Source organism: Podarcis bocagei, assembly GCF_964188305.1.
Source record: "Podarcis bocagei genome assembly, chromosome: 7".
Lineage (NCBI taxonomy): Eukaryota > Metazoa > Chordata > Lepidosauria > Squamata > Lacertidae > Podarcis > Podarcis bocagei.
In genome coordinates, this window is record NC_138132.1 from 93,494,534 (window position 1) to 93,610,860 (window position 116,327).

A 116,327-nucleotide genomic window follows, 5' to 3' on the forward strand; every position below is an offset into this window, starting at 1 on the left:
AGCACGCGCCTTCTCAGGCCCGGCTGTGATTGGAGCGCGACTCCGCTTGGCCCTGGGGGGGGGGGTCAGGGATGGGGGGAGTTGTAGAGGCGGAGGGGACCCTGAGGGTCATCTAGTCCAACCCCCTCACGACCCCGAGATGAAGAGTCTCCTGCTCTCTACCTGCTCGCTAAGCTGGGAAGCCAAGTTTGAGAAACATTGGACGTGTTTGCCCATTAAGGAGGACACTGCACTCTTAACATGCTGAGAGGTGCTGTTGCTCCTTCCCGTAGGAAGCCTCGAAATTAACGCCGAAGCCTTCCAAGTCAAGTGACATCACTGCCTCTGGCAAAAGCTGCATGACATCCCAGAGTCCTTGGGATACTTTCCTCCCAGAACTTGCAACAACTCTGACCATGGGTGATACTGCCTGTGGCTGAGGGGACCTGGAGTCCAACAAAATTGGAGAGGACATCGTTTCTCTACCCCTGAGTTAAAGGGATACTACATATCAAGGAAACCAAAATGCTTGTTTACAAAGCTATTGTACTACCAACATTACTGTATGCTTGTGAAACATGGACCACTGATAAACGCCATCTCCAGCTCCTCGAAAGATTCCATCAGTGGGATCTCTGAAAATTTGATACAGTACATCACTTGGGAAGACAAGCGAACTAATGCCAGTGTACTGGAAGAAGCAAAGATCACCAGTGTTGAAGCAATGATTCTTCAACATCAACTTTGTTGGACTGGTCATGTGCGGATGCCTGACGATCGTCTTCCAAAGCAACTACTCTATTCCCAGCTTAAAAATGGAAAGTGTAATGCTGGTGGTCAACAAAATATGTTTAAAGACTGTCTCAAGGCAAATCTAAAAAAATGTAGTATAAACACTGACAACTGGGAAACACTGGCCTGCGAGCGCTCCATTTGGAGAACAGGCTTTACCAAAGGTGTCATTGGCACTCAAACTCAGGACGCAAGGGAGAAAGGTGCTAAGAGGAAGGCACTGTTACGGAAGGGGGGGGCATGTCTTCTTCACTACAATATATTTGCTCAATTTCTCTAGGACTCCATCACCCCTCCCCTGTCCTCCATAATCTCTCAAGTAATCCAGTCAAAATCACTCTGCCAAACCTTTCCTCCAGGCAATGCCAGGTGACAGACTATGCAAACATGAACCATTGTCTTCTCAGGATGTGCTTATCTGCGCATATCTCCAGCTCTCTGCATATTCCCCCCTCCCTCCTCCATCCAGCTCTCTGCATATTCACCCCTCCCTCCTCCATATGTTAATCTGTGTAACCCAACCTCTTAATGTATTCATGATGTAACTGGGATGTATTTTGCACTGGATTCTGGGATATGGAGGGAAATTTCAAAAGTTCATGTCACCCCTTTCTCTCAGTTCAATCTCGCCTTGAACCTGTTGCGCAATAAACTTGGATCTTCTGCAGTTTGCTCCTGCGTCCGGCTGAGCTCATTTTCTTCCGCAGGGACCCACGGACTTAGTCCGATGAGCTGGGTGGCAGAGTAACCCCGCACCCAGATTTTAGCCGTAACAGCACGCTTAACAAATCCACACCATAGGCGCCGACTCCATGGGGCTTGAGGGGGCTCGAGCCCCCTCAAAAAAATTTTGGGGGGGCTCAGCCCCCCCAATAATCTCAGGTGCCCTTCCAGCAGAGCGCCGCCGCCGTCCCCCGCCTCCTCCCCACCTGCTCCTTCGCCAGCCAGCCAGCCGCGCGCCCTAATCGGAGAGCCCCGGCCGTCCCCCGCGAGATTAGGGAATCCCCGGGGGCGGGGGCTCCTGCCTCGCTGCTTCGCAGCACCACCGCCACTGCCAAGGCACTGCCGGAAATCCCGCGAGAACAGGGGAATCCCGACTGGCCACACCTCCCAGCCAGCCAATCGGCTGGCTGGGGGGGCGTGGCTTGCCCTATTTAGGGCCGGAGCCACTTTATTTGCATATTCATGAGCTTATTTATTATTCATGAGCTTTCCCGGGCCCCCCCAATATTTTTTCTAAGTCCGCGTCCCTGATCCACACCGTGATCAATTCCCACCTGGAAACCAATGTCCCCACTGTGGAAGGACGTGTGGATCCAGAATTGGCCTCCACAGTCACTTACGGGCTCATTGTTAAAACCGTGTTTATGGAAGACAATCTTACTCAGCTACGAGTGATCGCCAAAGAAGAAGAAGAAGGAAGACATATCAAGGGCAATCTGGGGCGAGGATGAGAGCACTATTAAAGGATTAGAAATGGTGCAAAACCAATTTCTCAAGAGACTGTTTTCCGCACCCAAGGGAACAGCATCCGAACTCTAACACATGGAATGTGGATGGCCAACATTAACTGCAAGAGCTATTTGCACCTGGTTTAATTAGCTGAAAAGACTTGTTACGCGGAATTGGTGAACAGCCGGTAGTGGAAATCTAACACACAATATTATTTGAACTCTTTATTATTTCCCTAAGATAGAGATTATATCTACAGACAAATGCCATCTAAGGGATTGGTGCCACTGGACAGAATCACTACATGATCTGCAAGCGATTAAATTCTCTAAATGCTCTCCTTAGTTCCCTCTTCTAAAAACAGTCCATTTTAGAGCCAGTTACCTGTCAAATCTCTGGCCAGCCTCACTTAGATTTGCTTTTGCTTAGCTGCATTTTCAAGTTATGCCCTCCACTGTCCTGGACAGATAATATAACAGGGTACCGTACGAAGATAAGACTCTGAATATGTGGGCATCTGCAGGTGGAAGACATCTTGCACTATTTACTATATTACTATTTACGGTACTATACCTTGGACCCAGGAGGCAATTTCTCACCTTACAGGCAATTTGTCTCCCCCCAACAGAGAAGGAGGTCCTATTGCTTCTTGGTGATGCAAATGCTTCAGTGACTCAACAAGTCACCCTTTTTGCTTTGGAGGCCAGAAAAGATCAGAAAGAAGACCCTGGACAATATAGCACTGAACTGTAAGGGAGACACAGAGATCTAAAGAGAGACCATTGTTTGTGGCACGACACCCCTTTTGCTTGTATTTATTTTTTATTCAGATTTGCCATGGCCAGTGGCTAGTACAACAACATTTGGACAGGACATATCGAGGACAAAAATGCCTATTGTTTCCCATCCTTGGATGATGTGGCATGTCAGGTGAGGTAGGAAAAGGCCCGCCCATTGGTCTCTCTAGCAACCTCTTAGGGCATGCAAATAGCAACCCAGGCCAGTACCATAAGCAAGGGACTGGTTTGACTGGTTTAGCAGGTTTCCTCTCATGAAATCTAACCCCACATACACAGGATCTCAGGTTTGGAAGGGACCCACAGGTGTAATCCAGACTGACACCCACAAACCTGTAACAATATGATACTCTGATTAGCAAAACAAGTTGCTGTTGTTTTATTCCAAAAAACTGAAACATTTTCCACACACAAAAATAAACCTTTATTAATCACAGTTGTGTGTGTGTGTCTTTCCTTGAGCCAAGCTGATCAGAATGTTTCTGGTATAGAATTTTTGCATGCTTTTCAGGGCATTAGAGTGGAAGAGGATGGGCAGATCTGAGCTATGGCAAACATCCCCCATGCAGGTCCCACTGAAATGAGTGGCGGCTGTGCAAGAGCATGGTCAAGCTATGACCCAGATCCTGTTCATTTCCATAAGGCTTGCCCTGGGTCGTGATCCACTTGAATTAGTTGGAGGTGTCTGGATTTTCTAGCACCAATATTTGTCTCTGCTCTGGGTGCAAGCAAACCTCGGAGGATCAGGCTGTGACATTTGTGCAGCCTGATCCTATGTATGTTTCGTTGCAAGTCACGCTGAAGTTAACGGGCATTACTTCCATGGGCACCAGACTGCAGCAGGAATGGGGAACCTGTGGACTCCCAATGCTGGACTCCAAGCCCCATGAGCTCTAGCCAGAGAGACTAATGCTCACAGAATGATGGGAGCTGGAGTCCAGCAAACTCAGGAAGGTAGTCACAAGGCCATAGAATTGTAGAGTTGGAAGGACCCTGAGGGTCATCCAGCCCAACCCCAATCCTTGAGCTCCAGTGTCGTTCACACAGGCCCATTACATTTCATCCAGTAAAACCCATGCTTAGCAAATCATCACTATGGAGAAACCACAAGCGTAAGAAAATGGGCCCCTTGGTATAATAGTTTAAGGCAGGGCCCAAGCAGGACACTCCACCCCCACCCCCCCATTCTGTGGCTGTTGTGCATGCCCAGACTTTGGTGGGATGTTTCTGGGAGGCATTTATTTTTTGCCATCTTAGGCTTCTGCTAACCTTAGGTAAAGGTAAAGGGACCCCTGGCCATTAGGTCCAGGCGTGACCGACTCTGGGGTTGCGGTGCTCATCTCGCTTTATTGGCTGAGGGAGCCGGCGTACAGCTTCCGGGTCATGGGGCCAGCATGACTAAGCCGCTTCTGGCGAACCAGAGCAGCGCACGGAAACGCCATTTACCTTCCCACCGGAGCGGTACCTATTTATCTACTTGCACTTTGACGTGCTTTCGAACTGCTAGGTTAGCAGGAGCAGGGACCGAACAACAGGAGCTCACCCTGTCGCGGGGATTCAAACTGCCAACCTTCTGATCGGCAAGTCCTAGGCCTTAGGATGGCCCAAATATACCAATACTCCTCTCTTGTTCTTCAGCAGCCTCAATTTGGCTACAATCTTGTCAGCAATAATCACTACATGAGGTCACAAGTCGAGGGAGACATGATGTCACAGAATCCAAAAGGTAGCCCTGCACATTGGCATCTGTGTGCAGGAAAATGTGCTTTTATTCAGGATTGTATCCAGTGCTGGTCCTACTCAGAGTAGACCCATTGAAGTTAATGGACACTGTTGGACAAATTTGCCCCAGGGATCTTCCCCAGAGGTAGTCAATTGCTCTGTGAGAGGGAGGAGTCTGACACCACGATCAGGCAAAACCACAAGTTGTTTATTCTCGAGACAGCGCTGCACAGACCACTCCCCGCTCATGCTGCAAAGAGGGAGGGCACCGTCCTGTTTACATCACAAGTACTTTATACCCTAAAGCCTGTCCAAATTTCTCTTCTACAATCTCCTATTGGTTAAGAAATTGAAGTTTACAGACTTCCCGGTCCGCCTATTACATATTTTCTCCTTGATATGTACCCCCACTGTTACATACATCACATGTTCATGTTAATTAGCTATAGCTCCACCAGGGGCGGTTTGACTAATATTCATAGCCCTTTTAATCATGTGCAATGCCTTTCTAACTGTTCTCTTCCATTTTTCCTCATGATTTTGAGTCACCCACAGACTGTCTAATACAGGGGTCAGCAAACTTTCAGCAGGGGACCGGGCCACTGTCCCTCAGACCTTGTGGGGGGCCAGACTATTTTTTTTTTGGGGGGGGTGAATGAATTCTTATGCCCCACAAATAACCCAGAGATGCATTTTAAATAAAAGGACACATTCTACTCATGTAAAAACATGCTGATTCCCGGACCATCCACGGGCCAGATTTAGAAGGTGATTGGGCCAGATCCAGCCCCCGGGGCCTTAGTTTGCCTACCCATGCTCTAATACCTTTTGGCTACTCTCAGCAATTTCTATACTTAATGTATTACATATTACCACGAGTTTCCTCTGTCTTTGCAATCCAAACAGTTACAACAGCAAGGTGAGGCATGGTTGCTTCTGCTAAGCCTTTTCGTATCCATTTATCCCACAGACATGAATAACTTAGTGGGTCTACTCTGAGTAGAACTTAGATACTGCCTATAGTGGTCTTAAAAGAAAAAGAAAAAACCTCATTACCTGAGATATGTCATAATGTGCTTCAGTGCTTTTTTTCTGGGGGGACGCAGGGGTACGCATAACGCCCAAACATTTCGTGAATCTTTGTACTTTTGTCCATTTACTGTATTTATTTTTCCTGATTTGAACTATAAAATGGTGATTTTCTTGAGTCAAAATGTTGTTGTTTTTGTTGTTTAGTCATTCAGTCGTGTCCGACTCTTCGTGACCCCCTGGACCAGAGCACGCCAGGCCCTCCTGTCTTCCACTGCCTCCCGCAGTTTGGTCAAACTCATGCTGGTAGCTTTGAGTCAAAATGAGAGTAACCCTAAACATTTTTTTAAAGAAAAAAAGCACAAATTGCATACATTCAATGACGCCAAATTAAAAGGTGTCAATTTTTTCTCCTAAATCTGTTTAAACTGCCTTTCTATTTCTTTGGCAGACTTTCTGTTAAAGAATCCACCTCCGCTTGGGCCAGACCTTTTACTCTGTGGTTATTGCCAAGTTAAAATTGTACTATGTATTCATCTGGTACAAAATTCCTTGCATGTAGAAAAATAGCACATCAAGAAGTGGCTTTTATTATGTTCTCTCTCTCTCTCTCTCTCTCTCTCTCTCTCTCTCTGATGTACTACTTTACTAATTGCAGGGAGGCCTGATTTGTTTTGTCTTTACACAGGGAAAATTTAAGAAACACACTGAAGTGACTCTGCTTAGTCTGCCAACTCATTCTGCAGCATGTGCAGACTGGACTTTCCTGTGTACCTCTGTTGTAGAGCCCCTGCTTCCAAGGCATGAAGTGCCTGTATGTTCTTCTAAACTAGGGGCATAGCTCAGTGGTACAGGACCTGCTTTTCATGCAGAAGGTAAGCTCCCAAGTCGATTCACCAGCATCTCTGGCATGGAGGCAGCAGATGCTGCTGTTTGTAGATGCCCACTGCAGTGGTCCCAACTCCACCTGCTGTGGAAAGGACCACGCTTGCTTCCAGGAGCAGCTGCAGAGACAAAATCTCCTCTGCAAGAAAGGCTTTCCTTCTAAACGGCCTCTCTTGGCTTAAGGGAATGCAGACGTCAGTTCTGGTTTGCCACTTTCCCCATCATGTCACCTGCTAATCACAGCGGCAGAGGACACAGGAACGAAAAGGATTTGAGTTCCATGACGCAGGCACAGGAAATCCAGGTTTCTTGAACCAGATTAATGGCCAGCTTAAGATGAAAGAGCTAAGAAGGGCATACAAAATCTGGAAAGAGACTCTGGTCACTGCCAACCTGTTTATGGAGCATTCATCCTGATTTGCTTCCACAAATCTGTGGGGAGGTTGTACAATGTATGCTGTTTAGGGAGCAATCATTCTGATTTGTTTGTGGGGAGATGTCACATCTATACCTCCCAGGGCATGTCCCCAACACTTTTCTTAGCACAAAAATCTATGGCTGCAGGGAGTGGGTTTGCTGGGCAAGAACTCCAACTCAACTGCAGTTGCACAACCTGAACTTGTTGGTGCGCAAGAGAAGCCAACCCACAAAAGAGCAAGAGTCTGAAACAGCCTCATCATTTTGGAAAGTTCCTTTTGCCAGCATTCCCCAACTTGCCTTATGCAGTCACCTACAGAGAACATGTTTAGCACAGAGCCTGCCTGGATGATCCCAGGTTCTAGTAAAGCGAGAGAGGGATGGACGACTTCTTTCTAAGCACCACAAATAAATGCCAAATCACAGAGGGATGGCTTATTCAGACTTTCTCTTGTGCTGTGTTTCTAGGCATAGGTCTGTGCTTTAAAGCTCCCTGTCAGAGTGCTTTGTTGTTGTTTTTTGCCTCTGTGTTTTCCCTGTGAAAACCCACTCTTTGCATTCGCTCCATAACACGCACAGACATTTCCCTTTACTTTCTAGGAGGAAAAAAGTGAGTGCTATGGTGCAAAAAATACGGTAACTCAGTGGTCCATCTAGCTTGTTATTGTCTACATACAGTGTTTCCCAAACTTGGGTCACCAGCTGCTTTTGGACAATTCCCATCATCCCTGACCAATGGTCTTCTAGCTAGGGATGATGGGAGTTGCAGTCCAAAAACAGGCTGGAGACCCACATTTGGGAAGCACTGGTCTACAATGACTGGTAGCAGCTTCCCAGGGTTGCAGGCAGGAGCCACTTCCCAGCTGCACCAGGGTATGGCAGGGGTTTAACCTGGAGCAGATTCTGTTATCACTGAGCTGGGATCCTTCCCTCTGGATCCAGTCAGCTTCACCTCTCAGAGAGGAGGAGAAAGGCAAAGCCACACAGATGTTTCCCATGCTTTCTCCTCCCCTCTGCCATAGCTGCTCACTCCCTGGGTTAAGGTAGGTAAAGAGGCACCAAAAGTAAGGAGGAGAAGCAAGGGAGGAGGCTTCTGAGATTGGCAGTGTGGCCCCTGCTTGGTACTGACCACTGGCACCAGTGCTGGCAGCAAGCAGGGGAAGGACTCAGCACCCCTCTCTCGGCCACTGCTCCTTTGCCTACACCACTTTCCTGCCACCCACTTTCTCAGAAGACACAGGTGGTAACACACAGACCTGCTGCCATCACACCTGGTTACCCCCCCCCCCGAGTGTGTGGGCTTTCAGCTGCACTTCCAGCCACTGGGGCTCAAATCCAGCCAGGGTCACATGGAGAGCAAGGCACACCTTCCCAGGACGGCTTAGAAGGACCTCCTAAACTAAACCATTGCTCACTTCAAGGGAAAAGGAGATGGGTTGCAGTCGCCAGACCGGCAGCATCACTCAGGGTCTACACAGGAACAATATTTAATGAACAATTTGACATTTACATCAGCATTGTGCAGCACAAGATCCTATGCACATTTACTCCTGATGTCAGTCCTGCCAAAGGGACTTACTCTCCGGTAGGTGCATGTAGGGTTGGAGATATTAGACGTGCAAAGCTCTTCACATGCATAATCCTTACAACCACCCGGTCAGGTAGGTCAGTACCTTTATTGCAATATGGGGAGTCAGGGTTGTCTGTGTGTGTGTGAGAGAGAGGCAGACAGAAGTCAGGGGCAAAGAATCTCTGGACCAGGGCCAAAACATGGCCTTCCCAACCTCTCATTCTGACCTTCAGGATTCTCTGCAGGTCAGAACCCCTCTCCCCACCCACTATTGGCCGTCTTTGAGGGTTGTTGCCTGGCTGGAATGTGTCCTTGAACTTGCCTGATATTATTAATAATAATTTATTAAATTTAAATTCTGCCCTTGCTCCCAAAGGAGCCCAGGGCAGCAATGACAATGGATGGACAACAGAGGGGGTTGTATGAGGGTATGTAGAAATTGGGACATTTTGTTGCACTTCTGGCCCCAGACACCAATGGCATGTAGACCCTGGAAAGTTCCCTGGAAGGGAACAAGGCCCTTGTGCAGGAAAAAGCTCCCCCACCCCTGATCTAAGAATGGCCTGCAGGGCGAAGAACCAATATGGCGCTATGACGGTCCTAGGCAGTTTTTCTAATCCATGCTGATGAAACCAGGCAAGCCTCCTCCCAGATCACCGTCCATTTCCCATCTGCAGTGGAATAATTGGGAGAGCCTGCTTTCTCCTTGACCTGCACCTCCGATTTGGCCAGCTTCTGGCCGTCAAAGTCTCTCTGGTGCGGCCAACCCCAATTCTGCCATGAACCTCAAGAGCTTATGGCTTGGTTGCAAATGAAGATCAAATTGCACACTGCCAAAGTATAGACTCGGCATGTGGCATTGGCCACAGAGCAGTCTTTGCAAGAGCCGCCAGGAGAGCAATGGGTCAGAGTCATGATCTGGAGCTCAGCCGAGAGAGCTCAATCCAAAGCATCCCTACCAGTAGGCTTGGTCATCGGAGCGCCTCCAGGTGTGCAAGCGAGAGAGGACCAGAGCGGCAGCACGAGAGGTGCCCAGGGGCTCGCTAGCCGTGAAGGTGCCCTTTGCCAGACGGGAGAGTGCACTGGGAGGGGAAGGACCCATTACGGTGCGGATTCTGTAATTCTTCCCGTGGTTGTTGTCCCAATAGACTTTCTGGCCACAGTGGAAGGAAACACAGAACTCAATATTCCCACAAGGAGCTGGTGCCTTTGGTAGGGCCACCTCAAAGGAGAAGACATCCGTGTCGGTGAGGCCATATGTGTTGGGCATGTACTGGCAACAGACATCGCGGAAGCTCCTCCATGAATCAAAGGTGATGCGGATGTACACTTTCTTCTCAAAGCTGATGTTTCTGACTTTGATGGTCCCTGAAAGGGACTTCTCCTGGATCACACAGTTCTCCAGAGACACACAGCTGCTTTGCAAGCGGTTGCGAAAGGCTAAATAATCAGCAGAAGGTTGGGGAAAATCCAGCATGTATTTTTTCGTCTCAGGACGGGAGCCACGTAGCTTGTTCCGGAAGTTGGTCAGGTGAGACAGAGCTTGGTGCAAATCACACAGGTCCTCCTCAATCTTGGAGAAGATCCGGACAGCCGTGAGTGAAAAGCCCTTCATGTCGGCAAAGACCACCTTCTTCTTTTTCTTGCCACGGCAACCCTTGATGGCGTCTCGCCTCTCGCCTTCCAGGCAGTTGTTCAGGCAAGGGCGCAAAGGCTGGTGCCCAAGACCCTCCCGCAGCTCCTCGTAGGAATCCAGCAGCTTGCGAATGGGAGGGCTGTGGCTCAGGCAAAGCCTCATGGCCCGATCGACGGAGGTGGTTCGGGGCACCATCGCCCGCGTGCTGAACACCTGGAAAAGGCTGGAAGCCGGAGAGGGAGTTAGGGACTCACGTGGAAGCACCTAGCCAGGATCAGAGACAGCACAAGTCTTGGCGTGACTTATTCCCCCTCAACATAGAGATTATTAATCTACATATTCGGGGCGGATAACTCCACACAGATGATGTAGTAGAGAATGTGAGCATCCATTTCACTCCCAATACCTGTGATTGGAGGCTGGTGCATGCACACAAAAGCCTTCAGGCAGATATACAAGTACCAAAATAGCAGAAAGGCAAGTTTGCAACCACTCAGGGCCCCTTCCAGACATTTGTCGTTGTTGATTTGCAGCTTTCTTCTGCAAGATGCCACTGATGCAATAATAGCACATCAATGGTGGATTTATACTGGACTGTCCACACATCATTCAGCTTTATTATCTGTTCTGCAATTCTTCCGCAGTGTTATCACATTCTAGTTGTCTGGAAAGGCACTCTTGTACTACAGCAGAACAAAAGGACAACAAACAACAACAACCCTCTGGATATTTGTGGTATGTATAGTTACAGGTTTTCAGTAGGAAGTTACCCATGTTAGATTTTTTTAGGTGGAGATGTCAAGGATTGAACCTGGAATCTTTGGCATGTCAAGCTGGCACTCAACCACTCAGATCCTTTCCTATTTTGGCTATATCCCTGTGTTTCGTCCCAGAAGATCAGGGCTGCCTCACGCTGTTTTATCTATGTGATAGATGCCAGCCCAAGGCCAAGCAGGGAGCGGGGATTTGAACCTGGGTTTTGCCAGCAGGGATCACACCAAGGCACCAGTGTGACTGCAGGTGATAAAGTTAAGCCTACTTGCACCATGGCTAAAGATCACAACAAAATCAATGGTCAGTCTCTAAGGCTGCACGCACAACACCTGTTTAAAGCACACCCACACCCAAATCCTGATAACTGTAGTTTACCTTCCACAGAGCTATAATTCCCAGCACCCTCAACAAACACAGTTCCCAGGATTGTTTGGGGTAGGTGTGCATGCTTTATGGTGTGCATGTTTGGGGTGGGTGTGCAACTTTATGGTGTGCATGCAGCCAAATAAGGGAAACCCTGTGCTATCTGTCTTCAAAGGGCTACTTCTCTTGTGCCTTTAGCAGATTCTTGATGCCCAGAACTCAGAAGAGGCTCTTTGCAGCACAGAGATAAGCTTGATTCCCTGCTAAAATCTACACTGCAAGTCCCCTTAAAAGACACAGGGTGCAATGTTCCATGGAGAAGTTGGTGACCCCATCACCCATCCTACCACCTCCTCCCCTTATAAGGAGCAAATGCTTTTTTATTGAATTCAGCTCCCGACCTGGATGGTCAGACCGGCAACATTTTCACCTCCGAAAGCAACAGGGCTCTTCCTAAGAGTGGCTTTACCAAGAAAACCTGGAGGGGGGGGGGTCCCTCCAACACGCCTCCAGCATTTGAGCGTTGCCCATTCTCCCCTCTTGCCGGCTCAACCCCCAATTTACACTGAAATGGAAAGACAGTCCCGTGACCCAGAGGAAGCTGCCTTATACTGAGATGATTACTTAATTTATTCTGTTAATTCGATTTATACCACAAAGTGCTATTAATATCAGTGTAGCCAATCAGCCAATCAGCAGCCTCAGTTCCAGCCTTCGCCAACCTGGCCGCCCTCCAGATGTTTCAGACTGTTATTAGGATAGTTAGTAGTACTACATTTATTTATATCCCACCCCCCTGGGTCAGCCCGGAGGCGTCTCCCAGAAAGGCTTCCCTCTCCACTCCAGGGCTCGGTTCCAGACCTAACGGGAGCTGCCAGGATCTGAACCGGAGCCTTTCCGCCGGCTGCCTCGAAGCGCATCCCCCTCGAAGCGCATCCCTGGGGCCGCAGCCTTAGGAAGGGAAAAGTTGCTTCCATGGGAACCCAGTTACGGGCAGAGCTCAAGGGGAGAGGCAGCAGCGCCTGAAAAAGCGGCACGCCCCAGTCTGCTCCCCTTTCCCCCTTCCTTTGCGCGCGTGTCCCCTTCCCACGACACTCACTCTCCGCAGCTCATCGCGCCGCCTACAGCCACGGTCCCGGGTCGTGGGCTCGAGGCGCTCCCGAAAGGAAGGAAGGAAGAAATGAATGAAGACGCTGGAAAGGGAGGAGGAGCCGATGCCTGCGTGACCACGCCCCCACCGCTCTGGCCACGCCCCTCTACCTGACCCAACTCTGCCACGTGCGCCTGGCTGGGCGGGGGGGGGGGGAGGAGCAGCGGAGGCCCCTTGTGAGCATTGCCCAGCGCAACCCCAAGCGGCTTACAACCAACCAGACAGGTAACAGACAACCCACAACGTGGTTTGCATGCAAAAGCAAACCCCAGAGCACGTGCAGAGTGCATTTCCACAAGCAGCGAGGAACTTGCAGCTAAGGCTCCAAATCGTGGGCTGGGGAGGGAGAGGCTCTGCGCCCGAAGGCAACGGTTCTCACTCACCAATACATTTCCAAAGGGGCAGGATGGTTTCGCAGCAAAAAAACAGACGGACAGCTAGCCAAGGAGTAGTGCCACTGACAGTCATCTTTGAGAATTCCTGGAGAACAGGCGAAGTCCCGGCAGACTGGAGGAGGGCAAATGTTGTCCCTATTTTCAAAAAGGGGAAAAGAGAGGACCCAAATAATTACCGCCCAGTCAGTCTGACATCAATAGCAGGGAAGATTCTGGAGCAGATCATTAAGCAAGCAGTCTGTGCGCACCTAGAAAGGAATGCTGTGATCACCAATAGTCAGCATGGATTTCTGAAAAATAAGTCATGTCAGACTAACCTGATCTCATTTTTTGACAGAATTACAAGCCTGGTAGATGAAGGGAACGCAGTGGATGTAGCCTACCTTGATTTCAGCAAGGCATTTGACAAGGTGCCCCATGATATTCTTGTAAAGAAGCTGGTAAAATGCGGTCTTGACTATGCTACCACTCAGTGGATTTGTAACTGGCTGACTGACCGAACCCAAAGGGTGCTCATCAATGGTTCCTCTTCATCCTGGAGAAGAGTGACTAGTGGGGTGCCACAGGGTTCTGTCTTGGGCCTGGTCTTATTCAACATCTTTATCAACGACTTGGATGATGGACTCAAGGGCATCCTGATCAAATTTGCAGATGACACCAAACTGGGAGGGGTGGCTAACACCACAGAGGACAGGATCACACTTCAAAACGACCTTGACAGATTAGAGAACTGGGCCAAAACAAACAAGATGAATTTTAACAGGGAGAAATGTAAAGTATTACACTTGGGCAAAAAAAATGAGAGGCACAAATACAAGATGGGGGACACCTGGCTTGAGAGCAGTAGATGTGAAAAGGATCTAGGAGTCTTGGTTGACCACAAACTTGACATGAGCCAACAGTGTGACGCGGCAGCTAAAAAAGCCAATGCAATTCTGGGCTGCATCAATAGGAGTATAGCATCTAGATCAAGGGAAGTAATAGTGCCACTGTATTCTGCTCTGGTCAGACCTCACCTGGAGTACTGTGTCCAGTTCTGGGCACCACAGTTCAAGAAGGACACTGACAAACTGGAACGTGTCCAGAGGAGGGCAACCAAAATGGTCAAAGGCCTGGAAACGATGCCTTATGAGGAACGGCTAAGGGAGCTGGGCATGTTTAGCCTGGAGAAGAGGAGGTTAAGGGGTGATATGATAGCCATGTTCAAATATATAAAAGGATGTCACATAGAGGAGGGAGAAAGGTTGTTTGCTGCTGCTCCAGAGAAGCGGACACGGGGCAATGGATCCAAACTACAAGAAAGAAGATTCCACCTAAACATTAGGAAGAACTTCCTGACAGTAAGAGCTGTTCGACAGTGGAATTTGCTGCCAAGGAGTGTGGTGGAGTCTCCTTCGTTGGAGGTCTTTAAGCAGAGGCTTGACAACCATATGTCAGGAGTGCTCTGATGGTGTTTCCTGCTTGGCAGGGGGTTGGACTCGATGGCCCTTGTGGTCTCTTCCAACTCTATGATTCTATGATTCTAGTGCCACAAATACAAGCAAGTTTATTATGGCAAAAGCGTCCGCGGGCCAGAATCTGCAGGGGATGCCAGTTGGATTAGACTAGAGCGCCAGAGTAGGACCTGGGAGATCAGGGCTCAGATCGCCATTCTTGGCCACAAAGGTCACCGTGTGGCCTCTGGCCAGTCACTGCCTCTCAGTCAAACCTGCCTCACTGGATTGCAGTGGGGATTAAACAAAGAGAACAGGGTATGCCACCCTGGAGAAAAAGCTGGGGTGTAAATGTGATAAACACAACAAACAGCTCCCTTTCCACCTCAGTTTCCCCTAGCTGTAAAATGGGAGACAGTGCAAAAACAGGGCATGGCCTTTTGTGTGCTTTATATTTTCATATGAAATTAAGTAGCAGGAGGCAGCCCATGGCCAGCAGTTTGCTTTGCTGTGATAAGTGTAGGAAGTTGTGGGCCAGATGGAGGCTGGGCTGTTTAAAAGATCTGGAGGGGGGGGGGTTAACTTTAAGGCAACGGCTGCAAAGAGCCACAGAGGGGTGCAAGCTCAGAATTCACCTGCAGAGTTTTCCTCCACCCTTTGCCTCACATGCAAAAAAGTGGCAACCTTATTTGGAAACTGAGTCACAGGGTCAGGGAACCTTGATCAGGCCAGGGAGTCTATTTGCCCATAGGCAACCTCCTGCGGCCCCATGCCAACAGGTGTAAGCTCCCACCTTGCTGCAGCAGACATACCAGCTGTGCAAAAATGAGGTTTGTGGCACCAATGCCAATTTCTCCATCCTGGCAGGAAAGTGGCAGTTCAAGGACACTTATCAGCTGGGCAAAGGCCTTTGCGGGTGTGGAGCAGGGCTAGAGTGAGGCATGGCCTGGGGACTGTCCTGAGGGCCAGGCAGACCCCCTGGAGGGCTGCATTTGGGGCCCAGGCCCCCACCCCCTTAGTATGAAGCATTGCATTCCCAAAGCCTGGAAGAGGGGGACACCTTTGTTTAGGAAATTTTATATACTGCTTGGGATGTACAGGGTGTTAGCAGAGGGGTAGTATTTCTGGTGGGGGACACATCCTGCTACTTCAGCAGTAGTTTGCCCACCTTTGGTTCCCACCCTGCACTTAGCTCTCACCTGTGGCTCCTAGAAGCTGCTGTGTCAGAAGGGGACAGCAGCCACAGCTGGGTACGGCTTGGACTGCCTGGCTAAACCAGGTGAGGGGATCTGACGGGATTGAGCAGATGAGACCAAGGACTCAGCTATACAGCTGCAAACAAAACGTTTTAAGTGCAATATACTATGAGACACTAGATGGCGATAGTGAGCCTTACAGAAAATTCAATGTATTTTCAAAAATGCTTTAAAAAAAAGCATTTTCATAATGTTTTTATATGTGCAGATTCCACCCACAAGTGGGTCCAACAGGCAAGAAGGCAGTTTTTGCAAGTGCTGCAGAGGGAAGTGAAGGGCAGATGGAGCTCATCCCATCGGCCAGCTGTGAGTGGTGAAGGCTGCTCCCTGCAAGGCCCTTTCCACCTGGCCTGGGGGTGGGGCCCAGACTCACCAGCCCCACTGAAGAGGCTCCTCATGAGGCCGGAGGAACAGCACTATGCCTGGCAACAAATCCCACTTATTGGATTCTTCTGCCCCATCTTTTTGTGCCTGCCAAACAGCCGTGTTATGCTTATAATATTTTATTCTCTTGTTAACTATGCTGTTTTAAATGTGCATTTTATATTTGACTTCACTTAGCAATGTTTTCTTTTGAAATGGTTAAGGTTTTGTTTTTTGTTAACTTTGTGTTAAATATGTATTCTGTAGTTGACCTGCTTTGTAATGTTTTATTTTGAAATCTTTGAGATGGTATATTGGTTTCCTGTTAATTGTGTTGCTTTGACTGTGTACTTTATATTTGACTTTCTTCAGAAATATTTGATTATGCATTGTTTTATTGATGCTTAATATGCTGTAAACCACTTTGAGATTTTTCTTAAAAACATAAAGTGGTATAGAAATGAAATAATAAGCATAATAAACTGACTAATGTGGGGGAGGGAGACAGTGCTCCTGAAGGTAGGAGCCTATCAATTGATGAAGATGATCATCCAAATGTCATAGACCAAATGGAGCAAACAGCAGACCTAGTGGTGGGAGGAAAAAATCCTTAAATAAGAGACACGGGGGAATGATTAATGGACTTCAATGTCTGTACACTAATGCGCAAAGCATGGGAAATAAACAAGATGAGCTTGAGCTCTTGGTACAGCAAACTAAATATGACATAATAGGCATCACTGAAACCTGGTGGGATAAGTCCCACGATTGGAATGTAATAATGGGGGGATACAATCTATTTCAGAGAAACAGACCAGACAAGAAAGGAGGAGGAGTGGCGTTATATGTCAGGGATGTGTATACCTGTGAAGAGATCCAAGATTTAGAACCTCAAAGCCAAAGTGAGAGCATTTGGGTCAAAATTAAGGGAGAGAAGAATAACAGGGACCTCATTGTGGGAGTTTACTATAGATCCCCAAGCCAAACGGAGGACATAGATGATGCCTTCCTGGAACAGATGGCCAAGCATGCAAAAGGAAGGGAGATAGTAGTAATGGGGGACTTCAATTACCCGGATATTTGTTGGATGTCAAACTCAGCCAAGAGCATAAGGTCAAACAGATTCCTCACTGGCCTTGCAGACAACTTCATTGTCCAGAAAGTGGGAGAAGCAACAAGAGGAACAGCCATTTTAGATCTGGTCCTAACCAATGTTGATGATCTGGTTAGTGGGGTAGAAGTGGAAGGATCATTAGGCGCGAGTGATCATGCTCTTCTGAAGTTTACTATACAGCGGAAAGGAGCAGCCAAGCATACTAGGACTCAATTTCTTGACTTTAAGAAAGCCGACTTCATAAAACTTAGGGAAGTGCTGGGTGAGATGCCATGGACAGAAATACTAAAAGGAAAGGGAGTTCATGATGGCTGGGAGTTTGTTAAGAGGGAGATACTAAAAGCACAACGTCAGGCAATACCAATGAGACGGAAACATGGAAGGTGCCTAAAGAAGCCAGGGTGGCTATCTAAAGAACTTTTAACTGTGTTAAGATTAAAAAAAGGATGTGTACAAAAAATGGAAAAGGGGGGAAACCACCAAAGAGGAATTCAAACAAATAGCCAGCACGTGTAGACACAAAGTCAGAAAAGCTAAAGCACAGAATGAACTCAGGCTTGCTAGAGAGGTTAAAAGCAACAAAAAAGGCTTCTATGGGTATGTTCGTAGCAAAAGGAAGAACAAAGAAACAGTGGGGTCACTCAGAGGAGAAGATGGTGAAATGCAAACAGGGGACACAGAAAGGGATGAACTCCTCAATGCCTTCTTTGCCTCAGTCTTCTCCAATAAGGAAAACAATGCCCGACCTGAAGAATTTGGAGCAAATGATTCAGCAAAGGAAACACAGCCCAGAATAACTAAGGAGATAGTACAAGAATACTTGGCCAGTTTAGATGTATTCAAGTCTCCAGGGCCAGATGAACTGCATCCAAGAGTATTAAAAGAACTGGCAGATGTGATCTCAGAACCACTGGCAGTCATCTTTGAGAATTCCTGGAGAACAGGCGAAGTCCCGGCAGACTGGAGGAGGGCAAATGTTGTCCCTATTTTCAAAAAGGGGAAAAGAGAGGACCCAAATAATTACCGCCCAGTCAGTCTGACATCAATAGCAGGGAAGATTCTGGAGCAGATCATTAAGCAAGCAGTCTGTGCGCACCTAGAAAGGAATGCTGTGATCACCAATAGTCAGCATGGATTTCTGAAAAATAAGTCATGTCAGACTAACCTGATCTCGTTGTTTGACAGAATTACAAGCCTGGTAGATGAAGGGAACACAGTGGATGTAGCCTACCTTGATTTCAGCAAGGCATTTGACAAGGTGCCCCATGATATTCTTGTAAAGAAACTGGTAAAATGCGGTCTTGACTATGCTACCACTCAGTGGATTTGTAACTGGCTGACTGACCGAACCCAAAGAGTGCTCATCAATGGTTCCTCTTCATCCTGGAGAAGAGTGACTAGTGGGGTGCCACAGGGTTCTGTCTTGGGCCTGGTCTTATTCAACATCTTTATCAACGACTTGGATGATGGACTCAAGGGCATCCTGATCAAATTTGCAGATGACACCAAACTGGGAGGGGTGGCTAACACCACAGAGGACAGGATCACACTTCAAAATGACCTTGACAGATTAGAGAACTGGGCCAAAACAAACAAGATGAATTTTAATAATAATAATAATAATAAATTTTATTTATATCCCGCCCTCCCCAGCCGAAGCCGGGCTCAGGGCGGCTAACAACACTAAAATAGTGCAACATTATAAAAACATCATAAGAATTAATTAAAATCAAAATTGATGGCAACCATAAACTAAAGTATTGTAAAGATTGCCAAAGGAGGGAGTCAGGCTGTGCCCTAACCAAAGGCCTGGTGGAACAGCTCTGTCTTGCAGGCCCTGCGGAAAGATGTCAAGTCCTGCAGGGCCCTTGTCTCTTGTGACAGAGCGTTCCACCAGGTTGGAGCCGCAGCCGAAAAAGCCCTGGCTCTAGTTGAGGCCAGCCTAACCTCTCTGTGGCCTGGGACCTTCAAGATGTTTTTATTTGAGGACCGTAAGTTCCTCTGTGGGGCATACCAGGAGAGGCGGTCCCGTAGATACGAGGGTCCTAGGCCGTGTAGGGCTTTGAAGGTTAAAACCAGCACCTTAAACCTGATCCTGTACTCCACCGGGAGCCAGTGCAGCTGGTATAGCACCGGATGAATGTGATCCCACAGCGAAGACCCCGTAAGGAGTCTCGCTGCGGCATTCTGCACCCGCTGGAGTTTCTGGGTCAGTCTCAAGGGCAGCCCCACGTAGAGCGAGTTACAATAATCCAGTCTGGAGGTGACCGTCGCATGGATCACAGTGGCTAGGTCAGGGCGAGAGAGGTAAGGAGCCAACTGCTTAGCTTGGCGGAGATGAAAAAATGCCGCCTTTGTTATAGCTGCAATCTGCGCCTCCATGGAGAGGGAGGTATCGAAGATTACACCCAAACTCTTAACGGACGGTGCTGGCACTAATTGCACCCCCGCAAGAGATGGGAGTTGCCCCCTCAATCCCATATCGTCCCGTCCCAGCCAGAGGACCTCTGTCTTCGAAGGATTTAACTTCAACCGGCTCCCACGTAACCATCCAGCCACAGCTTCCAAGCATCTGATCAGTGTGTCTGGGGCCGAGTCAGGATGGCCATCCATCAACAGATAGAGTTGGGTGTCATCAGCATACTGATAGCAGCCCAGCCCAAAACTCCGGACAAGATGGGCGAGGGGGCGCATAAAGATGTTAAAAAGCATCGGGGAGAGAATCGCACCCTGAGGCACTCCACACACCAAGGAGTGGCGGGATGACAGTTCCCCCCCAAGCGCCACCCTCTGTCCCCGACCAGAGAGAAACGAGCGCAGCCATTGAAGGACTGTGCCCTGGATCCCCACGTCGGTGAGGCGGTGGTCCAGAAGTTCGTGATCGACCATGTCGAAAGCTGCTGACAGATCTAGAAGAATCAGCAGCCCCGACCCGCCTCGGTCCAGCTGTCTACGAAGATCATCTGTTAGGGCGACCAGAGCCGTCTCGGTCCCATGACCAGCGCGGAAGCCGGACTGGAATGGATCCAGAGCCGATGTTTCATCCAGAAACCTACCAAGCTGTTCAGCAACCGCTCTCTCAATCACCTTACCCAGGAATGGAAGATTCGAAACTGGGCGGTAATTGGATAGATCTAAGGGATCTAATGATGTTTTCTTTAAGAGCGGACGCACCACTGCCTCCTTCAGTTCCCCTGGGAATGTCCCGGTGCCAAGGGACAAATTGATGATATCCCCCAGGGGGGCCCGCACCTCGTCTGGACACGCTCTAATCAGCCAAGACGGGCACGGGTCGAGAGGACAAGTGGTGGGTTTTCCAGCTCGGAGGAATCTGTCCACATCGGCTGGGGATATCCGGTCAAAGTGGTCCAATACTGGACCTGAGGACAGTCGAGGGGCCCCCAGTTCCTTTATTGTATCCAAATTGGCAGGGAGGTCATGGCGGAGCGACAGGACCTTCTCCGCAAAAAAGCTCGCAAATGCCTCACAGCTGTGTGTCGAATTGTTATTTAAATTTGGCTGTCCTTCGAGGGACGTTAAAGACCAAATTATACTAAATAATTGTGCCGGGCGAGAGCTAGCGGATGCAATGGAGGCCGAGAAGTAGGACTTCTTAGCGGCCTTCACTGCCATCTCGTAGGTTTTCATAAAAACCCTATAAGATGTTCTTGAGGCTCCGTCACGGGCACCCCGCCATACTCGCTCTAGCCGTCTGAGGTCCCGCTTCATTTTCCGGAGCTCCTCAGTAAACCAGGGAGCCCGGTTTCTGCGGGGTCGCAGAGGGCGCTTAGGTGCGATCTCATTGATGGCTGCCAGGAGCTGGGTATTCCAGCCCTCAACAAGCTCAGTCAACGAGTCGCCAGGGGGAGAAAGGTCCCGCAAGGCTTGACAGAATCTATCAGGGTCCATCAGCCTCCGCGGGCGAGCCCAAATCGGCTCACCACCTAAGCAGGGTGGGGGTGGAACATCAATCCTGGCTTTCAGAGCGTAGTGATCAGACCATGGCACCTTCATCGAAGGAAACATGATCACATCTATACCGACGCCAAAGATCAGATCCAGCGTGTGGCCTGCTTGATGTGTGGGGCCCGAAACAAACTGGGAGAGCCCTAGTGTCGCCATGGAAGACACCAGGTCCAGAGCCTGTGAGGAGGGAGTGGCATCGGCATGGATGTTGAAGTCCCCCAATACCAATAGGTTAGGGAACTCCAAGGCCCAGCCGGCCACCGCCTCCAGCAGGCCTGACAGGGTGGCTGCTGGTGCGCTAGGTGGCCGGTACACCAGTGAGACAGCCAAGTTCACCTCGGAGCCCCACACTAGGCCAACACATTCAATGCCGGGGATCGATGGCGGTGGTAGAGCCCTGAAAGAACAATCTTCCCGGATTAATAGTGCCACCCCTCCCCCCCGGCCCACAGTCCGTGACTGGTGGAGGACGGAAAAACCCGGGGGCGCCATCTCTCGTAAGGTAACAGTATCCCCTTCACGCACCCAGGTCTCCGTCACACAAGCCAGGTCGACCCCCTGCGAGATGATGAAATCTCGCAGGGTGGCGGTTTTGTTGCCTATAGACCTGGCATTGCACAACACCAGTGACGGAGGTGAGTAATCCTTGCTCACCCTACCCTCGTCTCTCGGGATGGGGCGCAGATTGGAAGGGGTACGAGCATATCCGTATCTCGATCCCCTTCGCCTATGACATCTGCCCCCACCGCCATACCTCCCTCGCCCCTCCACAGTAGGAATCCCAACAGGGAGAAATGTAAAGTATTGCACTTGGGTAAAAAAAACAAGAGGCACAAATACAAGATGGGGGACACCTGGCTTGAGAGCAGTAGATGTGAAAAGGATCTAGGAGTCTTGGTTGACCACAAACTTGACATGAGCCAACAGTGTGACGCGCCAGCTAAAAAAGCCAATGCAATTCTGGGCTGCATCAATAGGAGTATAGCATCTAGATCAAGGGAAGTAATAGTGCCACTGTATTCTGCTCTGGTCAGACCTCACCTGGAGTACTGTGTCCAGTTCTGGGCACCACAATTCAAGAAGGACACTGACAAACTGGAACGTGTCCAGAGGAGGGCAACCAAAATGGTCAAAGTCCTGGAAATGATGCCTTATGAGGAACGGTTAAGGGAGCTGGGCATGTTTAGCCTGGAGAAGAGGAGGTTAAGGGGTGATATGATAGCCATGTTCAAATATATAAAAGGATGTCACATAGAGGAGGGAGAAAGGTTGTTTTCTGCTGCTCCAGAGAAGCGGACACGGAGCAATGGAACCAAACTACAAGAAAGAAGATTCCACCTAAACATTAGGAAGAACTTCCTGACAGTAAGAGCTGTTCGACAGTGGAATTTGCTGCCAAGGAGTGTGGTGGAGTCTCCTACTTTGGAGGTCTTTAAGCAGAGGCTTGACAACCATATGTCAGGAGTGCTCTGATGGTGTTTCCTGCTTGGCAGGGGGTTGGACTCGATGGCCCTTGTGGTCTCTTCCAACTCTATGATTCTATGATAATCTAGAAGGAAAACTCTGGGCCGAAACCTCTGCTGCTTTGTGGGACATCTTTGGGAGCAGAGTCCCTCAGATGGGGACGCTTGATGGCACCTTCTATGCCTCCTTACAGCAACTCCTACTTAATATATGTAATATTATACAGTCATACCTCATGTTGCATCTGCTTCAGGTTACGTCTTTTCAAGTTGCATCCCGCGGCAACCCAGAAGTACCGGAACAGTTACTTCCGGGTTTTGCTGCTTGTGCATACGCAGAAACGCTAAATCGCGCAGCACTTCTGGATGCGAACACTTTGAGTTGCGGACGTGCCTCCGGGACGGATTATGTCCGCAACTCGAGGTTCCACTGTATTTAATATATATAATATTAAAATCAACGATAAGCTGAAAACTCAAAAAACAAAAAGACCTAGTGGCCTTCTGCATACCTGGGTAGGCTTGTCTGAACAAAGTTGTTACTTGCAGGTGCCAAAAAGTTTTAGACAGACGGTGCTGTCCTGGTGTCAGTAGGCAGGGCATTCTGGAGTGCGGGTGCTGCCACACGAAAATAGATCTTTCTTACAAATGCAAAAGGGGTATTTGGGCTGCTGTAACAGTGTCAGGGCTGCAGATCCAAGTGGTCAAGGGGGTGTTCTGTGGGGTAAGGAGATCATGCAGGTGAACCAGTGCCAACTTGTTAAGGGCCGCATATACTAATAGTGGCACCTTGAACCTGCAACAGCAAATCATCTGTTTTTCGAGAAAGGGCCCTACTTCTGTGGTAGAGCTCATGTCTTGGATGCAGGTCCTGGGCTCCATTCGTAGCCACTTCAAGCAGAGCTGGGAGTCCCACATTCAAAATGCCAGACAGTGCAAACAATATTGATCTAGATGAGCCAGTGCCCTGACTCTGTGGAAGGTCACTTGCTATGCTCAAGGGACTTTGCTGGCCTCCAGCAGACCTTGGACTGGAAGAGCAAGGCCCCCACTTTCTATAATTAGCCTCGTGCTGCTGGCTAATCCTCCAGGCAAGCAGCCTTGACGTGAACACAGGAGACAAAGCTGCTAAGAACAGCGGCTGGCCATGCGCCGCCCTCTCCCAAGTGTCCACCTGGACAGTGACTGGCAAACGCTGGGTCAGAGGGATTCCCGATGCCCCGTGAAAGTCCAGGGGAAACCACTCCGCAGAATTCCCTGCGCTGTCCCCTTTGCAGCGGCCATTCCTTCCCCACACGCTGACCAAGCCGACCACCAAGGAAGCCAATTGCCCAAAGGCTTCCGCTGCCTCGAACTTCTTGCTGCGTCCTCACTTGACCGCACAGCAACATCAGAAGCAAGGGCACCCGAAGGTGTTTTGTGGGAAGGACCCACAGCTGAGCAGTGTGGCACCTACTTTGTCACAGTTTAAGTTCTGAAACCCAAGAAAGCTGCTGCCAGTCAGTGTAGACAATACTGAGGCAGATGGACTGAGTAAGGCACCTTCCTATGTTCCTACAATCAGGTGAGTATTATTATCATTAATTAAATTTGTATATATACCATCCCTTATCCAAAGATCACAGGACACTTCACAAGATAAAAATACAAAATGAGAACACAAAAAGACCGTTGATCTAGCTCAGTATTGCCTCCACTGACTGGAACCAAGTGGCATAGAAAGAGGGCAGGCACTGAATGGAGGGCAAGAACAACGCCCCTGCGGACACCTCCCCAACCAGGAATCTGCTGCCAGGACCTCTGTGTGCCAAGCAACTGCTCTGCCCCTGACCTATGGCCCTTCCCAAGACCCAGTGCGAGGGCAGCGCTGATGCATTAGGGTTTGGGATGGCTGGAGAACACCCTTGAAAGAGGTGGAAACAATGGACCCTCCTGGAACAAGCTGCTCTGCTTTAATATCCTCAAAAGTTGTTTCTGGCCCTGCAAGAAGCGACTGGTGTTTTCTGACGTCCCCCAGGGAGCTACTGCAGAAGTCAAGCTGTAAAGGAAGGGGTGCTGGGCCCAGTCATTGCCTTGGAGGAGGCACACCTTCCTTCCAGGCACACCTGGCAGGCACAGTTCTCTCAGCTTCTGCAGGAACTGGGCAGCAATGCCCAGAACAGATCCAGTGAAACATTGCCACCTTCTGGAGATGCAACAGAAGAGCAGCTGTGCCTCTTTTTGAAGCCAGACCGCCTAGGAAGTCAAGCTTCCCCACCTCCAAAATCCTCTTTCCAGGGATAACAGCCCTTCTTTCCTGTCTGCTGGGGACATTCCCCCTGACATGATCTCAAGTTGCTATTTTAGCTTTATCAAGAGTCGTCCAGATGCCAGCAAGCCAAGGCAGGTGAATTACCAGGAACTAGACAGAGATGGTCACCAGGCAGTCCTTTTGATGTGGGATAAATATTCGCTTCAGCATTTGCAAGGATGTCCAAGCTTCTGCATGCTGCTTAGATGAGCTGAACTGCCCCAGAAGCCACCAGGGGAGCAATGGTTTGGTATCTGATCAGATGCTGAGAGTCTTCATCCAGGTCAATCACATATTCTCTGAAAGAGACAGACCATAATAAGGTTAGGTAAGGTTGCAATTCTATATACACTTACTTTTGAGCATAGTAGGAATTTCTTCCTAATTAGAGATATGTTGGATTGATTTGCATGCTAGTTACTAGGAATTTATTAAACTCAACTAGGGCACTAATTTCCATCTCCTCTCTCTCTGAGGTCACTGTGAAAATATATTTTCAAATGTCAAAGATCTGCAAATATTTACACACACTTACAGCAGGGTGGAGAACCCATGTCGCTCTGTATATTGTTGGCCTCCAACTGCCATCCTGTAAGCCTGGCCAGGGATAAGGTGGGAACTGTAGGCCAAGATCTAGAGAGCCAGCCTCTCTCAAAAACCGTCAAGCCTTTCCAAGCAGAAGGACTGGAAGCCTCACAAATCAGGCTTAACACCCACGACATATTTAAAGAAATCCATTTCCATTGGCATTCAGATACATACGGCCCCTGGCAGTGGAGGAAAAACAGAGACAGCCGCTGTGGCCAGAAGCCCTTGAGAGATGGGTGAATACAGAATAAGGCTCATTCATTTTCAAAGCCACCCAGGTTTGTGGCCCTTGCTTCCTATTGCAGCAGCAAGTTCCACATTTTCACTATTTGCTGTGTAACGAAGGAAACAGGGGAGCAACGGCCAAACCCTACTGGGCTGCTCCTGAGAAAGCTGACGATCTGTTGTTTTTACCCTGCTTTTCTGTCCATGGACATACAAAGCAGTTTGCAATTCTCAAATCAACTATAACAAAACCCTGAAACATAAACAGCCATCCTTGTTTAGAAAATAACATTTAAGACAGCAGCTGATGGAAGCCAACCAAGCACCTTTAGTGGTTTAGTTCAGCCTCAGTGCACAAAGCCCAAGAAGTCGCTACAATCCTGCCTGTTGTGTAAGCCGCTAGAGGTTTCAAAAAGGCAAAGGGACATGCCGAATATCAGCCGCAAGGAAGCAAAGAGACACACCCAGCAAGCAGGTGCAAAGGCTTCTCTTTTTCAGAAGTCGTGCACCTTGTTGAAGGCTCCTTGGGAAGAACGGCTTGAACAGGAGTTTGTCCTGCTGGGGTGGGCAGGAGTAGCAGCCTTAAACATCTGGAAAGCCCCAGGCTGGGAAAGGCTGGTGGAGGGAACTTCTCTGGGGAGATCGTTTGGGTGCTGGTGTTTGGGCTCATCCCTTCCTTTTTGGGGTACTGATAAGCTCAGCAAGCTCCATTCTTGGGCGTCTCTTTCCTACCTCTGCTCATCAGTCTCTGGTTCCACCAGGATATTCTCCTGTCTCTCTTTCACCCGCAGGAATACGAAGGAATCCAGATTCGGTTTGGGTACTGTAAGGAAACACACAGAGAGGGAAAGGCTTCTCCATCAAAATTGTCTGCAAAGCACTCCTCCAAGGGGAGACTGTCACCCCATCATCTGGGAGTGAGACAGATTGACTTCTCTGGAGACTTCAAGGAGCGTGACTAACAAGTACAGCACCATCCAGAGCGGGGACTGGGAAACGGAGCATCAGAATGACGGAATATTGGGGCAGATCTTGATGAATTGCTTTACAGTGCCACCAAAAAGCCTTATATCCAAAAGCCTTATAAATTCCTGACAGATGCTTTGAAAAGTAATCACATCCCAAATAGATGGGAATTCCCGGAAGGGGTATCTTTTACGTATAAAGGTAAGAAACAAAGGTGCAGAGATACATCGGAAGTGGAGAAATTCTGGAGAAAGTCTAAAAAACAACTAGGAGAAGCGGAGCCCTTGACAGGAGAAGGGGAGGAAACTCCCTAGGATACAGGTGAAAAATAAGAGATACAAAAGCAACAAGATTCATAATTCAATAATTAGAATTAATAAAATTATAACATAAATCAGAATGGCAGATTCAAAAGTATAAATATGACATTGATATGAGAACAGAACAATAAGAATATGATTTAAAGATACCAAAAAGTTGAGAAAAGAGTAGAAGAAGCAGGAGAAGATATTACGTTATTATTGCCCCATGATATTCTTGTAAAGAAGCTGGTAAAATGCGGTCTTGACTATGCTACCACTCAGTGGATTTGTAACTGGCTGACTGACCGAACCCAAAGGGTGCTCATCAATGGTTCCTCTTCATCCTGGAGAAGAGTGACTAGTGGGGTGCCACAGGGTTCTGTCTTGGGCCCGGTATTATTCAACATCTTTATCAACGACTTGGATGATGGACTCAAGGGCATCCTGATCAAATTTGCAGATGACACCAAACTGGGAGGGGTGGCTAACACCCCAGAGGACAGGATCACACTTCAAAACGACCTTGACAGATTAGAGAACTGGGCCAAAACAAACAAGATGAATTTTAACAGGGAGAAATGTAAAGTATTGCACTTGGGCAAAAAAAATGAGAGGCACAAATACAAGATGGGGGACACCTGGCTTGAGAGCAGTAGATGTGAAAAGGATCTAGGAGTCTTGGTTGACCACAAACTTGACATGAGCCAACAGTGTGACGCGGCAGCTAAAAAAGCCAATGCAATTCTGGGCTGCATCAATAGGAGTATAGCGTCTAGATCAAGGGAAGTAATAGTGCCACTGTATTCTGCTCTGGTCAGACCTCACCTGGAGTACTGTGTCCAGTTCTGGGCACCACAGTTCAAGAAGGACACTGACAAACTGGAACGTGTCCAGAGGAGGGCAACCAAAATGGTCAAAGGCCTGGAAACGATGCCTTATGAGGAACGGCTAAGGGAGCTGGGCATGTTTAGCCTGGAGAAGAGGAGGTTAAGGGGTGATATGATAGCCATGTTCAAATATATAAAAGGATGTCACATAGAGGAGGGAGAAAGGTTGTTTTCTGCTGCTCCAGAGAAGCGGACACGGAGCAATGGATCCAAACTACAAGAAAGAAGATTCCACCTAAACATTAGGAAGAACTTCCTGACAGTAAGAGCTGTCCGACAGTGGAATTTGCTGCCAAGGAGTGTGGTGGAGTCTCCTACTTTGGAGGTATTTAAGCAGAGGCTTGACAACCATATGTCAGGAGTGCTCTGATGGTGTTTCCTGCTTGGCAGGGGGTTGGACTCAATGGCCCTTGTGGTCTCTTCCAACTCTATGATTCTATGATTCTACGTTAAAATAAACCAGAAGAGGAAGTTGAGGGAAGTCGTATGGGGGGAGGGGGAAACTGGGGAATGATATTATTGTTATATAATGTGACATTTTGATGTTTAAAAATGTATAACCCAATCAAATTTTTAAAGGAATTTTAACTTTCTTTAAAATAGTGGATAACTTTAATTTGATTGGTATTTGGAGATTTAAACACCCACTGGAGAGAGAATTTACATTTTTCTCAGAACTGTATTGGTCTAGTGCAGGGGTCTGCAACCTTTAAGACAAAAAGAGCCACTTGGACCCGTTTCCGAAGAGAGAAAAAAACTGGGAGCCGCAAAACAAGCCAAATGTAAATAACCACACATTCTTCCCCTTCCCCCATTCTCTCTCTTTTCCCTGAGTCTATTTCAGATAGCAAAGAGGGGTATGGTACCTCTCATATCCATTTTTTTCAAAGCACCATGTGCATAGAGGGCATTATACAAATTAATACATAGAAAAGTGTCTGTCCCTCCCTGCAGTTCAACTCCCTCTCTTTTTACTAACAGCACATATCCATTCCTTCTGCTGGTGCAACTTTCTCATCATTTCTACATAGCATTTACAAACCAGTGCCAGAGAAACTGGGTGAAAGGAAGGTGAGAGGGAAGAGATATGAATATTTATGTGTGTATATGTATACATACATACACCTACACAATTACAGGTTTGAAGCCAACTTAAAATAAAAAGAGCTGGTAAGCAAAGGAATCTGTGGTGCTTTCCATGGGATCCGGGGACATGTCAGCTAATACTCTTCCCTTTCTTCTTCATTTGCTTGTCTCTGCAGCAAATCTCGAGGGTGAAGGGAGAAGGGCAGGAATTGCATAGGCACGAGAGAACAGGGAAATCCTGCATGCAGGATTTTGGTGCCTAACAGCCCCCCCCCCTCTGCAATTGCTCTCATGCTCCCCCGCCTCTCCTGCTGGCTACCTCTGGACCCCCTCCTCGTCACTGACGTACCGTATTTTTCGCCCTATAGGACGCACCGGCCCATAGGACGCACCAAGTTTTTTGGGGGGGAAATCAAGGAAAAAAAATTTATTTCCCCCCCAGGTTTGCACAGCCATCCCAAAGCTAGAAGAGAGAGACAGAGCGCTCCATCTCCCTCTTCTGCCTTCAGGGACAGCATCTCTAGCCTCCGTGGGGCAGCGGCTTGCCCCGCTGTCCCCCAGCTTATGGGGCTGGCGATGGGGAGAAGCAAGCTTGCTTCTCCCCCCCCCCCCCAGCCTTCAGATCAGGTCAGGGAATAGCGGGGTGGCGGCGCTGCGCCTCCCTGCTATCCCCCGAGCTTATGGGCTGCAGGCTGCTGCCTGCAAGCCTTGCGACCCCGCAGGACCTCGCGCCGGGATCCGGGGGGGTGGCACGGAGCTGCAGGAAGCCCTGGAGCGCAGGCAGCTCCGCGCCACCCTCCGGAGCCCCGCGCAGCTTCGCGCCGGGATCGGGAGGGTGGCGCGGAGCTGCAAGAAGCCCTGGAGCGCAGGCAGCTCCGCGCCGCCCTCCGGAGCCCTGCGCAGCTTCGCGCCGGGATCGGGAGGGTGGCGCGGAGCTGCAAGAAGCCCTGGAGCGCAGGCAGCTCCGCGCCGCCCTCCGGAGCCCTGCGCAGCTTCGCGCCGGGATCGGGAGGGTGGCGCGGAGCTGCAAGAAGCCCTGGAGCGCAGGCAGCTCCGCGCCGCCCTCCGGAGCCCCGCGCAGCTTCGCGCCGGGATCGGGAGGGTGGCGCGGAGCTGCAAGAAGCCCTGGAGCACAGGCAGCTCCCCGCCACCCTCCGGAGCTCCGCGCAGCTTCGCGCCGGGATCGGGAGGGTGGCGGGGAGCTGCAAGAAGCCCTGGAGCGCAGGCAGCTCCGCGCCACCCTCCAGAGCTCCGCGCAGCTTTGCGCCGGTATCCGGAGGGTGGCGCGGAGCTGCAAGAAGCCCGGGAAAGCCTGCATTCGCCCCATAGGACGCACACACATTTCCCCTTCATTTTTGGAGGGGGAAAAGTGCGTCCTATAGGGCGAAAAATACGGTAATTCACCCCTTCCTCCCTGACGGGGAGGGTGGGCCCATTTTGTGGTTCACCTCAGGTGCTCTCCTTCAACTCGGCGGCCACTCAGAAGCAAGGCACGGAAAAGGATCCCGAAGCACCGCCGCCACCCCTCACACACACACACACACACACACACACAAACCCCGCCCCGCCATTTCCCTCGAGCGCACGCGCTCTCTCTCCCTCGCCTCAGGTGCCTCGCACGCGGGGCTGAGGAGAGCGTGGCCTGGGTGGGCGGCTCTCGGCGTCACGCAGCGCGCGCGGGGCTGAGGAGAGCGTGGCCTGGGTGGGCGGCTCTCGGCGTCACGCAGCGCGCGCGGGGCTGAGGAGAGCGTGGCCTGGGTGGGCGGCTCTCGGCGTCACACAGCGCGCGCGGGGCTGAGGAGAGCGTGGCCTGGGTGGGCGGCTCTCGGCGTCACGCAGCACGCGCGGGGCTGAGGAGAGCGTGGCCTGGGTGGGCGGCTCTCGGCGTCACACAGCGTGCACGGGGCTGAGGAGAGCGTGGCCTGGGTGGGCGGCTCTTGGCGTCACGCAGCGCGCGCGGGGCTAAGGAGAGCGTGGCCTGGGTGGGCGGCTCTTGGCGTCACGCAGCGCGCGCGGGGCTGAGGAGAGCGTGGCCTGGGTGGGCGGCTCTCGGCGTCACACAGCGCGCGCGGGGCTGAGGAGAGCGTGGCCTGGGTGGGCGGCTCTCGGCGTCACGCAGCGCGCGCGGGGCTGAGGAGAGCGTGGCCTGGGTGGGCGGCTCTCGGCGTCACGCAGCGCGCGCGGGGTTGAGGAGAGCGTGGCCTGGGTGGGCGGCTCTCGGCGTCACGCAGCGCGCGCGGGGCTGAGGAGAGCGTGGCCTGGGTGGGCGGCTCTCGGCGTCACGCAGCACGCGTGGGGCTGAGGAGAGCGTGGCCTGGGTGGGCGGCTCTCGGCGTCACACAGCGTGCACGGGGCTGAGGAGAGCGTGGCCTGGGTGGGCGGCTCTTGGCGTCACGCAGCGCGCGCGGGGCTGAGGAGAGCGTGGCCTGGGTGGGCGGCTCTCGGCGTCACGCAGCACGCGCGGGGCTGAGGAGAGCGTGGCCTGGGTGGGCGGCTCTTGGCGTCACGCAGCGCGCGCGGGGCTGAGGAGAGCGTGGCCTGGGTGGGCGGCTCTCGGCGTCACGCAGCGCGGGCGGGGCTGAGGAGAGCGTGGCCTGGGTGGGCGGCTCTCGGCGTCACGCAGCGCGCGCGGGGCTGAGGAGAGCGTGGCCTGGGTGGGCGGCTCTCGGCGTCACGCAGCGCGGCCCGCAGGGCCTGAGGGTGGGCGGGCTGCTGATGGCCAAAGGGAGCGCGCCTGCGTGTGGCCGCGCCTGTGTGTGGCCGGCGGTGGCAGTGGCAGTCCACCTGAGGGGAGAACCGCCGCTGCGCCCTGGCGCGCCTTCCTGCCGCCGCCCTCCTCCTCTTCTTCCTCGCTCCCTGCACCATGAGGGAAGAGGCGCCCAGAGCCGCGGCAAAGGTGTAAAAGAGCCACATGTGGCTCCGGAGCCGCGGGTTGCCGACCCCTGGTCTAGCGGAAGAATTGACTCAGTATGGCTCTCTAGAGAATTATCAATACAAACCAAAAAAATAGAGATACAATCAAGAACACTTTCAGACCATAATTCAATAATACTCGAATTAAAAGGAGAAAAAGATTGCCTGTTTATATGGAGATTAAATGAAGGACTTTTAGATAATCAAAATTTTTTACAAAAAGCAGAAAAAGTCCTGAGGGATTATTCTGAATTAAATTTAAATCAAGAAACAGATATAAAGATGGTCTGGGATGCCAATAAAGCTGTAATGAGAGGCTATTTTATCCAACAAAATGCCTACCAGAAAAAGATTAGAGAAGGGAAATACTGGAAGAATTGATTAAAAATAAGAAATGGTTAAAAAAACTGGGAAAGAATCAATAAAACAAATAATAAAAACGTTACAATATTCAATGATAATAAATCAGGAGATAGAATAGAAAATAAAAAGGATGAAACAGAAAATTTTTGAATATGGCAACAAGCCAGGTAAGTTACTGGCATGGCAGTTAAGGTAAAAACAGGGCGCAAATTTAATAAACAAATTAAATATAGAGGGGAAAGTAACAGACAATCTGAAAGATAAGATTGCAATTTGTAAGGTATTATACAGATCTATACAGAGCAGGTACTGAAAATAAAGAGAAAATTGAAGAATATTTAAGCAAAATAAATTACCAAAAATTGCAAAAGAAAAAAAATATTTTTTAAAATGCGCCAGTAATGGTGCTGGAGGTGCAAGATGCAGTTAAATAAGCTAAAATAGGTAAAATGCTAGGACCAGACGGATTGTCAGCAAAGTATTATAATAAAATTACAAGACTTTCTGGTACAACTGCTTGCAGATGTGATGAATGAGATTTTAAATATTGTGAAAGTACCAGAGTCTTGGAAAGAGGCCTATACAGTGGTACCTCGGGTTTCAGACGCTTCAGATTACAGACTCCGCTAACCCAGAAATAGTACCTCGGGTTAAGAACTTTGCTTCAGGATGAGAACAGAAATCGCGCGACAACGGGAAGCCCCATTAGCTAAAGTGGTACCTCAGGTTAAGAACAGTTTCAGGTTAAAAACGGACCTCCGGAACGAATTAAGTTCTTAACCCAAGATACTACTGTATTACTTTGATTCCAATGCACGATACGGATGTACTTTTAGTCAAAAATTACAGGCCAATTTCTCGATTAAATAATGATTACAAATTATTTGCCAATATACTTGCAAACTGAATGAAAAGGGTTAATGGATTTAATTCATATTGATCAGGCTGGTTTCTTACTAGGCCGCCAGATGAAGGACAACATAAGGAATATAATTGACATTATAGAATATCTGGAGGGCAGGAATGAAAAACAAGTAGCATTAATGTTTATAGATGCAGAGAAGGCCTTTGATAATATTTCATGGACTTTTAAGAAGAAGACAATAGAAATGATGAACTTTGGGGAGGCATTCAGCAGAGGTATTGAAGCAATTTACTCAGATCAACAGGCTATGCTGATTGTGAATAATGTGATAACTGAAAAATGCAAAATAACAAAGGGGACAAGGTAAGGGTGTCCCCTGTCCCCTGTCACCGTTATTGTTTATTTTAGTGTTAGAAACCCTGGTGAGAAACCTAAGATTTGATGAGACAATAAGAGGTAGGAAGAAAAGCATATAAAGCTTTTGCAGATGACCTTGTGATTACTGTAGAAGATCCCAAGAGCAGTATACCAAAGGTTTTGGAGAGGATCCTGGAATTTGATCAGGTATCAGGTTTCAAATTAAATAAAAATAAGCTCTTGGTGAAAAACATGACAGGGCAATATAAAAAGGACTTACAACAAACTACGGATTTAAATATAGCTAAAAAAGCTAAGTATTTAAGTGTATGGTATACAGCGAAGAATATAAATATATATAAATACAATTGTGTAAATATTTGGAAAGAAATAAAGAGGAACCTAGAGATTTGGGGAAGGATGCATTTATCTTTTTGGGGAAGAATATCACTGATAAAAATGAATGTTTTGTCAAGAATGTTATTTCTATTTCATCCAATACCTGCGATCAGCGGTGCAGGACACTTCAAGGAATGGCAAAAAGATCTTTCCAGATTTATATGGCAGGGGAAGAAACCAAGGAAAAAATATAAACTGTTAAGAGACACTAAGGATAGACTGGGCTTCGCCCTGCCAGATTTAAAATTATATTATGAAGCGTCCTGTATCTGTTGGTTCAGGAGTGGATAATTTTGAAAAATGCAGGTATTTTTGACTTAGGGCAAGATAACAGATTTGGATGGCATGTATATTTATGGTATGAAAAAGCAAAGATACATAAAGGACCGCATGGAGACCATGTGATAACTTCCAGACGTTGCTCTGATCTCCAACTCCCCACCCACCCAGTCCAGCTTGGCCAGTGGTCAGTGATGGTGGGACCTGGAGCCCCACAACAGCTGGAGCGCATCACGTTGCCAACCCTGTAAGCCCCTCGGAACAAGGACCTGCCTCGTAACTTCTGCAAAGCCACGTGGTGGGGAGTATTTGGATGGCCCACTGCCAAGTCCAGCCTTGCTTACCAGACTTCAGGAGATCCACCTTCTGCAGGTTAGGAGGCATGTGCTTCAAGGCCACATTTCTGAGATAAGCCTCGATGTTTGCCATGTACCTGCAAGAAAGTCACAGTCGTGGGCTTTCCTGGGAAAGGGAGAAGCGTCAGAGCAGCACAAGCATGCAGTCATCCCAAGAACATGGAGCAGCCAAGAAGCAGGGGGTCTCCTCCTTCTGCCCCTCCCAAACTCTGTGAGGGGAAGGAATCTCCAAACAACTCTCAGCTCCCTTAACCTGTCCTATGGCTTGGGGGAAGCCATGACTGTTTAAAGAGGCATTGCAGCAGCTTAAAGGTGTGGTGCAAAGGGGGGGGGGAGCCTCTTGTGCCCGTGTAGAACTCAGCAGGGAGGAGTCTGGGGACCAAGTGAAAATTAGCTGGCCCCATCCGCCGTCGGCCCAGTCCCAACTCTTACCAGCCACCATGGCATCCTCAGAAGCTTTTACCTGGCTGGATCTGCGGCAATGTGTACCTGGACTGAGAGACATGGATATGGGGTGTGTAGAAAGCTTTGGCTTTTGTACGGTTGGATTCTGCCAATGGTATTCACATGAGCTGTGGGCTGTACCAGCAACATTTGTTGCTGGTACAGCCCACCACTGGAAGGTCATCCCTGAGGGAATGTGGCCCCCTCCCCCTGCCACTATAGAGCATGCTGTTGTTAAAGGCACAGGAGCCGGCCAGCCTTTCTTTCTGATCAGTTGGCAACCCTAGTTTTGTGTCTGTATGTTAAATTTTTGGCAGCTAGTCCAGGCCACCTGGAAGATGCACAATGCAACTGAAATTAAGAACACAGAAATGAGGGGTGAGAGCCACCCGTTGCTTTCACCTTCCTGCCTCCCCATGGCCCACTCACTCACTCTTTGGCAAAGGCAAACTCTTCCGGTGATAGGAGGGCTGGCTCCCCCTCTGCCCGAGTCTTCTCCTTCTCCAGGACATGGGGAAAGTATTTCTCAATCTGCAAGCGGAAATAAATGGCGTAAGAACTGCTAAGCGGGCTACATGCTGCAACAGACTTGGACATGGCAATAATAGAGAAGGAACCTGGGACTTCTTGCAAGCAAGGCCTACTCTCTGCCCATGAGCTCTGCCCCTCATTTTATTGCTACTGCTGTACACACACACGATTCCGCTTCTGAGGACCAGCAAAGGTTTCCAAATATTCTTCAAAGGCTATCCCGTGCATAACATATTGCAGCAGTTGATCAGAGGTTACCAAGGCTAGCCCTCTACAGCCCTTTAGTTTCCCTGCACACTCCCTCTGTCTGTCTCTCTCTAGAGAGAAGGGAGGGTGGAAGCACTTGCCGATTCTGGCTGAAAATATGGGAGATCATTCTCTACCTTACTAAGCTGTACAACAGGTATCAGAAGACACACAAAGAAAGTTGATGTGACATGTGACCTCTGCATGGAAATCACGCTCACAGCGACTCACCTAATTAGAGCAGAGGGCAGCACCTCTAAGCAAAATGCTGCTGGCCCTTACCTTCCGTAGGCGGCAGCGCAGGTAGCTGCTGAGGATGTAACGGATCCTCTCGACCTCCATGCGGTGAATGCTGACCTTGAGATCGCCTCTCTCGGCCCGTTTCAGATTCGCCTCCTGTCACACACACAAAATCAGAAGTTCTGCACCGAGGAAGAAGGCACAGTCGGCCAAACCCTTTCGTCTGCGCAGCTGCGACATTCGCTCACATGGAAGGACGCAGGGGGAGAAATTGATGCCCAGCCTCCAGCTGTTCCCATTCCTTGGTCACACCACAGTGTGATGCAGTGTGCCTCCTTCAAAGTAAGACACAGACTCCCTAACATGGGGATAGTGAATCAAGACATACACCCTTAAGGAAGGGCAGCTAACCCATAGCCTGAAGGTTATGTACAGTCCCTCTAAGGTTATGTACTGGCCCCCATGAGACCTCCTGTAATGCGTCAATTACAAAAAGATTTTTTAAAAATAGTTCTTATGGGCCTTCCCACTGTGAGGCCATAGAAATTTTGTGCTGACCCCGTGCAATTTTAAAAAAAAGTAATACAGGTGGCCACCGTTCCTGGCTCCCTGTGCGTCGGCGGAGTATGCAATTGGCCACTCACCTTGCCCCTGTTCTGCCCTCTTCTACCCACATGCTGGCAGTTGTGTGCCAACTGGATGCATGCAAAATTGTCGCCGCCTGCAATTACTTTTTTTAAAAAAAAACAAACCCGATTGCTTCCATAGGTTCCTCACTATGACGAGAAATGTTTCTGGTGCTGTACACCCACCCACCCACCTAACTTTCCCGTTTGAAAAACTTATGCAAGCATGAGACATACATCTCTCTCTATGCATAAAGTAAATTATTTCTTTATACAGGAACCCGATGCCCACCAAAAGGTCATTGTAGCCCCCCAATATCTGTCCATTTTAAAGGCCCCCCTTTTTTTTGCTGACCAATCCCATGCCTCCTGCTCGGATTCTGCAATGCCAAAGGAATTTACTGGCCTTATACAGACTCAAACCATTGATGCATACTGCCTTGTTCTGTATTGTGTCCAGTGACTGACAATGGCTCTCCAGGGTTTCAGACAGGGAATATCTCCAGTCCTACCTGTGATACCTTTGAGGACCGAACCTGGGACCAGACTCTGCATGCAAAGAAGATGCTCTGGCTTAGGGCTACAGCCTTTCCCCACAATGTAATGGGGGTGTCTTTTAGATTGACCAAAGTCAATTTTACATGTGGCCCCCAGAAGGCTGGCTGCCTGCCGGCGGGTCCATGTGGCCTCGGCCCTCAAAGGGTTAGCCACGCCTGCCTTAAGCGTTCATCTGGGCATGGCTTTTCCCAAACAAACAGAGTTAAGGTCCCTCCCATCCGCCCCACATATTACCATGTGCTCCAGTTGCTCGACCACACAGTCCACCACGTCTGACTTGCTCTCCAGCAGCTCAGGGGAAAACTTCTCATTCATCCAGGCCTGGAGAGCAGAAACAGCCAATGGGCATTGTGGGGGTGGTACCAATTTTCCCAGCCTCCTTTATAACACCCTGAATTCAAGGGCCTTACAAGACTGCGGCGCAAATTTGCATATGGCTATAAGAATAATAATATCTTTATTGTCATTGCCCCCTTCGGGGATAACGAAATTACTTATCTATGCACACAGATGCAAATTTAAGTCCTGCTTTTCGATGGATTTGTGGGGGAGGCTGGGGGTGTCATTGGTTTCCTCTGCTTTTGTTCTTGTTTCTCCTTCTGTCTTTTGGGGTTTCATCTTGTGTTTTTGAGCTTTGAACCACCCTGAGGTATCTGGATATAGAACTTTAGCAAATAACAAGTAACATATAACATATAAGCTCACGGACATGGTTTTATCTAAACCACTTTGTGGGTTTTGTTGCTTTAGTAGCATACAAGCAAGGAGCGTTTCACTCAGCGGCTCTCGCGAAAGGACGGGGAGCCGAGGAGGGGAGAGGGCTCGCGGCTCCCCGGGCAGAGGCGCCCGCTTGGCCGCCCTTGGCCAGGGCTCCCCGGGCGGGCCGCCAGCCTCGTCTGCCGGACTCCCCGCTCGGGCCGAGGCCCCGCCGCCCCGACGGGAATGCGGCCTCGGCGGCGCCCGGCCCCCGCAGCCCCCGGAGCGGCCTCGCGGGCAAAGCCAGCCCCCCCCCCCGGGACCCCGGCGCCCGCGCCTCGCCCACCTGCTCCAGGCTCCGGAGCAGCTCCGCCGGGGTCAGCAGCACCTCCTCGCCCGAGTCCGCCATGGCGCCGCGCGGGAAAAGCCGGAGCGCCCCGCCCCGGACGAAGAGGCCTCTTCAAGGCGCCGCCGCCGCCCGGCCCTTCCTCCCGAGCGCGAAGATTCAAGGACCGCCGAAGAAACGTTGACACATATATTATGAATTACTCCATTAATTACTTCACCCGCAGATAAGAAGATGAGAGCCTGGGCAGAGGATGGCTTGCTTCATGGCACCAGGAAGAAAGGAAGCAGCAGCAGCAGCCTTGTCCCCTGAGCCTATTCTAAAGTACTGTAGTTCCTTCTGCGTTAGAAATGACAGCTGGGAGTGCTCGTCTCTTTTTGTTTTCCTGGGTATTGTTTATCAATTAAAACAAAAAGGTGAACAAATTTGTGTCCTGAAAGTGTGGCTCAGAGAAATAAGTTGAAGAGTCGCTGCCCTAGGGCGGGATGGGGAGAGAAGACCCAGCAGCACCTTTTAACTTAGGGTTACCAGACGTCCCCATTTCCTGGGGACAGTCCCCGGAGTTGCAAATAAGTCCCCAGACAAATTCCATCCCCGGAATGTCCCCGGATTTCATCAAACGTCCCCGGGAAACGCAGTCTCAGCAGCCCGGAGCAGTTGGCTCTGGCTGGCTTCAGGAGCTGCTCGGAGGTCCCCATATGATGGGGGTGCAGGGGCTCCAAGGTGCAGCTTCCGGGCTGCCTCCACCTTCCTTGACCCCAGCAACTAAGCTGGGAAGGGAGGCTTCACGCTGCCCATCAGAGCTTGCATGCAAGCAGGAATGGGATTGGGGCTGCTCCGATGGGAAGAGAGGCACCGCGCTGCCCAAGCCTTCGGCCCTCCTTTGCCTTTCACATTCCATTCCCCACCACCACCGAAGAACCAACAACTCAGAGGCTGCCCAGGCTCATGGAGAAAGGAGACAGAAGCCTCAGAGGAAGGGGAAACGTGGCAGTTGAGGTCAAGGTGGCGGCCGCCCCTCTGCCACTGCCATTGCTGCAGCATCATTGTCCCAAACATAGTATTTATTTATTTTATTTAAAGTGTCCCCGGATTCATTGGAAAAAATCTGGTAACCTTATCTTAACTCCCATCTCATGCTGTGTTGTCAGAACTAGAAAATCTGCTGTACAATAGGACAGGTTGGGGCACAGAAAATAGCTTGGGATCTACCGGGAGATCTCTGGCTGATTTGCAGGAAAGCAGAAACCAATTCCAACTCATTGTGCATAAGCAAAACAACTTTTTCCATCTGAAACAGCTAGCTGAAATAAAAAAAAACTAAGTAGGGGCAAACTTTTTGTGTGACAAGGCTGTGAGATCAGTTCAATAATGGTTTCCTCTCAAAAGATTCCAACTTCACACATGCAGGATCACAAGTTTGGAAGGGACCCATCGGTACAATCCAGAGTGAGTTGTTGTCCTAAACACCTGGAAGGTACTAAGTTATGAGGGAAGCCGATCTCCTCTTTACCATAGTAAAAAAGGGAAGTGTAAGCTATTGGCCCAATCAATATGGGGTTAGGTATTTTCTTGCAATCATTAGCCATGTTTCTATCCCCTAATGCTGCAATCCAGAGCTTCAAGAAGCAAAGGCGTTTTACTCACTGCACACCATTCTGGCTGCAAATAAATAAAAATATTTTATTTGAATTGACATTGGGATTCTGTCTTTTGTTAATTCCTCCAAATAACTGAGGATGTATAAGTGCAGTACAACGATTTCCTTGGTGTGCAATAATATTCACATTAAAGATCCCAAAAAAATGTGTCTTCACAAATATACCTGTAACATGCAAGTTAATGTATACATACAAATAAGGCCATGGGCAGGCTGAGTAGCAGAGGGGATCTTCAATTCCCCCCAAATGTCATTGGTTTAACTTTCGTGGAAGAAAATAAACCCAAATTCAGATCAGTGCTAGCAAATGACAAAATTTATTTAAGAAAAAAAGTTACCAATCCATTAATATCTCAAAACTGATTGTAACGGGTGCAAAAGGCAGAACACTGTTACAGTTTAGAAAAGCAACAACAGGTGTTTTGTACACTTAAATATTAAACAGACTTCTAGAGGAAAGGATAAAGAAACCAGCAAATAGGTATTGAAGAATAATCCACCTAAAGACCCTGATTCACTACTGGCTTTTTGAATCGCTCAAGAAGTGAAATATTCTATCCGTTTTATAGGTGGTCTCGTTTGGCAAAGCCTTGAATTCCTGGACATGGGAGGCGACAGCAACTGTCAAGCGGCTGAGCGACTCTTGCTGGCCTCTATTCAAGGGCCCACTTGGATGAATGGAGAAAAACACTTGATCCATAAGAAGGTATCAACTCAGAAGACTAAAATCTTCTATATATTTTGTAAGTGTTGCTAGAGGAATGTTGAATGCAAGTGGAAGTACTACAGGCTGCTGAGTTGCACACTGTGTGAGAGAGATCTAAAACAAAGCGCTATCATAACACCATTTCTAGTCAAGTTACCAGCTTGCCCTAAAACTTTTTAACTGCTAACAAAACTGAAAAAGCCATTTATTACCTAGCTCACATATTCAACACTTGAAAAGGGGTGGAGAGAGCAGGGGGTGGTTACACTGACTGGCACAGCATACATTTGGGCTGCCGCACTTCCGCGCATTGAACGAAACAAACCATTGACCTTCTCCTCTCTTGAAAGACACAGTGAAAGCAGAGGACTTCGTGTCCCGAAGACTGCACTAGCTCTTGGTGAAGTGTTAAAAATGAAAGCCTTTTTGCATTGTTGCTGTTACCACCACAGGAGGCTTCAACTCAAGATGGTATTTGTTCCAAGTCTCCTCCGAACAAGCAGAGAAACACCCTGCTGCCACTTCACAAACATAGGCTTCATTTCTGGAGATTCAGCTGCCTATGCCGCACTGCTGCTTTCTTCCCGAACAGCTGACAAAATCCGAGCGCTTGCAAAAGGAGCCACTCAGCCCTTAGCCGACTCCAGTCTGGTCTTGTGCCCACTGACTCGTATGGCTGCTCAACTGGTCCTTGGAAGCTAAAGCTACCAGGTAGACGCCATTGCTTTTGGCTTACCCATATGACACAAAATGGATGCTATCCTGTCCATGGAATTTTGCTGTGAAGGAGTAGGATTTTGAGAAGTTAAGTCTTTGTGGTAGATGGCACCATGGGGTTGGCGGCAGAAGAAAGGAATGATGTTATGATGGAGGAGGTAGGGGAACTTTCTGGAACAAAAGCTGGAACCTAGGAAGAAAGAGAGCTGAGTTAAACAGATTAAAACAAAATGCACTTTCAGATATGTTTGTGTTTTGAAGGTAAAATTTTCAGTGACTTTAAAGGTTTGAAGCCTTGTGCTGTTACCAGTGTTGCAAACCTGTGGAGCAGTGGTTCTGACAGAGGAGAGAGAGGGGCAATTGCTTTAAGGTTTTATTACATGTGGCCTGCATCAGGTGAAGTCCATCTGACTGGCCTGGGTGACAGCAGACTCTGATTGGCTGGAGGTTATTTATAAAATAATAATAATAATAATAATAATAATAATAATTTTTATTTATACCCCGCCCTCCCCAGCCAAGGCCAGGCTCAGAGCAGCTTACAAGGAATAATAAAAACAAGATGAATGATTACAACTTAAAAACAAAAATAAAATACAACATTAAAATAATGGAACATTAAAATTTTAAAATGTAGCCTCATCGCAGGAGGAGAAGGAAAAGAAAAAAGAAAGAGAGGGAGGGAGGGAATCAAACTGGCTCCAAGCCAAAGGCCAGGCGGAACAACTCTGTCTTACAGGCCCTGCGGAAAGAAATCAGATCCTGCAGGGCCCTGGTCTCATGAGACAGAGCGTTCCACCAGGCCGGAGCCAGAGTTGAAAAGGCCCTGGCGCTGGTTGAGGCTAATCTGACTTCCTTAGGGCCCGGGACCTCGAGGGCGTTGTTATTTATGGAACTTGAAGCTCTCCGTGGGGCATACTGGGAGAGGCAGTCCCGTAGGTACAAGGGTCCTAGGCCGTGAAGGGCTTTCAAGGTCAAAACCAGCACCTTAAATCTGACCCTGTACTCCACCGGGAGCCAGTGCAGCTGGAAAAGCACTGGGTGAATATGCTTCCATGGCAGAGACCCGTGAGGAGCCTCGCTGCACTAAATAAATAAAGTACCAGCTCTGTGTCATTCTGATGAGCATCAGGCACTCAAACGCCAATTTCCAAAGGGGCGTTTGAGTGCCTATGTCATGAGGGTCCCCATGGCATCCTTGCTGCGTATGTTCAACAGCTGTGGACCATTCTGGACGAATGCTGTGGACAGGAAGCCAACCTCAGATGGCTGGAAGAGGAAGGTGACAAAAGGACAATTTTGGCAGCCAGAGACAAAGCTCCTTTTCTACCTCAACATTACTGGAGAGCTTCAAATCATCATGCTAAATAAAACACACTTGCAGTTAATGAAGCTATTCAGAAATGTACTATCAGTCTATGTGCCTTAGGTTTAGAAATTTCACAGTGGCTTGAACACCAATAACATAGGTCCTTTGTGTATGCAATTGCTCAAAATCCCTACAACTATTCTGGAAAGCACTAGCAACTGTCAAATGAGCCATATCTAATGGAGGGTGCCAAACAGATGTGGCAGGAAACGCAGCCGGCGTGGAGGGAAGAGGGTGTATTACAGCCACAGAAAACAAGAGCCTAACATGACAGCTTCCTCTCAAAGAGTTCAGGGATTAGCAGGACCTTCCAATGGACTAGCTGCACTATTCTTAAGCTCACCAGCAACAGTCACACTGCAGCCAAAGGGTGTCAGGGGCCAACATTTTCCTCCAGGGAAGCCAACAACAGACTGGACAGAAATTGCTTTCGAAACAAGAGCAGCAGCAGCAATAAGCAGGACCACACTATGTTAATCATTTGAACAATGACTTCTGGTTAAACTTTTTATATTTATAGGGGAAATCACTTGTAATTTCAACTAATTACTTCCACCAGCACTACAGTGGTACCTCGGGTTAAGAAATTAATTCATTCTGGAGGTCTGTTCTTAACCTGAAGCATCACTTTGGCTAATGGGGCCTCCCGCTGCAGCCGCACAATTTCTGTTCTCATCCTGAAGCAAAGTTCTTAACCTGAGGTAGTATTTCTGGGTTAGCGGAGTCTGTAACCTGAAGCGTATGTAACCCGAGGTACCACTGTACACTCCTTCTTGTGACAGGATAAAAGATCTAGAATTTCACTTTCAACAATGCTGCTGCCTACACAAGAGGGTAGATTTCAACTCCCAAATTTGGTTTTCATCCCACTTTTCTCTCCCAAGTAATGAGGATGCACAACTTAAGGCAAGATAGATCAAACTAGAATACTCTTAATTGCACATGCTTATGAGTGAAACTTCTTTCTGATCAGCATAGGAGCTGATAGAGGACACTGACCAATCAACTAAAAATTGATCCTTGCATTATAAATCACCTATCTGGCAAGAAAGATTGAAGGGTGTTCGCTTTAATGACCTATTTGGCCTGATAATGGCATTTTTATTGCCAGTTGGTGAATTCACCAGACTTGTCACTTGCTTTCACATGTTGCCTGCTATTCAACAATGGTCCTAAAGCCAGCTTAAATATCTCTTAACATCTTTCTTTGTGCCACATCTACAACATGTAGACTGGTTGATTTCTTGGAAGTATTATTCAATCTCAGACTTATCATCAGTCCATTTCTGAGCCATTGAAACTCAGGCTGCTAATCCTAACCCCTGGGCAGAAACAGAGGGGGCCCTTGCAGTCTCGGGCGGGTGGTGGGGTCCACCTATCAGACACCTTCTTGGGGGGCGGGGGGAGTTGCTGACTGGATCCCGTCCGTGGCAGCTTCCACTCGCCCACTGGGGTGCCCTTGCTCAAACCTCCCCACAACTGGCAATGGAGTCCTTCAAGGGCAAGGTGGAAGGACCCCTCTGCTCCGTGCAGACCCTCCAGCAAGGCGGACCGGGGGGGGGGGCTGAGCTGCATGGCAACATGCAATTTCTGACAAAGTGTCCAAAAGGAAATCCTCCTCATGCCAAGCGGCTGAGGATTTCTGTTTGTCCTTCAGTGCTTGGTTACATTCTGGTTTCCCACTAGGTTGTTGGGAAAATTCACTCTCCATTCAAAACTGATGACTAGGTGACAGAACCCAAGAACCAGCATCCTGAAAACAAGCAACATGCATACAGTGGTACCTCGCAAGACGAACGCCTCGCAAGACGGAAAACCCGCTAGACAAAAGGGTTTTCCGTTTTGGAGGCGCTTCGCAAGACGAATTTCCCTATGGGCTTGCTTTGCAAGACGAAAGCCCACAGGGAAATCTCCGGGACAGCGGGGAAGCGCAGCGCGTCTTCCCCACTGTCCTCGGACCTCCTCCGAAGCCGGGCGGTGGGGCGGGAACACCTGCCCCCGCCGCCCCGCTTCGGAACGCTGCTCCAAAGCGGGGGGGGGAACACCTGCCCCCGCCGCCCCGCTTCGGAACGCTGCTCCGAAGCCGGGGGGGGGGGGCGGGAACACCTTCTGAAGGCGGGCGGGGGGCGAAAGTCTTTGTCCCCCCTGCCTGCCTTCCCAGGGGCTTTTACATCGCCCCGGACAGCGGAGAAGTCCTCCGCTGTCCCGGGGCGATTTTAAAATGCCGCCCGCCAGCATTTTAAGATCGCCCGGACAGCGGAGAAGTCCTCCGCTGTCCCGGGGTTTTTTAAAATGCTGGGGGTGGGAAGAAAAGCCCTTGTCCCCCCCCCCAGCCTTCAGAAGAGGTCCGGGGACAGACTGTCCCCGGACCTGGTCTGAAGGCGGTTTCCCTAGGAACGCATTAATTGATTTTCAATGCATTCCTATGGGAAACCGTGCATCGCAAGACGAAAAACTCACAAGACGAAGAGACTTGCGGAACGAATTAATTTCGTCTTGCGAGGCACCACTGTACAAAGAAAAACCTTAATATGCACTCTATCTTCTTGGTGACTACAACAGTATTACTCCAAACCAGCTATCATTGTTTTGTGAGTCTCCCTGTTCTCCTTTTCTTTCCTCCACATCCTCCCGATCTTGATTCCTCCTTTTCAATGTGATAGGTAGAAGATAATACTCAATCAGATTAAATAAAAAAGTCTAATTATTCTATAATTCCAGAAGAATCATTAGAAGAAGAAGAGTTTGGGTTTAAGGAGTCTCAAAGCGGCTAACATTCTCCTTTCCCTTCCTCGCCCACAACAAACCCTCTGTGAGGTGAGTGGGGCTGAGAGACTTCAGAGAAGTGTGACTGGCCCAAGGTCACCCAGCAGCTGCATGTGGAGGAGCGGAGACGCGAACCCGGTTCCCCAGATTATGAGACTACCGCTCTTAACCACTACACCACACTGGCTCTCAATTCTGTTCCTTCATTTGCTGCTAGAACAGCTCTCCAGGGGTTTAACATTATTTTAAAATTTTCACTTATTTAGGGCTACGTGAAACAATCATAATGCAATAGTATAGGGTTGTTTTTCCCATGAACTTTAAATGCAGAAACCATTTTCTTTGGTGGGAGCAGTGGGAATAAACTATTTGGGTGGGGTTTTCTTTTGTAGAGAAGCAGATCACAAAGCAGCATCTACAGTTAACACTTACCTTGGACCTCAGGATTTATCTCCCACTATTCACACCTCTGTCTTCATAAATGGTAATTTCAATCTGCACAGCAGGGCTGTTAAAAAAAATACACTGCAGAAGAGGCATGTGGGTAAAAACATCAAGATAGTGAAGTACTGAATCTTATATTGCCCCACCCCCACTTAAGGGGCGAGAAGGACCTCAGCTCAGTGCTTTGCCTGCAGAAGACACCCGGCTCAGTCCTCAAAGGTCTCCGTGGGAATGTCCCCTGCCTCAAAGCCTGGAGAGCTGCTGCCAGCCAGGGCAGACAATGCTGTGCTAGATGGGCAATGAGTCTGACTCAGCCAAATTCTTTCTTTCCAAATGTTATACTATTAATGAACTAGCATAAACCCTTCCCCACCCCCACTTTGAATTCTGGAGGAGAGATGCCAACACGCTGCTCCTTACAGGCAAAGGCGGCTGCAAAGCACTTTACTGCCCTCCCAATGAGAGCCCGTGTTGCCTGTGCCCTTGTCAGAAGCAAAATCTACAGAATGGGGGAAAAGACTTCTTGGAAGGCTCTTTTTGCTATAGCTGATAAGAAACACTCAGAAGGAAGCTTGTTCCCTACCTCCAAAGATCCCCAACCAGTACTCTTTGACACCTGTTAAGAAGAGTCCAGGCAAACCGGCCTGTACGCCTGAAGCTGTGAAGAACACCCCCATCACTTCCTGGTGTGTCAACGTAACAGGCCTCACATAGCAAACTACAATTCTGCAGAAACTGAAGCAAGAGGTGCTTCTCTTCTGCTTGGAGCAGCCTCCCTAACCAGCACTGATGGAAAGGTTCTATCTGCCAGCTTCACCCCATGTGCCATCAAGCGAAAACGCAACGAAAGTAGCAATCATCACGTATGAAGTGATTTCCACACCTAAGAAAGGGATTTGTTCCATTCATATCCCACCCTTTCACCCAAGGTTCTTTCCCCACTCCCCCCACAACAACTCTGTTAAGACCAAGACTGAGTGACTGGCACAAGGTTACCTAGTGAGCTTTTTGGCTGAGTGAGGAGCACAAATCTCTCAATTCCTAGGCCAAGACTAATTGTGAAGATAGCTAAGGGGCTGTGCTTACACAACAAAGGCTAAAACAAGATTTGCTCAAAAGCTGGAGTAAAATACTAATTTCATCCCAGCAGGATTTGTTTGTTTAATGGCCACAGGCGGTTTTGTTGGTTCCCAAAGGCACAAACAGATATGAGAGCTACCAGAGCACAAAAGGTTAGGAAGCCACAGAAAAAGATACAACTCTGAGCCCTCTCTCAATGGGGTCCGTCAGGAGGATGCCCTGTGGGGCATAGATCTTCTCATTCTGTTCCTGAATGTACTTGGCAATCTTCTTCAGAACCTTGGGGAAAGAAGAGACAAACGTTCCTGTAGCATTTGCATCCAGTCTGCTTCCCAAAACTATGTTTGCAAAGCCATGTTTAAAGTAGTAAAGTCCTTTTACAAGCGCCTGTAGGAAATGTTATTTCTGGGGGGGGGAGCACTAGGGGCGCATCGGAAGATGGCTGACAATAACATCTCTCTGACCCACACGAGGTAATTAAGAGGCTGTGATGGGAGTAAACAGCCTCCCAGCCCCCCAAGTGTGTGTGGGGGACTGCCCTTGCCTGCTGTGCCCTATACCACCCCCGAATTTGAGGGGGTGGGGGCACTAGGCAGAAAGCCTTTGTGCGGATCTCGGCGTTCCTGGACGCTGTCTCTGATTCGCGCCTCTAGCTGCAGCAAATTCAAAAGAAACAATTAGGAGGAAGCTAATGCACATATTTCAAGGAAGGAGGGGGGAGTAAAGACTGCTAACCGAAGAGATCTCTGAGAAACAAGACGGGTCGGAGGAACAATAATAAATCATGAGAAGACACACCAAGGCTCGGTATGTTCGGCAACGGGACTGGATGGGGGAGGGGGGAAAAACTTTCCTTTCTTTTCTCTATGTGATTAACCAAGAATCCCCCCCCCGACAAGTCACAAGTCAGAAATGCCGTTTAAATGACTTAAGCTGTGGATTTAAGACTGTGTGGAGATAATTTTCTAACCAAAGCATGTTTCAAGAAGATTGTGGAAAGCATAAGAGCTTTGGAATGACGCAGCAAAAAATAGCGTCACCATTTTGGCAAGTTCTGTCGAAAGACTTATGTCTGGGAGGAGGAGGAGATTTGTTTTCATATTGTGGGTAGGCCTCCTCAGAGGGACTAAAGAGCGACAGATTTGCAAGATTAATGATGGAAAGAGTGCTGTTATTTATGAAAGTGATGATATATGGAAACCATCTTGATATGATGATTGGACGAACGGAAAAATTCACACAGGATTATAATTGGTGTTTACCTGCTTAAGGAGATTATCAGAAGAGATCATAAAGAAAAAAATAAAAATATACGAACAAGATGAGATGTGGAAACAGCAAGATAAGACTGGATAGAATTATGAACATTATTTGGACAGATTTGTGGATATTTTTTTTTTTATATATAAAATTTTTATTGGTTTTACAAAATTTTAAAGACAAACAGACACATAAAAAGACATACAAACACGTATAGTTTCATAGCATTTTTTCATAAACCTCTTTTCCGGGACTCCCCCATACCCCCCCTTTCTGCATCCCAATGTCCATACTTTTTTAGCAACTTCTATGTATTTCTTTCCAACCTCTATCGTCTTAGTCTTTTCTTTAATCTAATCTTATATCACTGTAACCCTTTTTTCTGAGAACCTTGACCTTCTAACATTCCTCGAGTTTATAGTAGTCCTTAAGATAAATTTTAAATTTCTTCCATTCTCCTTCCGCCGTCTCTTTTCCCTGATCACGGATTCTGCCAGTCATCTCCGCCAGTGTCATATAGTCCATCACTTTCATCTGCCATTCTTCCAGAGTGGGTAGGTCTTGTGTCTTCCAATACTTTGCGATGAGTATTCTTGCTGCTGTTGTAGCATACATAAAAAAAGTTCTGTCCCTCTTTAACACCAATTGGCCGACAATGCCCAAGAGAAAGGCCTCTGGTTTTTTAGAGAAAGTACATTTAAGTACCTTTTTCATTTCATTATATATCATTTCCCAGAAAGCCTTAATCTTCGGGCATGTCCACCAAAGGTGATAGAAAGTACCTTCAGTCTCTTTACATTTCCAACACTTGTTATCAGGCAAATGGTAGATTTTTGCTAGCTTGACTGGGGTCATGTACCACCTGTAAGTCATTTTCATAATGTTTTCCTTTAAGGCATTACATGCCGTAAATTTAATACCGGTGTTCCACAACCACTCCCAGTCAGCAGACATAATGTTATGACCAATGTCCTGTGCCCACTTAATCATAGCCGATTTAACTGTTTCATCTTGTGTATTCCATTTCAGCAGCAAGTTATACATTCTTGATAAGTTCTTAGTATTGGGTTCTAACAACTCAGTCTCTAATTTTGATTTTTCCACCTGAAAGCCAATTTTCTTATCCTGTTTAAAAAACTCCATTATTTGGTGATATTGAAACCAATTTTGTACTTTATGTTTCATTTTCTCATGACTTTGTAATTTCACTTTATCTCCCTCCTGTTCCAAAATTTCCCAATACTTCGGCCATCCGACCTCCATATTGAGTTTTTTCACTGCCTTAGCCTCCACGGGAGACACCCATCTAGGGGTTTTGTTTTCTAACAGATCTTTATATCTTATCCAAACATTAAACAATGCTTTCCTAACAATATGGTTCTTAAAGGCCCTATGCAGCTTGATTTTATCATACCATAAATATGCGTGCCAACCAAATGCATTATTGAAACCTTCCAAATCCAAAATGTCTGTATTCTCGAGGAGCATCCACTCTTTCAGCCAGCAAAACGCTGCTGCTTCATAATACAATTTTAAGTCCGGCAGAGCAAATCCCCCTCTTTCTTTAGCATCTGTCAATATTTTAAATTTAATTCTGGGCTTTTTGCCCTGCCAGACAAATTTCGAAATATCTTTCTGCCACCTCTTAAAACATTCCATCTTGTCAAGAATCTGCAAGGTTTGAAACAAAAATAACATTCTAGGCAATACATTCATCTTAATCACTGCAATTCGGCCTAACATTGACAATTTCAAATTTGACCATATTTCTAGATCTTTTTTAATTTCTGACCAACATTTTTCATAGTTGTCCTTGTACAAATTCAAATTTTTAGATGTCAGATAGACCCCTAGGTATTTCACCTTCTTAACCACTGTCAATCCTGTCTCCTCTTGGAATTTCTCCTTCTCCATATCTGTTAAGTTTTTTCCTAAAACTTTAGTTTTTTGCTTATTCAACTTAAATCCAGCTACCTGGCCAAATTGTTGAATTATTTCTAACACCTTTTTCGTACTAGTGTTTGGCTCTTGCAGGGTCAATACTAAATCATCTGCAAATGCCCTTAACTTGTAATGTTTAGCTCCGACCTGTACACCTTTAACCTGCTGGTCATTTCTGATCATATTCAGCAACACCTCCAGAACCGAGATAAAAAGTAATGGGGAAATTGGGCACCCCTGTCGTGTTCCTTTTTCTATCTTAAGTTCCTCAGTTATTACATTATTTACAATCAACTTGGCTTTTTGTTCAGAATATATTGCACCCATACCATTCTCAAATCCTTGCCCTACCCCCATCCCATGAAGATTCTTTTTCAGAAAACTCCAAGAAATATTGTCAAAGGCTTTCTCCGCATCCACAAAAATCAACACTGCTTTAGAGTTTATATCCACCTCTAGCTTTTCCAAAATATCTATTATATTCCTTACATTGTCTGCTAGGTGCCTTCTTGGGAGAAAGCCTGCTTGGTCCTTATGAATCTTCTCCATCAACACTTTTTTAAATCTTTTTGCCAAAGTGTCTGCAAAAATTTTGTAATCCACATTAAGTAAAGATATTGGGCGGTAGTTCTTCAATTGAGTCTTTTCAGTCTCTGTCTTTGGTATGAGTGAAATGTACGCTTCTTTCCACGATTCAGGTGCCTTCTTTCCCTCTAAAATCTCGTTGCAAACTTCCTTTAACGGTTGAATCAACCACTCCTTCAGAGATTTGTAATATCTGGAAGTGAGTCCATCTGGCCCTGGAGATTTGCCCAATTGCATATTCTGAATGGCACCCTCTATCTCTTGTTCTGTTATTCTCTGGTTCAGATCCAACTTACTTTGATGGGAGATTTTTTGTAATCCATATTTATCAAGGAATTTATCTATATCTTCTTCATTTTGTAGTCCTTGAGCATAAAGTTTCTTAAAATAGCTCAAAAAGCAATTTCTAATCTCATTAGGTTTAGATATGTTCTTTCCATCCACTTCTAGGCTTGTAAGTGTGTTTAGTTTCTGTCTTTTCTTCAATTGCCATGCCAGAAGTTTGCCACATTTATCTGCCGATTCAAATGTCTTTTGTTTCATTCGCTTTATCTTCCATTCAATCTCTTGATTCATCAATTCCATATATTGTGTTTGATATAACTTAATCTCTCTCAAGATCTCCTGGGACTTAGGCTTAACTCTTAATTTTTTCTCTCCTTCCTTTATCTTATCAAATCCAGTTGTTCTCTGTTCAAAATATGAAAAACTTGTCTTCTCCTCAAAGGCATATTGAGCCCATTACAATTCCAGCTAAGGAATTGCAGGGCCATCTTGTTATTTTTCTGACACTCCTCCAACAGCTCCAAGTTGTTGCTCTTCCTCTGATGGTGGTGGGATGTGTCCAAATGATAGATTCAAGATATCTATTGCTCTCCTCTGTTCTGCAATTGGGTCCACAGTTCCCTTCTGTAGGTCCTCTCGGTTTCTTTCCAGGAATTTCTCTTTGTCTTGTATAGTCTTTATTTTCACCTTCTTTCCCTTGTAGTCAAAAGACAATCCCTGTGGGAATTCCCACCTAAAGAGGATGGTATTCTTCTTTAGCAGATAAACCAGATCCTTGTAGAAAGCTCTCAGATCCAAGATATATTTAGGGATGTCTTTAAAAATCTGTACTGATGAATTTCCAATTTGCAAAGCCTTTTCAAAATGTAGTCTTAATATTTTATCTCTTTCTTCCTTGGATCTAAGGGTAATCAAACAATCCCTCGGGGTCTTTCTGTTCTGTTTTTTACCCAGTCTAAACGCTGTTGTAATTTTAAATTCGTCCTCCTCCAAGTCTTCCCAGCAATCAGCAAACTCTTGTGTTAAAAACTCCACGAGATTGTCACCTTCATTCTCTGGAATTAATCTCAATTTCAAATTTCTCTCTTTTCTCTGTAATTCCCATAAAGCCAGAGTTGCATCATGCTCGTGCACCTTTTTAGCAATCGGTTCTAAGTTCTCTTGAGTCTCTCCAGCAATAGTTCTAGCTTCTTCCGCAATTTTACGTGTTGCAGAGTTTTCCTGAACAAGCCTATTTATAGATTCTGTGTTCAGATCTAGTCTTGCTGTCAATTCCGTTAATTTTTGTGTATTTTCTGAACTCTGCTTTGTTAGAGTCTCCAGGGATTGGTTTATCTTAAGTAGAGCTTGTGTCACAGCATCCATGGAGACGGCTGTTACTTTTTCTTGTCCTGTTGTTCCTGTAGGGGTTGCACCTGTAATCGAGCCTCTCTTCTTTTGTTGCTGTTGCTGTTGCTGGTATTGTTGTTGTTGTCTAGTCTTAGCTCTTGTAGCTATCTCTTCTGGTGGACCACTCATGTCCCAAGGTCGTTTCCCACGGGAACCGTCTCCCGGTGGAAAATTCCGCTGTCTTAGGCTATAGCAACCTTTACTTTACCCTCTAGAGGGAGCAAATCAAAATGTCCAAGTACGGAGACAAAGAAAATGTCCAAATACGGAGACAAGGAAAGTTTAAAACAAGTATATCAGGAGGCTTGTAGATATTAATGCAACACTTTTCCAATAGATACTGTCTCAGCCTACTCTGGTATACTGTAGCAAAAGAGTCCAGGAACCTTGTATCACACCATGTAACTTTCACAAGAATTTAAAGTCAGTTCAGTGCCCTATTGTCTTATTTAGCAGTCCGTTTCAGGTTATTGAGGCAGCAGAGGATTTTTTCCTTTAAGTAAATCATGCAGTTACTAGTGTCTCTTTTGCCTCCCCTCTGCCCTGCTCGCTAGAGGGGAGGTCTAAAGTCCAAATGTCAGATTCAAATAATCCAATACAATGTCTCTTGCGGATGCAGCTTAAAGCTTCGTTGCTTTCACTTTCATGCAGTCGGGGGAAGGCAGACTTCCTTAATTTTCCCCTTCCCCGTTTTCAGCCAAATTTCCAGAGTTTAGTTTCAAATAGACGTTCAATCTTACTTACGGGTTTTTTCAGTCCGAAATTTACAGGAAGGAATCGGCGCTCTCCGCTAATAGCGACGCGGCTTCACCCTGCGGGCTGGGTAGCGATTCTCAGCACCGCGCTCCCCCGGTGTCGTTCCGGAGCCTTTAAAAAGGCTCTTTCTGCGGTAAAGGGGGGGCGCTCCTGGTGCCCACCGAATCTCCTCGTTCACAGGCTTCCGCGCCTGTGATTTTAGGGGTCCCCCGCTTGCCGTAGCGGGTCAGACCCGAACTCGCAGAGCAGTCCTCCTCCGGAGCTCGGAAAGAGGACCGCCATTAGCGCTGGCGCCGACCGGAAGTCTCCAGATTTGTGGATATTAACGCAGCAGCAAGAAGATGATCGGAATCCCCCTTCGGAACTTGAAATATGGGTCCCCCCAACAAAAATTTTAAATTCGGCTTTGTAATTTGGAATTTATGTGATGTGATTTGATGGTTAATAAAAATTATTTTTTTTTAACAAAGGAAATGTTATTTCTGTTTCAATCAATCCCAGTGATAAGCAATGTGAGCTGCTTCAAAGAGTGGTAGAAGGATATTTCAAAGGTATTTATCTGGTGAGGAAAGAAGCCAAGGATAAAATATAAATTATTAACAGATCTTAAGGAAAGAGGTGCCTTCTCCTTACCAGATTTAAAATTATATTTTGAAGCTTCTTGCATATGCTGGATCCGGAATTGGATAATATTAAAAAAATGCAGATTTATTAGTTTTAGAAGGACATGATACTAAATTAGGATGGCATGTGTACTTGTGGTATCAGATGGCAAAAGTACATAAAAACTTCCAGAATCATATAATAAAAATTGCGATTTTAAAGTTTGGGAAAAATATAAAGATTTGCTAGAACAAAAACACCATGGTGGCTTTCCCCACTGGAAGCAATATCCGTGAAAAAATTAAATATGAAACCTAATTGGGCAACATAGAGAGCTGTTAACAGAAATGAATAACCAATTAAAATTGAAGGAATTTCAAGAAGAGGAAAGGTAACAAACTGTTAAATTCAGTTAAATGAAGTATTCAAAAATGATAAAAAGAAAGGATTCACCAATGAAATCTCAAATTTCCAGAGAGAAATAATAGAAAGTGGTACTAAATTATTATCAAAAATGTGTAACTTGTTGGAATGGGAAACTAAGGATGAAGAGTGTGTTACGATAAAGTGGGTAAAAGACGTGGGACATAATATTCAGTTGACAGACTGGGAAAGACTATGGAAGAATGATATAAAATTCACAGCCTGTACCTTACTTAAAGAGAATTACATGATCTATAGGTGGTATTTAACACTGGTTAAATTGGCCAAAATGTATAAAACAAGAGAAAGTAAGTGTTGGAAATGTAAAGAAGTAGAAGGTACGTTTTTTCATATGTGGTGACAATGTAAAGTTATTTAAAAAATTGGGAAATGATACATAATGAATTGGGGAAAAAATAAAAATAACCTTTGTTAAAAAACCAGAAACTTTCCTATTAGGTAAGAAGAAGTCCCCACCAAGGAAGATTGGCAAACTAAGTCAACGGAGTATGTGGAAATGGATAAATTAACTGGGAAACTTAGCGATCAAGATGACAACAAATATAAAAAAGAATGGGAAATGTTTATTGCATATTTACAAAAGCAATGTATGCAAGTTAATACATTAGCAGGATTTTTAAAAACACTTGTAATGTTATAGACAATGTTTAAAGTTGGAGTTAATTAGAGATAAAGATTTTTTTTTTTTACATGCATGAATGAAGATAATACAAAGGAACCAAGGGAAGGAGTGGAGGGAAGTCGGGGGATTCAAGTAATCCCACAATGTGGATTTAATATTGTATATACAGTTGTTTTAAATGTATCATTTTATTTATTTTTCTTTAATGTAATGATTTAGTTTTTGTGTGTGAAAATTAATAAAAATATTAAACCAAAAGAAAGAAAGAAAGAAAGAAAGAAAGAAAGAAAGAAAGAAAACAAAGGTGGTGCTGGCCTGTTTGCAGAGTCTCATGATCAAGGAAGTACCTTGCCTCAGTCCCAGCAGTAATGGCTGACCCTACAGATTGTTGGGCAGATTATCAGGATAATGAAAGTAAAGTGCTTTGAATATCAGGGCGAGTACTGCATAAATAGCCAGCTGCATAGGCAACCGCGTCTTGCTCTGCTGTTTAGTTAGCTGGTACATTTTATACTGCTTATAGATGGCATATAGAAACACAAAATATTGTTTTGCGTTTCAAATTTGCCTCCTAACTTATCTGTAACATGTTAAGCAGCTTGATCCAGCTATGCAGTTTTATTAAATAACTGAACAGCTTCAACGCACCCTGAATGCCAGGACCAGTGGAAAAATCTGAAAATTTAAAGAAACATAGGCCAAGGTTATCCAGATAATAACTAACTGCCAACAATATTTATTGCTCTTTTGAAGCATTAGTAAATTATTCATTTACAGAAAAAAGCATTTAAGTATGGTCTTTGGAAAGTGTGCTTTTATTCTACGTCTAGGTCGGCAGTTTGAATCCCTGCGACGGGATGAGCTCCCGTTGCTCGGTCCCTGCTCCTGCCAACCTAGCAGTTTGAAAGCACGTCAAAGTGCAAGTAGATAAATAGGTACCGCTCCGGCGGGAAGGTAAACAGTGTTTCCGTGCGCTGCTCTGATTCGCCAGAAGCAGCTTAGTCATGCTGGCCACATGACCCAGAAGCTGTACGCCGGCTCCCTTGGCCAATAAAGCGAGATGAGCTCCACAATCCCCAGAGTCAGTCACAACTAGAACTAACAGTCAGGGGTCCCTTTACCTTTTATGGTCTTTGGAAAGGGTGCTTTTATTCTAAGTCAAGCACAGCAAACTTTAAAAGTCAACTTGGATATTTACTGTGGTTGGATCTAAATACCTTGAGTGTCCTTTCTTGAAAGCCAATATATTATAAATGCATTCTGAGTAACCTCAAAAAGCAAGTAACAAAGGCACCAAATCCAGATTACATAATCTCAGAAACAGAAGCACCATGGTGAGAGGAAATGGACTCTGGAGAACTAAATAAATATGTCATGCTGGCTTAGGAGAGAAAGCAAAGCACCTCTTATTCAGAACTGTCTGGCCAAGAGACAGTTGGATAGCCTTTATAATGTCAATAAAGTGATTGATGGGAGGGAAATGCATCCACCCATTTATGAAGACTATCCTGAAAATTCAGCTGGGGCCAGAAAGCCAACTAGCAGAGGGAACTGCTGCTGTTTCCCAGTGTTTTCCTTTGTTAAAGGCAGGCAGGCAGGCAAGCACCCTTAACTCTTACCAGAAAGTGGGAGCAAAGTTTATTCCTGGGGACAGAATGGTGCCACTGGCCTTCATTGCTGCAAGAGACTAACGTGCCTGTTTTTGTGGAATTACTTTCTGCCATTGAAGACTCCAGTTTGCCCATGTTGCACCCTGCCCTTTCCATAGGTCACAGGAACTCCATGTACCTTTTCATAATGTGTTTCCATGCACAAGAATATAGTGTAGGCAGTCAAGCAGGCCAGGCACCCTTCAAGGTAAGATTGGCTCCCAAGCTTCTCTGCTTCTGCATAAAGATTGTTTAGAGTTCGCACTGTTTCTTCAAACTGCTGCCTGTCGACCTGAAAAAGGCATCACATTTAGCAGAAGGCATTCAACCTGGTTCACGTAGCAAACTCCAATGCATATATGGTTTTCTGTGCAGTGATAGCTAAGTAACAGGTAAACCTTTGTTTCTAGAGGTGAATGTTTTCCAGTGGAGACGTCAGCTTATATACAGGCCCAAACAGCATTCTTTAAAAAGTATTTGCATGCAGTATACAGTGGTACCTCAGGTTAAGTACTTAATTCGTTCCGGAGGTCCGTTCTTAACCTGAAACTGTTCTTAACCTGAAGCACCAATTTAGCTAATGGGGCCTCCTCCTGCTGTGCCGCCAGAGCACGATTTCTTATCCTGAAGCAAAGTTCTTAACCTGAAGCACTATTTCTGGGTTAGCAGAGTATGTAACCTGAAGCGTATGTAACCCGAGGTATCACTGTACTAATTGGCAGGCCTGTGCAGCGGGGAGGGGCAGCCAGCTATACTTGCTCTGGCGACTGGAGGGCTAAGCTGACCTGGGGCCCCCACCATGAGCCTGCCGGACTTACACTGTCATGTGAAGAACACCCCATGTGTCCCAGCCGACTGGAGACTCCCACAACAGGCCTCAGACAATCTCTGCACAGGTCCACTAAAAGGCTTGGAAAATGAATTTCTTTCAAATCCATTTTGGATACAAACCAACTAACAAAACAAAATTAAAGAAGCACTGAATTCAAATGGCAGTAGGGGCAGTGATCTCACTGTGGAAGACAATGGCTTCATTATTATCACCACCATTAAGGATGACAGCATCAAAACTGGACTAAGTCGCTGTCTCCTTTTGTTTAACTTCTGAGCTGGTACCCTTTGGCGTTTAGTTGCAGGAAGCCAAGGCTCAGGCTGCAATCTGTCACACGCTTATTTGTAAGTATCCCCATTTGAACTCAGCCAAACTTTCAAGGAAATGTGCATAGGATTAAGCTATTGGGTCGCCTTGGGCAAGATGCTCTTGCAGTTTAAGACGACTCCTTGGATTCTTGTGAGGTTAAAACACTGTTGTAAGTTTCTGGAGGAAAGACAGTACAGTAGTACCTTGGTTTTTGAACAGCTTAGTTCCCAAATGTTCTGGCTCCAGAACACAGCAAACCCGGAAATGACTGTTTTGATTTGCGAACTATTTTTGGAAGCCAAACGTCTGACAGGGTTTCCGTGGCTTCCTAATCAGAAGCCGCACTTTGGTTTTCAAACGTTTTGGAAGTTGAACGGACTTCCGGAACAGATTCCGTTTGACTTCTGAGGTACAACTGTATACATGTAGTAAGTTAAGAGCCCCTGTTCAAGTCTCACCTAACTAAGCTCATTGAAGGTGGTGCCCTTGCCGTGTCACTGCTCTATGAACACACCCTCAACTCTTCAAGATCAGGACAATACAGTGGTACCTCTGGATGCGAACGGGATCCATTCCGGAGCCCCGTTCACATCCTGAAGCGAATGCAACCCGCGTCTGCACGTGCTGTGATTCGCCGCTTCCGTGCATGACGTCATTTAGAGAGTCTGCGCATGCGGCGAAACCCGGAAGTAACACACTTCGTTACTTCCGGGTTGCCGCGGAGCATAACCTGAAAATGCTCAACCTGAAGCACATTTAAATTGAGGTATGACTGTACTGTTGGAATAGACTACAATGTCCACTGCGCTGAGAAGAAAAAGCCACTTTGAGGTTAATGTGATGGGGGCTGGGGACGACCATTGGGTGGTCTTCCAGAGTTGCGCCTTCACCCTTTCACTTTCCCCTGCTTGCTTGCTTCAGTTTGGAACATGTGATGGGTGATCATCTAAACCAGGCATAGGCAAACTCGGCCCTCCAGATGTTTTGGGACTACAAATCCCATCATCCCTAGCTAACAGGACCAGTGGTCAGGGATGATGGGAGTTGTAGTCCCAAAACATCTGGTCTAGCAGGGAGTTGTATTCTTTATTTTCCATTGCTGAAACTTCAAGTTTCATCCCCATGCACTATTTTGCTAAGTTAACCTTAAGCATGCAGGCTTTTAGACAACTCTCCAAATGCAGAATGTGAACCAACATCCAAGAATACAAACAGAATCCAATGAGAAGATACGACGTCACTTTTGCATTAGGCACACTAAGTAACCTAGAGCACTTCCACATACATAACGTGACTCAAGAACAACTCAGCTGCTTTTAACCGCCTGGGCTTGAGTGTGCAGCTGGATCTACAAGTTCAGCAAAACTTATACACAGGAAGTGACAATCAATAGAGAAAACACAAAGATGTTCATGATCTTGGGTTTTCACTAGATAGCCCAAGTTTATTTTGATACTAGAAACTTACAGCCCATGAAAGGTTGGTCTCTAGTAATTGCAAATAAAAGGCAAATATAGTGGATACTCGGGTTGCGAACATGATCCGTGCGGGAATCACGTTCGCAACCTGCAGCGCTGCATCTGCGCATGCCGCGATTCAGCACTTCTGCGCATGCACAAAGCGCAATTTAGCATGTGCCGAAACCCGGAAGTAACCCATTCCGGTACTTCTGGGTTCGGCGCGGTGCACAACTCAAAATCACACAACCCGAAGTATCTATAACCCGAGGTATGACTGTATAATGACACTTAGTTCTTGAGCAAAGGAATTGGCAATTGAAAGCCAGCGGTAAAACTGGACTGCAAGGGTTTTTCACAGAGCACTTCACTATAGCACTTATTTCCAAGGATATAACCTTTTATCACACACTTCAGGCACCTCCTTCTATACTGAGCCACAGCCTTTTTAATACCTTCCCCGCCCAGTAACAGCAATGTAAACTGTCACCAGGATAAGGACATAAGGAGTTTATGCCCTCAGCCATGCACAATCACTTGGACTTTGCACACATCTGTAGCTGACGTGCATTGAGGGATAACATAAATAAAAGAAATGTTGATTTCACACTAGTACTTATTTACATATGGTTACAATTATCTATCTATCTATCTATCTATCTATCTATCTATCTATCTATCTCTCCTGCCTTTCAGGATACAATCGTTCCAAACTACAAGTAAAATTAAAGCAAAAATTTAAAAATCAAAAGAAAAAAGGGACTAGGATCCTCTCCACAGGAAAGCTGATGGTAGATCACCCTGGTCCTGAGATAGGACTTTGCCTGTCTGACTCCCTCTCTCTCTTGGAATCCTCCCAAAAAGAGCAGAAAAAGATTCAGCAGGAGCAAATCTGGGCACAGGCAGCAGCGCTGACCCTTTCACCCACACTTAATTTAAAATCTGGTCCCTGTTTGCCAGCCAGAACTTTAGAAAGCAAACAAAAACAGTAAGGCAGATTGCCCACCCCTCCAAAGACCATACACAGCTGATATCCTAGACTCTGACCGGGAATTGGTGGGTCCAATTTGAGGCATTTTTTTAAAAAAATGAAGTGTGTAGTTAACGGGTGTGTAAAAATACTTCTGTGTTCCAAACAAGAATAAGAATGCTTTTTAGGACTCCCAAAGGAAGGGAAAATTAGTTTTCCTAGCTTTTAATATTGCTGCTTTTTCTTTGTATATTTTCATCAAAACTTCAAAACCTAAGTTTGTATTGGTTGCTTTTAGCTGCTGTGCACCTTTAATTTTATAAATTTGAATGTTCCAGTTTTTATATTATTACTTAAACTGGAATCATGAACATTAATGTGGAAAAGTCACCCTTTCTATCAACTTTGGATATGCCAACTTGGGTGTAACCCAACTCTCCCCCACTTGTGTCAGACTGCAAGGGACGACGAAAGCACGGAGCCCTTACTCGATTCTCCAATTCTGGAGGAAACTTGGTCTGGAACTGGCATTTGGTGCCACTGCTGTAGTCGCGCTGGACAAAGACCTTGCTGGCAACAGGCGGCTGCTGCGGCCTCATCTCGCAACTTGAACCGGCCAGCCTAGAGGTGGGAGGAAAGAGAAGATACACAGGGCTGGTGAGGGGGCTCCTCATCAGACAGGCACCCACTTTCCTCCCACAGCCTTTCAGCCTCCATCAAATTCCAGCCAGATCAGTCATTCCTTCTCTTCACCCCCCTCTTAACCTTTGCCTCTGCTCAAATTCCAGCTGGTCTCCCACTCCAAACTGCCACCCAGGGGTGCTCTTTAGGGAGTGAAGTCTCACTGACTGTGTTTCACAGGAAACACAGGATCACTTGCATGTGACCAACTCACTGGTTCCGTACACAGGGTGACCACTGTTATGAACAATGGGCCCATGTACTTGTCCTACATACCAGAGGTACCAATCCCTTAGTTTAAAAAAGGACAGACACTTGATCTGTGTGGCAACAAGGTTAAAGTTACTGTGACTTCAAGCAGCCGTGGTAATTATCTTCATGCAGATTGCGGTTTTGCAATCTAATACACAGAAGGACAGGCCTTTAAGCCTCCCTGGGATCTACACCAATTCTCCAAGGCCCTTTTCCTCTGAAAACTAACTCAAGTTACACCCCAACGCCCTCATTTCATGCTGTCCGGGAGGGCAACCCATCACACCTCCCTCTCTAAAAAACCATGTCTGCTTAAAGAACACACGCCCCGGACATGGAAGGTGTGTTTTCTGTCCGCCACACTGTTTTTGTAGCCCTTCCTTTTCCAAAACTAATGCCACCCTAGTTTATCCTTTGGGCTTGCAGTCTCCCCTGGAGTCGCCTTCGCACCCGCCCAGCCCGGGAAGCGGCCCTGGCAAGAGCCCCTCCCGAGGCCGAGGGCGCCGCGCCTCGGAGGAGTCTCCCCGGGCGGGCGGGCGGGCGGGCGCGCGCGGGGTGGGCTAGATGACCTCTGGGGTCTCCCCCGCCAATTCCACCCCGCCCCTCCCGCCCCTCTCTCACGGGCAGAGCCGGAGCCCCTCCGCCGCCACGGCCAGCTTCCGTCGCGCGCCCGACGCCCTCACTTACGGCTGCCGTAAAGCCATCTCCCCGCGGTCACGACGGAGCCCGAGCCGGGCCGGAAAGCGGCGGGCCGCGCTGCGCCATAGAGAGACGCAAAGGCGAGATGGGCCCGCCCGGCTGGCGGGATGAGGCGCTTGCGGGTTCGCTCTGGGAGGAGGCGCGCCTACTCGCGAGCAAGTCCCATCGCGCGGCACGCGCTGCTTCCTCTTCGCTCTTCTTCTAGCAACCGTGTGAACATCTGCTTGTGGGTCTAACGATTAAATATATTAAACCGTTTAATTGCACCTCTGAATTATGTGTATTAAGAGAATATTGAGCAGACTCTGCTCCTTCCTTGGAGCAGAGCTTGGAGGGCCGCCTGACTCGGGGGTCGGGCTGGATGACCCCTGGCCGCCGCAGCCCCGCCACATCTGGCGGGCACCAGGTTGGCGGAGGCAGGAGGGACCCGGGCTGCCTTTCCTGCAGGAGACGGACAGCGCGAGACGAAGCGGGTCTACTCGGAAGTAAGCCCTGTAGACTTACCTGGCAAACTGAAGGCAGCTGGGCGCCCTTCCGAGTCTGGCGCGTGGCTACGATCCCTTTGCAACAGAGCTGTCCTTCGGGAAAGAAATGCAAAATGTAACAAGACAGCATAAAACAAGAATGTTACATGTGTGGAGGTAAGCGAAGCCGGGAAACTATGTTCCTGATCATAGCTGTCAACGTTTCCCTTTTTTAAAAGAGAAATTCCCTTATCCCGAATGGGATTCCTTGCAAGAAAAGGGAAAGTTGACAGCTATGTTCCTGATGCAAGTGCTAAAATAAAAAAACTTATGACAAGTTAATACTGTAATGACGACTAATAATTTAATAATTAGCAATTCAATAATGACAAATAAGATTAATAATAAGAGGAGCAGTTGTTAATGATTTATACTGATGACAATGTGCCTGCCCTTCTAAAACGTTTCCCTTGAGATACAGTGTCTGGTGTAACAGCAAACTACTCCAATAACCGCATCTCACGAGTCAGTCAAAATCAATTCTGATCAAAGTAATAGGAACTTAATAAATTACATAGCAGCTAGTATTGAATTTGCCTTTTCAAGTAACTAGTAAGCTGAGTGCTAATGGTTCTTCTAGAAATGGTAATTATTTTTGTCGTTTAGTCGTGGATTTGTTTGCACAAAGTCTGTGGGGAAGTTAGATTCCATGAGAATTCCTTCCAATTTCTTTTCAGGGAATGTTCTATAATATTGCACCAAGCAATCTTTACCCCACACTTTCCACTGCATTTCTATGTCAGTTTCCTTACTGCAAACAGACAAAGGGGTTGTTGTTGTTGTTGACAACAACAACTTTAATGGTGCAACCTGAATTTGCAAGAATGTGACTGAATTATACCCCAAAACAGCCCCCTTGTGGAAGCTCCAATAGACACAAATCATAGATATAGTCTGTGTGATCCTTCTCCAAAGCTGTGCTTTGTGCCAGGGTCTGGCTTCAGTCAAGCACCTCGACCGCAGCTGAACTCAAGTTGCTCACAGTCTTGAGATAAAATGAGTGCACACAAAGCATGCAGTTCACAGCCCTGCAACCACACAGGGTTTTTTATTGCAAAACCACAAGCAGATTCCAGCTTGCAAACAGTTGGTTAAAAGAGGAAGTCTATCGCATGGCAGGTGCAAAACCACCTGAGGGGAATTACAAGTTTTAAAACCTCAAGTTCCTCCCCATGCTTGAAAACAAACAAGTGTTTCAAGCATGTGATCACTGGCTCTGGAACACTTAGCAATCTGAATCCGAGCAACCACAGACATCAAAGGAGTGGAAATAAAAGGCAGAACCTATAAATAAGGGCTCTTTGCAGATGACCTAATGGTCACAACACCAGACCCCATAAGCACAGCAACCTCCCTAATCAGAGAACGCAACACATTTGCAATGGTGTCGGGCCTACAGGTAAATTTTACAAAGTCAGAAGCTATGCGCTTCAACACCCCTCCTCACACCCAAAAAGAACTCACAAAGGTCACCAAAATAAAACTTTGCCACACCAAGTTCAGATACCTAGGGGTACAAATAACCAGAAACCTCAATAAATTGTACCTCCACAACTACAAGCCCCTGTGGCGACAAATTAACAAAGACCTAAAGAGATGGAAAAACATGAATTTCACTCTCTCAGACAAAATAGCCATGTTCAAAATGACCCCCCCCCAAAAAAAACTAACCTACCTATTCCAAACCCTCCCAGTCTGGATTCCCCCAACCCAACTCCGCAGTTGGCAGAGAAAACTACACTCATTTATCTTCTCACATTAAAAAACCAAGAATAAGCCCCAAATACCTGCACCTCCCCACCTCAGAAGGAGGATGGGGAATCCCCAACATAGAAGCATATTATATTGCCAACCAAATACACCATATAATCCCATATATACTAGAAGATGAGACAAAACAATGGGTACACCTAGAGAGGGACACAATTGGAAATACCTGCACCACAGCATACCCACTCCTCCCAAACAAACTAAAGAAAATTCCCACAACACTTACCGTATTTTTCGCCCTATAGGACGCACTTTTTCCCCTCCAAAAATGAAGGGGAAATCTGGGTGCGTCCTATGGGGCGAATGTAGGCTTTTGCTGAAGCTTGGAGAGCGAGAGGGGTCGGTGGGCCTACTATACATCTTCCAAGACAACAAAGCCCATTTACACCACAAAGAACTCATAACCCATCTACTTTCAGCAGACACTGGAGAGACCTGTCAGGAGTAAGCATGGACCAGTGGTACCAAATAGTATGAGAAACAGCCCTACTAGAAAAATTAACTAATAAACTGAAACAGACACGAGGACAAACAGAAGAAGACGCTCCCCTTTATCACATACACAGCCCAACAAGACAATGACAATAATCCACCAACAGCATACAAATCAATATGGCTAACCTGATCCAAAACACCCACCCACCCCACTCACACACGAAAACAAAGATCACCACAGCCAATCACAAACAAACAACCACACCCTGGGCCAACCCCAACCTCTCAACACCAAAGGAACACAAATGAGCAGCAGAGAACCGGCACAAGCAACGCTGACACCAAACCCTACATACATTAAGTAAAATAGAAATGCTGGCTCTCTGTGTTCTCGCTAGGCCCTGTGCAACTCTCTGACTCTCTGGCTCCAACTCTCTGGCAAAGCCCAAACTCTCTCCCAGGGCAAGTGCAATGGGCGATGGGATTGCCAGCTGCTGTTGCCGCTCTCCCTCCTCCTCCCGATGTTTTCCTACCTCGTATTTTGATTTCCCCCTTCTTTTCCCAATTCTTTCTTTATTCTTCCATCACCTGCATAAGGTTGCCATCACATAAGGAAAAAGAGCACAAGTTGTGCGTTGACTGTCTACCCCTTTGGGCCCTTTCTCAATCAGAGAAGCTTCAGACTGTGACATTTAGAAGTGATACTTGCATTTGGGTGGGGAATGGGGGTTTCCTTAATGACCTCAGTCGCTACAGCACGAGACTCTTCTTCTCAGAGCTCCGCATTGGACAAATGATTCCTGCATTGAAGGGCTTGTCCTGGATGTCCCTTAGGGCCCCTTCCATGATTCTGTGAAACCCGTAAGCTCCAGACCCCCTGGGGAAACCCAGCCAATGGGCGGGGTATAAATAATAAATAATTTTTTATTACAGTGGTACCTCGGTTTACGAACTTAATCCATTCCGGAAGTCCATTCCTAAACCAAAACCGTTCTTAAACTGAGGCGCACTTTCCCTCATGAGGCCTTGGCCTCCTGCCGCCGGTGCCCTTCCATCATTCAGCTTCCGTTCTTAGACCAAGGTAAAATTCGCAAACCGGGACACTGCTGCTGGTTTTGCGGAGTTTGTAAACAGGGCTGTTCTTAAACTGAGGTACTGTGCCTCAGCCCAGCTGTCCTCTGAAAGCAGCAGCTGCAGCACTGTCCCACCTGCTCTTCCTGTCGTGTGAGCGCAGGTTAGAACAGCCTCCCAAGCATCTGGAGGACCCTGAGTTGGCAAAGGCTGTGCTAGAAGGAATATTTTTATTTCTCTCTGAATTTACGGTGACCTTCTTATGTAATGAATTGCAGTCCCTGCAGAACACTTAAAACATTTCCTTTTTTCCCTTTTAATGTGTTGTAAAATAGATTTTTCCACCCTCCGACTATCTCTAGGTGGTGCTCTTTCTCTGTCAGTCTTGAAGTGAAGTTCCATCTGAAAAGACTCCTGGCAAACTTTCTCCTTTGCAATCCACATCCATTTAGAAACTGTACTTTTAAAGCCTACCTAAAATTCCAGGGTTATTTATGTGATTACCCCCACCCCCACCCCCCACTGAATGCAATTTCCTTTCCCCATTGCCTTCTGGTTTTTACAGGCTTGGTATAAATATGCTGAAAATAAGAGAAATAAAACGTGCCGCTTTCACTGGTTACTACTATTACTATTCGTATCTGTACTCAAATTTTCCTATTCAAGGGTACATAGAAGGAAAATTATTGACATCACACAACCCTATAAGGCAGGTTAGACAAAAAGCAGCCTGACCCAGGGAGCTTCCTGGCAAAGCAGCCATTTGAACCCAGTTCTTTGTTGTCTACCGTGATCTGTATCCACCTCACCTCTGTGAGGGTTCTCTAAGGCAGTGTTTCCCAACCGGTGTTCCGCGGCACACGAGTGTGCCGTGAGACATCGGCTGGTGTGCCGCGAGATGCCTGGAGGGAGGCGGGCGAGTCGGGCGGCGAGAGGCGGGGCGGCGGCGGCGAGGAGAGGCCGCGCCTCCTGCTGCTGCCTGGCGCTCCTCCTCACAGCCGGCAGCGCTGCCTGGGCGCCTCCGCGCGACTCTGCCTCGCTGGGTTTGGTCTCCCAGCAGAGACGGGTCACACGCGCACCTCCCTCCCTCCCTCAGCCTGCGCGGAGGGAGAGCCAGAGAGAGGCATCGCTCCTGCGCGGCGGGAGAGGGAGCAGCCGGAGCGATGCCCCAAACGAGCTGAATTCCGAGCGAGGGACTGAGGGGGGAGGGAAAAAACTTTCACTTTCGTGCGTCCCTCCCGGCGTGACGCTGCGCGCTGACGTCACGGGGCGGGGCTTTAATGGTGGTGTGCCGCGAGATTTTTTTTCAGTAAACAGGTGGAATTTGCTGCCAAGGAGTGTGGTGGAGTCTCCTACTTTGGAGGTCTTTAAGCAGAGGCTTGACAACCATATGTCAGGAGTGCTCTGATGGTGTTTCCTGCTTGGCAGGGGGTTGGACTCGATGGCCCTTGTGGTCTCTTCCAACTCTATGATTCTATATGATTCTAGGTGTGCCGTTGCCCAAAAAAGTTTGGGAAACACTGCTCTAAGGTCACGGTCTGTCCACAAGCTTGGCTGCATGCAGTGCTTTTTTGTCCTAGGAAAAAAGGGTGCCAGGACTCACCATGAAGTTACAGTAAGTACAGCCAGAAAAAAGCACTGGGTATACGTAATAAACTATTATTATTATTATTATTATTATTATTATTATTATTATTATGCACAACCCATAATAATAAAACAATGCATATCAATTTAAAACATCTCCTTTTACAGAGCCTAGTAGGAAGGAACAAATCTGAAGCAAAGTGTTCAAAGATATCTGGATTTTTGCTATGGGGGATGGCATTTCTCTCCCAAATGTTCTTTACCCTAAACACAACCAACACACTCAAACACAGCACCTCAGGGACAACTGTAAGTCACAGGCCTATTTTACTATTCTCTCTTAAGGTCCAAACCACCATACAAACTTTATACAGTACATGCAACCCAAACCAGGGAGCATCAAACCAGCCAAATATAAACTTTTAGCAGTTTCTTCCAGCTCTGCTGCTTCTGCTGGCACTGGTGGTTCACTCTCTGCAAGGTGCTCTGTCAAGTGCCTGGCCTTTCATGCTCAAGAGACTGTTGAATGTCCCTTGGCCTTCAGCAGGGAAAGGAATCTCTGGCCAAGGGGGGCAAATGAGATTGGCCAGACTAGCAAATTTGGCCCATGCTGCTGTTTTGGGCAGGCAACACACACCTGTCACTCAATTATGTCAAATGTGATAGGTAAAACTACAGCACTGTCTGCCATGGAATAATCCTGAGTGCATGAGTGGAGTCCCAGTTGTTTCTTTGTAGTGAGGCTTACATTTCATAGAATCATAGAATCACAGAGTTGGAATAGACCACAAGGGCCATCGAGTCCAACCCCCTGCCAAGCAGGAAACACCATCAGAGCACTCCTGACATATGGTTGTCAAGCCTCTGCTTAAAGACCTCCAAAGTAGGAGACTCCACCACACTCCTTGGCAGCAAATTCCACTGTCAAACAGCTCTTACTGTCAGGAAGTTCTTCCTAATGTTTAGGTGGGATCTTCTTTCTTGTAGTTTGGATCCATTGCTCCGTGTCCGCTTCTCTGGAGCAGCAGAAAACAACCTCTCTCCCTCCTCTATGTGACATCCTTTTATATATTTGAACATGGCTATCATATCACCCCTTAACCTCCTCTTCTCCAGGCTAAACATGCCCAGCTCCCTTAGCCGTTCCTCATAAGGCATCGTTTCCAGGCCTTTGACCATTTTGGTTGCCCTCCTCTGGACACGTTCCAGTTTGTCAGTGTCCTTCTTGAATTGTGGTGCCCAGAACTGGACACAGTACTCCAGGTGTGGTCTGACCAGAGCAGAATACAGTGGCACTATTACTTCCCTTGATCTAGATGCTATACTCCTATTGATGCAGCCCAGAATTGCATTGGCTTTTTTAGCTGCCGCGTCACACTGTTGGCTCATGTCAAGTTTGTGGTCAACCAAGACTCCTAGATCCTTTTCACATGTACTGCTCTCAAGCCAGGTGTCCCCCATCTTGTATTTGTGCCTCTCATTTTTTTTGCCCAAGTGTAATACTTTACATTTCTCCCTGTTAAAATTCATCTTGTTTGTTTTTGCCCAGTTCTCTAATCTGTCAAGGTTGTTTTGAAGTGTGATCCTGTCCTCTGGGGTGTTAGCCACCCCTCCCAGTTTGGTGTCATCTGCAAATTTGATCAGGATGCCCTTGAGTCCATCATCCAAGTCGTTGATAAAGATGTTGAATAAGACCGGGCCCAAGACAGAACCCTGTGGCACCCCACTAGTCACTCTTCTCCAGGATGAAGAGGAACCATTGATGAGCACCCTTTGGGTTCGGTCAGTCAGCCAGTTACAAATCCACTGAGTGGTAGCATAGTCAAGACCGCATTTTACCAGCTTCTTTACAAGAATATCATGGGGCACCTTGTCAAATGCCTTGCTGAAATCAAGGTAGGCTACATCCACTGCGTTCCCTTCATCTACCAGGCTTGTAATTCTGTCAAAAAACGAGATCAGGTTAGTCTGACATGACTTATTTTTCAGAAATCCATGCTGACTATTGGTGATCACAGCATTCCTTTCTAGGTGCTCACAGACTGTTTGCTTAATGATCTGCTCCAGAATCTTCCCTGGTATTGATGTCAGACTGACTGGGCGGTAATTATTTGGGTCCTCTCTTTTCCCCTTTTTGAAAATAGGGACAACATTTGCCCTCCTCCAGTCTGCCGGGATTTCGCCTGTTCTCCAGGAATTCTCAAAGATGACTGCCAGTGGTTCTGAGATCACATCTGCCAGTTCTTTTAATACTCTTGGATGCAGTTCATCTGGCCCTGGAGACTTGAATACATCTAAACTAGCCAAATATTCTTGTACTATCTCCTTAGTTATTTGACACTGTTTAAATTCAGCATGTGCTTTATGTTAAGTGAGCTAACCCAGAACTGAAGAGAGAGGGAGGGAGGAAGGGAGGGGAAGAAGACTCCAGAGCCGCCTACAACTGGACTTTTCCCTTCCCCACATGAGCTGCGGAGCAGTAGTTGCCTACCACTAAGAAAGTCAGAGAATTCCAATGAAGAAGAAGAAGAAGAAGAAGAAGAAGAAGAAGAAGAAGAAAGAAGAGGAGTTTGGATTTGATATCCCGCCTTTCACTCCCTTTAAGGAGTCTCAAAGCGGCTCACATTCTCCTTTCCCTTCCTCTCCGACAACAAACCCTCTGTGAGGTGAGTGGGGCTGAGAGACTTCAGAGAAGTGTGACTGGCCCAAGGTCACCCAGCAGCTGCAGGTGGAGGAGCCGAGACGCGAACCCGGTTCACCAGATTACGAGACTACTGCTCTTAACCACTACACCACACTGGAAACAGGAATGCAAATTGCAGATGTTTGTTTATTCATCTCATGTCCAGAACGGACACCTATCTAGTGACTAGGATTGATATTCACTGTTGTTACTTCCAGTCTGCAAACAATCCATAATTTATTGCATTTCTCCTATTTGCCTTGCTTTTACTTTGCACTGTGATGAGTGGGATGAAATAACATTCTTAAAAATGCAAATAATAACATAATAAGTTGAGTGAAATTCCCCCACAGTGGCCTGGGAAAGAAATAGTTAACTGCAGCAGAAGAGAAACAATGCTGCTTGCAAACAACATGGGTTGGAATGAACTGATGCAATGTTACATCCCTGCGCTGTGGGAAGGAGCCTGGCTACTTTTTAAATTGAATGTTGATGTTGTTTATTGTGGTTTAAACTTGTTTTGGTTATTTCCACCTTGGAATAATAATAATAATAATAATAATAATAATAATAATAATAATAATAATAATAATAATAATAATAATTTATTTATACCCCACCCATCTGGCTGGGTTTCCCCAGCCACTCTGGGCGGCTTCCAACCGAATATTAAAACACAATACAGCATTAAACATTAAAAACTTCCCTAAACAGGGCTGTCTTCAGATGTCTTTTAAAAGTAGGATAGTTGCTTACTTCCTTGACATCTGATGGGAGGGCGTTACACAGGGCGTGTGCCACTACCTAGAAGGCCCTCTACCTGGTGCCCTGTAACCTTACAGTGAGGGAACTGCCAGAAGGCCCTCGGCGCTGGACCACAGTGAACAATGGGGGTGGAGACGCTCCTTCAGGTATACTGGGCTTAGGCCGTTTAGGGCTTTAAAGGTCAGCACCAACACTTTGAATTGTGCTCGGAAACGTACTAGGAGCCAATGTACAGTGAGGGAAAAAAGTATTTGACCACCTGCTAAATTTGCCCCTTTGCCCTCTGACGAAGAAATGACCAGTCCATAATTTTAATGGTAGGTTTATTGTAGCTGTGAGAGACAGAATAACAACAGGAAAACCCCCAGAAACCTAGAAGACAAAAGTCAGAGATTGATGTGCGTTATAATGAGTGAAATAAGTATTTGATCCCCTATCAACCAGCCAGATGTCAGGTTACCTGGTATCTTCACTGTATGTAACGAGCTGAAAGGCCATCAGCATGGGATAAAACATCTCCTACCACTCTCTGGAAACCATTTGGATCCATTAAGTGGCAGGGGCCACTTAATTTGTATCCTGAAAGGCAGGATATAGATAACTGTAATAAATAAAATAAGAGTAAGCATGTTGGATGATGGCTTTTCTCAGCTGAGGTGGCAGCCCAGCGGTGCCTGATCTGTGGGAAAAAAAGAAAAGGAATCTGTTCAAGAAGGAGTTCAGTCTGAAGGCTGGTTATAAAAGTAAGAAAATGCACATGGCTACAGCTGAATGGGGTCTGGGTTTAATGACATTGACTTGGAAACATTTTACCTAAACAAAGGGAAGAGGAAAAGAGAGAAAGAGAGAGAGAGAGAGAGAGAGAGAGAGAGAGAGAGAGAAGGAAAGAAAGAAAGAAAGGCACAAGGTGAGTGAGTTGTGGGATGTAAAACTGCAGTCAAGTACAACATCCCTACAGTGGACATGTTAAGGGATGTTTTGTCCCACTCAGGAGAAGGCTTCCTGTTTCCTCCTGAGCTGGGACAGACTTGAAGAGGGTGCGGTTTGTTGTACTAGCAAGAAGGAGCACACGGCCTCCATGTTCTGATCAGTGTGTCTTCTTCATTTTGGGTATTGCTGTGTGTTTGGAGAAGTGACTGCTTAGTCACCGTCACTTGGGACTAACTTCTTTATGGAATGGTTCTACTTGTTATGTAACCTAAGTCTGCCTTCAGGGATAGGTCTGTGAACCTGAATGAATCTGTTGAGTAAACTACTTTTATATTAACGTTAATCAGATTCTTGTCTTTATTCTTTTTAAGAGGGATTAGAGGGGATTTTACCAGGAAGGAATCTTTAATAGTAAGACTCAGATGAGTCAGCAACAAGCTGATCGCTGCGTAATTTAAAAAGGGGGAATGTTTGGAACTCTGCTAGAATATGGAACTAGCGCAAGTTAGGAAGGATACCATTAAATAATATATCCTCTCCTGCCTCCCTCATCATCCCCGCATGAGTCTTATTGGGAAACTCTGCTTCTGCTTAGTATAGAAAGTTTCTGAGGCAGGATGGAGAACCTTTTCCAGGCAAGGTCCACATTCCCTCATGGGCGACCTTTCAGGGGCCACATACCAGTGTGAGCAGGACCAGAGGGGAAAGTGGGCAAGACAAACAATGCTACTCTTACCCTGCATTCCAAAAACCATTCATACACAATTTAGAGACTTTGACACCCACACCCACATGCACACACCTTGCAGTCAAGCAAGAAGCAACATCCAAGGACATATTCCAGCCTGGCAGAAAGACCTGAGGGAGGCCTGTTGCTGGGCTGGTGAGGGGGCAGGCCTGGAGAGAGTGCCAAAGGCCTGAAGGGCCAAAGTGCCACACATTGTTTTTGCTTCCAATTCCACTGCCTCCATGTGGCAGCTGCTGGGTGACCTTGGGCCAGTCACACTTCTCTGAAGTCTCTCAGCCTCACTCACCTCACAGAGTGTTTGTTGTGGGAGAGGAAAGGAAAGGAGATTGAGACTCCTTCGGGTAGTGATAAAGCAGGATATCAAATCCAAACTCTTCTTCTTCTCCTCCTCTACTTTTGCAGCCCCAGGCCTCCAATCTGCAGGGACCTCAACTGTTCTCCAGGAATTCTCAAAGATTATTGACAGAGACTCTGCGATTATATCTGCAAGCTTGGGTGCAGCTCATCAGGCCCTGGAGATTTGAATTCATTTAAAGTAGCTCGTTGTTCCCTTACCCTCTCTTTTCCTGTCTTGGGCTGCAGCTCCCTCCATACATCATTCCTTCTGTTATCACCAGGTTGAGCAGTCCAGCCTTCTCTCTGTCACCCAATACCATTTCATGCGTCTTCACGCAGAGGACCTACCCCTTGTTTGTTCTTCTTCTGGCTTTGAATATAGTCAAATAAACCTTTTAAAATTGTTTTCAACCTCTCTTGCAAGCCTGAGCTCATTCTGAGTTTTAGCCCGCCTGACTTTCACCCTGTAACGTACTGTCTGTGGGGCTGCCCTTGTATCTGGTCCAGAAGCTGCAACCAGGGAAGAATGCAGTAGCCAGATTACCTCTTGGCAGGGCAAGGTCAGGCAAGGTGAGGCAACTACTTCATGTGGCAGAATCCACTGGGACAGCATATCCCATGATTGACTTTTCTTCTACCCCTTTTTCCTGATGTCAATCTTTCTTCTGCCCTTCATCCTTGGTGCGCAGGGGGGGCATGATTTTGCGGTAAACCTCAGGTGCCAAAATCTTTTGGGCTGGCCACAGGAGCCAATTACTGGCAATGTGTTCCTCTGCTGTTGAGAGAGCGACACTGGCTGTTGATTTGCTGTCAAAACAGGCGCAAAGTTTTTGTGCTAATTTACAAAGGCCTGAACAACTTGAGTCCCAAATACCTTAAGGACAATCGGATTGTTTACACTCTGAGTTCCTCTGATGGGGCACTTCTGGCGGTCCTCCAGGCACCTGAGGTTTGCTTGGCCTTTACGAGGGAGCAAGCCCTGCCCTGTGGAACTCTCTGCCTGTAGACATTTGGCACAAATTGTCCCTGCCACCTTTTAGACATCTCTTTAAAATTGTACTTTTAAGACAGGTCTTCACAATATTTTTTATTGTTAACTAACCAATATTTATTGCTGTTCTATTGTGACATCAAACAGAGCCAAAGAGCCTCCAGGCTTCCTCTCCCTTGCAGACAAACAAACCATTCTGTAGAAAACCCGTTTGGTTTTGGCAGCAAACCCAATGATGTCTGACCAGTGAGACTGTGCTGTGATTCATCAAGAAAATGACATGTCTTTATTTCTGCCTTTCTTGTTTAAGGCTAAGCCTGAAGAAGAGTTCTGTGAAGCTCAGAAGCTGCCTGTGTTCCTATCTGGTCTGGGGCCATTGGCCCTGCATCACACGGAAGCTTGTGCAGCAGGAACTGTGCTGGGTTGCATCTCACCCTTTATCTCCTTGACAAAGTAGCCCAGCTCATCCTTGACAGTCTTTATCTGAAAACTGTCTAGCAAGCTGGGTATGAGCACATGTTTGCGGCTAGATTAAATTCCTCTTGCTATGACCTCTGGAATTTCAGCAGCTGTGGGAGGACTGGGCACCCAGCAGGTGGGAGGTTACTCTGCTGCCCCAGGAGGAGGATCAGGAATTCATGGAAATGTCAGGGTTAAATAAAGGTGACCGGAGTTGTGTGTGAGAGAAATATTATAAATGGAATTTTGAAAAAGTAAAATAACAAGAATGGAATTGTGAGTTCTTTGCAAATGCCTCTGTTATTTCTGAAGTCTTCATCGGGCCTTTTCCACACTTGGCATCTCCCTGCAGTGGCGTAGCGTGGGTTGTCAGCACCCGGGGCAATGCAAGTAATTTGCGCCCCCTAACCCGTGGATTTGCGCCCCCTAACACTAACCCCCAGATGTTGCGCCCGGTGTGGCCGGCCCCCCCCGCACCCCCCACGCTAGGCCACTGATCCATAGCTAAAAGCAGAAGTCGACAAATGTGTCCTGTTTTTTGCTCTTCAAAATATGGCAACCCGAAGACCCCCAGGGACCGTCCAACCAGCCTAGGAAGTGTGCTCTGGTCGCGGGGGAGGAGACACGAGGCATTGCCATCCACACCTGGAATTGAGGAGGAGCTGGAAAGGTCCTTTGGTTTCACACCCAGGACCCATTTTTTCTCTCTTCTTTTGAGAAAGGGGTGGGAAACGGGATTTGGAGGGCGCATGTGTGCGCGTAGCTGAGCTCCAGTTGCTCTGGGCATTTCTGGACGGCGCCGGTAGCGTCTCTCCTAAGCCCTCCCCACCCCGGTCTCCAGCCCCCCCCAAAGGCTTCCCCCTACCTGGCCAAAGTTCCACCCGAAGTTGGAGATGCGGTTCGCGCTGCCCACGAAGAGGACGCCGAACTCGGAGAGGACGTATTCCTTGCGCTCAGCGCAGCGGCGCAGCTAGCCGCTCAGGGGCCCGGGGCGGCGCGCGCGTCCTGCAGCCAGGGGCGAGTGCCATGGGGGCGAGCCATGGCAGGGCGCGCTGCGTGGAGCCTCGCTGCAGCCTCCCCCTCAGCTGTAGGGAGGCTGAGGCGGTGGGCAGAGGCCAGAGCGGAGCTTGCGGGCAGTTCACCCGCAGACGCATGGCTCAGGCATGCTGCAGGCGCCGAGGTGTGGCGCCCAGTGCCCCCCGCCTCGCCTAGCTACCAGTGGCATAGGAAGGGGTCTGCGGTGGGTGCGGGGCTGAAAGGACAGACAAGGCTCCAGCAACCACCCCCACCGCCAAGTCCGCCGGTCCTGCAATCCCTTGCACGCTGACTTGGAAGTACAGTGGTACCTCGGGTTACATATGCTTCAGGTTACAGACTCCGCTAACCCAGAAATAGTACCTCGGGAGGGGCAGAGAGCTGCGAGTGCGCCCCCCACAGATGTTGCGCCCGGTGCGGCCGGCCCCCCCTGCACCCCCACGCTACGCCACTGTCTCCCTGCCACTCGTCACTTATTCCTTTGGAAACCCTTGAAGGGCTGCGCCAACCAGAGGCAGGGATTTGGGTGGGTTGGGTTTGTGGCTTCCCCGTAATGTCCTTTCAAGAAGACTTGGAAAATGAACCTCCAGTGTTCATCAACATTGAGCCGACCCAGACAGCAGGCAGTCGGGGGAGAGATGCCTGTTTCCTTGCTCCCTTGCTTGCTGAATCTCAGCCCTGCCTGCAAGGCAAGGGAGCCACGCTTTCCCAGGAATTAGCAGAGGTTGCTATGCGTTGCTCCCATTTGACACATGCCCAATAATGGTTTTTTAAAAAATAAAAAGCAACATTTTAATTCTTGTTTTCATTATTACAATTCATTGGCTGCCTTGAGTTCCTTTGGAGAAATTTAGGAAAAACCAACCATTTCCAGTGCTTGGCCCAGGACCAAGAAAGGGCAGCAAATGGTCAGTTGCCTGAAGATATCTTGAGCCGTCTCCAGTATGGACTGAACAAGGGAAGGGTTAATAATGTTGCATTTCATCTCAGCTCTACACCTTCACAAACCTGGAGGATGATGATGATGATGATGATTACATTTATTCAAAAGTTACAATGCCCACTATCATATCATAATAAAGCCTCATAGTGTATTCTGGGCTCTAGGAGACTTAGTTTGATCAGAATTGAGTCTACACTTCTAGAGTTAACACTAAATACATGACTTCTGTTAAAGGAGCCACCCAAGACTGGAGGGCTGAGAAAATTTGTGTCCCGGGCTGCTTTGACTCATCTACCCATGTACTATCTGAATCCAAGGGGGACATTGGTTGCCAGATGTGAGCTCTATTGGCATTATTTTCAACTCTCCTACCCCACTATCTGAATCTACACATTTTTCTTTTTCCATTTTGCCTAACAGACACATTTTCTCAAACCAATTTTCCCATATTTAGTGCATTTTTATACAATATTTTCACAGATGTATGGTTTTTTTTGTACACCTTACCTCATCTATGTGTTTTGTATATTACTTGGCTGGAGAAGTGCGTCTCAAAATTCAGAGAACTGCAAATTCAGAAGGGCAGCTGTGTTTTGGTTTGTGTAATGTTTGGAAAGCATGAATTTTGTGGACTTGCCTTTAAATTCAAATTGAATTGAATTTCTTTTTTTTATAATCAATTTTTATTCAATTTCCAATATACATTCCATCCATATTTAACATCCACTTCTAACATATACATCTTTTAGACTTCCCTCAGCCTATCTGACAATTTTCCATATTATCACAATTACTCACATTTCTTAAATTTATATTGCGCTTTAACAATCTTAATCTTATCATATCTTTTAAGCAACATTTCTATCAATCATTCGCTTCTTGAAAGCCAACAAGCGTTAATTGCTCCTCACATACATTTTTGATATACTCTGTAAATTTATTCCAGTCCTCGGTGAATCTCTGATCGCGTTGGTTCTGAATATTCCCCGTTAATTTGTCCATTTCTGCATATTCCATCAGTTTAATTCTCCATTCTTCCCTCGTTGGCATTTCTTCCTGTTTCCATTTCTGGGCCATCAAATTTCTAGCTGCTGTCACTGCATACCTAAATAACTTCACATCCTTCTTTTTAATTTCATTCCCCAATATTCCTAATAACAATGCTTCTGGTTTCTTAACAAAAGTATATTTCAACATTTTCTTCATCTCATTATAAATCATTTCCCAGAAACCTTTCACTTTCTTACACTCCCACCACATGTGATAAAATGTTCCTTCTTTTTCCTGACATTTCCAACATTTATTACTGACTTTATACATCTTACCAAGTTTCACTGGTGTTACATACCATCTATATATAATTTTCATAACATTTTCTTTTATTGTAGTGCATGCAGTGAATTTCATTCCTTCTTTCCACAATTTTATCCACTCATCAAATTGTATATTATAACCAAAATCTTTGGCCCACTGAATCATAACTGATTTTACTTCTTCGTCCTATGTATGCCACTCAAGTAATAATTTATACATTTTTGATAAAATTTTAACATCACTATTCAAGATTTCTTGATGAAACCTAGATTTCTTTTCCTGAAAACCTCTTTCTGACATCTCTTTTTTGAACATTGCATTCAACTGAAAATAGTGCAACCAATCATTCACATTTTCTTTAACTTCTTCATATGGTTTCAATTTCCATTTATTACCTTCTTTGATTATCAAATTCTCATATGTAATCCTTCTCCCTGTCATATTGATCTTTTTCACACTCATTATCTCCAATGGTGATAGCCAATACGGAGTTTTAAACTCTAATAAATTTTTATACCTATTCCAGACTTCAATCAACGATCCTCTAAAGATGTGGTTTTCAAAACCTTTATGCACTCTATTCTTTTCACACCATAAATACGCGTGCCAACCGAATCTATTATCATAACCTTCTAAATCCAACAATTCTGTTTTCTGACTTTATCCATTCTTTCACCCAGCAAAGACACGAAGCTTCATAATATAACTTTAAATCTGGCAGGGCAAAGCCTCCTCTATCTTTTGCATCTGTTAATATCTTTAATTTTATTCTTGGCTTCTTGCCCTGCCAGATATATCTTGACGTTATTCTTTGCCATTCTTTGAATATTGTCACACCTTTAATTATTGGAATTGTTTGGAACAGAAACAACATTTTTGGTAGCACGCCCATCTTTATCATTGCAATTCTTTCCCAAAATGATAGTTTCATTCTTCCCCACACCTCTAGATCACGTTTAATTTTATTCCATATTGGTACATAGTTGTTTTGAAACAGGTCAATACTCCTGGGAGTTAACGTAATCCCTAAATACTTAACTGTCTTAACCACATTCATCTCTGTTTGTTGCTGTATTCTTTCTATTGTCTCTTGATCCATATTCTTAACAATTATTTTAGTTTTTTTCCTATTTAACTTAAAGCCTGACACCTGACCAAAATGTTCTATCTCTTCTAACACCTCTTTGACACTCTGCATAGGATCTTCTATAGTTATAACCAAGTCATCGGCAAAGGCTTTGACCTTGTATTCATTACAACCAACTGTTACACCTTTTATTTTTTCATTATTTCTTAGTGTTCTTAGGAAGACTTCTAGGACCGAAATGAATAATAAAGGAGATAAAGGACACCCTTGTCTTGTATCCTTAGTTATGGCAATGTTTTCTGTTATAACATTGTTAACAATTAATTTTGCTCTCTGCTCCGAATATATTGCCTTTATACCACTCAGGAAAGATTGACCCATATCCATATATTCCAAATTCTTTAACATAAATTCCCAATAAATATTATCAAAGGCCTTCTCGGCGTCCACAAATATCAACATCGCTTGTTTATCCTTCCTGTTTGACAGATACTCTATTATATTAATTCTATTTCTTATGTTATCTTTCATCTGCCTACCAGGAAGGAAACCTGTTTGATCCTTATGATCATTTCCTTTAATACCCTTTTCATCCTATTTGCTAAAATATTTGCAAACATTTTATAGTCATTATTCAGTAATGAAATTGGCCTGTAATTTTTAACCTGTGTTAAATCAGAGTCTTGTTTGCGAATAAACGTTATATATGCTTCTTTCCAGGTCTCAGGTATTTCTCCTTCTTCCAATATGTTATTCATTACTTCTTTCAATGGTACAAGTAGAGTGTGTTTCATTTCTTTATAATATCTTGCGCTGAATCCATCCGGTCCTGGCGACTTCCCACTCTTCAAATCCTTTATTGCCATTTGAATTTCTTCTAATTCTATTGGTTCATTCACCACCAGTGCTCTGATGGTGTTTCCTGCTTGGCAGGGGGTTGGACTCAATGGCCCTTGTGGTCTCTTCCAACTCTATGATTCTATGATTCTATGAATTTAATTTTATTACTCTTTGATATTTTTTGCACCTTTTTCTTCATTAAATACTCCTCCATTGTCTTTATGTTGAGTTTCTCTTTTCTTTTATATAGATCTCGGTAAAAGTCCACAAAACCTTTCCTTATTCCTTTCCGATTCTCAATCTCTTGATCTTCTATTTTGATTTTATTAATTGTGTTCTGTTCTTTCCTTTTTAAAATTTGCCATGCTAACCATTTCCCTGATTTATTTGCAAATTCAAAATTCTTTTGTTTCATTCTTCTTATATTCCATTCTACTTCTTTATTGATTATCATCGCAAATTGTGTCTGGAGCATTTTTATACTTTGCTTGACCTTTTCATGCTTAGGTCTTATAGTTAATTTTTTTTTCATTCTCCATTATTTGTCTTAAAATTTCTCCCCCCCCCCTTTTCTCTCATTCTATTTTTTATTGCATTTTGTTGAATGAAGAATCCTCTCATAACGGCTTTGCTCGCATTCCAAACCGTACTCATCTTTGTTCCTTTGTTAACATTATTTACAAAATAGTCCATTAAACATTTCTGAGCTCTGTCCACAATCTTCTGATCATCTAAAAGACTTTCATTTAATCTCCACCAAAAAGATTTTTCTTCATTTCCTTTTAAAATAGCTTTAACCGCATTGTGGTCTGATAGAACTTTAGGTTGAATCTCAGTCTTTATTATTCTTGTGGTTATTTCACTAGAAACCCATATCTGATCAATTCGTGACATTGCTTGATTTACCTCTGAATGGAAAGTAAATTGTTTTTCTAATGGGTGTCTCAATCTCCATATATCCACCAAGTTACAATTTTTCACCATGTCAAAAAAGGTTTTTGGTAACTTCCCTTCCTTCGATTTGCCTTTAGCCCGAAGTCTATCTATCTCCATTGATGCCACACCATTCAAATCACCCATTATTATTACTTTTTGATCCAAATGTTCAAATAATTTTTCCTCCAGACCTTTGAAAAATTCTACTTTACTACCATTCGGTGCATATACTCCAATAATTATCAGTTTTTCACCTTGCCAATTGACTTGGACTGCTATGATCCTGCCTTCTTCATCCTTAAATAATTGTTGTGCCTCTAATTTGTTTTTTATGTACAATACCACCCCTCTCTTTTTGCTTTTATCCGATGAAATAAATTCATTTCCTAATTTTTTATTAATTAAAATTTTCCTGTGTGTTTTTTTAACATGAGTCTCTTGTAAACAAATAATATCCAAATTCTTTTGTTTTAAACATTGTCCCACTTTATTCCTTTTTTTATCGTTCATTCCATTCACATTCCACGTCCATAATTTTAGTGCCATAGTGTCTGCCAATTAAATATTTTTTCCTCTTATATTTTTATTTCTCTTCCTCTTCTTGTTCTTTTTCAGTTTCATCTTCCTCTTCCCGTTTTTCTCCTCTTCCTCTTCTTTTATCCTTTCTGCTTCGCTCCTCTTCCTCTTCCAACTCTACAGAGTCTCCTTCATCACCTCCTGCTCCTGACACCTCTGCTTCTTCTCCTTCTCTGGTCAGTTCTTTGTATCTTCTAAAAAATTTATCCACCTCATCCGATTTTGTCAGTCTGTGCCTCTTTGTATGTAAATGCTACTCCTTCTGGAAATTCCCATTTAAATTCAATTTCGTTTTTCTTCAAAGTTTGTACCAATTGTCCATATTGGTCCCTTTTTTTTCAAAAGTCTCAATGGCACGTCTTTAAAAATAATTATATAATTTCCATCAATGTTTAAACGTTTCTCCCTGTTTTTTTGCAAAATCAAATTTCTCATTTCTCTATCTTTGAAGATAATCAGTCTCCAGGAAATTTCTTAACTCTGGTCGATCTTGTTTTAATCCGGAAAGCATTTTGTATTGTTTTCTCCACTTCTTCTATTTTCATATCCAACCATTGGGCAGTTTCTGCCATCAGTTTCTCTTTAATCCTTTCTCCCTGGGTTTCCAGCACAGACCTCAACCTCAGATTAGTTTCCCGTTGCCGAAGTTCATTCATCGCAACCGCATCCCACAGCTCATCCTGTGTCCTGTTCACTTCTGACATTTCTGCCCTAATTTTTTCCTCTTCCTTTCGGACCGCTCTCATTTCTAATTTTGTCCTTTTCATTCCTTCTTCTAAATTCTGTGTTCTTTTGACGATTTCTGTGTTCTTTTTAGCAATTTCTTTCATCTGGTCTTTTAATTCATTTACTGTTAAGTCTATTTTATTGTCCATTTGCTCTAATTTTGTTTCCATTTGGCCTAATTTACTCTCAATATTTTTCTCACTGCTTTTTATATCTGTCTTTAATTCTGTAAACATCTTTACAATATCTGCTTTCCACTCTGGTTCTTGTCTTGAACCCTTTCTTTCTCCTGGTGTTGCACCATCACTCTTTTTCTGTGGATACGACATTTTTAACTTCCTCTCCTCCCCCCTTTTAACTTAGGCAAGAGAACCAAAAATCTTATTTTTCAAAGCAAGAAATAAAAATTAACAAATTAATTAATTTCAGTTTTAAAATATCACTCTTATCAATTCCTAATTCATTAATACTTTAGATCCTTTAAACCAGCCTCAAACAAAAACAAAAAATTAAAAAATATTCACTTCGAATAAATCAATTATTTCCAATTTCTAATTTCAATAAGAGAAAATCCCCCCAAAAACCTCAGTTTAGACCAGAATAGAAAGTTCATAAAAGTTATAAAATGTACTCCTTCAAAATTATCAGATATACTCCTTGAATGCAGCAAATGAATCAAAACCCTTAAGTGCAATAAGTGTATCCAAACAATCTTCTTGCCACTTATATAGCTATATCCATAAATATGACCAGCTCAAGATTAATTAAAAAAACCCTTCGATGCCTTCTTGCCACTTGATTAGCTATATCCCTGGAATTGGTTGCAAGTTTTGAAATAAAACTGAAATATAGTCAGAGTCGCAAAGTGATTTCATGCTCTTTATTCAGCTCATAGTGGTGAGGAGGAATGAATGAAAGTCCCCTCAGAGTATCTGCTTTATATACATTATTTACACAATGGGCTGCACATGATTGGTTAATTCTGGAATTCTACTGTAAGCCAATCAGGTTGTGGATTCACTTATATCTGGAGCATGATTGGGTGGTTCCTGCCAACCAATCATACTGCTGCATTGTTCTTGGACCAATCAGACTGCTGCATTCTGAATCCTATTGTTTTAGGACCAATCAGACTGCTGCAATTTGGATCCTATTGTTCTAGGACCAATCAGACTGCTGCAGTTTGGATCCTATTCAACTCAGTACATAACACCCCTCCCCTCTAAGTTCCAGTCCTGCCCGGGAGGTCGCATTCATAGTCCTCGAGGTACGCCGGCGGCCTACGTGTGCGTTGCGGCCTGGGGTGTTCCCTGGTCTGGGGTTCAGGTTCTGGCTCGTGTTCCAAGGATGCTGGCTGTGATGAGCCTGTTTGGTCTGGCGCAACCAGCTCGCTCAGTCGTGGTTCTGGTTCCAGTGTCCTTTCGGCCTCGCGGGTCCTCTCTGTATTTACTGATTCTGCCTCTCCTGCTGGCCCCTCCTGGTCTATGGGCCTCACTGCCCCTCTGTTCCCTTGGGACTCCTCTGACCTTTCCTCCTCCTGGTTTTCTCCTGGGAATCGTCGCCGTATCTGGTCGCAGTGGCGGCGCCAGCATTGCCCCCCATCTGTTAGCACCTCGTACGACACTGGGCCAGTGACCCTGGTGACTGTGGCGGGTACCCATGCTGGGCCTGCCCCAAAATTCTTTGCCTTGAAGGTCCGGGGGTTCCTGCCTTCCCCCACCACTACCTCATCCTGAGCTCTATCGGGGTGAAGGCGGTCCAATCTGATTGCAAGGCGCCGACCCATTAGTAGTTCAGCAGGGCTCCGGCCAGTCGTTGAGCTGGGGGTGCTGTGCTGTGCTGTGCTAGGAGGAATGTGGCAAGGCGGTACTCCCAATCCCCTTGAGTCATGCGGCGAAGGGTGTCCTTGGTGGTCCGCACCATGCGTTCTGCTTGGCCATTGGTGGCAGGGTGGAATGGTGCCGAACGGATGTGGCGGATGGCGTTCTGCGCTGTGAAGGTTTGGAATTCTCCTGACGTAAATGCAGTCCCGTTGTCTGAGACGAGAGTGTCCGGGAGCCCGTGGGTTGCAAACAGCCTGTGTAGTACCCGGATGGCTGCGGACGTGGAAGTGGACGGTACCAGTGCGACTTCCAGCCATTTGGTGTAGGAGTCCACCACTATGAAGAATGTTTTCCCCTGAAAGGGGCCAGCGAAGTCCACATGCAGGCGTGACCATGGTGCTCGGGCGGACTCCCAGGACTGGACTGGGGCCCTTGGGGGATCTGGGCGGGATTCTTGGCAGGCCTGGCAGTGTTTGACCCAGGCCTCTATCTCTCCGTCGATCCCTGGCCACCACACGTAACTCCTGGCAAGGGCCTTCATTCTTACTACCCCTGGGTGTGTCTCGTGTAGGGCTGTGAGGACCCTTTTGCGGAGGGGCTGGGGAACAACGACCCTGCTTCCCCATAACAGGCACCCCTTGTGGGCCCACAGTTCATGTTTGCGGGTTGTGTAGCCAGCGAATTCTGGCCCAGGGCTGCTGCTGGGCCATCCCCTCCACACCCAGTCCAGGACCCGGGAGATGACCCTATCTTTCTTGGAATGGTGTGCAACTTCTTGTGCCTGAATGGGGCGGTCGGGAAGCAGCTCCAGGCTCATAACCTCTTGTGCAGGTGCTGGGTCGGGGCCTGTTTCCGGTAGTGGTAGCCTGCTGAGGGCGTCCGCATGGCCCATTGCCTTCCCCGGGCGGTGAATCAGTGCATACTGGTAGCTGGCAAGGAAAATTGACCACCTGAGGACGCGAGGAGACAGTACTTGGGGGGTCTGCTTTTGGGGGCAAACAAGCCAAGCAACGGCTTGTGGTCAGTCACCACGGTGAAGGGCCGCCCGTACAAGAAATCATGGAATTTTTTTACTCCCTTCACGATTGCCAGCCCCTCCTTGTCTATTTGCGAGTAGTTCCGCTCAGTTGCGTTGAGTGTCTGGGAAAAGTATGCCACCGGTACCTCTCTTCCATCCGGGAGTTGGTGCCCCAGGACAGCGCCAATGCCATAGGGTGAGGCGTCGCATGCTAGCACCACCGGCAGCCTCTCGTCGAAGTGTGCCAAGACCGAGTTTGAGACAAGCAAGTCCTTGACTGCCTGGAATGCGGCCTCCTGGCGCTGGCCCCACACCCAAGGGGCCCGCTTGTCCAGGAGTCTGTGTAGGGGCTCTGCTACCGCCGCCTTGTGGGGAAGGAAGGAATGGTAAAAGTTCAATAGTCCCAAGAAGGCCTGAAGTTCAGTCTTGCTCTTGGGTGCTGGGGCATCACAGATGGCCCATACCTTGTCCCCAGTCGGGTGGACCCCTTCTGCATCCACCATAAATCCCAGAAAGTCCACCTGAGGCACTCCTAGTAGACATTTTTCCCGCTTCACCTTGAGACCCGCCGTCTGGAAACGGTGCAGAACGGTGCGGAGGCGGTCCTCAAACTCCTCTGGTGTGGGCCCGGCAATCAACACATCATCGAAGAAGGGGGTGACGCCAGGTATCCCTTTAAGGAGCGAGTCCATTAGATTCTGGAATATGCCTGGTGCCACACTGACACCGAATTGCAGCCGCTTTACCCTGAACGCTCCTCTGTGCGTCACAATCGTCTGTGCCTCTGCTGTGGCCTCATCTACTGGCAGCTGTTGATATGCTTGGGCCAAGTCCAGCTTGCCAAAAATTTTCGACCCAGCCAGGGTGGCAAGGACATGGCTGACCACTGGCATTGGGTATGCATGGGCCGTGAGGGCCTTGTTTATGGTACATTTGTAGTCTGCGCAGATGCGGACCGAACCATTAGGCTTGACAGGTGTGACGATTGGGGTTTCCCAGGGGGCATTAGGCACCGGCTCCAGCACTCCTTGCTCCACGAGTCGGTCCAATTCCTCGTCTATACGGGGTTTCAGGGCGAACGGGACCCGGCGGGCCTTGAGCCTGACCGGTCGTACTGTGGGGTCAAGCTGTAGAGCAATGGGGGGCCCCGTATACTGTCCCAATTTCCAATCGAAAACCCCTGGAAATTCCTTGCAGATGGCGTCCACGTCCACTTGTAAGGTAGTGTGGTTCACCCCGGTGATGGCTAGCCCCAGCGGTCCAAACCATGCCAATCCTAGTAAGCTAATGTAGGGGTCCTTGACCACAAGCAAGTCCAGTTGCCGCGTCCGCCCTCGGTATTGCACCCTGAAGGTCCCCACCCCCATTGTGGGGACCTTACGTTTCTGGAAGTCCCGTAGGGTGAATGGGGCCGGCCTGAGTTTGGGACCCCCAGTAGGACACAGTTTCCTTAAGGTCTTTGCCGAGATTATGGATAGAGTTGAACCCGTGTCAAGCTCCATGCGGCATGGGCCCCCCTCTATTTGTACCTCTACATAAATTTTTTCTACGTTGGGGTGGGGCAACTGGTATACCTGGCAGTCCGTGAGCTCCGTCGAGTTGCCTTGGTGCGTTGGGCCCCGGGACCTGGGGCTCTTGGGTTGGTCATCTGATGCCTGGTGTCGGGTGGGCCGAGCCCGACACACCCGGGCGATGTGTCCTATTTTCTGCACTGCCTGCACTCTGCGTTGCGGAAACGGCAGGTCCTCCTCTCGTGACTCTCCCCGCAGCTTGCGCAGTTTCCTCCTTCTCGTCGAGGCAGCTGTGGTCTGTGCGCTGCTTGAGTGCGCTGCTGTACTCGGTGCACCTCCTCCCTGTCGGATCCTGAGTCGTTGGTGAGGTCTTCGTGGTGGACCCTCGGTTGGGATGGCAGGCTCGGCCGTGCCTCTTGCGTCGACCTCTCGGCAGCTTCCGTTGCCAGGGCCTCCAGAGCGACCTGGAACGTTAGGTCCTTCTTAGCGAAGAGGCGTCGTTGCAGCTTCTCATCCTTCAGGCCACCGACAAGGCGGTCACGAAGCATGTTTTAGATTTAGGGGAGCTAGTCTCAAACGTTTGTTGGGGGAGACCTAGGTTTTTTTTTGTGTGGGCGAAGTTATTTGTCCTGTCTTCAAGCTTTTTATGATGGAGGACCTCTGTAGCCACCCCCATCAACACGATCTCAAGATGGAAGGGGAGGGAACAGCTGCAGTCGCCTGCGATTCCTGCGCAATGTTTGCCATCTTGCCAAAGATTGCAGGCAGCTTCACCTGCAGCAATTGCATGTTGATTGCCCTTTTAAAAGACAAAGTCCAGCAACTGGAGGAACGTGTAGCTACGCTCCAAAGAATTAGAGAGCTGGAGCTCTTCTTGGAAGCAACAGAGCACACCGTCCCCACCAAGGAGGAGACAGGGGACTCCCCTGAGAAGGAGGCTAGTTCATCAACACAGGAGCCAGATATATGGAGAAACGTGACTCAAAGAAGTAGGAGGCCCAGGGTTCACTCTGATTGTTTAGAAATACACAATCGCTTTGAGGTCCTCTCCCCTAGCATGGAAGACGAAGAGCAGACTCCATTTGAGGATCTCTCCCTCATTACAGTCGATCAGGTATATGAAGACGAGCAGCAAAGTCAGTCCTCAGGGAATGTGCAGGCGACCTTGGAACGGACAGCTCACGGAAGAACCCCGACCAAACCCAAGAGGAGGCGTGTAGTGGTGATAGGGGATTCCCTACTGAGGGGAACAGAAGCAGTGATCTGTGGGCCTGACAAGATGTCTCGGGAAGTGTGCTGTCTCCCCGGGGCTAAGATCCAAGATGTAACTGAACGACTGCAAGGAATCATAAAACCCACTGACAAATACCCCTTCCTCTTGGTTCATGTGGGAACCAATGACACTGCAAGCAATAGCCTCCAGAAGATCAAAAGAGACTACGAGGCTCTCGGCAGGAAATTGAAGCAACTAAATGCACAAATTGTCATCTCGTCTGTCCTCCCAGTTGAACGACGTGGCCCAGGGAGAGAGGGGAAAATAGTGGAAGTGAACAGCTGGCTTCGCAAATGGTGTAAACAGGAACGGTTTGGATTCTTAGATCACGGACTGCAGTTTCTTGAAGATGGACTTCTGGCAAGTGATGGGCTGCACCTCACAACGGTTGGGAGGAATGTTTTTGCCAAAAATCTCAGAAACCTCATCAGGAGGGCTTTAAACTGACTAATGTGGGGGAGGGAGACAGTGCTCCTGAAGGTAGGAGTCTATCAATTAATGAAGATGATCATCCAAATGTCATAGACCAAATGGAGCAAACAGCACGCGGACCTAGTGGTGGGAGGAAAAAATCCTTAAATAAGAGACACGGGGGAATGATTAATGGACTTCAATGTCTGTACACTAATGCACAAAGCATGGGAAATAAACAAGATGAGCTTGAGCTCTTGGTACAGCAAACTAAATATGACATAATAGGCATCACTGAAACCTGGTGGGATAAGTCCCACGATTGGAATGTAATAATGGGGGGATACAATCTATTTCAGAGAAACAGACCAGACAAGAAAGGAGGAGGAGTGGCGTTATATGTCAGGGATGTGTATACCTGTGAAGAGATCCAAGATTTAGAACCTCAAAGCCAATGTGAGAGCATTTGGGTCAAAATTAAGGGAGAGAAGAATAACAGAGACCTCATTGTGGGAGTTTACTATAGACCCCCAAGCCAAACGGAGGACATAGATGATGCCTTCCTGGAACAGATGGCCAAGCATGCAAAAGGAAGGGAGATAGTAGTAATGGGGGACTTCAATTACCCGGATATTTGTTGGACGTCAAACTCAGCCAAGAGCATAAGGTCAAACAGATTCCTCACTGGCCTTGCAGACAACTTCATTGTCCAGAAAGTGGGAGAAGCAACAAGAGGAACAGCCATTTTAGATCTGGTCCTAACCAATGTTGATGACCTGGTTAGTGGGGTAGAAGTGGAAGGATCATTAGGCGCGAGTGATCATGCTCTTCTGAAGTTTACTATACAGCGGAAAGGAGCAGCCAAGCATACTAGGACTCAATTTCTTGACTTTAAGAAAGCCGACTTCATAAAACTTAGGGAAGTGCTGGGTGAGATCCCATGGACAGCAATACTAAAAGGAAAGGGAGTTCATGATGGCTGGGAGTTTGTTAAGAGGGAGATAGTAAAAGCACAACGTCAGGCAATACCAATGAGACGGAAACATGGAAGGTGCCTAAAGAAGCCAGGGTGGCTATCTAAAGAACTTTTAACTGAATTAAGATTAAAAAAGGATGTGTACAAAAAATGGAAAAGGGGGGAAACCACCAAAGAGGAATTCAAACAAATAGCCAGCACGTGTAGACACAAAGTCAGAAAAGCTAAAGCACAGAATGAACTCAGGCTTGCTAGAGAGGTTAAAAACAACAAAAAAGGCTTCTATGGGTATGTTCGTAGCAAAAGGAAGAACAAAGAAACAGTGGGGTCACTCAGAGGAGAAGATGGTGAAATGCAAACAGGGGACACAGAAAGGGCTGAACTCCTCAATGCCTTCTTTGCCTCAGTCTTCTCCGATAAAGAAAACAATGCCCGACCTGAAGAATTTGGAGCAAATGATTCAGCAAAGGAAACACAGCCCAGAATAACTAAGGAGACAGTACAAGAATATTTGGCTAGTTTAGATGTATTCAAGTCTCCAGGGCCAGATGAACTGCATCCAAGAGTATTAAAAGAACTGGCAGATGTGATCTCAGAACCACTGGCAGTCATCTTCGAGAAATCCTGGAGAACAGGCGAAGTCCCGGCAGACTGGAGGAGGGCAAATGTTGTCCCTATTTTCAAAAAGGGGAAAAGAGAGGACCCAAATAATTACCGCCCAGTCAGTCTGACATCAATAGCAGGGAAGATTCTGGAGCAGATCATTAAGCAAACAGTCTGTGAGCACCTAGAAAGGAATGCTGTGATCACCAATAGTCAGCATGGATTTCTGAAAAATAAGTCATGTCAGACTAACCTGATCTCATTTTTTGACAGAATTACAAGCCTGGTAGATGAAGGGAACTCAGTGGATATAGCCTACCTTGATTTCAGTAAGGCATTTGACAAGGTGCCCCATGATATTCTTGTAAAGAAGCTGGTAAAATGCGGTCTTGACTCTGCTACCACTCAGTGGATTTGTAACTGGCTGACTGACCGAACCCAAAGGGTGCTCATCAATGGTTCCTCTTCATCCTGGAGAAGAGTGACTAGTGGGGTGCCACAGGGTTCTGTCTTGGGCCCGGTCTTATTCAACATCTTTATCAACGACTTGGATGATGGACTCAAGGGCATCCTGATCAAATTTGCAGATGACACCAAACTGGGAGGGGTGGCTAACACCCCAGAGGACAGGATCACACTTCAAAACGACCTTGACAGATTAGAGAACTGGGCAAAAACAAACAAAATGAATTTTAACAGGGAGAAATGTAAAGTATTGCACTTGGGCAAAAAAAATGAGAGGCACAAATACAAGATGGGTGACACCTGGCTTGAGAGCAGTAGATGTGAAAAGGATCTAGGAGTCTTGGTTGACCACAAACTTGACATGAGCCAACAGTGTGACGCGGCAGCTAAAAAAGCCAATGCAATTCTGGGCTGCATCAATAGGAGTATAGCATCTAGATCAAGGGAAGTAATAGTGCCACTGTATTCTGCTCTGGTCAGACCACACCTGGAGTACTGTGTCCAGTTCTGGGCACCACAATTCAAGAAGGACACTGACAAACTGGAACGTGTCCAGAGGAGGGCAACCAAAATGGTCAAAGGCCTGGAAACGATGCCTTATGAGGAACGGCTAAGGGAGCTGGGCATGTTTAGCCTGGAGAAGAGGAGGTTAAGGGGTGATATGATAGCCATGTTCAAATATATAAAAGGATGTCACATAGAGGAGGGAGAAAGGTTGTTTTCTGCTGCTCCAGAGAAGCGGACACGGAGCAATGGATCCAAACTACAAGAAAGAAGATTCCACCTAAACATTAGGAAGAACTTCCTGACAGTAAGAGCTGTTCGACAGTGGAATTTGCTGCCAAGGAGTGTGGTGGAGTCTCCTACTTTGGAGGTCTTTAAGCAGAGGCTTGACAACCATATGTCAGGAGTGCTCTGATGGTGTTTCCTGCTTGGCAGGGGGTTGGACTCGATGGCCCTTGTGGTCTCTTCCAACTCTATGATTCTATGATTCTATGATTCTATGATTCTATGTTCTCCAGCTCTGAGAAGTTGCAGAACCGGGCGGCTTGGCGGAGAGAGGTCACAAAACCAGTTATGGTTTCCCCAGGGGCTTGTCGCTTTGCGTAGAAGGCATTTCGCCGAGCCACCACGGAGGGCTGCGGCGAAAAGTGCCCCTTCAGCTGTTCCATTATTGTTTTGTATGGAACAGTAGCGACGTCTTCAGGCGCAAGGAGAGCCCGGGCGATTTCAAACGTCTCCTCTCCGCAGACGCTGAAGAATATCGCCCTCTTCTTGGCATCTTCTTCATCGGTGACCCCTTTGGCTTCTAGGAGGAAGGTGAAATGGGAGGCGTACGCTTCCCAGTCTCCAGATGCTGGGTTGAATGGCGAGAAGCTGCTGTTGGCTGCCATTCTGAGTTCCTTGTGTCCTGGAGCTGAAGCCTGGATACACGGTGCGAGGCAGCGGTGCGGCAGGTGGCGGTGCTGCGGTGCGGTGTGTGGCAGTCAGCTCAGCGGGATCCCACCTTCGTCGCCAGTGAAATATACTCAGAGTCGCAAAGTGATTTCACGCTCTTTATTCAGCTCATAGTGGTGAGGAGGAATGAATGAATGTCCCCTCAAAGTATCTGCTTATATACATTATTTACACAATGGGCTGCACATGATTGGTTAATTCTGGAATTCTACTGTAAGCCAATCAGGTTGTGGATTCACTTATATCTGGAGCATGATTGGGTGGTTCCTGCCAACCAATCATACTGCTGCAATTTGGATCCTATTGTTCTAGGACCAATCAGACTGCTGCAGTTTGGATCCTATTCAACTCAGTACATAACACAAACAAAGAACGTTCCCCTTCTTAAATCCCTTTAAACAGTCTCCTGCAGAGATCACATTAATTTAAATCCAATAATACAAATATAAAATGAAGGAAAGACCCAAAGTGCAGACTAGAGATTCAAACCGGTAGTCTTCAAGGAAAGGGGAAAAATAAAAATAAAAAACCATATAAGAGGAAACCTCTTTCTTCCAAGCTGTCGTGTCCAAATGTGTCTTCAAAAATTAAGTCCTCAGCGATTATATCCACAAGGAAAGGGAAAGCTCCTTCACTGGCAACAAAATGGCTACAAGAAGCTCCTTCACTGGCAACAAGATGGCACTTTGTATCTCTAACTTATAGCTCCAAAGAGTGGGGGGGGGGGTTGTATTCCGCATGAAAAAAAAGAGGGTTTTATAGTCACTAAGTCCTTAAAAATCCCAACAAATAAAAGCAGAAAAGGTTGGTGTCTGCAGTCTTAAATTTCCTTTCTTATTACTTGAGCCAAAAGGCTCTATTTAATTTCCAAATCAATGCCTTAGAGTCCGTAACTTTAATTGCGCAGTTTCTTTAAAAGTGAAAGTACCGTATTTTTTGCACCATAACACTCACTTTTTTCCTCCTAGAAAGTAAGGGGAAATGTCTGTGCGTGTTATGGAGGGAATGCCTGCGGGTGGCATGCCTACGGATTTTCCTCCTCTAAAAACTACGTGTGTGTTATGGTCGGGTGCGTGTTATAGAGCAAAAAATACGGTAACCCAGCTTGCTGTCTCCCATTGTCTCCCCGACACTCACAGCCGATTCTCCGACAGACTGTTTTCATATGCTTCTCAGCAAATCCTTTCCCCCTCTTAATTGTGACTTAATTTTAATCTTTGTGAGAAACCTTTCAAATAAAAACCATCTAGTATATCCGTAAAACTTCCCACTTGTCGTAACTTACAGTTTTCTCCGCTCCGCGAATTCCTCTTGTGTCTAAATAAAATTCCCGGCAAGGCTGACCTCCTTTTTTCCACCTTACCGCCACAAATTAGTTCAAATCCAACTTTTAGATTTAACTTTTTTAGGTTCCAATTCGTTTTCTTTTTGTTTGAAAACAGATCGCTTTGTGAGCAAGCTAGGGGCTTCGCTATAGAGAGATAGAAATGGCTTCCCGCTGCTGATGTCTCAACCCCGCCACACTCGTCGCCTCCAAGAAGGAGGCTACTTGGTGGCCGGAGGAGAATTTAAATGGCAGTGCCGGGACCCCTGCCTCTTGGATTCCCTTCCAAGAGTATTTGGGGGGCTGCGGCGCCCTTGCAACCCCCCTTTTCTCTCCCGATAGCTGGATACTCTCGCAAGCAAGAGATCCCACTTGCTTTCACTTCGTGATCCGCCGGAAGTCCCAAATTGAATTGCATTTCTTATGCTGCCATGAATGTGCTCTGCACACGCACAGAGAGAGAAGGAAGGGAGAGCCCTCCATCTTTCCACTGAGTCAATGCTCCTTTCATTGGCTGGTGGAAGCATCATTTCACAGAAAACACTCACAATTTCTCCCTCCCTCAGATATTTTTCATTCTTGTCCAGGAGCAGATTATGAAATAGTACAGAGAAGTAATAAACTGTTTTAAAATAATATTAAATAAAAGAAGTTTCTGTAACAACAAGAGGAGAACTCAATCCAGATGTTTTCTATTCCAAGGGCTTTTGAAATTCCAGATGGGGTAGTAAAAATGTGATCTCTAACTCATGTAGCTGAAGATGGAAATTGCTCTTGGGTGGGTTTACTTGTTTGGAGAGCACCTACATGTTATTGCATGGCCTGCCCACTGCAGGCACGCCAAGAAGCTACTGAAGTATACGGGAAAGCATTTGACTGCATGGACCACAGCAAACCATGGCAAGTTCCTAAAGAAATGGGAGTGCCTGATCACCTCATCTGTCTCCTGAGAAATCTCTATGTGGGACGAGAAGCTACAGTTAGAACGGGATATGGAACAACTGATTGGTTCAAAATTGGGAAAGGAGTATGACAAGGCTGTATATTGTCTCCCTGCTTATTTAACTTATATGCAGAATTCATCATGCGAAAGGCTGGGCTGGATGAATCCCAAGCCGGAATTAAGATGGCTGGAAGAAATATCAACAACCTCAGATATGCAGATGACACAAACTTGATGGCAGAAAGTGAGGAGTAACTAAAGAACCTCTTAATGAGGGTGAAAGAGGAGAGCGTAAAATATGGTCTGAAGCTCAACATTAAAAAAACTAAGATCATGGCCACAGGTCCCATCACCTCCTGGCAAACAGAAGGGGAAGAAATGGAAGCAGTGACATATTTTACCTTCTTGGGCTCCATGATCCCGGCAGATGGTGACAGCAGTCACAAAATTAAAAGATGCCTGCTTCTTGGCAGAAAAGCGATGATAAACCTAGACAGCAACTCAAAAAGCAGAGACATTACCTTGTCGGCAAAGATCCGTATAGTTAAAGCTATGGTTTTCCCAGTAGTGATGTATGGAAGTGAGAGCTGGACCATAAAGAAGGTCTTTATCGTGCTTTTGAATTATGGTGCTGGAGGAGACTCTTGAGAGTCCCATGGACTGCAAGAAGATCAAACCTATCCATTCTGAAGGAAATCAGTCCTGAGTGCTCACTGGAAGGACAGATCCTGAAGCTGAGGCTCCAATACTTTGGCCACCTCATGAGAAGAGAAGACTCACTGGAAGAAACTCTGATGTTGGGAAAGATTGAGGGCAAAAGGAGAATGGGACGACAGAGGACGAGATGGTTGGATGAGTTTCTTGAAGCATGAGTTTGACCAAACTGCGGGAGGCAGTGGAAGACAGGAGTGCCTGGCATGCTCTGGTCCATAGGGTCACAAAGAGGCGGACACGACTGAATGACTAAACAACAACCAATATTTTTGTTTCTTTCCTGAACATTACTTTTGCAAAATTATAGGTGCCCAGGGCCAGCCTTGTGCCTACTGCATGAAGGTGACATTGTGCCATCGCCTCAAAGGGGGCTGATAGGGCAGCTGGGAAATGAAGCTACAAATCATCAGCCAGAGCTGGGAATTCCATTTCAGTTTGTCTTGCTCAACTTGTTCAGATTTTATTTTTTGTGCCGTTTTATCAATGCAGTTCGAAAGCTGGATGGAGAACCTTTTTCCTGCTGAGGGACACCTCCTGGCCACAGCCTATGCGGAGATACCGGTACATTGCATTTCTATTGAAATGAGAGTAACAGGGTTGAATCCAACTAAGTTCTGTTCATAGTAGACCCACAGAAATGAATGAACTTAAGTTATGTCATGCCTATTAACTTCAATGGGTCTACTCTGAGAAGGACCAATGTTGGCTACAACCCAGCGTCTCCAGCGCTAGTCCTACACAGAGTAGACCTGAACATGACTAACATCCATGAATTTCAGTGGGTCGACACTGAATAGACCCCAATATTTGTACCACACATAAATTAGTAAATGCAGTTTTGATGCAACTCTGTATTTGTCCTTTTGTCCAGTGATGGATTTCCTCGTGGGTTTTTTGGCGATGCCTAAGTGGCCACCCAGAGGCAGACGGTGGGTTGCCGGCACCCAGGATGGGGCAAGTGTTGTGCCCCCTTGGTGGATGGGGCGGCTGGGGTGGAGGCCTTGGAGGCTGCCCTGCTCCTTCCTCCCTTTCTTTCACCTTGTCCCAATCCACCCTGGAGGTGCCTTGTGGCCAAGGAATGGCACTGCTGGTGGGACAAGGAGGCAGCTGGAGCACCTGGCGGGAGAGGGAGGGAAGCGAGCAGGAAGGCTCAAGTTACACCCTCCTGCTTCTATTCATGCTGTGGGACTGAGTGACACCCGTCACGCAGCATGGCTGACTGCTGGGAGAAGCACCCCATCACCTCCCACCACTGGCCTCTTTTGTTTATCCAAGCTCTCGCCCTGCAAGAACTGGCTGGGTGCCAGGCGGCCTCCTATCCTCTCCTATTTCCATGGGCTTCCGGCCTGCTCCCTCCCTGGGAAAAACTTCTCTTGGGGCCCCTCCCGCCCCCATGACCGACTCTTCCTCTTCCTCTCTCTCTTTTCTGTGGCTCCATGTTGTGGTTCTAAAGACAACAAAGTACATATGCTGCCATCTTCCTCCAGTATCTTAAAACGTGTACACCCGTTAGAGAGCTCTTTGATCCAGCAGTTCATGCATTTTCTAAATAGATAAATAAAAGCAACAAAAGCATTTTTTCTTTATTTATTAATAAAAACAAAGTATTTTTTTGTTTGTTTAAATAATTTTGACCCCACTTTTCCAGTTCAAAGGTATTATAAAAAAACAGCTATACTAAAATTATAATGCATAGCATTAAGTATGCAAATATTTGCAAACCACTAAAACCTGAGAAACAACAATAAATCTCATACACATGGTTGCATTCCCATAAGTATGTATGTCTAACCATCTTGCTGGTATGTCAATGTGATAATTATAGTTTGGGGTTGCTTTGCAAATCTGTCCAGCCCATAGACCTGATGACTGGTGCAGCCGGACTTGGAGACTGGACATTTCTTGATGCTAATAGAGGTTCACCTTCCTCCCTTCCCCCAAGTTTCTGTAGCAACAGCATGAACTAATTAGCCCTCTGGCACTTGGTAATGAAAGTTAATAAACACCTCATGGGGCTTCAGGAGCAAACAGGCCCTGAACAATGGGGGGGGGGGGAGAGAGCCAAAGGAAGTCAAGAGCAGCGGAAGCAGAGAGGAGAAGAAGCCACAGGCAAAGTTCTCACGCCTTTTGGGGCCACACTGCCAGAACTGGCCTGCGGCTTCTGCTGGAGGGGCAGTGCCAGCACCCTGCGACGCACACTGAAGACTGCTCCATTAGGGCAAATGAGGGACTGATCCACTAGTCCCTGGTTATGGAGGGTGTAGCAGGAACCCCCCACCCCAATCATTCAGTTTGTACAAACTTCACACACTCACACTCACACCACACTTCTGTTATAAATTCATAGAAAAATCAACCATACATCGGATTTGCACTGTTCCATTTTTATTTTACTCCATATGACAAGGACTATCAAAGGGGGGTGGCTTGTCTCTGGTCAGCCATAATCCCTTCACCATCCCAGCACATCCACAGGAGCCCTGCCCAGTTGCTATGCCAACCCTGATGGTCCTAGACAGAAGACCATCAAGATCACAAAGAACTTGCATATGGGAGTGGATTCAGCACGGACTGGAACAAAGGACAATGATCAGCTCTTCCCTTTGGGGGCAGGAAACTGCCAACTCCCCTTTGTCTCCTGGAAGTGACTCATGGGCAGGGGGAAAGGAGGAACCAGCCAGGTGACAGGACACTCAGGTTACCACCACAACTCCTCCCTCAACCCCTCCTTTCTGTAATGTATGCATGATGTTTCTGGGGGTGGGCTGGACCTAGAGGATGGGAATGTCAAAAGTTTTTATAAGGTCTTGCACACCATCTTTCTGGGTCTTTCCTCTCTCCTGCAAGTGAGGGGAACACCCTGTTGCAACAGTTCAATAAAGGCCAAGCCTACAGGTTGCTGTTTTGCTCCAAGTTATCGTGGTTGGTGTCTTTATTTTGTCCAAGGGAGCCCTCGGATTTTTCCGGTAGCAAGGGGAACTTGTTGGGAGGCTGGTGCAGAGACTTGCTCTGCTGCTGCCTATGCCCCATGCCTTGATGCTCCTCCCGCTGGTACAGACACCACATAGCTAAACCATAATATGTGAACAAGATCCAACTGTAAACACAGATTGTTGTCATATTTATTTCTGATAGCTATGTCATTCCTGTTTTGGCTAATATTCCCAACTTTGTGTCCTACAATGACGACATATCTTAACCCCTAAGGAAATGTACATACAGATACACAATAATCAAATTTTTAATTCTTTGGTAGCAGATGGGCTGCATTTTCCTAACCTCTTTCCAATGTGCAAATGGTTAAGATCATAATGTTTAACAGTTTCTCTTGAAGTTTTACGTGCATATAAAACATTCTGCAGGAATGTTCTTTTGAATACAAAATTTGATCCAATTACAATTTTACTAGGACTTAAAAACCATAGCCAGGAATCTGTTTTTAGGGAGTTTTAGAATGTTGTGGCCTTTCCAGTAAATTCTAAAGCCCTTGTGATTAAATTGCCTTGTGACTTTCTTCTGAGATTAATCTCTTTAATTCACATGCAAATGTGCCAATATTTCAGTCCAAAATTCTGTTAGCTTTCAGAATGCGCTAATGAACACAGGAAAAACAAATGGGTACGATATTTTCTCCAGCTGTAAGCAATTGCTTATGGAGTCATCTCAACGGGCCTGACAACAAGAAAAATCTCTAGTGGCTGAATTGGAAGTGAAATGCTTCATTGAAGAACTAGCAGCGCTGCCTCTCTTGAAAAAGTTAGAAACCTGCTTTGAAGAAACCTGTCTCTCTCATTGCATGCAGAGCTTGCTTCTACATGCCGCCTTTTGGGCAGAGCTGTTGCAGAAGCTCCGCAGAATGTTGTAGAAGAACTGCAGTTGCCGTGCAAATCATGGACCTGGAATCTGCTGGAAGGGGCAGCCCCTTGCTGGCCCCGTCTTAGGCAGAAATAGCTGTGCCCCAAAGGAAAGTGCAGGCTGTGTGCTGCTTGTTGGATCACACACACTCCAACACTCTTCAGATGAAAATAGGGACATTTCTCACTCCCCTCAACCCCCCAGAGCATTTCCTGTCAGAAGAAGGGCGAGTGCCGCCACCACCACTCCATGGGACACAGCGCACACGGCCTCCACTGTCCTGAGAAAACCCCTTAATCCTGATTTTATTTTATTCTTTGGTAGATTCACAAAAAGAAAAACACACACCAATAAATACATTTTAGAAAGGGGCAATATTAGATGCACAATAATGCACAAAGCATGCACAAAGCACACACACAGAATCAAGACTCCTTTCTTCCGTCCCAGGGTCTCCCTGCCCTCTGCCTGCCCCTCGGAGCCAGTGTGTCCTGCAGGGCTGGCAGTCCTCAGTGGCAGCAGCCTCTGCTCCTTGCCCCCTCTCCTGCAGCCCCTAGGAGCTGCCCAAGGGAGGAGGCCTTTAGTTAAGTTAAAAATGGTTTACTTACAAACTCTAGAGTGGTCAGATTCATGTGCTTTTCCACACAGCATTCAGAAAAGCTGTACAGGCAATAAAACCTGGCTTAGTTACAGTGGTGACAATTTGTAAATTACCAGTATTAGTATAGGAACACAAGAATGAATTGTAAGAGCCCTGCGGTCTGAGCTGCAGCAACCAGTTCAAAGTCTCTTCACAGGTTGAGCTTCTTTGGTAGACTGGAGGAGAATAATAGGCCTGATTACCTAGTTCTTCCCAAGGGGAGCTAAGCCTGGCAGGACAGCCTGCTCTATGGCAGGAGCCCTGACTTGGGCCCCAAGTTATAGGGGCCCAATGGCATAATGACATATGACACAATGTGACGTCCTGACACCCTGATGTCACATTACATTGGTGGCACAGCAGCGCTTTCGAGGCCTCGCGAGAACTTCAATGCAACTTCCAGTTTCTACTGGAAGTTGTGTTCCGAGGCTTTGTAGGGCCTCGGACATCATCTGGGAGGTTGCGTTGGGGCTCTGATGTGACTTGCAGTAGAAACTGGAAGTCACATCGGAGCCCCATGTTGTAAGTCGAACCAGCTGGGATCTGAAGGCTGCAGATCCAGCCTCTGAGGCATGCCAAATGTTGCTTTTTGGAGCCAAGTTTTTTCACAGCGGAATGGGGTTTGCTAGTTTTAACCACTTGCACACATGCACACATGCACGCACGCACACACACACGCACGCACACACACACACACACACGCACGCACCCCCCGGGCATCCATTGGCTGTGCTGAGCCGTCTTTACCCGGGAGTGCAAGGGGTGCGGGGCACCCGGGCGCCAAATTCTGGGGGGCGCCAGGTGCTCACCGCTGAAGCTGCCTAAGCTATCTACCTGTTATGAAAAATAAATAATTTTGATCGAGCTAGAAAAACAAAATACATATATACCTAGGTATTACCGAAATGTATACCTACTGTTTCATTAAAGGACTTTTGACTTTGTGCGCTCATTTAGCAAAGACGCTGTGCGCCAGCAGTGGCACGTGTCATTCACAACAGCGCTGTGCATGCGAAAGGAACTTTTACATCAAAATATCATGTTACGTATTGCATTGAGCTGCACTGCTATGTGGCAGCAGGGTCAGCAGCACCTTTGACACGACTGATGTTTCTCCTAAGTAGGTGCCTAAACACTACTTAAAAGTTTAAGTGTGGTGGTTCAGCAAATAAAAAGGTTTCTTTCTTTTTCCTCCCTTCTTTCGTAAACAAGAGATAAGGCGTAAGCGTGGTGTCTGGCATAAGCATAATAAAAGTTAATTTGAGGGCTAAACTAAATTTGGGGGCGCTGGGCGGATCTTTGCCCCCCTGGCGGTGCATGTGCTAAAGACTGCGCTGCTGGGGAGAAACTCCAAAGGAAGCACCTGGGAGTGGCTTCATGTAAACTCAGAAACAGCAACTTCCGCGTGGGTAGGTGGAGCCTGGCTTGAAGGGCAACTTGGATGGTTCTGAGGAGGAATAATGGCAATGATTCCAGGTGGTTGACCAGGCTGGTCACCTCCAGACTGCCAGCATTTTGTGGGAGGGTTTTAAGTGCATATCAGACATTTAAGGGCTCCCACACACCTTTTGCCCTGTGCTTTCTAGGGACAGGACCCTGCTTTCCCAGTCCATCTCTGAGCACTTTTTTTTTTGCCCATTGCTCTCTCCAGAAAACTCTGCTCTTTCATGCTAAATTGAATAAATGCTCTGATTCAGCAGGCAGGAAAGAGCAAGTTTTCAGAGGGAAAGTTTGAGGCAAAAAACCCACAAAAGCACTAAGACACATTGCTTTAAAATGCGGACCTGTGCCTTGAAACACAGCACAAAAGGAAGCCAGGATAAGAGAGCCAGTGTGGTGTAGTGGTTGAGAGCGGCGGACTCGTAATCTGGGGAACCGGGTTCGCGTCTCCGCTCCTCCACATGCAGCTGCTGGGTGACCTTGGGCTAGTCACACTTCTCTGAAGTCTCTCAGCCCCACTCACCTCACAGAGTGTTTGTTGTGGGCGAGGAAGGGAAAGGAGAATGTTAGCCGCTTTGAGACTCCTTAAAGGGAGTGAAAGGCGGGATATCAAATCCAAACTCTTCTTCTTCTTTTCCTCTTCTAAGCTCTCAGTTTGCACAATTAAGGAGGATTAAATTGCTCTGTCGTGGGACGCGGGTGGCACTGTGGTTAAAACTTCAGCGCCTAGGACTTGCCGATCGTATGGTCGGCGGTTCGAATCCCCGCAGCGGGGTGAGCTCCCGTCGTTCGGGCCCAGCTCCTGCCCACCTAGCAGTTCAAAAGCACCCTTAAGTGCAAGTAGATAAATAGGTACCACTTTATAGTGGGAAGGTAAATGGCGTTTCCGTGTGCTGCTCTGGTGCTGGCTCGCCAGAGCTGCTTCGTCACGCTGGCCACGTGACCCGGAAGTGTCTTCAGACAGCACTGGCCCCCGGCCTCTTAAGCGAAATGGGAGCGCAACCCCAGAGTTGGACACGACTGGCCCGTACGGGCAGGGATACCTTTACCTTTACCTTTAAATTGCTCTGTCACCCTTGATCCTCAACTCCACTTAATAAAAACAAAACCCCCACAGCCTTTCTGCCATTTAAAAAGTCATTAAAAAAGCGCACTGAGAAGCATGGGGTGGATAAACGATTTAAGGAGAAATGAATGAACATTGCACAGCAAATGAGGATGAGAGCACATCGTCCCATAACATCCCTGAAAACCAGTTAGAAGAAAGGCTTGGTAGGGGGCTGGACATTATCTAACCTCCTTGTAAACTTTTGCAAGGAAAAGAGGATACCTGTAGATGCTTAGTCGACAGACTGCCTGGAGTAGTCTTCAGTTCCTGGAGCAGCATTTCCCAGTCTGGGACCCAGATGGCTTGAACTCAAATTCCCATCATGCTGGGTTGGCTGGGGCTGATGGGATTTGCACCAGGTTGGGCAAGTCTGTGCTAGAGCTAGGAAGCATTAATATTATTATCATCCTTAATTTATGAATCGTCTTCTAAACAACCACATACAGGCGAGGTTGCGCCATCTGATTTCACCTCCAGGTTGCCTTTGTGTGAAGGAGCAACTGCTCTGGTCAGAGAGCGAAGGGAGTCCGATGGGCTGGCTCTCAAGAACATGGATGAACCCAGTGGCAGAGGAAGCGGGGTGCGGGCTGCCCTGGGTGTCATCACTGGGGGAGGGGGTGGCAAAATGACAAAAATGTAAGTTTAAAAAAAATTGGGCTCACGAAACTTTTTCGTTCAGTCAACAAACATAAAAAAACACGGCTGGCACTGGGCGCTACACCGCAGGGTCCAGCACTTACCGCAGGGTCTGCAGCATGCCTGAGCCACACATCTCTCCTGGGAATGAAACAGCAGCGTAGGGCTTGCGTCTCCCCACCACATCTCCCTCAGCTGCCCTACAGCTGAGGGGGAGGTGGCGGAGAGGCCCCATGCAGCACGCTCCACCCCCATGGGCAGCATGTGCCGCAGCGGGCACCTGAGCAGCTAGCTATGCCACAAACTTCCCTTTGGGCTCCTGCCTCCACTTTCAAGGTTGGGAGGGCAAGCCAATCCCTGCTCTCTTAGGCTTCAGCTGAAACAGGAGCTGCCTTCTATTTCCTTAGCCTGCCATGCTCCCCAGAAGGGGTGTCAGGATTTTGCTGGAGGAGCCTTGCTTTCCTAACCTCTTGAATATGGGCATCTGTGGTGGTGGAGGGCCCTGGAAACCCCTGACTGTTTCCCAAATAGGCCTTTGCTTGGAGCAGACAGAGTTCTATCTTTCTTCAGTTTTGGTTTTCTCATGAAGTGGTTCTGCTCACCACACCTGAAAAAGGATATTGCAGAGTTGGAAAAGATTCAGAAAAGGACAACCCAAATGATCAAGATGCTGGAGGGATGTCACTATGAGGAAAGGTTGCAGAGTTCAGGACTAGTCGCTGCAGAGCAAAGGCTAGCAAGAGTCAACATGATAGAAATACAGACAACTCCCCATTTATGCATGTTCAAGGCACATGTGACTGCATGTGTGCATTGCTGTGAACCCAGAGGTCACACAAAAAGGGACAAAAATGGCCCTAAAAGAGTGCATAAAGGGCCAAAGTGGACAAAAATAGTGCCTAGCAATCCCATGAGCCTTTGCATTTCCAGAGGTTTAGAGGGTGTTTTCAATGGAGTTCCCAATATTTGCAGTTTCACTTAAACACGTGGTACCTCAGAACATCACCACCACATAAATGGGGAGTTGCCTTTATAAAAAGCAATGCATCATATGGAGAAGGGGATAGATAAAATTCCTGTCCCCGCTATTCCTAGCACTAGAACTCAGGCATATCCAACGAAGCTGAATAAAGTACTTCTTCAGGCCATGTAAACTTAAACTATGGAATTGGATGGCCCCCATTTGGATGCTCTGAAAGAGGATTGGACAGTTTCATGAAGGGGAGAGCTATCAATGGCTACTTAGCCACATGGCTTTGTTTTACCTTCATGATCAGAGGCAGCAAAGCTTCTGAATACCAGCTGCTAGACGCCACAGGGAAGGAGGCAGCTGCTGTGCTCAGGCCTTGTTGCAGGTTTCCCATAGGCACCTGGTTGTCCACTGGGAGAGCAGGACGCTGGACCAGAAAGGGCCTTGGCCTGAGCTACCAGACTCTTCTGATGTACTCATGTTCCCAGCCACAAGCAGGACCTGAAGCACAATGGCACTCCTCCCACTCATTTCCCCCAGCAACTCAAATCACTTTTCAACACCACCCCCCCCCCCGGTCTATCTCCTGCTTTTGTGACCCTGCAGTATCAACTCCCTTGCTGTGTGAAATGTTTTAAACATGCTGTGTTAGCAGTCAGTCGGTATATGCCCTTCTGACCTTCTCTGCTGTCATGGCTCCATTAGCTTCACCCATAGCATTTGTCAGTTGATGCTGACATGGCCTGTAGAGAGGGCAGAAGGAGCAAATCCTTAAAAAAAAAAATATTTATTGAAGTTTCGACATATTGTAGCACCCTGCTTGTGGTTAACGCTTAGCTGGAATGAAATATTCAACGCAGCAATAGAGAAATTAAAATAATTATTTATTTGTCAGACAAATAAATGAGAGGCACAGTGGTATATGGTTACCAAGCTCTGGCCTGGCTCCTGCCATTATGGCCAGCCCTTATATTCCCTTAATCCAGCCCCCTTTGCTCCTCCTGTGGCTGCCTCTGTCCAATCAGCCTGGTTGGATTTCCTATTGGCTGATTGCTATATCCAATCCTAAAAGATACACCCACATCCTCCTGTCCTTATAAGGAACACAAAGAGCTATATATTGTTACATCTATAAATGACAAATAAGTAGTAATATATCTTACATGTGTCTCAACAAGGAATCTTAATTACCAGCTCACCTCTTGCCCTCCCTGCCCTATTGCCTTCTAAAACAAATGGTTAATCTTAAATTTTTATCTTAAACATATGTCAAGGATCTTGAGTTTCACATCAACATTGAAAGATATCCTTCATTTGAAGGTTTCTAAACAAATGTCTGACAGCCATATATCAGGACAGCATTTGATGGCGTCTTCTTGTCTGGCAAGAGGCTGGGCTCAATGGCCCCTGTAGTCTATTCCAACTCTAGGACTCTATGATTCTATGAAATAAGAATCTAACATCTAAATTTGTTACTTTCTAAATCCTTTGCATAGTTACATTTAAGCCAATATATTTAAGCTAATATATTTCATACATTATCATAGGTAACCTTTTAAAAGGAATAAGGCCTTTTTAAAGTAGAGAGAGAAAGAGAAAAAAAGAAGAACTCAGTTTAAAACAGTTTCAGAAGAAGGCTCTTCAGTTTACATCCCCCCCCTTCAGCAAGCTGCTTTTCCCATTATCTGTTTAAGGAAGAAACAGCTTTAAAAAGACTTCCTAGCTAGATGCTTTAAAAAGACTTCCCAAAAAGCCTCTCTTTCTGCCAGCTAGATGTTTTTTCTCCCATTTGCCTCTGGCCTTAGAAAATACAGCTCAAGGTTTTAAGAGAGGCCCATGGTATCATTTTACTATTTGCCCATTCCTAATTATATTTATCTCTGCCTTTGTTATCTTCTGTAACATGTAGGGTCAATGTCCTGCTCTTAGTCTGTATTTTCAGCTTTTACGACTTTGAGAATTGTTTTCTGCTATCAATCAAAAGGGGCCCCTTGTCTTAGGAGAATGGCCAAGGTTTTCTTAAGCAGCTAGCCTTCTTGCCTGGCATGAATCGTTTGAAAATCTTTTAAGCTCACTCTTTAATATACAAGTCCTGATCAAACATTAATAAAATGCAGGCTTATGCCTGATGCCTCATTCCCCCCTTTCAAGCTCAAGGACCTTCGTCCCAAGTGTCCTTGATAGCTTGACCTTCATCATATTCCTGAGGTAAAGCTCTGTATAGGGCCATGATATGAGGTAGAGTTTCATTTGAAACCATCTTGCTAATTGTACTTCTAAAACATGAAATGATACATGGCATCATACATAAAACCATTACCACTACTGTCAAGAAAAACAAGCAAGACAATAGTATCCCTTTGAGTCCTGTGACATTAGGTAACCAATTGGTGAGCCATCCCATATCCCATCCTTCCCATGTTTGTACTGGGACATGTGCTATATTCTCCATCTTTGTGGCCAACACACGGATTGCCTCACCATTATCTGAAATGTTAAAGCAACAGGCATTCCCTGTCAAGTTCAAGACTCCACATAGGCCTCCCTGCTTGGCAAGTACATAATCCATTCCCATTTTCAGCTGCAAAATGGCGGCTCTACTTTCATCCAACTGTTGTGCAATAAGTCTCAAACTCTTGGCCGTTGCATTGGTTACAAGTTCCACTACTGCTTGCAATCGAATTATTCTGTTTAGATTATAAATAGGATCCCGTGCCCCTTGTATGAGCTCACCAGGATTCCAGGAGGCAGGATCATAATAGGCTATAATGCGCTCTGGTGGCCAATCATCAGTACCGCTCCAACTTTGGGTACTTCCTCCTGCTATATGAGAAATATCAGCGTTTCTTCGTGTTCGCTTGGCCAAATTAGTGGGCATAATCCACATTGGTGGCAATACCCATCCCAGGAAACAAGTCCCACTCCATTTGGAGGGGAGTTTCTTGTATGCCCATTCTCCACATATCCACCACAACCATCGTGTCTGAGGTCTTTGGTACGTGGAGTACAGAAGGCGAAATAGCAAAAGAGGTAGAGAGTTCACAGTGCAGTATGTTAGATTGCCTTTTTCTGTCACAGTTATGTTCCATACCACTTTCCATGCATGAATAAAAGGAGGTGCACAGGGCAAGGCATCCCGAGTTCGATAGGTAGTATCGTGTGCCCAGGTATTCTTAATATTATCCCAAGTATAGTGACAATGAGAAGAGCCTATCATGGTAGAATCAGCTGCATCTGATGATCTATGTACACAGAATTCCCCTTGTACAGGTATAACTCGTAATGGTTTAGTTGAGTTCCATCCGGGGAAATTCTGTACTTCTGTTTGGTGTGGTATTTCGCTTACCATACCAATGGCATCTAATGGTATCGGTAATAAGGGCATACCTCCCTCTGAATCATCTGGCCCGAGAGAGCAAACAAGGCAATTGGTCCTATTTGCAACATTGGCTACCATTTCAGCTAAACCTACCCACATATTGTGGTCATGGTGGAATCCATATTTAGTCAATTTGGCCAGATTCAAGGACCCTTCCCCTTCCCAAGGGATCAGGATTAATAATAGAATCATGTTGATGTCTAGCATATGCATTCCTTCCACAAAAGATTACCTTATAGTGATAGCAAATAAATATTAGTCCCAATATAATTCCCCCAGTGACAGAAATGGGGAACCACCAAGACCAAAACATATATCCCGAGGATCCCCAATGTGTAATATCCCTGATAATTGTTCCACAAGGGGGCAGTCAATCAATTGTATAAGAGAATCTTCCCGCTCACAGTCTCTGGTTCAGACGCTCCTCAAGCTTCAGGCGTGCGCAGGTCAGCCAGCTTCCAGGTTGTGGCTGCAGCAGGCCGGTCGTCTAATGTTGCCCGTGACCTAGCCCGTTCCCGGTAGGGCTAGATACAGGGGTTTTTGGAGAGAGTCAGTTTAAGAGGATTAGAGGGGTCACCTTTGCACGTCCAACTGCCTTCAGACTTCTTCAAACGGGAGTGATGAATCCAGGGGGTCACCTCAGCTACCTTCACCGCTGTTGGAGTAGAGAGCAAGACGGTGTAAGGTCCACGCCACTTAGGTGCAAGTGGATCACGTTTCCACTCTTTCACCCATACGTTATCGCCAGCCTGGAACTGATGAATCGGCTCGGCAATGCTGCACGGCGTACGCTCGAGGGCCCACCTGTTAAGAGAAACAAAAACACGGGAGAGAGATTGCACTTGTCCCTGTGTCACATGGTCTCCTATTTGTTTAAGATCAGCTGAAATATCCTGAACAAAGGAGGGCGGTCTCCCATACAGGAGCTCAAAAGGTGACAACTTAAGTCTTTTTGTGGGTGCACACCGAACACGAAACAGTGTTATGGGTAACACATCTACCCATCCCAATCCCGTTTCCTGGGTTAATTTTGCCAATTGGGTTTTCAGAGTCCGATTCATTCTTTCAGTTTTCCCTGAACTCTGAGGCCTATAGGCTGCATGCAGTCTCCATTTCACTTGTAGGACTCGACATACTTCTTGTACTACTTGATCAATGAACGCTGGCCCATTGTCACTTCCAATGCATCTAGGTAATCCAAACCTCGGGATCAATTCAGTGAGGAGTCTCTTAGTTACCTCTCGTGCCTTTTCAGTTCGGGTGGGAAAAGCTTCAACCCATCCGGTAAGAGTATCTACAAACACAAGGAGATACTTGAATCCCTTAGAAGGGACCAGCTCTGTGAAGTCCACAATTAGGCTTTCCATGGGGACATATCCCACATGTTGGATTCCAGGAGGTTGTACCGGTCCCTGCCTGGGATTGTTTTTAGCACAAAGAACACATTTCTGTGAAATGCAAGTTGCTAATTGTGATAGGTTAATAATATACAACTTCCGACTGAGACTCTCTCTGGTTGCAGTACCGCCAAGGTGAGTAGATTCATGATAATTTCTTACAATTGTGCCTGCTAGATGATGAGGTACATAAATCCTATTGTCTGGCAGGATCATCCAACCGTCCTTCACAACTGCTCCTTCCTGTTCAGCCCACTTCCTCTCTTCTGGGGTATAGTGAGGTTTAACTTCTTCTGGAACTACCTCTGGTATGAGGGCTGCTATAAATCCTCCCACAGGCTTTTGGGCTGCCTCTCGAGCTGCTTTGTCAGCAGCATGATTTCCTCTGGTTATTGGATCCCTTCCTCGTCCATGACCTTTGCAGTGCATTACAGCAATCTGTTCTGGAGCCCATACTGCTTCTAACAGGGTTTCTACTTCAGGTCCATATTTCAAGGCTTTCCCGTGGGCTCCTATTAGACCTCTTTCTTTCCATAGAGCACCATGTGCATGCAGGGTTAAGAAGGCATATTTAGAATCAGTATAGATGTTTGCCTTACATCCGGCTGCCAATTGCAGAGCTCTAGTTAAACCTATAAGTTCAGCTTTTTGTGCCGAGGTGCCAGCAGGCAAAGCTTCAGCTTCCACAACTTCCTCATTGGTGACCACAGCATATCCTGCTCGTCTGGCACCTTCATGCAGGTAACTGCTACCATCAGTATAATATACAACATCTGGATTTTTCAATGGTTCATCTTTCAGATCGGGTCTACTGGAATAAACTTCATCCATTATTTGGAGACAATCATGTGATTCTTCATCATCTACCTCTGGTAGGGGCAGCAAAGTCGCTGGATTGAGCATATTCACTACTCGTAGATGAATCCTGGGATTTTCACACAATAGGCCTTGGTACCTAGCCATCCTTGGGTTCGTTAGCCAATAACTACCCTTATATTCCATGAGTGTCAGAACAGCATGAGGTACATTCACATACATCGTCTGGCCGAAGGTAAATTTATCAGCTTCTTTGACAAGGCTGGCAGTGGCCGCTACTGCCCTTAGGCATGGAGGCCATCCTTTTGCTACTGAGTCCAATTGTTTTGACAAATAAGCTACTGGACGGTTCCAACTTCCTAATCTCTGGGTCAGGACTGCCGCTGCAATCCCATTCTGTTCATGTACATACAGCTGAAAGGGTTTTTCCGAATTAGGCAGTCCAAGGGCTGGGGCCTCCATAAGTCGTTGTTTGATAACTAAAAAGGCTTGTTGCTGCTCAGGTCCCCATACGAATGGGTCCTTTTCTGCACCTCGAGTGCTTTCATGTAAGGGTTTGGCCAGACTGCTGAAATCAGGTATCCATAGTCTACAAAACCCTGCTGTTCCCAGGAATCCTCTGAGTTGTTTCCTTGTGGTAGGTTCCTTGATAAGGCAAATAGCTTCTTTCCTCTCTGGCCTCAATGCTCGTTGTTGGTGTGAGATGTCAAAGCCCAAATATTTGACCTTTTCTAAACATAACTGTGCCTTTTTCTGGGAAACTCGGTAGCCAGCTTCCCAGAGCAAGTGGAGCAGTTCCTCTGTACCTTCTTTACAGGTATCAAAATCCTTTGCTGCTAGTATAAGGTCATCTACATATTGCAGAACCACCTTTTCTCCAGGTATTGAGGGGTAACTTGTTAGATCCTTCGCCAAGGCAGTGCCAAATAAAGTTGGGGAATTTTTGAATCCCTGGGGCAATCTCGTCCAGGTTAGCTGGCCTTTTGTTCCTGTTAAAGGGTCTTCCCACTGGAAGGCAAATATAGGTTGGCTCTGTGGTGCCAGCCGGCAACAGAAGAATGCATCTTTCAAGTCCAATACAGTAAAAAATGTTGCTTCTGGTGGGATCAAACTCAGCAGGGTGTATGGGTTTGGTACATTTGGGTGCAAGGTCTCGATAGCCTGGTTTACGAGCCTCAAGTCCTGCACTGGCCTGTATTCATCTGTTCCAGGTTTTCGAACAGGCAAAAGGGGTGTGTTCCATTCTGATTGGCAGGGCTTAAGCAGACCATATTTTAATAGGCGGTCCAAATGTTTCTGGATGCCTTCTGCTGCTCGCCGGGGTAAAGGATATTGCTTTACAGATACAGGGGTAGCCATAGGTTTTAAGGTTACTACAATTGGAGCTATATTCTTGGCCATTCCTGGTGGGCTATTTTCGGCCCATACTCCTGGTGGCACCTGTAGAGTTCGGAGGAGCTTGTTTAACTCTGTATCCAATGTGGGTTGGACTTGCAGGGCTGACATTAGGCGCCATGATTGTTCCTTAGGTACTGAGAGGGAAATTATTCCTGCTGCCTTTGATGGCAGTTTCATTTCTGGACCTCGAGGAGTGAAGGTGATTTGGGCCTGCAATTTGGACAGCATATCTCTACCTAAGAGAGGTATTGGACACTCAGGTATATACAAAAACTGATGGGTTAAACGATGTCCCCCAATCTGGCATTCCAAAGGTTGGAGGAAAGACCTCTTAGCTGACTGACCAGTGGCACTTTTAATGACTACACTTTTGGATGCCTTTTTCTGCAATAGTTCTGGGAGTACTGAGTATTCAGCCCCAGTATCAATCATAAAGTCTATTAAATGGCTTCCTAATTGGATCGTGACCGTGGGCTCCTGGAAGCCTAACTTTATGGAGTCCGGTCTTTCCTAGTCTTGGGTAAAATCCTCCTCTGCCAGTCCAATGACATTGTCCCTACTCCGTCCTTGTCCAGGTCTCTGATATCTTCCATCTCGGATCATTCCCCGTCCCCGTCCCTGGTTTCTTGGGCCGGAGCCTGGGCCTGGGCCTGGGCGTACTTCTTCCAACCTCAGGGGTTCAGGACACTCCCGCTTCCAATGACCCTCCTTCTTGCAATTTGCACATTGATTCCTTCCCAGTGGTGGATTCCTTCCCCGCCCTCTTCCTCCATTTAAGGGGCGGTAGTCTTGCTTCACTGCTGTGGCTAGCATTACCATCTTTTCCTTCTGCCACTTCTTCTTCTCTTGTTTCTCAGCCTCATCCCTATTCCGATAAACTCGGCGTGCAATGGCCATAATTTGGCTCATCAGCATCCCTTCCCATCCTTCTGATTTCTGAATTTTCTTACGAATGTCAGAAGCGCACTGGGCCACAAATGTAGCAGTAATCATTCTGCTGTTTTCAGGGGCTTCAGGGTCAAAAGGAGTCCATATACGATAGGCTTCTTGCAGCCTCTCTAAAAAGTCTCCTGGACTCTCATTTGGTTTCTGTTCTACTTCTGAGACTTTAGACATATTAGTGGGCTTCTGGCATGCCCTGCGGATACCTTGCACAAGCGTCTGGCGGTAGGTGGTAAGTCTGGCCAGGTGAATTACATTGTTTGGATCCCAATTAGGATCTTCCAAGGGAAAGTTGTCTTGGAGATGACGGTCAATATTATAAATATTTCCCACTCTGGCCTGCTCACGCAAATATATCTGTGCCTTTTCAATTATGTCTCTCCTTTCCTCAGTGGTGAACAGAGTATTCAGGAGCTGGCGGCAATCTGTCCAAGTAGGACTATGAGTATTTATTATTGAAGTCACCAAGTCCATCATAGCCTGAGGTTTTTCTGCAAAAGATGGGGTGTGTGTTTTCCAATTCATCAGATCTGTAGTCGTGAATGGAATATATTGCAGGGTCGAAGTTCGAGGTGGCCGTGGTCCGAGTTGCCCGTTAACCAGCACAGGCTCCTCAAGTGCATCAAATACTCTTCTGAGAGGGGCTACTACGTGATCTTTCTCTTCGCTTTGCTCTAGAGGCCTCAAATCATAGGGGATGGTATTTGTCCCAAGGCGTTCTTTTAGCAGCTTTATACGCCTGGCTGTATTGCTTGCTGACCGATTAAGGTCTCCCTGTAACTTCTGTAATAATTCTCTAGGACTTGGATGTACAGGGGTTTGGGGTAGGCAATCAGTTGTTTCACTAAAAGAGACTGTAGATGGAGTTCTACTGGGACTCACAGATGGAATAACCACTTCTGCTTGGGCTTTATTATAGGCCTCCAATGCCTCCTGAAGATATTTATCATAATCTATCAAGGAATCAAGTTCTGTGACTCCAGCCCCATTATTCATTCCACTTTCTTGCCTTGGGGTTACAACTGGTGGAGGGTTTGGATTAGGCTCCCTTCGATGTGGAGCATAAGGTGGAGGTGGAAGCAGCTCTTCCTCTGGTCCCTCAAAAATGGGTTTGAGTTTATTTGGCAAGATTCCTTTCCTAGCTTCGGCTTTTACAGCCAATAATTTGCATCGTTGGACTTTGCATTCCCTTATCCATGGAGGATTTTTATTTAATGTGCTCAGCCAGGAATCTATATATGAAAATTGTTCTGGGCACCCTCCAATTTCTTTGGCGATGTTAGACCAAAGTTTGCTTACTAAATTTATATCAAAGGTTCCTTGAGATGGCCATTCAGTATTTTGCTTCGGCCACTCTAATTCACATAACGTTCTCAGGCGCTCTGGCGTCATTTTGACTCCATATGCCCCTGAGAAGGCTTTCTTAAAATTATTTAACATACATTCAAGAGGTGTATTTTCCCCTTTTGAACCCCCAACTCCCATTGTATGGCCCTGTGAAGTATCCACTCAGTCACTCACACACACGCTTCGTGGGTTTCCTTGCCCAGATGGAGTCGCCTCACTGGGAACCGAAGTACTACCCACTCCACACTCAGGTCAGCTACAGATTGCTCTGTACTTTCTCACACATACAATGCGTTAGATACTTCACCACACACTACCTCCCATTCTTCCCTTTTCCCCCACCAGATCACCATCTGATGTATCCAACCACCTAGCGTACTCAGTTCCCACTTACTGAGACGCAGAAGTTTGATCAAGACTTCTCTTCCTCCCAGTTAATTGGAGGGCCAAAAATCCCTTTGTGCACTTACCCCTGGTTGGTTCCGTTTCCCCCCGGTCCGTCGCCGCCAGTGAGCAGGGTATCAGACAGACGAGACTTCTGCGTTCCCCCTGGAAAAATTTACCAGTGCGCGCTTGGGTAAGCAGTTTAAAGATCCTCTCTCTTGTACCCTGCTCAGTAGAGCGAAGGGGCTGCGTTCCAGCAGACCACTTATCCGAGTCACAGGAGCACCATAAAATGTAGCACCCTGCTTGTGGTTAACGCTTAGCTGGAATGAAATATTCAACGCAGCAATAGAGAAATTAAAATAATTATTTATTTGTCAGACAAATAAATGAGAGGCACAGTGGTATATGGTTACCAAGCTCTGGCCTGGCTCCTGCCATTATGGCCAGCCCTTATATTCCCTTAATCCAGCCCCCTTTGCTCCTCCTGTGGCTGCCTCTGTCCAATCAGCCTGGTTGGATTTCCTATTGGCTGATTGCTATATCCAATCCTAAAAGATACACCCACATCCTCCTGTCCTTATAAGGAACACAAAGAGCTATATATTGTTACATCTATAAATGACAAATAAGTAGTAATATATCTTACATGTGTCTCAACAAGGAATCTTAATTACCAGCTCACCTCTTGCCCTCCCTGCCCTATTGCCTTCTAAAACAAATGGTTAATCTTAAATTTTTATCTTAAACATATGTCAAGGATCTTGAGTTTCACATCAACATTGAAAGATATCCTTCATTTGAAGGTTTCTAAACAAATGTCTGACAGCCATATATCAGGACAGCATTTGATGGCGTCTTCTTGTCTGGCAAGAGGCTGGGCTCAATGGCCCCTGTAGTCTATTCCAACTCTAGGACTCTATGATTCTATGAAATAAGAATCTAACATCTAAATTTGTTACTTTCTAAATCCTTTGCATAGTTACATTTAAGCCAATATATTTAAGCTAATATATTTCATACATTATCATAGGTAACCTTTTAAAAGGAATAAGGCCTTTTTAAAGTAGAGAGAGAAAGAGAAAAAAAGAAGAACTCAGTTTAAAACAGTTTCAGAAGAAGGCTCTTCAGTTTACATCCCCCCCCTTCAGCAAGCTGCTTTTCCCATTATCTGTTTAAGGAAGAAACAGCTTTAAAAAGACTTCCTAGCTAGATGCTTTAAAAAGACTTCCCAAAAAGCCTCTCTTTCTGCCAGCTAGATGTTTTTTCTCCCATTTGCCTCTGGCCTTAGAAAATACAGCTCAAGGTTTTAAGAGAGGCCCATGGTATCATTTTACTATTTGCCCATTCCTAATTATATTTATCTCTGCCTTTGTTATCTTCTGTAACATGTAGGGTCAATGTCCTGCTCTTAGTCTGTATTTTCAGCTTTTACGACTTTGAGAATTGTTTTCTGCTATCAATCAAAAGGGGCCCCTTGTCTTAGGAGAATGGCCAAGGTTTTCTTAAGCAGCTAGCCTTCTTGCCTGGCATGAATCGTTTGAAAATCTTTTAAGCTCACTCTTTAATATACAAGTCCTGATCAAACATTAATAAAATGCAGGCTTATGCCTGATGCCTCAATATTACAAAAATAAGCAAAAAAAAGTAAAAAGAAAGAAAGAAGAAACAAAAATGAAAATACAAAGTAAAAACAGTTAAAAACAAACCAGTCTTTCCATATCTTATCTTTCATTTGCTTGTTTCCCTGGCCTCTTCACACCTCCCTTTTTTGTATTCCAGTTCAATTAGTTAATTCAGCAATTCTTTTCCCTCTTTGGTTTTATCTTAATCTTCCATCTTACTATATTATAACTTTAAATTATCACCTATTAACAATCCATTTTTACATATTCCTTTATAACATTGCTACTAAAAACCACTTAACTTCAATCCAACATCATTCTAACATTCATTAATTTTGCAGTGTTTCTGTAAATAGTTTTTAAATTTCTTCCAATCTTCTTCCACCGACTCTTCTCCCTGGTCTCGGATTCTGCCAGTCATTTCCGCCTGTTCCATATAGTCCATCACCTTCATCTGCCATTCTTCCAGAGTGGGTAAATCTTGTATCTTTCCAGTGTTTTTCTTGCTGCTGTTGTGGCATACATAAAGAAAGTTCTATCCTTCTTTAACACCAATTGGCCCACCATGCCCAGGAGAAAGGCCTCTGGTTTCTTCAGAAAGGTATATTTAAGTACCTTTTTCATTTCATTTTAGATCATCTCCCAGAAAGCCTTAATCCTTGGGCACGTCCACCAAAGGTGAAAGAATGTACCTTCAGTTTCTTTAAATTTCCAACATTTATTATCGGGCAAATGATAGATTTTTGCAAGCTTGACTGGTGTCATGTACCACCTGTATATCATTTTCATAATATTCTCTCTTAAGGCATTACATGCCGTAAACTTCATACCTGTGGTCCATAACTGTTCCCAGTCAGCCATCATTATGTTATGTCCAACATCTTGTGCCCATTTAATCATAGCAGATTTAACCGTCTCATCCTGAGTATTCCATTTCAACAGCAAGTTATACATCTTTGTCAAAATCTTAGTTTTGGGTTCTAACAGTTCTGTTTCCAATTTTGATTTTTCCACCTGGAAGCCAATTTTCTTGTCCAAATTATATGCCTCCATTATCTGATAATAATGAAGCCAATCTCGCACTTTATTTTTTAGTTTTTCAAAGCTCTGCAATTTCAGTCTGTCTCCCTCTTGTTCTAAAATCTCCCAATATTTCAGCCATTTGGCCTCCATATTGAGTTTTTTCTGAGCCTTCGCTTCCATCGGTGACAACCACCTTGGGGTTTTATTTTCAAGTAGGTCCTTATATCTTATCCAGACATTAAACAATGCTTTCCTGACAATATGGTTTTTAAATGCTTTATGTGCTTTGACCTTATCATACCACAAGTATGCATGCCATCCAAATACATTATTAAAGCCTTCTAAATCCAGAATGTCTGTGTTTTCAAGAAGCAGCCATTCTTTCAGCCAGCAAAAAGCTGCTGATTCATAATAAAGTTTAAGGTCTGGCAGGGCAAATCCACCTCTTTCCTGCTTCTATTCCCCTCAGTAGGGAATCCCCTATCACCACTACACGCCTTCTCTTAGGTTTGGTCGGGGTTCTTCCGCGAGCTGTGCATTTCAAGGTCGCCTGCACATTCCCTGAGGACTGACTTTGCTGCTCGTCTTCATATACCTGATCGACTGTAATGAGGGAGAGATCCTCAAATGGAGTCTGCTCTTCGTCTTCCTTGCTAGGGGAGAGGACCTTGAAGCGATTGTGTATTTCTAAACAATCAGAGCGAACCCTGGGCCTCCTACTTCTTTGAGTCACGTTTCTCCATATATCTGGCTCCTGTATTGGTGAACTAGCCTCCTTCTCAGGGGAGTCCCCTGTCTCCTCCTTGGTGGAGACGGTGTGCTCTGTTGCTTCCAAGAAGAGCTCCAGTTCTGTAATTCTTTGGAGCGTAGCTACACGTTCCTCCAGTTGCTGGGCTTTGTCTTTTAAGAGGGCAATCAACATGCAATTGCTGCAGGTAAAGCTGCCTGCAACCTTTGGCAAGATGGCAAACATTGCGCAGGAACCGCAGGCGACGCAGCTGTTCCCTCCCCCACCATCTTGAGAACGTGTCATTGGGGGTGGCTACAGCGGCCCTCCATCACAAATAACTCCCCCCACAAAAAAACCTAGGTCTCCCCCAACAAACGTTTGAGACTAGCTCCCCTAAATCTAAAAGATGGATCGAACTGCGCGCGCCGCTAGGAAAGAAAGAAAGAAAACCCTTTTTGCTGCTTCTTCAAATGCTGCCCTGCTAGCTCTGATAAGCTCCTCCCACAGCTAATCACCTGCCTCAACAGAAACCCTGCCCCCTCTGACCTCTGCACAGGGAGAACAGCTAATCAGCCACAAAGAAACACACACACACACACACACACACACACACACGAAAACCCTTTTTGCTCCTTCTTCAACTGCTGCCCTGCAAACTCTGATAAGCTCCTCCCACAGCTAATCCCCTGCCTCAACAGAAACCCTGCCCCCTCTGACCTTTGCACAGGGAGAACAGCTAATCAGCCACAAAGAAACACACACACACA

General features: G+C 46.5%; 3 protein-coding genes and 1 long non-coding RNA gene across 7 annotated transcripts; 1 reads left to right on the forward strand and 3 right to left on the reverse strand.

Annotated features, from left to right (window-relative positions):
- Positions 1 to 8,544: 8,544 nt before the first annotated feature.
- Positions 8,545 to 13,018, reverse strand: LOC308591758 (protein phosphatase 1 regulatory subunit 3C-B-like). The gene is made up of 2 exons (XM_081202685.1): positions 12,516 to 13,018; positions 8,545 to 10,502 (listed from the first exon to the last, which is right to left on the reverse strand). Exons 1-2 carry the CDS (start codon positions 12,854 to 12,856, stop codon positions 9,599 to 9,601), a joined length of 1,245 nt encoding a protein of 414 aa, XP_081058811.1. The 5' UTR covers positions 12,857 to 13,018; the 3' UTR covers positions 8,545 to 9,598.
- An 11,468-nt stretch (positions 13,019 to 24,486) lies between these two features.
- On the reverse strand, positions 24,487 to 38,261 carry GINS4 (GINS complex subunit 4). 2 transcript variants are annotated; one of them, XM_081201039.1, is made up of 7 exons: positions 38,120 to 38,261; positions 37,312 to 37,398; positions 35,936 to 36,049; positions 35,310 to 35,407; positions 34,421 to 34,509; positions 26,392 to 26,482; positions 24,487 to 25,145 (listed from the first exon to the last, which is right to left on the reverse strand). In XM_081201039.1, exons 1-7 carry the CDS (start codon positions 38,180 to 38,182, stop codon positions 25,049 to 25,051), a joined length of 639 nt encoding a protein of 212 aa, XP_081057165.1. In that variant the 5' UTR covers positions 38,183 to 38,261; the 3' UTR covers positions 24,487 to 25,048. The 2 variants fall into 2 exon arrangements, with proteins under 2 accessions (XP_081057165.1, XP_081057166.1); XM_081201040.1 differs by lacking the exon at positions 37,312 to 37,398 and having other exon boundaries at positions 38,120 to 38,253.
- A 1,816-nt stretch (positions 38,262 to 40,077) lies between these two features.
- On the reverse strand, positions 40,078 to 61,660 carry GOLGA7 (golgin A7). Of its 3 annotated transcripts, none has more exons than XM_081201055.1 (6): positions 61,584 to 61,660; positions 60,452 to 60,584; positions 56,535 to 56,687; positions 47,039 to 47,140; positions 45,770 to 45,832; positions 40,078 to 41,392 (listed from the first exon to the last, which is right to left on the reverse strand). In XM_081201055.1, the coding sequence occupies exons 1-5, from the start codon at positions 61,598 to 61,600 to the stop codon at positions 45,785 to 45,787; spliced, it is 453 nt and encodes a 150-aa protein (XP_081057181.1). In that variant the 5' UTR covers positions 61,601 to 61,660; the 3' UTR covers positions 40,078 to 41,392; positions 45,770 to 45,784. The 3 variants fall into 3 exon arrangements, with proteins under 3 accessions (XP_081057181.1, XP_081057182.1, XP_081057183.1); XM_081201056.1 differs by having other exon boundaries at positions 61,518 to 61,590; XM_081201057.1 differs by lacking the exon at positions 61,584 to 61,660 and adding an exon at positions 60,729 to 60,827.
- Positions 61,661 to 62,099: 439 nt separating this feature from the next.
- Positions 62,100 to 74,174, forward strand: LOC308590813. The gene is made up of 2 exons (XR_014009914.1): positions 62,100 to 62,236; positions 73,746 to 74,174. It is a non-coding gene; the product is annotated as an uncharacterized lncRNA (long non-coding RNA).
- The last annotated feature ends 42,153 nt before the right edge of the window (positions 74,175 to 116,327 follow it).

Excerpts from the sequence above, each read along its gene's own strand:
- GOLGA7 (XM_081201055.1), bottom strand. Across the intron at positions 56,688-60,451 it reads CTCCAGAATTGGAGAATCGA|GTCGACAGGCAGCAGTTTGA; the intron begins GTAAGGGCTCCG and ends TGCCTTTTTCAG. Across the intron at positions 45,833-47,038 it reads TTGAGAGAGGGCTCAGAGTT|ATTGAAATTACCATTTATGA; the intron begins GTATCTTTTTCT and ends CCTGCTGTGCAG.
- GINS4 (XM_081201039.1), bottom strand. The coding sequence starts at position 38,182 with ATGGCGGACTCGGGCGAGGAGGTGCTGCTGACCCCGGCGGAGCTGCTC. Across the intron at positions 37,399-38,119 it reads TGCTCCGGAGCCTGGAGCAG|GCCTGGATGAATGAGAAGTT; the intron begins GTGGGCGAGGCG and ends TCTGCTCTCCAG. Across the intron at positions 34,510-35,309 it reads GAGTTTGCCTTTGCCAAAGA|GTACATGGCAAACATCGAGG; the intron begins GTGAGTGAGTGG and ends ACTTTCTTGCAG.
- LOC308591758 (XM_081202685.1), bottom strand. The coding sequence starts at position 12,856 with ATGCACTCTGCACGTGCTCTGGGGTTTGCTTTTGCATGCAAACCACGT. Across the intron at positions 10,503-12,515 it reads GGCGCGATGAGCTGCGGAGA|CCTTTTCCAGGTGTTCAGCA; the intron begins GTGAGTGTCGTG and ends TCCGGCTTCCAG.